Source organism: Herpailurus yagouaroundi, unplaced genomic scaffold (assembly GCF_014898765.1).
Source record: "Herpailurus yagouaroundi ecotype Mexico unplaced genomic scaffold, PumYag 184, whole genome shotgun sequence".
Classification (NCBI taxonomy): Eukaryota; Metazoa; Chordata; class Mammalia; order Carnivora; family Felidae; genus Herpailurus; species Herpailurus yagouaroundi.
In genome coordinates this window covers 39,277,990-39,399,547 of record NW_024412415.1, presented here as the reverse complement: position 1 = coordinate 39,399,547, position 121,558 = coordinate 39,277,990, and the positions used below count along the sequence as shown (strand labels likewise).

General features: G+C 46.3%; 4 protein-coding genes across 10 annotated transcripts; 2 read left to right on the top strand and 2 right to left on the bottom strand.

Moving 5' to 3' along the window:
- Window positions 1–6,719: 6,719 nt before the first annotated feature.
- On the top strand, window positions 6,720–81,725 carry SIN3A (SIN3 transcription regulator family member A). 3 transcript variants are annotated; one of them, XM_040493304.1, is made up of 21 exons: window positions 6,720–6,740; window positions 26,971–27,192; window positions 31,272–31,448; window positions 36,663–36,769; window positions 37,457–37,739; window positions 38,784–39,035; window positions 39,960–40,112; window positions 40,254–40,412; window positions 42,154–42,243; window positions 45,121–45,239; window positions 45,792–46,002; window positions 46,295–46,411; window positions 49,404–49,642; window positions 51,215–51,398; window positions 52,789–53,362; window positions 55,904–56,073; window positions 59,791–59,964; window positions 67,879–67,971; window positions 68,864–68,958; window positions 75,612–75,819; window positions 80,182–81,725. In XM_040493304.1, the coding sequence occupies exons 2-21, from the start codon at window positions 27,004–27,006 to the stop codon at window positions 80,410–80,412; spliced, it is 3,825 nt and encodes a 1,274-aa protein (XP_040349238.1). In that variant the 5' UTR covers window positions 6,720–6,740; window positions 26,971–27,003; the 3' UTR covers window positions 80,413–81,725. The 3 variants fall into 3 exon arrangements, with proteins under 3 accessions (XP_040349238.1, XP_040349237.1, XP_040349239.1); XM_040493303.1 differs by lacking the exon at window positions 6,720–6,740 and adding an exon at window positions 10,856–11,110; XM_040493305.1 differs by lacking the exons at window positions 6,720–6,740; window positions 26,971–27,192 and adding an exon at window positions 28,076–28,193.
- Window positions 81,726–83,533: 1,808 nt separating this feature from the next.
- MAN2C1 (mannosidase alpha class 2C member 1) lies at window positions 83,534–95,409 on the top strand. Its single transcript, XM_040493306.1, has 26 exons — window positions 83,534–83,771; window positions 84,046–84,171; window positions 84,621–84,744; window positions 86,177–86,247; window positions 87,776–87,953; window positions 88,269–88,458; window positions 89,524–89,630; window positions 89,807–89,917; window positions 90,309–90,401; window positions 90,531–90,647; window positions 90,829–90,924; window positions 91,039–91,184; window positions 91,549–91,672; window positions 92,013–92,134; window positions 92,236–92,321; window positions 92,448–92,603; window positions 92,809–92,900; window positions 93,071–93,165; window positions 93,421–93,525; window positions 93,608–93,764; window positions 93,858–94,001; window positions 94,363–94,472; window positions 94,575–94,654; window positions 94,760–94,908; window positions 94,991–95,100; window positions 95,173–95,409. Exons 1-26 carry the CDS (start codon window positions 83,674–83,676, stop codon window positions 95,297–95,299), a joined length of 3,114 nt encoding a protein of 1,037 aa, XP_040349240.1. The 5' UTR covers window positions 83,534–83,673; the 3' UTR covers window positions 95,300–95,409.
- A 460-nt stretch (window positions 95,410–95,869) lies between these two features.
- NEIL1 (nei like DNA glycosylase 1) lies at window positions 95,870–102,401 on the bottom strand. 5 transcript variants are annotated; one of them, XM_040493308.1, is made up of 11 exons: window positions 101,947–101,963; window positions 101,735–101,754; window positions 100,326–100,782; window positions 98,312–98,431; window positions 98,159–98,222; window positions 97,775–97,874; window positions 97,251–97,378; window positions 96,830–96,857; window positions 96,597–96,658; window positions 96,299–96,464; window positions 95,985–96,154 (listed from the first exon to the last, which is right to left on the bottom strand). In XM_040493308.1, the coding sequence occupies exons 3-11, from the start codon at window positions 100,757–100,759 to the stop codon at window positions 96,108–96,110; spliced, it is 1,149 nt and encodes a 382-aa protein (XP_040349242.1). In that variant the 5' UTR covers window positions 100,760–100,782; window positions 101,735–101,754; window positions 101,947–101,963; the 3' UTR covers window positions 95,985–96,107. The 5 variants fall into 5 exon arrangements, with proteins under 5 accessions (XP_040349246.1, XP_040349242.1, XP_040349243.1 ...); XM_040493309.1 differs by lacking the exons at window positions 101,735–101,754; window positions 101,947–101,963 and adding an exon at window positions 102,142–102,401; XM_040493307.1 differs by lacking the exon at window positions 101,947–101,963 and having other exon boundaries at window positions 101,735–101,933.
- Window positions 102,402–108,149: 5,748 nt separating this feature from the next.
- COMMD4 (COMM domain containing 4) lies at window positions 108,150–114,308 on the bottom strand. Its single transcript, XM_040493302.1, has 8 exons — window positions 114,226–114,308; window positions 110,183–110,254; window positions 109,890–109,955; window positions 109,688–109,727; window positions 109,262–109,381; window positions 109,038–109,118; window positions 108,533–108,709; window positions 108,150–108,443 (listed from the first exon to the last, which is right to left on the bottom strand). The coding sequence occupies exons 1-8, from the start codon at window positions 114,226–114,228 to the stop codon at window positions 108,403–108,405; spliced, it is 600 nt and encodes a 199-aa protein (XP_040349236.1). The 5' UTR covers window positions 114,229–114,308; the 3' UTR covers window positions 108,150–108,402.
- Window positions 114,309–121,558: the final 7,250 nt, after the last annotated feature.

The window sequence follows — 121,558 nt, the reverse complement described above, 5'->3', positions numbered from 1 at the left end:
AAGCAGACACGCATATGGAAACACACATCAGAGACCTTGGGGGAGGTGCGCCAGGAAGAAAGCCTTCCTAGAGTGACTGAGCTCTTTAGTAGTTTTGAGGCCTCACCACTCAACCCCAACCAGCTCCTAGCTTCCTTTTGTAAAAGAAGGAGCCTCATTAGATGATACTACTACAGACCCTACAACTCTTAAGGGGCTATTCTTTGATGGACAGTGTGAATTCCTATAGACAAACCATCAGGCCCTTCTCTGGTTGGGTCAGCTCCCACTTGCAATCCCTAGTTTTAGCTTTTCAAAAGTCTCTTCTTTCAAGCTGCTGCCACTTCCCCGTATTCTCTCACATCCTTCCCCACTTGGCCCCCAACTTAGAAAGCAGGTCAGGTTTCCCCTGTAATTCCCAGGCCAAGCCCTAGGCCTTAAAGGCTTCTGTGCTGCTCCATGTGGAGCTGACAGGGTGAGTCAGAGTCAAGGAATGAACTGACCAAGGTCCCAGAGTTGTCAGCCGTGGTCTTAGATTTGTCTCAGGCCTTGGTCACTCCCCACAGACCACCATTCTCTTACCAAGGGCAGGAGCTTTAGCTCCTGCCCAGGAGGGAACCTGATTTTCTCTTGGGGACTATCTGCCCTATGGTTACCATCACAACAGTTGTGACTATCCAGTGTTGCGGACTGCGCTGCTCTTACCTGACCACAGAGAAGACTGGGTCTTCTCCACAAAAAGAAGGATAGCACTCAGAAATCTGTTGGAAGTGTTTACTCTCCCTCCACCCCACCATCACTCATAAAAATCTGTATGTTTTAAGCTAAATCTGGCATGCTGCAGTCTTTTTATTTTTTTATTTTTTTAAATCTGAGTAGAGCGGACACATCATGTTACATTAATGTCAGGTGTACAGCATAGTAATTCAACTTCTCCTTAAGTTATGCTGGCATACTGGAGTCTTAAATACCCACGTTTTTTTCTGGCTAAGGCCAATGTGGACATAGCTAGCCAGCTACACCAGAATCCCAGCCAGGAGTGTTGGATGGAGATTGGGAGCAGTGATCCCTTTTCAACAGGTCAGGGTAATATGTTCCTGATGGTTGTTAGGGCTAAGATGGAGATGAAAGTAGGAAAGCAAGACAGTGAGAGGCACATAGAAGGTAGTCAAAGAAGGCATAGTGCCTCTCCCAACTCCAGGCTCACTTCCTTCCACCCCTAGCCCCACATCAGAACATGGCTATTTCTCTAAGCTAATGTACTTGTCTAAAGCTTCAAAACTGACCAGGTGCTCAGTTGAGCCTAGGTCAGCCATTTCATACTGAGGGGTCTGTTGCTTCCTTGACCTTGAATGAATATCTATTCTTTGGTCATCAGCCAATGGACTAATGGAGTCTGACTGACGTTCAGGAGAGATGTTAGGCTGGAGATGCCAATTGGGGACTTAGTCGAGATAAAAGCTAGAGGCCTTGGGGCGCCTGGGTGGCTCAGTCAGTCGAGCATTCAACTCTTGATTTCGGCTCAGGTCATGATCTCAGAGTCATGGGATCAAGCCTTGCATTGAGCCCTGTGTCAGGCTCCGTGGTGAGCATGGAACCTGCTTGAGACTCCCTCCCTCTCTCTCTCTCTCTCTCTCCCTCCCCCTCACCCCTACTCGTGCATGCTCTCTCAAATAAAAAAAAAAAAAATGTTAGAGGCCAAGGAAGTGGGTGAGAACAGAGAAGGAGGCGAGCAAGAAGAGAGGAGAGATATTTGGAGTCCCCAACATTAAGGAGAGGATGAAAAGCTTGTGAAAGATTCTGATTAATAGACTGAAGTAACAGAGGACATGGCCAGGCTGTATTCTCACAGCCTGGTCAGTTAGGGAGTGGTTAGGATGAATGTACAGGAATCAGAAATGTAGGTGCACGGGTGGTGTTCTCTGGCCAGGTACTGATGGAGAGGCGGTGTGTATGGAAGGTGAGAGTAGAGACTGGTTTTCAGGCTGTCTCCAACCAAAGCAAGGACCACATTTGTCTCTTACATATTAGGGCTCTGAATAAGACTATTCAAAGAAAGGAGGAACTGCTACTTTAATTTTTTTTTAATGTTTATCTTTATTTTTGAGACAGCATGAGCGGGGGAGAGGCAGACACGGAATCAAAAGCAGGCTTCAGGCTCTGAGCTGTCAGCAGAGAGCCCGACGTGGGGCTCCAACTCGTCAACTGTGAGATATGACCTGAGCCAAAGTCAGACGCTCAACCGACTGAGACACCCAGGCACCCCGGAAACTGCTACTTTAAAAAATAAAATAAAATCACCAAACAAATGACATACAAAAGAAAACATTTTGAAAATGGAAACCCAGGGGGCCTGGGTGGCTCAGGCAGTTAAGCTTCTGACTCTTGGTTTCAGCTCAGGCCTCAACCTCATGGTTCATGAGGTCGAGGCCTGCATAGGGCCCGCGTTGGGCTCTGTGCTGGCAGAACAGAGAGCCTGCTTAGGATTTTCTCTCTCCCTCTCTCTGCCCCTCCCCCCTCAAAATAAATAAATAAACTTAAAAAATAAAGTTAAGAGGGAGAAAATGTAAAGTCAGGTTGTACTTACTTCCTAGATTTGGGCTGGAAATGACCCAGAAAGGTATATTAATGCTCAGTGAAAGGCAGTGAGTAGCAATCTTAAAACCCACTAAAAAATTCCAAGCCTCCAAACTACCCAGAAATCAGGAATATGGAATATGTTCAACCTAACCCAGTTGACTGCCAGGGAAATAGTTTCTTCACACAATGGGATTGTGGGCTCCTTTAGGCCAGACCTGGGCTCTTCCCTCAGGCTGCTGCACCAGGAACTTTGCATGTGAATGGCCAAGAGAAGAGGGAGGAGTGAGGAGATAGAGGGGAAAAAAGTCTGTGCAGTCTTGACTAAATATTTATTTATTTATTTATTTATTTATTTATTTAGTAAGTAAGTAATCTCTCTGCCCAATGTGGGGCTTGAACTCACAACCTCAAGATCAAGATTCCCGTGTTCAGCCACGTGCCCCAGGCATATTTTATTTTTAATCTCACAGCCCACTGAAGTAGGTATTCTTATTCTTAGTTTGCAGATAAGGAAATTGAGAAGATAAATAACTTGTAAAAGACTTGCAGCTAGGAAGTGGCTAAACTGAGATTCTGACCTATAGTTTGAGCTTTTTCCCCTTGAGCCTATATGGCAGTTTGGGTTGGGAGTGGAGAGCAAGTCTCAGATGCCCCTCATCTGGATATTCCCAAACTGGCAGTGGTCTTCTATAGCTAGCAGAGCTTGTCAGCAGGGCACTGGCACTGACATTTTTTTTGGCAGAGTCACTGAAGTGCAGGCCCTAAATGTCTCAATCACCACCTACCACCCTAAAGAACTAAATGAGTCCTTTTTGTGAATGAGGGTGCGTGTGTGTGCACGCGCTTGCGCACACACACGCGTGATGCCCGTGAGACAGGATGTCAGTGGGTGTGACAGTTTTGAGCAGTGGTGTAAGTTAAGGACGCACGTATGTATGTGGTTGGGAGAACTATCTTCCTTCTCTGAGGATAACTTTTTTTTTGGAAAGGGCCAGAAATCATTTAGAACTATCTGGGGACACAATGCTCATGGAATTAGGGAGGTAAGGTGGGTGGAACAGCAAGAAGGAGGCTGTTTTTCTCCAGAAGGTTCCAATGTGAATCATGGGCCCTAGTGTGTATAGAGACAGCACATGGGGGAGTGGACAAAGCTCAGGCTTTGGGCCCAGACAGACTCAACTTGGACAAATCATTCTACTACTGCTCTGAGCCTCAGTTTACTCAAATATAATTACGATAATAATCCCTAACTCACACAAAAGAGGCCTCCTGGGAATCAGAACCTGGCTTCCCAATGTGACTTCTCCAAGGAAGGCCCTCATCTGTATCCATTCACTGTTTTGTCCTGATAGGGTGGGGGTGGGGTGGGGGTGGATGTAACCTTTAATTTAGCTGGTGGGCCAATGTCACCAAATCAAATACACACTTTCCCAAAGAGTCTGGGACTGGCTCTCCTATGTAGGCATCAGTGTACTGAGTCAGAAACAATAATCCCTGTGGACACTGGGGGCTCAGAGGTGAATCGGATAGAGTGGTTACCCTCATGGAGCTTTGTCTAGAGAGATCTGTTCAGGAGGGGACTGCCACCCGGCTGGTGTACCAAAGAGGGCAGGGAGTGTCAGCAACATCTGTTTCTCTGAGTGGGAGTAACTACTGTGGTTGCAAATGTTCATAAGTAGCTTCATCCACAGAATACCACTTGCTGTTTCAGCTTACAGACAAATACTTGGGCCTTTGGCCTCCACAGCAGCTCAAAACTTTACTAGGTGTATTAAAGCACATTTTATCACCACACTGGATCTTCATAACCACGCAAGGATTGCTGTTACACTCTTGTGCAGGACAGGGGGCTAACCCACAGATAATAAGAGACTAAGTGAGAACCACGTGACTCAACTTCCAGACTAGTATTATTTCGGCTCTACCACTCTGCCTCATCTGTGTCTACAGATGCATTCACACAGTAACTGTTATGCCTTCATCTAGGGTGGAACCTCTTGGGAAATAGAATAGAAATCTGAGATGGGGCTCCAGGCATCAGGGGGTCTCTGTTCTGAATTAGGAAAACTTGGTTCTCACCCTAGGGAACCCCCAGTCTGAGAATGAACTTCAACCTCCATGGCCCTGCCAGGTGCTAGGCCTCCCACTGAATACACAGTCCTCACGTCCTGGCCTTCCAGCCTCCACGCCCTTTCCTTCAGTGATCTCATCAACCAAGTTACCTCCCAAATTCTAGTCCCCATTTCACCTGGGATGACCACTGCCCTTTCCAAATCAGTATTTCTTCCCATCTGTCCTCTCCCCTTAGTGGCAAGCTTCCCTCCCCAGCAGAAAACACCCTTCCCTATGGACCCTGAGTGGAGGAAGAGTCCTTTGGGCCTTTCTACTTCAATTTCCATCCCCATTTCACAGGAGGGAAACAGCCCCAAAGGGGAAGAAGTACTTGCCTAAAGATATATCACCAGTCACTGGCCAGGCGAAGTCTAGAACCCAGATTACCCAACCGTTAGCCTCAAACTCTCCCACCTCTTCACACACCAGGCCACTAACTCCCTCCATCACCCATATTGAATTAGCCACTCAGGCCCCTTGAATCTCTCTCAAATACATCTCTCCTTTTTTATTCTTTTTGCTTCCTATTGCCACTGCTCTGGTCAAGTCCTTGTTACAGCTCACCTGAGTTATTGGGCAACCTAACTGGCATCAGGCCCCACTCTGCCCACAGGACTCTAACCCCTTCACATTCTGCACACCCCACATCAGCCACACTAACTTCCTTTCATTGATGCCTCAGTCAACAGGTCTTTCTTGCTCACTCTGTGTGCTCTGACCCCAGGCTCAGCTCTGTTGAGCACAGATATGTAGGGTAGCTTCTTTCAACTTCTGGTTGAAAGTTAGGACAAACACTGCAAATGATTCAGGGAAGGATCTGAGTCAGAGCTTTTGACTTGAGGGCTTCTGAAAGTAGGCAGAGCTTTCTGCATTGGGTGGCTGGGAGAGAGAAAAGCAATTTTCCTTTGGCTCCATCACCTATGCATCCCACCAGAAGATGTACCTCTGGTCTCCAAACCCAGTATTAATGACAGCCTTTGTGCTCTGCCTTCACTGCCTACAGGCACCTCTCACTCAACTATTCTCAGCCCCTGTCTAGCTACTGGGATGGTGACCATCTTAAACCATAGTTCTGGGCCTGCAGTCCTGGGACTGTGCTGCTTGGACATTGTGTTGTGCAAGTCTAAGAATTTTAACCAGGTAAAACCAGGTAAAATGCTGTTTGCTTCCATCTTTCCAACCATGATTTTCACGACCACAGCCACACTCGAAGATCCTTAATAATGCCCTTTCTGCCCTTTGCTGAAAATTACCTGCCCCTTCACTTCTGCCTGATGAAAGCTCTAAGACCCTACGTGAGTGCCATCTCCTCCATGAAGACTGTCCCAGTTTTCCTCAACTGGATGAATCTCTCTGCTCTGAGTTCTTATAAATGTCTATTTATACATACATTTCTGCCTTGCCTTGCCTTACTTAGCTCTTGCCATAGCATCAACCTAGTAGCCTAGGTCTACTCTTGAAGGGTGTAGAGTGAGCATCTCATCCAGCCTCTGTAATTGCACTCAGAAGCAGATGCGGTATGAATGTGTCTGCCTCGCCCACGGTAGGTGCTCAGAGAAGCGCCTGTTGCCTGAACGCCGGACTTCCTGCTTACACCATTCATTTTTAGGCAGCCGCCTAACAGAATGGGCCGGACAAGGTTAGGTTGCACAGCCAGGGGAGTCGGGGGACCTTCCAGCCAGTCGGTAGGGTGTCCCTACCAACCTCCCCCTACCCAGCTCCAAATGGGGTGTGAGTGTGAAGGAAGTGGGGCCGGGTAGCTCCGCTAGCTCCTCCTCCTAGTCCACCCTGCGGATCTCTGAGTCTCAGGTCCCCTTCCAGTCCTAGGGTCTCAAACTCGAAGTGTTGGTACCGGAGAGATAGGGGTCTCTGCCACGGATGCGCTTCGCACTCGCGGGTAGTTTAATTTATTTATTTATGTGTTTTTGGAGGGAGGGAGCGTTCAATGAAGGGGAAGAGGTGGAGCGAGGGGAGGAGGCGTGCCCAGGCTGACTGACGCTAGTGCTGGGGAGCCAATGGCCCGTGGGGGGCGTTCCCCCCCATTCAGGACTCCTCGCCTGGCTCGGAAGGTATGTTAAACAGCTGCTTTTAATTTGGTCTCCCCAATCTCAGGCGTTTGGGGGGCTAGCTCGTTGGCCTGTCGCTCTGGCCGGTCCGCCACGGTGCGGGCGCCGCGGGCCCCGGGACGGAGCTAGGGGAGGTTCGGAGTCCGGCGGCCGAGGGAGGCTCGGGGCAGGCCAGGAAGGAGAGCTCTTGGCGCCGCCCGCTCACCAGTGTGTGTGTTTCCAAGCCGGGCCGGATTCGTGGGGAGGGGGTCGGCCAGGCCTGGGGTCGCCAGTGCGCCGGCCGTGCTGCCTAGTTTATTTCACCGAGCAGTCGGTTTCGGTAGGTTTCGGCGGCGGACTGGGTAAAGGGGCGGGCAGGGGGAGATTTCCCCCCACCTCGCTCCTGGAATGCCTTAAAAAAACATATTGTAAAGAAGAAAATAGGGGATATTCCGTACACCGATGGGAACTGAGCCCGGGCTACGGCGCGCGGGCTCGGCAGGGGGCGGCGGCCTGAGCCCGGCGGGCCAGGCCCACTGAGCCCGCGGCGCCGGGAGTTGGTCGAGAGCTGGAGTTAGCGAGCGAGCCGGAGCCCGCGGCTTTCCCCGCTAACCATGCTGGGCGAGGGCGGCAGCCGCGGGGAGGGTTTTGTTTCGGTCCGCAAACTTGTAGGAGGGGGCGGTGGGCGCGATTCGGGAAGGCGCGGGCGCCGTGGGCCGCGGTTGTTATGGACTCTGGGGGCGGGGGCAACGCCGGACTTGCGGGAGGGGCGGCCGGGGGAGGAGGCCACCGGAAAGAGCCCCTGGCGCCTGGGCACTAGCCTCGCGTGTCGGTCTGTGTTCTCCGAACTCCCGGGCCGTGGCAGTAGAGCCAGCATTCGGCGCCGGAACCCACCAGGCCGCGAGCCCGCGCGGAACTCGGCCCGGGGGTGTGGAAAACCTCCAGGAACTCGGCGGCGGCTTCGACCCGCGGCCCCAGCTGATCCCCTTGCAAACATGGAGCTGCCTCCTTCCCCGCCCACCCCAAGGCGGTGGCGGCTCCCTTCCCCTCCCCCGGCCGTGCCGCTCACCCGCGGATGGTGCGGGGGCGGGGGCGCGGGCGTGTGAGCGCGCCCACGAGGGGGTGGCCTGAAAGGGGCAGTGAAGGTCGGAAACTGGGAAAACAGTCTCCACGCTCGGAATCGGGAAAAGGAAATGCATCAGCGGGCGGGGAGGGGCGCGGGGGGCGCGCCTGTCAGCCGGGATGGCGGCCGCGGGCTGGAAGGCGGGGCGCCGGCGCTAACCGCCGGGGTCGGGCGGGGCGCAGCCGGGAGAGGAGGTGCCGGGGCCCGAGCCCACGGAGCGCCGGGCTGCCCCTGCCTCCACTCCTTGGCCTAGCCTGTTTACTATCTACTCCAGCCGCCGCTTGTGCAACCCGCCTGGAGGGGAGCTGAGGGGCGGGGCCTTTCCCTCTCTCTTCCACCCACCTCGGGCTCCTCCAGAGGGCCCGCCTTCTCTTGTCTTCCACTGGCTGGGCGAGACTCCCTTTTTGCCTTCTCGGTTCTCGACTGGATGACATTCTCTTGAGCTCCGCCTATCGGAGGCCGGGCTGGAGTTTAAGTTGCTAGGATTTTTTTCCGTGAAGGGCGGAGGGAGGATTCCTGCGGCTTACGTGAGGCGCAAGGTCCCACCCCCACTCCTGATTGGTGAGACGGATAGTCCCGCCCCCTCCGGCAGGGTGAGCTAGGAGAGGGGGGAAGTCCACCCTCTGTTCTCCGCCCCCTCCCCTAGCCTGTGTGCGCGCTCGGCACATGTGTGAGTCCCGCCTTGCTCCTTCGAACTGTCCTCCCGCCCGGAAGTCCCGGGTTTGGAGTCCTTGGCAAGGGGCGGGGGGGGGGGGGTGAGGAGGGCGGAGAAGGCACACAATGATTTCTCTAAAGCTGGAGATCTGGTAGCTTTGCGATGAAGTTGGTTTGACAGCATGAGTGGATTTGGAGGGCCCCGGCTCCAGGGGTCTGCAGAGGCTAGAAAGAGGGGTAGGATCTGGCCTTCCTGGCCAAATACTAAGTTCTGACCCTGCGGCTTGGCTATTCCCGCGCCTCTTGATTTCCCGGAGATCGCTCTGAGCTTAAGCTTGAGAACGCCGCGGACACTGGCAGCCTGTCCTTAGTTGGCTTTATGTAAAACTCTGAGCAACCTAAGATTGGCCTGGATGCCTTTAGGCAAGATCCAGGGCAGTTCATCTCCTGTTGACAAAGAAGTCGGGGGTGGCCCAATCCTCCTTAGATTCGAAGTGGTTCTTGAGATGCAGATGGGAGCGTCGTGTGGCACCCAGTTCCAAGGAGCAGGGGACAGCCTAGAGTGAAAGGTAACCCTCGAAAGTTCTGTAAAAGTGCCGCTTCTTCCTAACCTCCTAGAGGCTTGGCCCGAGGGTCGCTTCAGTTGGTGTGACTTATTTTTAGAGCTCCGACCTGCTACAGGGCTTGAATCTCATCTGTTAGTTACTCATGGAGTTCCCAGTTTACTGCCTTGTCCTTGCGATTCGAAGCCATCCTTGGAGTCAGGCCCACCTGTTGCCAGCGATGGTTTCTTTGCCATCTCCACTGGGTTGCGGAGGGAGGACAAGATAGGACCTGGGAATGGGTTCCCAGGGGCCTGCCACTTGGGGACTGACACGGCTCTCTTGGGGGAGTAGCCTTTTTTGCTAGAGAGCGGGAAAACTCTAGTCCCGCCCCCTCCTTTCCTGGCGCTCCTTGAGCGCCCCCCAAAGCAGGTCCAGCGACCGTTCTCCGCCCGATTTTGGTAAAATAAATAAAAGCAAGTTAGATGTTGCAAGCACCTTTTGTGTTTGAAGCATTATAATGTACACAGAGACGGCCTAGGAACTTCCATTAATCCTCGTTGGCCAAAGGAGTAAGGTGAACAGTCGTTCTTATCTTTTGTCACTAACTCTGGAATTTTTATTCTTTCTATGAAGTGTGGGGTGAAGGTTCATTTATGTCGTGGGCTGTTTGGTCTCCTTCAGTTCGAGTCCGAATGTGCCTACAAGATCTACCCCGGAGATCGCAAATGCCTTACACCTCACGCTCCGCCTTCCGGAGGCTTGCCAGGGCGGTGGCTGTTAGGGCCCTGCCTTCATTTTGATTATCCCCGCCCTCTTAGAACTGCATACTGAAGTTTAGGGATTGTCGGTGTTAGAAGTGTGCAGCCACCCCAACTGCGGGCTGGCAACCACTGGGGCGATTTTTCGGCTTTGGTCTCCAGCGCTTAATTCTGTACGTACTGAAAGCTGGACGGATCCGGTTGCTCCGGATATTTGTGTTTACAAGGAGGCAGCGTGCGGAAATGTAAATTGTAAAGAAAGAATTCGATAGGATGAGGTTCTTTCTTTCTCTCTCTTTTTTTTTTTTTTTTTTTTGGTAAGGGGGTCCTCCACGGTGGTAGTGCTCTGCCTCTCCCTTTCAAGTCCCAGGGCATGGGATCCCGGCCGCTGAGCTCCGCGCCCCCTCCTGTTTCGGGCCCTGGAACTCTCTGCACTTCAGTCTCTAGTGTAAACATTCCACAAAAGGACTGCTAAGGTTCAGCCTCCTAGCGCGGGGCGGAGTCAACTCCTTCCTAGACGGACGTCCTGGCCAATGGAGGCTGCTACCGGCGCCGAGATATCCAATCAGACAGTTGGGGGCGGGGCCTGTCTCACTTACGGACATTTTACCCCACATCGGTTACTTACCTTCCTGGGGCAGCGAGAGAGCCAGGGGTAGCCTTCCAATGCGATGACCGGCGAGGGCGGGAGCCGACTTGTTGGGCCTGTGGCTGAGCCCGCACGGGGCGGGATGTGTGGAGTCCTCCAATGAGACGTGAAGAGCTCCCCTGCTTCCTCCAATAGTGTTGAGGCTTGGGGGTGGGATTCAGCAATTCGTCTCCAATAGGCGGGGTTGAGTTAGGGAAGCTCCCCGCCAATAGGGGCGTGGAGAAGGTGAGCGGCTCCCCCCCCTTCCCAGCAGAGGGGGAAGGGGCGGGCAGCCGGCAAGCAGGGTGCTGGGATTGGTTAAGTCTTTGACGGGCGGATAATGCGGCCTGTGGTGGAGCGAAGTTGAGTCTTCCCTCTGCGGGGCGGGCCGGGGGAGTGGGCGGGATTTCCCGGGTAACAGAGAAGCGGCCGCGGCGGTAGAGGCGGCGGAGACGGTTTCTCCATCTTTCCCCCCCTCCCCTTCCCCCCTCGGAGTTTCCCTCCCTCCCTCCCTCCCTCCTTCCCAGTCTGGGCACCGGGGCCTGTGACCGTTTCGTTAGCGGAGAGGAGGCTGCCAGTCCGCTTCGGCGGGCCTGTGCCCTGCTCCGTTCTCGGGGCCTCCCTGCTGAGCCCAAGGCTCACGCCGAGAGGGACACGCAGTGAGGAGCGGCCGAAGCAGCTTTGCGGTGAGAGCACGCCGGGCCGGGGTCGGGGCGGGGAGCCTAGTGGCGGGTAACACCGGACTCGAGGGTGTGTATTTTTAGGGGGGGCTGACCTCCTCGGCTTCCCGTAGAGCAGGCGGGCGGGAGGTGTGTGGATGTGTGAGGGGGGTGGGGGGCGGAGCGGGGTAGATCTTCGTGCGGGAGGGGGAGGAGAGCGTAGTCCCGGTGCGCGCGGAGGGGGCGGGCTCTCGCGCCGCCGCTCAGGGGCGGGGCCGGCGCGCGCGTGCGATTGTGGAGAAAGGGGCGGGGCCGGCCCTGGCTAAGTGCTGTTTGCGGTCGACCACCCCGCCTGTCCTCCCGAGGTGGGCGGGGCCTCGGCTGGGCAGCCGCGCTCTGGCATGCTGGGGTTGGGGGACGGGCAAGGGGTCTCCCGCGTGTGGCTTCGGGGCGCGGCAGGGAGGGGCGTGAAGTCGGCTTGCCTCCGCCTTCTCGGGATCCGGTTGGCCGGAGGGGCCGTACAGAGCCGTGATGCCACTCCTCCTGGCCGTCTCCCCCTCCCCCCGGTTTCCGCCTCCTTGGCAAACGAGGCGGGGTTCGGGAAAGCCCGCTGTCCGGTCGGGCTGGGAGTCGCGGCGCCCAGATCTGCCCCGCCCTACGTCTCCGTGGGGTGGGAGGGGCTCCCGCCGACTCTGAGCTGCGGAGGTGTCAGGACTTACTCTTGTGGCTCGGCCATGCCTTTTGCCTAGGGCAGAAGGGCCTGTGCCAGAGCTGTTGTCTCTGCTTAGTTCCATGCAGCGTAGATGGCACCATGCAGCCTTGGAGGGTGGGAGCATGGTCACCGCCACTCCCCCCGGATTGTAATTATTGGGGCGCGGTGCTCAAGGTCCTTTCGTTGGAGTCTGCGGTGGAGTGGCTGCTCCTGCTGTGACCATGCTTCCGCAGCGGTGATGGTGGGGGGAGGGGCGGAGAGTTAGCAGAGACTAGAAATGTGGCCGGGGACAACCTTTCTTGGAGTTCCCTTGAATGTTCAATTACTGTGGCTGTACGGGGCGGGGTTTCCTTGGAGCCAATAGGGTGGTGGGTAGTTAGACTTGGCCACTGTTTAGGTGCCTTAGGACTTCAAACCGAGTTAGCCAGAAGTCTTAACAAGGCTTAAATTTAGAAAAGGGAGGGTTGGGTTTACATTTTACTATTTAAAATGACCTGTTTATAAAAGATAGTAATTTTAAAAAACCCTCAGACTGAGTAAAATACTCTGATTTCTTCGATTCTTGCATTTTTGAATGTTTTCATTGTACAGATGTTTCTGCTATGTAAGCTTAATTTCACAAAGAAATAAGTTGCAATTTAGGTAACTATAGGTGTTCTTAAAAAATCTCTTCTGGCTTTAATGCAATTCTGTTAGAACATCTAGATCACTTTCTGTTTATATTCTATAAAATACAGTGCTCTTGTCCTGTTTTATTACAGAGAGGGTGTAGTCGAGGACTAGTGTAGCTTTGTGTACGGGACTTTGGTAGCAGTGCTCTCCGACCTGTATTGGGGAGTTGCCCTAGGGCATTTCGGGGAGTTGCCCTAGGGCATTTCATTTTTAATGAACTATTTTAATTTTACATTAAGTTTTTGCTCTGGCTTGGTACATTCTCTTTTCTTAAGAGAAATTACTTACGTATTTTTTATATTTTTCATGAGAAAATAAAAATGGAAGGAATATGTATTTATGGACTAATATCTGAGCAAGCCCTCTGGCTGATAATCTGAACTGAAGTTAAACTCTGGATTTGTGCTTTGCTCATTTGGGACTGAGAGCTTGGCCCTGTGCTATACGCATGTGAAGAGTCTCAATCTCAGTTAAGGCAGTAGCAATGGCAAAGGTAGCTTTTCCATTTGAGTAATGGTGACTGTATTAGAATTGCTGTGGAGACAAAAAAAACCTGGGTGTTTTTTTCTGGTGCATAAACTGACAAAAATATGGAAGGCAGTGGAGAATTTACCATGGAGGAAGGTTTGGTCAACATAGTTGTTTCCACCATTTGTGATGTTGTCTGTTGGGAAACATGGGAGACCTAATTCATGCCTTTAAAGAATATGTTGTCTCTTGGTGCACCAGGATCGGAAGTCCCACGATGACTGTAAGGATTCAAGTAAGAACCTGGATATACTATGTATGTTAGGAGAGTTTTCGTAAATGCTTCTTATCTCTTCAAATATCTGGGATATATATGTGTATGTATGTGTGTATGTATATGTATATATATAATCTCCACACCCTATAGGTTTGCCAGAGTTAAAGACCCCAGATAGATTGTTGGCATTTTGTAATTAAGAAGATTTCACCTAAAGAGTAAGATTTTTTTTCTTTTTTTTTTAAGGAAAGAGGTATGTAGTAATTTGATAAGATTCCTGGCAAAACATAGTCCTGTTGACATCTTCAGCGCAAACGATAACTGGAGATCTTTGCAAAGCAGATGTTAATGGCTGTGAATTTTAGTCGGAATTAAAAGATTACGTCCATGGCGTTCAGTAATCTAGTGAAGTGCTTTAAAAGGCTTTCTCACTCTTCTGAATAATGCCATTATTAAGAGTTTGTTAAGCTTTACTTTCTGTCGATTTCTTCTAAAAATGAAAGTTAACATGCTTTTTAAAACTATATCTTCTGTCTCCTTGAGTTATAACTTTCATTTATTGAGCCCTTATTATGTCCCAGGTGCGGAGTTGGGTACTGTTCATTTAGTAATCCACTTACTCTTCATAACCCTGTCTAGTGGGTACTATGAAATCCATGTTTTAAAGATCCAGAAACAGTGACACAGAGAGTAAGTAGCTACACTAGGATGTGAATCCTGGTGTTCTGGTTCCAGAGTCCATGTTCTTAACTCTGTGTCTCATCTAAGGATAGTAAACAGAAGGAGCAGTGTGCTTTTAAAAACAATTGTGGTAAAATATATATAACAAAACTTACCATTTTAACCATTTTTATTTATTTTTTTTTACTTTTTTAAAATATTTATTTTTGAGAGAGCACAATTGGGAGAGGGGCAGAAGCGGGGAGGGGCAAAGATCTGAAGTGGGCTCTGCACTGACAGCAGTGAGCCCTGTGTGGGGCTCGAACTGATGACCTGTGAGAACATGACCTGAGCCGAAGTCGGACGCTCGAACAACTGAGCCACCCAGGTGCCCCCATTTTAACCATTTTGAAGTGTACAATTCAGTGGCATTCAGTACACTCGCTTTGTTGTGCAGCCGTTGCCACCATCTGTCTCCAGAACTTTTTCATCTTCCCAAACTGAAACTCTACCCATTAAACAATAGGCCCTTTAAATCTCTACCCAGCCCCTAGCAACAACCTGTGTGTTTGACTACTCTAGGTATCTTATGTAAGTGGAATCATGCCATATTTGTCCTTTTCTGTCTGGCTTATTTAACTTAGAATGATGTCTTCAGGGTTCATTCATGTTGCAGCATGTGTCAGACTTACTTTCCTTTTTAATGGTGTGTAATATTCCATTACATGTATGTATCTTTTGTTTTATTCATGTGTCCGTGGACATTTGGGTTGTTTCCACCTACTGGCTATTGTGAATAATGCTGCATTATTATATTATTAAATATCTCTCCAAGTACCTGCTTTGAATTCTTTTGGATATATACCCAGAAATGGAATTACTAGATCATATGGTAATTCTGTTTAATTTTTTGAGGAACCAGCAGTGTGCTTTTTCCCTCAATAGGGAAAAAATTGGGACTCAGATTCTAAAGGGAAAGAGAGTCAACACCCGTTTATTGACCACCTTCTTAAACAGCTCTGGGCTGACACAGGAAGAGTTTGTCCCGGAAAAGTTTATGTTCTTAGAAGGAAAGGCAAATATACACATGGTAAATTTTACTACATATTAGTTTAGGTTGAGTGCCATAAGAGTCAAGTACAAAGAGCTGAAAGGAATTCAGAGGAGGGAGAGCCTGCCTTAGGGGTGGAGGAAGAGAGGACACTGAATGAGCAACAGGAGGGTGAAGTCTGAAATCATAGATCCAGTTGAAGTGGTTGTTGAATGAATGGCCTTAGACATCTCAGAGTACTCCCAGAAAGTGCTTTGGGGGTGTTAGAAGGGGTGGCATTATGTTGAAATTAGCACATGAATTGTAGTCTCTTCCAGAGTTTGTGAATCCTGTTCTCTTCAGTTTGCAGACCTGATTGCTTCTGCTGCTTTGGAAGGTATTTAAGAATGATAGTGAAGAAATTATGGACTTGGCACATATGTTACTGCTACCCTGTCAAGCTCAAGATATATTAATATGGTCAACTGTTGTTTCCTAATACTTTTCCTTCACATGTCTTCTTGTTTCTACTTCAATAAGTGAGTAGTAGAAGTAATGTCTTAAGGATTTTTATCTTGTTACAGATTTAGTAAATAATTCTGGATGTTTGTTTTTTGTTGAGGATAAGATTAGCCGACAGCATACTTGGGTAGTCTGTCATTCTGTCATTTATTACGTCTATTCTTTTCCAGTATTTCAAGGAATTTTGTTTTCATGCCATATTTTTTTCTTTCTTTCTTTCTTTCTTTCTTTCTTTCTTTCTTTCTTCCTTCCTTCCTTCCTTCCTTCCTTCCTTCCTTCCTTCCTTCTTTCTTTCTTTCTTTCTTTCTTTCTTTCTTTCTTTCTTTCTTTCTTTTGTGTGTGTGTGCATAAGTGGAGGAGAGGGGCAGAGAGAGAGGAAAGGAGAGAATCCCAAGCATGCTCCGTACTCAGCATGGAGCCCAGTGCACACAGCTCAGTTCCACGACCCTGGGACCATGATCCCAGCGGAAATCAAGGGTCCAAGAGTCCGATCGATGCTCAAATGACTGAGCCACCCAGTTGGCCCTCTTTTTAAATGTGAATTCTAATTATCTTTAGAAAATTAACCATTTTTTTCTTTTTAAATGTTTATTTATTTTTGAGAGGCGGAGGAGGGGCACAGAGAGAGGGGGACAGAATCCTAAGCAGGTGCTGTGCTGTCACCACAGAGCCCAATGTGGGGCTCAAACTCATGAACTGTGAGATCATGACCTGAGCTAAGATCAAGAGTTGGCATTTAACCGACTGCGCCACCCAGGTGCCCCAACAGGTACCTGTCTTGTCTTTTAACAAGACATTAAAAATACCAAAAAACCTTGGCTTCCTTTAATTTTGTAATTTTCTTTTTGGTCCTTTTTCTCCAAAAGACGTACCTAGTGAGATTCATTGTCATTCATAACCAAGTGCATAGAGGTTTTTGTTCTTAAACATTTGTGGGGCAACTAACTGGCTTTCCTCAGTGAGAGCTGCGCCAATAATAGTCCATCTAGACTGGAACTTAACTTTTTGTGGTGGCCTCAGTGCCTAGGATAAGATTGGCACACAGTAGGTGATAAAAAGTATACAAACTGAACTCTAATTGCATTTTAAAGTTTGTTAACTAGAGGCTGCTTCTGTTTAGTTGCAATTGGCTTCAAAGTTAGGCATTTATGAGTAGCAGTTTCTAAGGCAAACCTCTCTTTTTTGCCCCTCCCTTCTTTTGCTTTCCTGTTACCCATGCCTTTCTGTCTTGTGTGTCTGCGTGTTATTTGTGCTTAGAGCATCATGGCTGAGGGCACTTCTTCCATCCTCCAGGGCGAGGCTCGCTGACTTGTGGGCTATTGAAGGATATACAGGCCCATAATCCCTAACCTGCAGCTCTGAAATGCAAGAATTTTTGTTTTGGTTTTTGATAAATTTGGTTCCACAACTAAATAAACTTGGTTCCACAACTAATTAAGGGCCACAACCTGGTTTTAGGCTGTTGTACTTGGTGCAGAAATCTGAATGCACTTAATTAAGGAGAATTACCTTCCTAAAATCCAAACCATGCTGGTACCTCCCAAATTTCTTTAACTGGGGACCTCTCCCCTGTACTATAGATAAGCATAACCAGCGGCCCACATCGTATTTCCTCTTGGATATTTAATAGGCATCGCGACTTCTCTTTCTCTGTCTTTTTCATATTTGGTCTTCAACAAATCCCCCTATTTGCTCTGTATTGATCATGTAATGCCACCACCACTACCACCCTACTCCCAACTATGGCAGTGAATGCAACTACATCTCTAGCTTGAATTATTTCAGTTACCTTAATTGTTCTCTCTTGCTTAGTTATTGCCTCTTTTCAGTCTGGTCTTAGCACAGCAATCCAAGTGAGTCTTTTATTTATTTACTTTTTAAAGTTTATTTATTTTTTTCTTTTGAGAGAGAATGTAAGCAGGGGAGGGGAGGGGAGGGGAGGGGAGAGAGAGAGAGAGAGAGAGAGAGAATCCCAAGGAGGCTCCGTACTGTCATCTCAGAGTCGGACTGGGGGCTCGAAATAACGAACCGTGAGATCATGACCTGAGTGGAAGAGTTGGACACTTAACCAACTGAGCCACACAGGTGCTCCCCAAGTGAGTCTTTTAAAACTTCTTTTAACTCAGACCATGACATTTTTCTGCTTCAAAGCCACCAATGGCTTCCCATTTCAGTCTGATTATTAAGCTCGAGTCCTTATGACCTCTGAGAACAAATACATATGCTCCCTACCTACTGTCCTCCCCACCGCCCATTACCTCTCTGATTCATTTGCTACCAGTCTGTCTTTCCTCCATTCTGCTCCAGTTACACAGCCTTTTTGCTGTTCTTGGAAACTATCAAGCACATGTATGCATCAGGGTCTTTGCATTTCCTGTTCCTTCCACATACGATGCTTCCTCGCTGATTTCTACATGGCTAGGTCTTCATTTCCTTTACTCAAAAGTTACCTTATCAGTGAGGTATTCTTTGGTCATTTGTATGTAAAATTTCAAAAACCCTTCTCTTCTTTTTCTTCTTAGTGCTTGCCACTGTCTAGTATTCTGAGCACTTGGTATATTGTCTTTTCTGCCACTAAAATATACATTTTGTGAGGGAGGAGATTTTTGTTTGGTTTACTGCTATATCCCCAGCCTCTAGAGCAACACCTGACACATAGTATGTACTCAAATATTAGAGGGTGCATGCATGAATGAATGAGTGAATGATTTGATTTCCGCCATAGACCAGACCGTATGCTACGCACAGTGGAGGATACAAAGCTGGTTAAAGGTGTATATGTGCCCGTGCTTGTGTGGGGGCACACCTATAGCTAATAGGATAAAGGAAGGATGAGGTAAGTGACACATCTACCTACCCCTACTTATCCCTTTAACTGTCTCCAGTCCTATTCTTTACAGTGCTTCCTTTTTTTTTTTTTTTTTTTTTAATGTTTATTTGTTTTTGAGAAGGAGAGAGAGCACAAGGGGCAGGTAGAGGGGGAGGCACAGAATCTGAAACAGGCTCTGAGCTGTTAGCACAGAGCCCGACGTGGGGCCCAAACCCATGAACCGTGAGAATATGACCTGAGCCACAGTTGGACACTTAACCAGTTGAGCCACCTAGGTGCCCCTGCAATGCTTTCTTTAGCTAGTTACCTTCTGTTAAACTCAATCTGTTGTTTTATACCATTCTCTGCTAATTTATACAAAACTTGTCACATAAACTAAATGTGTCCTTTAGACAGAGACACAGGATGATTTCCTTCTTTCATATTCTACTGTTAATGCTTAAATTTTTTTAAACTTTTTATTTTGAAATAATTTTAGACTTCAAAAGAAGTTGCAAAAGTAATACAAAGAATTGTCGTATAGGGGTGCCTTGGTGGCTCAGCCCATTAAGTGTCTTGAACTTTGGTTAGGTCATGATGTCACAGCTTTTGAGTTTGAGCCCCACGTTGGGCTCTGTGCTGACAGCTCAGCTCCTGGACTCTGCTTCAGATTCTGTCTCCATCTCTCTCTGCCCTTCCCCTGCTCATTCTCATTCTCTCTCTCAAAAATAAATAAGCACTGGGGCGCCTGGGTGGCGCAGTCGGTTAAGCGTCCGACTTCAGCCAGGTCACGATCTCGCGGTCCGTGAGTTCGAGCCCCGCGTCAGGCTCTGGGCTGATGGCTCAGAGCCTGGAGCCTGTTTCCGATTCTGTGTCTTCCTCTCTCTCTGCCCCTCCCCCGTTCATGCTCTGTCTCTCTCTGTCCCAAAAATAAATAAACGTTGGGAAAAAAAATTAAAAAAAAAAAATAAATAAGCACTAAAAAAAAAAAAGTTGTCATGTAGCGTTCATCCAGATCTCCCTAATGCATCTTACAAAACTAGTACAGTGAGCTAGATTGAAAAGTTAACATTGATGCAGTTTTTAATACATTTTGAGTTGAACTAAAGTTTCTTGGTCATTTTTTGCCTACAGAATCTGTCTGTCTCTCAAAAATAAAATAAACATTAAAAAAAATTAAAAATATGTATTTATATTTGAGAGAGAGACAGAGTGCAAGTGGTGGGGGTGGGGGGAGGGCAGAGAGAGAGGGAGACACAGAATCCGAAATAGGCTCCAGGCTCTGGGCTGTCAGCACAGAGCCCAACATGGGGCTTGAATTCACAAACCATGAGATAATGACCTGAGCCGAAGTCAGATGCTTAACCAACGTAGCTACCCAGGTGCCCCTTTGAGTTTCTTTTTGAGCAGTGCTAACTGCTTGTAAAGATTTATATTTCATGAGTTTTATTCTTTATTATATAGGTCTTTAAAAGAAGAAAGAGAGGGGCACCTGGGTGGCTCTGTTGGTTGGGCATCCAGCTTCAGCTCAGGTCATGGTCTCATGGTTCCTGGTTTGTGTTGAGCTTTGTGCTGACAGCTCAGAGCCTGGAACCTGCTTCAGATTCTGTGTCTCCCTCTCTCTCTGCCCCTCCCTGTTAATGCTGTGTCTCTCTCCCCAAAAGTGAATAAACATCAACATAAGCAAACAAACAAACAGAATTTACTTACTTTCTTTTTAATGTAATAAACTCATTTTAGCTATTACCATTTATAATTCCAACCTATATTATGGGATCTTAATGATCTTCATTTTTCTATAGCTTGAGACATTTTGGTATTACATCATCTTAGGAAGTATTTCATCATTGCTCATCAGATATTCCTAACTATGCTTAAAAAGACTAAGGGGCGCCTGGGTGGCTCAGTCAGTTGGGCTTCTGACTTCAGCTCGGGTCATGATCTTGCTCTCTGAGTTCGAGCCCCATGTCAGGCTCTGTGCTAACAGCTCAGAGCCTGGATCCTGCTTCGGATTCTGTGTCTCTCTGCCTCTCATTCTCTCTCTCTCTCTCAAAAATAAATAAACCTTAAAAGTTAAAAAAAAAAAAAAGATTAAAATGATAAGAAAAGGGAAGACTGATAGCATTGCCTAGAAAGATAATGCAGTGGTAAAATAAATCGTCACTATTACACTTCAGTTTTCTTACTGCTCTGCCTGAAGCATTACAGCATCTTTCAAGAGAGTCTACAAGAATTGGGAGATGCCATCTTAAACATTCTGTAAGATGTTAGCATTTGGAGAATCTGAGTGAAGGATATATGACCATTTCTTATACTATTTTACAACTTTTTAAAGCTATTGGTAAATATATTTGGTAGTTCAGAATTTTTCCCCCCCTGTAATGGCAAAGAGAGGAAAACTAACAGAGGAAGATATTACGCAGCAACTGGAGGAGCTAGTGGATAGATACAGTCCAGCAGACAGCAGGCTAGACTGGGATGATGATGGTGAAATTGATTGGGAGCCAGTTTGCAAACTGCGTAGTCTTTAGATGACAATATGATGAATTTTCTCAGACTGAAGACCTTATGAGTGCACAATGTATTTTGGGGGGGGGGGGGAATAAATAATGATGTCCTCATCCAGGTAGTTCAGCAGGAAGGACTTTGAAACACAACATTTCAACATGAATCAAAGCTATTTCAGTCTGCTTAAAGGGTATACAAGTGTATTCTTCTAGGATGTTCATGCACCAAAACTAACTTGTAAGTGGACACATGCTAAAGGCAGGTATACAGAGGTGATTGGAAGGAAACAGGATATAGAAATGAAAACACATCATTGGATTGAGCATTAAAAAAGTTTTTTTAATTTATTTTAAAGAGAGAGAGGTGTGGGGAGAAGGGGCAGAGAGAGAGGGAAAGAGAATCCCAAGCAGGCTCCGCACCGTCAGTGCAGAGCTCAGTGCTGGGCTCAGACTCATGAACCATGAGATCATGACCCAAGCCAAAATTGAGAGTTAGACATTTAACCAACTGAGCCACCCAGGTGCCCTTTTTTTTTTTTTTTTTTAATGTTTATTTATTTTGAGAGAGAGAGAGAGAAAGCGAATCCCAAGCAGAGTCCACACTGTCAGCACAGAGCCCAGCGTGGGGCTTGAACTCATGAACTGTGAGAACCTGAGCTGAAATCAAGAGTCCAGTGCTTAACCAACTGAGCCACCCAGGCACCTCTGGATTGATCATTCTAATTGGTATTTAGTAGCCTAAAACTGAGAATGCTTGCAGTTATGGAACAAAAAACATGATTGTCCCCTCTTCAACAAAATTAAAAATTTTAATTTTCAAAGTATGAAAGAAAAGAAAAAAGATGTCATTCTGTAGCATTAGTGATGATAAGCTAGAACTTTATTAGAGATGTATCTGGAATCAAAATTTACAGATTTACAGAATGACTGTGTTCCAACTTCATGCATGATAGTTGATGACTAATCAGTTGCACTTTAAAGGATATTGCCTAGTTGAGATATTTATATCTTCAAAACCAGGAAAATAGGGAATAAAAATTTGGATTTGCTATTTAAATTCTTACTGAGGTTTCTAATAAAGTTGCTTTTCGTTCAAATGGTAAATACGTTTTTTCTGATACACCCGAGGGTTCAAGGCGAATCACATGTTATAAAAGCAACGATATCTTTTGCACAACCAAGATGACTATCCTGAGCTACCTTGGTAAAAATTGTCATACCACAGTATGACATAATTCCACCAAAGCTCATAAAAGGTATGTGCCAAATGATGTTGTCATTAATTAGATCCAGGTTTCTCAACTTGGCACTATTAATATTTTGGCCGAATAATTCTTTGTTGTGGAGGGTTATCCTGTGCATTGTAGCATGTTTGGGAATTCATGAGATGCCTTAACTGTGACAACCAAAAATGTCTTCTGACATTGCCAAATGTGCCCCAGGGGCAAACTCTCCTGGTTGAGGCCCACATCATTAGAAGAAGAATGTAAGACTGAGTTTGGGGAGGCTTGGGTATTAGATGTGTAGTGTGTTAAGAATGGGTTGTTGGGGTGCCTGAGTGGCTCAGTCAGTTGAGTGTCCGACTTCGGCTCAGGTCATGATCTTGCGGTCTGTGAGTTCAAGCCCCACCTCGGGCTCTGTGCTGACAGCTCAGAGCCTGAAGCCTGCTTCAGATTCTGTGTCTCCCTCTCTCTCTGCCCCTCCCCACTCATGCTATGTCTCTCTCTCTCTCTGTCAAAAATAAATAAACATTTTTAAAAAATTAAAAAAAAAAAAAGGATGGGTTGTTAATTTCTGTGTAAAATGGGAAATCTAAATAGGTTGCCTTTTTCATTTATTCTGGGATACTTTTTATTTCCCAGCAGATTTAAATCCAGAACTGGATTTGGATAGGTTTTGAAGTAGACTGGGGGCAATTGCAGGAGATCGAAGAGTGTAATTACATTTCACTTTATGCTTTGATACAAATTTCTTTGCTTTTAAAAAGAAACTTTACATTTTTCCACAGTATTTATTGATGTAAATAAATTTTACATTTTAATGTGATTTTACATGATGCTGACCATCACATTTTAATGTGATTTTACGTGATGCTGACCATCAATAAGAGAATAATTTCAGAGGATTTTTTTCATTATTACATAAATAAAGGAACTTAAAAATGTGTCTAATTCAAGATAACAATACAAAATTAAGAGACACTAAAGGGTCAACCATATATTTAAAAATTTCAAAAAGAAAGTTTTGTATACTTAAAAGCCTCCGGAATAGGGTAGTTTGGTTTGTTCCATACACTTTCCTACTTTGAGCTTATCTTGGCTAAAATAATTCTGTTGTTTCTCTTTAAACTAATTTGTGAAATTTAATCTAAGTGAAAAGATAAGATTCTTTAAAGTTGGATTTTTCATTTGGATTTAAATAATCATGGAGAACTGTCTGGGTTTCTAGGAGGCCAACTTTTTACTGTGAATGAAGACATTTTTGGTTGTAGAACTGGAAAAATGTTTTTTTATTTTTATCATTCAGAAAGGGTTAGCTTTTACCTCTGCCTTTCTTAAATTTGTCTAAAATGTGACACATTCGCTCTCCCCAGTTGTTCTACCCTTTCCCAGAAGACCGCCTTGCAGTATCACAGTTACCCTGCTCTCCTTGCTTTATTTGGGTGTTACAATTTCTTTGCGTGATGATACGGAGCTATTCCCACTTTTTATTGTAACACATGGCCAGATGACTTTTTAGTGTTCTGCTGCCATTGTTTGTTCACATTAGTCTGTCTTCACTAGTTTCTATCTCTCAAAGTGCTTTTCCTTGTTTAAATTCTGTCTTCATAGACTGGAGTTCTGATAACAGTGTAAGCCCCAAATCTGGAACAGTTGGAGACCAAAGTGGCAGATGAAAATCATGTCAGCTGAAGCAGGGCTTGAAAGTAGCTTTGTGTCTGACTCTTGTGGCTCCATTATTGGCATTCGAATACTTTATAGTCTGGAATTTCACTGTCCCTCTCTGCAAGCAGGTTACTATTGTCTGTCCAGTATTTCTACTCCAGATTGATCACATATTCCAAGGAAAGTTTAGCCTCTTGCCGTGTGACCTTGAACAAATCACTTAATTTCTTTGTGTATCAGTTTCCTTCTAAATCGTGTTCTGGGTATACCCATCTGACAGGACTGTGGGGAGGAGCACACTAACTTGTACCTGTCCTGTTTGGAAGACTTGGTTGTTGTGGGGCAGGGAAATCTGCCCTATTCAGTGCTGGTGCCCCAGCAGGAAGCAAAGGGTCTGGCACGTGTAGATTGTCAGGAATTATTTGTGGAATAAATGAATTGGCAAAGACTGTAAATAGCTCTTTATACTTGTAAGTACCAAATTACTGTAATATTTTAATCTCATCCTGTATACCTGCTATGCCTCAATTCATCCTTAATATTCAAGACATAACCAAATATTTACCTTCTCTGTAGAGTTGTTTTTTTTTTTCCGAGTATACACATGTCTACTCCTTTCCAAATTTGTAGTACTTACTTGTAGCACTTATGAGTTGGTTTGTATTGTTAGCCTTTTCTCCTAACATCGTATTAAGAACAATTTCAAATATACAGCAAAGTTGATAGAATTTTATAGGGAACACCCATGTACACACTGCTTAGATTTTACATTACTGTTTTTACAGTACTTACTTTGCCATATAGCCATCTGTCCAGTCCTCCATCTATTAATCCAAACTAATTTCTTGATGTATTTCAAAGTAAGTTTCAAACATTAGTACATTTTTACCTAGTTACTGGAATATGCGTGTCCTTATCTAGAGTTTAGTATTTGTTTATAGCTTTTTCCTTCTGATGCGAAATTTGCAATAAAATGCACAAATCTTAAGAGTACATAGTGTGTGGGTGTTGAGATCACACTGTATATATTCTGTAGCTTGTTCTTTTCACTTAATAGTATGTTTTGGAGGGTTTTCTTTATAGAGGAACCCCAGTCTTTCTAATTGCTACATGGTTTTCCTAATATCAATGTATCAAGTTTATTCAGTATTGATAGATATTTAGATTTTTCTTACTTTGCTCTAGTAAATATACTTGGCAGATGTATAAGATACTTAGAAGTAGAATTGCTAGGTGAGAGGGTGTGCCCATTTTAAATTTAATGTTTTTTTTTAATGTTTATTTTTGAGAGAGAGAGAGAGAAACAGAGTGTGAGCTGGGGAGGGGCAGAGAGAGAGAGGGAGAGAGAGAGACAGACAGACAGACAGACACAGAATCTGAAGCAGGCGCCAGGCTCTGATCTGTCAGCACAGAGCCCAATGTGGGGCTTGAACTCACACCATTAGAGCATGACCTGGGCCAAAGTTGGGCACTTAACCGACTGAGCCACCCATGTGCCCCTGCCCATTTTAAATTTAATTTAAAAATTTAGTGAATGCCGCAAGTTGCCAACCAAACAGTCCAATTTTAAAACTTCTACCAGTAGTATTTCCCTATACCCTTACCCACACTCAGTATCATCATTTTCTTTTAATTTTTGCCTGTTGCTTTGGGGTAAGTTATCATTTTACTTTATATTTCTTTGATTACTAGTGAGGCTGTATGTGGTCTTCCCAACTAGTTTCTAAGCTTTTATAGGGCACCTAACACCTTCATATATGCTCCCTGAATTTGCTAATTGAATAAATGAATGCCTCAAAAGCTTTCTTACTCTGTTGGGTTGAGGCTGAAAAAAAAGGATGAATGAGCCTAGTGTGGGAGAGGTTAAAGAAAGCTGAAGTTGCTCAGTGCATGTGTGTCTTAAATAAGTAAAGGGACTCTTCCTCCTTTATTTCTTCTTCTGTGAGAGATAGGAGATAGTGAAGTGGGTAAGAATTCAGGCTCTGGAGGCAGATTTGGCAAATTGCTATTCCAGCTTTGCCTGTTAGCTGTGCAGCCTTGAGCAGTTTACTTAATCTTTGTATTTCAGTTTCTTCTTTCACAAAATAGAGAATAATAGCACCTTGCTTATAGGGTTGTTGTGGGGATTATGATAATATTTGTAAACTGTGTAGAATGGTCCTTGGGTTTCATTATATGCTATTTTTTTAAGTTTATTTACTTTGGGAGAGAGAGAACATGAGCAGGGCAGGGGCAGAGAGAGGGGGAGAGAGAGAATCTCAAGCAGGCTCTGTGCTGTTGGTGCAGAGCCTGATGAGGAGCTTAGTTCTGTGGCTGTGAGATCATGACCCAAACTGAAGCCAAGAATTGGACTCTTAACCGACTGAGCCACCCAGGCAATCCAGATATGCTATTATTATGTTAACTATTATTGTTATTCTTTCCCTCTGCACGGTCAGTATTTGAGTGTCTGTGAGAGGACTGTGGGCAATGCAGACAAAGTTGAAAGGACCCTACCTAGAAGAAGCTTATAGATGTTGGGAAAGCCCTGAGAAGAACAGACTGGATTCCCAGCCAGAATATTATTAGACTGTTTGTATCCTGTAGGAAAGAAAGGGTCCTTCCACAGAGGAATATTAACAAGGGACTCTGGAATCTCCTCAGTGTTAAGGATTGTTAGAGTCAGAAGAAATCTTAGAAATGATCTTTTCCAACCTTCTCATTTTGTAGTTGGAGAAACAAACTCACATGGAATGAGGAAGTTGTTGAAATGTACATAGCCCCTTAAATTAGCAAGTCTAGCACCATTGTCCTCTTACTCCAGGCCTGGTGCTCTCTCATGATACCATTTAATTGTTAAACAATTGATATTTTAAAAATTAGACCACAATTATAGTACTAGGTTTTGAGTGGAGTTACGAAGAAGCACTTGAATGTTTTTGTAGCATGTAAACATGTAATTAATATTAGGAATGATGGCATTTGAGGAGAAAACTAGAGAATAAAGAAAAGAAAGGTATACTTTTGTCTTTTTAAATTGGAGGTTATTTTTCAACTGTGTAGTCCCAAATTCAGACTATGTGATTATTTACATTTCTGTCTTTTGGTTATGGAACACTATCTACTGTGGGGGCTGTGTGTGCAGTCGTGCACTTAAACTAGCCAGTGATCACATCTCCAGCATGGAATAGACAGTTGGTTCTGGGAGTTGAGCTTATAATAAATTTGGGCGACTTGTCCTAAGTTGTACACATCAGGGGCACCTGGGTGGCTCAGCCGGAAGAGCATCTGACTCTCCATCTAAGTTGTGTACATCACATTGGAGTGTGAATTTGGTTTGCATGTCAATGTTTTTGGTTTCTGCAGGTTTTGTAGTGCATCACTGAGCATGAGCACAGAATGAAGCGACGTTTGGATGACCAGGAGTCACCGGTGTATGCGGCCCAGCAGCGTCGGATCCCTGGTAGCACAGAGGCTTTTCCTCACCAGCACCGGGTACTTGCCCCTGCCCCTCCTGTATATGAAGCAGTGTCTGAGACCATGCAGTCAGCCACGGGAATTCAGTACTCTGTGACACCCAGCTATCAGGTAAACTGGAGCCTACCAAGGGACTAGGTGTAAGGGAGGAACATTGGTGATTTCATCCAATTAAAAAAATTGTTTACCAAGCATTCAGTTACATGTACATATTTATGGTATATGTGTAAGTAAGATGTAACAAATAACAAAAATAATGTATACTTGTGTACCTACCTCACAGACTTTTTAAAATTATTTTTATTTTTTAAGTGTTTTTAAGTAATCTCTGTACCCTACCTGGGGCTTAAACTCACAACCCCAAGATCAAGAGTTGCATGCACCACTGACTAAGCCAGCTAAGTGCCCCTAAATCCTTTTGTTTATACCGCTAGACAATAAAATTGTTTAGTTTGGTATTTTTGAATGTTATGTAAATGAAAACATATATTTTCTTCTTCTTTTTTTTTTAAGGTTTTATTTTTAAGTAATCTCCACACCCAACTTGGGATTCGAACTCACAACCCTGAGATCAAGAGTCACATACCCTTTCCACTGAGCCAGACAGGCACCCCTATATTCTTTAACTCACTTTTTTTCTCTCAGTGTGGTTCCCAAGACTTACCTGTATTTCTGTGTGTAAATAATTGAGTCATTTTTACTGTTATTAATTACATGAATATATTCCATTTATCCATTTTTCTGTTGCTGCACAATCAGGCTGTTCCAGATTTTCATTGTTTTAAAGGTGCTGTATGGCTGATTTTAGGTATTTCTCCTAGTGCAGTGGTGCTCATGGTGGCAATCCATGACAAGATAAGCTTGCATCAGAATTTAAATCAATGTGCTACTTTTTTTTAATTAAAAAAACCCTTGCCATGGGGGAAAAAAAGACAGCTGAATTAAACAGTGTACTTATTAGTGAAATAGTTGGTTTACATTCTGGTGCAAACTCCTTCTTATCTTGCAGACCGCTCAGTAGGTTTGAGGGCACATGAAGAAGACTTTCTTGGGTATCTAGGAGAGAGAGGGATTGCTGGGTCATAGAGTGTGAGCGACTTCACCTTTAGCAGGTAATGTCAAATTGTTTTTCAGAGTTGTACCAATTTATATTTCCACCAGCATTGTATATTCCTTTCGTCGATGTCCTGGCCGATGATGATCTTTCATCTCTTTTGTGTTTACTCTGTTTTGTGGAAATGGAAGGAATTTGGGTTTTGCCCTTTTTAATTATGAAAGTAAATATCACCGTGGTTATTTATTTATTTATTTTTTTTAAAGATCTAAGATGACTTCTTCCTCTGACTTTTCAGGCTTTAACTGATTTGTGCATTTCTTGGGTGTCCAAAACTGTATGCATATACAAGCGTATCTGTATTTACCTGCCTGCCTATCTGGATACACTTCTTTTTACATAATTTGTATGATACAGTATACATTGTTCTGCTATTTGCTCTTTTCATTTAACATATAGCGGACAACTTTCCACTTGAATACATATGTGTAGATTTAAGTAATTTTTTAAAAAATCACTGCATTTATATTCCTCCATTCTAGGTCAGTCTGAACCATAATTTATTTAACTGGTCTGGAGAGAGAGGTGTTATTCAGCCTAACTCATTAGTGACTTTTAGAACAATATGGCTGGTACAGGGAACATAAATTGGTGTAATCTTTCTTGAGAGCAATTTGACAGTTTGTGTCAGAATCTTTAATTCCATTTTGACCTAACAATTCATAATTCCATAAATTTCTCAGAATTTAGTATAAGAAAACAAAGAAGATGGAAATCCAGGTGAAGTAGGTGATGGTGAGTCCTTAGGTGTCATTCTTTCTCAGGAGTCCCCCTTGAAGCAGTGTCATGCCCTCATATGGGGCTGAGGACTGCAGTCAGAGGACTGCTACAAATCGAATCTTTAGGTTTGGTCTTAGAAGAAAGAAAGGCTGCTTGTTTTCCTTGGGACTATTTCCTACACTTGGGATGATCACATATATTCACATGCTAGAAACTATAATGTGCTCACATAAAACCTGTCATCTCAAGTGTTTATAAGCTCCAATTAATACTCTTTTAAAAAACTGTTCAAAACATGCATGTTGGAATATAGAAGCTCAGAATAATAACCCTTCTTGCAGGAGACATATTAGAGCATTTAGAATTGTCTAAATAGTGTCTTTTTACTCCTAATGTGTATTGTATTGTTTGTGTGGATTTGTAAGTAGTCATCTGTCTCCCACCCTCCCCTCTGTCTAGGGGAATCCTTATAAATTTATGGGGTCTGGGTGAGGGGGGAAACATCCTCTCTTAAGTTGTGGTATACAACTTCCATTGTTGAGACGAAGTCTCAGGTTGTTTAGACTCCTTATTGTGGAGACATGGCAAATCAGGTATCTTGTCCTTAGTTGTCTTCTGTGGTGATTAACAGTTCTGAAATAGGAAAATGAAAAAAGCTTTGGAAATTTTATGTAGCATTTTCTGCAATAGAAATGGAAGGAAAGGAGCTTGGGCTTTATTTCACTCTGATCTTACAAGAGGATGAGAGAAAGAATAGAAAATAATTATGTTTGAGGCCAAACCACTAACAGTTTGGAAGAAAGTTTTGTTTAGCAAATGAGGATAAACAAAATAAACAAATAGGGATAAAAGTAGCAAATAAGGATAAGCAAAATAAAATCTTCTCTAATCCCACCACAAGATAAAATGCTAACGTTTTGCTGTATGTTCATCATCTAAGGTTTAAAATCTTTTTATTGATTTTTAGATACTGCTTTTTAATGTGCTTTCTAAGAAATATTTAAGTTTAAGACTGTGTACAACACATGAATACATTCAACTTATGGATTGTGAACATTTTATAATGTTAAAATCTATGCATCTGTATCAGTGCTGTTCCAAGTGTGGTCCACAGATGGTTGATGCGTATACTTTCTTACTAGTCTATAATGACATAAGTATAGAAATTGAGAATGTTTAGAAACTTAGCGATTTGGACACAGTAATTTTGTAATATATCTGTAAAATGTAATGAAAATTTTGAGCTTATGTATTTTTTTATTTCACTTCTCTAGTAATTCATTTTAAAAATTTTTTTTTTTCAACGTTTATTTATTTTTGGGACAGAGAGAGAGCATGAACGGGGGAGGGGCAGAGAGAGAGGGAGACACAGAATCGGAAACAGGCTCCAGGCTCTGAGCCATTAGCCCAGAGCCCGACACGGGGCTCAAACTCACGGACCGTGAGATCGTGACCTGGTTGAAGTCGGACGCTTAACCAACTGTGCCACCCAGGTGCCCCTCTAGTAATTCATTTTTATAGTATTTTATTAAAAGTAGTGCCCCATGATGGATTGGAATTTAAGAAAAAACTGGTCCTTTGCCATAGATAGTTTGAGAAGTATTGAGCCATATAATTTTTGGCAGAGAATTCTGTTATAATATGGGTGGGCTATAATTTATTTCACCAGTTCCCTTTTGTGGGAACTTTGGGTTTCTAATTACAGATAGTTCACTATTTAGGATAGCGTGACTTCCAATTTTTTGACTTTATGGTAGTGTAAAAGTGATGTGCAGTAGAAACCATACTTGGAATTTTAAATCTGGATTTTTAAAAAAAAGTTTATTTATTTTGAGAGTGAGAGCACATGCACACACACAGGCAGGGGAAGGGCAGAGAGAGAGGGAGACAGAGAATCCCAAGCAGCTTCCGTGCTGTCAGCCCGAGAGTCCCATGTGGGGCTCAAACTCACGAACCTGTGAGATCATGACCTGAGCTGAAACCCAAGAGTCAGATGCTTATACCCTTATGACCATTGCATTCTGCTTTTCACTTTTAGTATAGTATTCAACATATCACATGAGATACTCAACACTTTCCTATAAAACAGGCTTTGTGTGAGATGATTTTGCCCAACTGTGGCTACCGTCAGTGTTCTGAGCACATTTAAGGTAGTAGGCTAAGCTGTGACGTTCAATAGGGTAGGTGTATTAAATGCATTTTCAACTTAGGATATTTTCAACTTAAAATGGATTTAGTCAAGGAAGATCTGTAATTATCTTTGTGTGTGCAAAGATATGCATGCATGACTTTTAGATGCATCTGGGGAAGAATGCAGAAGCCTTGAAGTTTCTTGTCTGCATTTTGTCCACCCCAGGTTTCAGCAGTGCCACAGAGCTCTGGCAGTCACGGGCCCGCCATCGCAGCGGTTCACAGCAGCCATCATCACCCAACAGCTGTGCAGCCCCACGGAGGCCAGGTGGTCCAGAGTCATGCTCATCCAGCCCCACCAGTTGCACCAGTGCAGGGACAGCAGCAGTTTCAGAGGCTTAAGGTGATATTCAGCTCCTCTTCTTCCATTAAAAAGTTTTCTCTCTCAGCAGGAAGCACTGGCTTCAGCCTATTAGTAGTGACATAACTTTTAACATGCTAGATGAGGGATTGAATTACAAGAAGTTTTACTTTGTTTCTGTTTTGAGACCTACTTAGATTTCCCATCTTAGGATCAGTGCCTGATCCAGAGAATATATTCAAGAAATGTTTTTGGAATGTATGAATGCTCAGACGTAGTACTCAGACGTGTCCAGGATTGAGGGACTGTTTTCATACGAAATAAACAAAGTCCATTTTTTAGATACCTCCTTTTGAACTCTTAGTTCTTAGCATGGCATAAGGTTTTATTGAGCATACACATGGTTGGCTGCCGTACTGTACGGTAACTGGGTCCAGTATTATCTTAGGATTTAATCTTTTTATCCCTGTTTATAAATAGCTGAATGGGCTGTCATCTTCAAGTCCATCGTTAGTAAAACACATGCTCCTTTTTTGGGAACCTTTATAAAGATTGGGGAAGACTAGAATTGTGAATGAAGTGTCAGTGTTTTCATCTGTTCTGCTGAGTATGTGCTGTAGGTTTTCAGTGCTTTTGAAATTCATGAGGCATCTGTGGAGAAGTGAAGCTTGTGTTCCCAGCTAACCCTCTCTCTGTGCTTCCTTGAGTGTTACTTTTCAAAGTATGTGATTGTTGCAGCAAATGTTCCAGATTTCAATTTTTCTAATTTTACATTTACATAAAATTTAAAATCAAGTGCAGGAAATACAGAATTGAAGAACTATAAAGAGATAAGATGTTGGGTCTTTATGTGGTCATATTAGCATAATTAAATAGCTTCCAGGTAGGAATGAACACTATGCCCTTGAAGAACACATCCATGTGTAGCAAACATTTCAGCCTTCTGTTTTCCTTGGTACTTTATCTAGTTCTCCCCGATTCCTGCCCTCATTTGTTTGGGTCCTCAGGAACTTGTTTAATATTGGCCTAAGGAAATTAAATGCTACATAAATATAAAGCATACCAAAGTTAAGCTATATAGAGGGATTTTGTAAAATTTACTTTGTCTGTATTAGCTTAAGTAATGAAGAGTTGACCATACTTAAGCATAGTCTTTAAAGAGAGTACAAATTATTTGGGCCTGAAACTTCACTCTCGGCTCTGTCTTTGGGAAAATTTGTGTAATATATTGATGGTTGACTGCTTGTAGAGTGATGGCTGTGTACCAAACTGTATTATTGCTGTGAATTTCGCGCTTCACAAAGTCCTGAAAATATTTTTTAAAGTTGTATTGGTATGATTTAATTCCATATTAATACTGTGTTCAGCAGTTAATATCCTAATGTTGCAAAAGAGCTTCCAAACGTGCTATGAAACTAACAAAAATATATATTTGTATATCCTTTTTCAGCCAATCCTGTCAAAGCACAACACTGATTTTACTCACCTCCCTCACTTGGGTATAAGTATATAGATTGTGCTTTGTCTGTTTTACAGAAACTGTCAAGAAAGCAAGAAAGGGCTTTGGAGTTGGGGTTATAGATAGAGTGAGTCATGGGCAGACAAGAAGCAGGACTTTGTGCTCTTTCTCTTCTTGCTCTTGGGTATAATTCCTGTGCGCAATAACTTGTTGAATTTCCCTTCTGACGAGGAGAGGTAACATGCCTTCTGTGCCTCCATGTAGCTTCATTCAGTATTCCCACATTGCCTGCCATTTTTGGATAAGTCTTAAAATGCTTTACAAGCATTCGAATCAACTTCAATAAACCGTTTATATTCTATAATAAGGAAGTGTTCAGTGAAAATACTTAGGTTATTTCAAGCATCAGCATTGTCTATACTTTCTTGTCTGTCTTTGGCAGGTTGATGACAAGGAGGATTTGAATAATTTGAGGCATATTTGGTGTGATTTAGCTACTTGTTGAATGTTAGCAGCATAGATGTTTGGCACATCTCTAGCAAGTTCTCTTTACAATTGTTTGTGTTTGTCTTCCCCAAGATTGTGAACTTCCAGAGGGTAGGGACCTCAATGATAAATGCCTGTGGAAGTGAGCCAAGAAAATGCACCCACAGCCTAGAAGCCTCCCTAAGTGCTTTCCTAAATCTGTAGCTTCTGAAGGGCTACCTCTGGGTTGTTTTCTTCTAAGTTGTGGTTCCCAGAGCTGCATATTATAAAGAGTTGATCTATACTTCTAGGCAATGAGACAATTTCCTCACTATTCTTACATGCAAATAGTTCATTTATAATGTGATTGTCATGCTGGATGTTTTTTGTTTTTTAATGTTCATTTATTTATTTTGAGAGAGCACGTGCGAGCCAGGGAAGGGGAAGAGAGAGGGAGAGAGCGAGTCTCAAGCAGGCTTTGCAGTGTCAGCAAAGAGCTCAGCGTGCAGGATTCGATCTCGCGAACCGTGAGATCGTGACCTGAGCCGAAATCAAGAGTTGGACGTTTAACCGACTGAGCCACCCAGGTGCCCCATCCTGCTGGATGTTTTTAAGCATAGAATTATAACTAATTTAAACAGTAAATTAGTTCACATCGGTTCACTGTGACCAGACATAAACACATCACATATAATTTCTTTCATTCAGGTTTTGCAGTTTTTCTCTCTCTATAGTAATTATTCTTATGCCATAGCGTGCTTTGTTTATTTTTTTATTCAAAATTTTGTGTTTATTTTTATTTTTTGAGAGAGAGTGTGAGCAGGAGAGGGGCAGAGGGAGAGAGTATCTTTTTTTTTTTTTTTTTTAAACATTTATTTATTGGGGTGCCTGGGTGGCTCATTCGGTTAGGCAGCCGACTTCAGCTCAGGTCATGATCTCGCGGTCCGTGAGTTCGAGTCCCGCGTCGGGCTCTGTGCTGACAGCTCGGAGCCTGGAGCCTGTTTCAGATTCTGTGTCTCCCTCTCTCTGACACTCCCCCATTCATGCTCTGTCTCTCTCTGTCTCAAAAATAAGTAAACGTTAAAAAAAAAAAAAAAACACATTTATTTATTATTGAGAGACAGAGACAGAGCATGAGCATGGGAGGGGCAGAGAGAGGAGGAGACACAGAATCCGAAGCAGGCTCCAGTCTCTGAGCTGTCAGCACAGACCCCGACGTGGGGCTCGAACTCACAAACCGTGAGATCATGACCTGAGCTGAAGTCGGATGCTTGACCAACCGAGCCACTGAGGCGCCCCGGGAGAGAGAGAATCTTAAGCAGGCTCCACGCTGTCAGTGCAGAGCCCAACGCAGGGCTCAAACTCACTACCGTGAGATCATGACCTGACTCTAAATCAAGAGTGGGACGCTTAATGGACTGAGACACCCAGGTGCCCGGTCATGCTATTTTTGATAATTTCTCCTTTGTCATGTCGTGGTGAATGCTATTTGTACATATCTTCCAAAGTCTTTGTTTCTTTTCTTTTTTTAAATGTTTTTATTCATTTTTAAAGGAGAGAGAGACAGAGACAGAGCATGAGCGGGGGAGGAGCAGAGAGGGAGACACAGAATCAAAAGCAGGCTCCAGGCTCTAAGCTGTCAGCACAGAGCCTGACATGGGGCTCGAACCCACAAACTCTGAGATCATGACCTGAGCTGAAGCTGGGCGCTCAGTTTACTGAGCCACCCACAGTCTTTGTTTCTTTTGCAAACTTAATGAGTTTTATGTTGATCAGTTTGGTCCTTAAGGTAACATTTCAATATGGAACGTTCTGAATATGAATTAAATAGTCCATTGAATTTCAACAAAAATTGTTGTGTTATTTCTAAGGTACAGAAAAACCAACATAAAATTAGAGTGGGCATTGACAAAGTATACAAATTGAGCTCTAGCAACACTGAAATACTCTGATTAACCATGGCATAATGGTACCCATAATGGAGCTTCCCATAATGGAAGTTTGGGCAACTCTTGAAATACCATTTAGTGGCTTATTTGAACATAAATGTTCTATTTTACAATATATCACAAGAGTAGGACTTACCAAATCATGTTTATTTCTGAAACTTCCCCAAACTCGATATTTTGTACAATTTAAATAATCCCCAGAGTATATAGGAAACACCTAGTAAGTAGTTTCCTTGGATGTCTCCTGAGTAACTAAAAATTAAGTTGTCCTAAATCAGACTCCTAACTAGAAAGACCTTCAGTCTTTTTTCCTCTTTGTGAATGGCCAAATAATTTATAATTTAGTGAATATTCCCTCTCCCTTATCTCCCATATCCAGTCAGTCCCCAAACCCTGTCACTTCTACCTCCTAAAAAGCTTTTGAGTTTGTCCTGTTCTCTATTCCTTTGGTTGGTACTATAATTCAAGCCACTGTTGTTCACACAATTGGTTGTCCTGCCTCCTTTCAGTATATCCTTCTTTTACACCAATTCACTGTCAACTCTGTAGCCAAATTGAGTACACTAACATGCAGATGTTAAAATCTAAACTGCTTTTCAATAAGATTTACAAGGCCTTTTGGGATCTAGGTCCTGCTTCCTCTCTTGTCTCCTCTTTTGTCACCTCTTGCTGCCACCATTGCTCCTCTTCAGCACAGATCCTTCAGCCAAACTAAAGTGTTTTCAGTTTTCCCAGTGTACCAGATGATGTCCTGTCTGGGATATTGCTCATGCTGCTTTCTCTGACTCTCTTTGTAGATCTTCACTGTCTTCACTTTTGCTGGCTTGTACTCATTCTTAGGACTCAGTTTAGGCATCACTTCTTGGGGCCGCCTTCCCTTCTGTCCCCGTGGGTTTTTCTTAGTGCAGAGGTGCCCTCCCCATGTGCTCTCTGGGCATTCGGTGACCACCTACCTACCCCAGTGTATTAGGATTCCCAACTAGATGAGAATGAACTTCTATAGAGCAGAGACTTGTGGCCTGTTTGTCATTGACTCATTAGTGTCTCACGTTGGGCCTGGCGTGGTATGTTTTTAGCTTAGTAGATATTTGTGAAATGAATAAACGAATGAATAAGTGAATAATATTAACGTGATGATTTTTCACTAAATCACCCTCCCCAGAATTATTTAACACAAGGCTACAGACTTTATGAGTTGATTTTTATTTTAGGCTCAGGTTTTATTATTGACGTCCATGCTAACTTTTAATATTTTCATGTACATTTACTAGATATTTTTCTTTCATTTACTGCGTTAATTTTATTTAGGCATAAATCATTTGTTTTGTTAAAAATTCTTGGCTTATTTTCTTTTCATAACCTTGAGATTTATCCCTGCCTCAGGTGGAGGATGCGCTGTCCTATCTTGACCAGGTGAAGCTGCAGTTTGGTAGTCAGCCTCAGGTCTACAATGATTTCCTTGACATCATGAAGGAATTTAAATCTCAGAGGTAAAAGATATATGTGGTTGTATTCAAGCTTTGCACTTGAAATGTTAATTTTGGAGGGAGGATATGGCTTATTCTCATATGCTGAAAGATAAAGGATGCCTCCTTTGGGGGGGGTTAATTTTTAGAGTCATGCTTTTATTTATGGATTGCTTTATTGATGAAAACGATGGGCTCCAGACCTTTGTAGCCTCCATATTGGTAAATTTTTCATAACTAAAATTTTTCTCAGTCTAGGGAAGTAGACTGGTAATGATTAGGCTACCAGCTCTTTGAGTCATTTTAGGATACACTAATATTCTGGCATGGTTAACTGTTAGAGTAACCCATGAAAAATGTAGACACATAATGATTGATACTGGTGTGTCAGAGGGTGGATCTTGTATGGGAATAGCAGCTTTAGATAGGACCATTATCATGAATGTATATTCTGTTCAAAATTGTGACCAAGTCTCATTGAATATGAGGCTAAAATGGCTTTGGAATTTGAGAGTTCTTTGTGTTTTGTTGATTTTGTAATACACAGGTTGATTTTTACCTGTCTTACTGTTCAGAGAACCTAGTGGAATGTGAATTTTTTTCTTACTATGGTGTTGGTCAAGCTTGCCACTTTAATTTTTGTGGGTTTTTTTTTTTCCATGTGTGTATATGTGTTTTGTTGTTGTTTTGTTTTGTTTTGTTTTTAATCAGCATTGACACTCCAGGAGTGATTAGTCGTGTGTCCCAGCTGTTCAAAGGCCACCCCGACCTGATTATGGGCTTCAATACCTTCTTGCCCCCTGGCTACAAGATTGAGGTGCAAACCAATGACATGGTGAACGTGACAACTCCTGGCCAGGTTCATCAGATCCCTACCCATGGCATCCAGCCCCAGCCTCAGCCACCACCCCAACATCCTTCCCAGCCTTCAGCCCAGTCAGCCCCAGCTCCTGCCCAGCCAGCTCCTCAGCCCCCACCTGCCAAAGTCAGCAAGGTGAGCACTTGGGAACTTTACCTCATGTAAAATACATCCCTAGAAAGCACCCTCCTTGGACATTTCCCTTTTATTTAAGTCTCAGAGACATCAGTTGCAGTGATTTTATTAGAGAAGATGCTATAGTCACATCCCTAGAAGATGGTTCACATTTACCTTCCACGTACTTCGATATCTGTTTAAATCAACACATTAGCAACCTACAAGGATTCTTTTTGTCCCCACCTCCTGCATAGTGAACCCATGAGCATCCCAACAGCAACTTTATTTGTACGGTAGTACTTTGACAGCACAGGCAGAAATGGTCATCCTGTGATCAGATTATGCTACTGCCTTTATGGTCCTCATTTTTATAAAAGTCACTCCATTTATCAAATTAGGTCATATCAGGCTAAGCAGAAGATCCTATTGATGGAGGTGATGATGGCAGGGGGTATGTTCTTGGTCTGCATCTGTATTGTCTGATATAGTAGCCACTAGCCACATGTGACTGTTTAAACTAATTAAAATATAAAATAAATTCAGTTTCTCAGTTGTACCAGCTACATTTTAAGTACTCAGTAGCCTCATGTGGCTTGGTGGCTATTGTACAGGACAGTGCAAATAAAGAACACTTCCATCATCTCAGTTCTACTGGACAGAGGTGGTTTAGAAGGTTTTTATGTGGAGCTTCTGCAACAATTGTCTTTTGACATTAAAGATTTATGGAGAGTGAGGTTGGTTTTTTTTTTTTTTTCCTATTCTGTTTGCACCTGTTGAGTGAGCTTAAACACTGCATTAGAAAATATTCTCCCCTGTAATTGGAGATGTCGCCATTTTTAAGGTTGCATTTAGAAAATTTGAGACTGAAATATCTGTATTAAAATGTGTGAACTCTCTACTCTCCCCACCCCTGCCCAGTGTGATTTCAGTTGGGCTAAATGGCCTGGCCAGAGTAAATAAAGGACATATGTTGATTAGACACTTTCTCTTTAGTTTGACCTTTTCTTTCCTATGTCAGACCATCTGTGTTCCTGAGGAGAATAATGACTTTCTTCTTTTTAGCCTTCCCAACTACAAGCACATACTCCAGCCAGTCAGCAGACTCCCCCTCTCCCACCATATGCATCCCCGCGTTCTCCACCTGTCCAGCCTCATACACCAGTGACAATCTCATTGGGAACGGCCCCATCCTTGCAGAACAATCAGCCTGTGGAGTTTAATCACGCCATCAACTATGTTAATAAAATCAAGAACAGGTTCCAGGGCCAACCAGACATCTACAAAGCGTTCCTGGAGATTTTGCACACATATCAGGTATGAGTGTTGCCCTTTCAGCCTTTCTTAACCAGGTCACGTGCCGAGGGCATCTGGGCTGAGAAGAACTTGAATACCCATTATTATGTCCCCTAATTACTACTGGAAGTCAACAGGTTAGAAACTGATGTGTGTTTATAAAGCCAATTTGATGTGCCTGACTTTAATTGCCTTGTAATAGCAAGACAGGATTTTTAAGTTACTGCACTGTGAAAGGGATGCTTATTATCTGGACAGTAAGAGGGTGGTTTACATAGTGTAGTTCATCTGCAGTAGGAGACATTTCTCTAAGGTTTTGTGTTTTATTGGTTGGTAGTGGTCCCCTGAGCATTCACATATACTGTCCTAGTTTTTTTGTTTTTTTAAGTTTATTTATGTATTTAAGTAATCTCTTCACTCAGCATGGGGATCAAACTCATGACCCTGAGATCAAGAGTTGCATGCTCTTCTGATCTAGCCAGCCAGGTGCCCTGTCCTAGATTTTGTTTTTGTTTTTTTTTTTTTAAGTTTTTTTTTATTTGTTTTGAGATAGATGGAGGGGAAAGCGGCAGAGAGAGGGAGAGAGAGAATCCCAAGCAGCCTCCCCACTGTCAGCACAGAGCTCCATGCAGGGCTCAAACCCATGAACCATGAGATCATGACCTGAGCTGAAATCAAGAGTCACACACTTAACTGACTGAGCTACCCAGGTGCCCCGCCCCCGTTGTAGTTTAAAAAAATTGTCAGTCACCACCTTCTACTCATTTCTCAACTTAAAAGCTTGCAGTTAAAACAGTGCTAAGAACATAGACTTTTTTCTTAACTACAGCCCAAGTAGATAACATACAGAGCTCCTCTCAGACATCCCAGAAAGTGTGTAAAGGGGAGTCATTCGAAACAGTGGCCCTCTAATATGGTATCTTCCTATTTGCAATTTCCTGTCAGAAAGAGCAGCGAAATGCCAAGGAAGCTGGAGGAAACTACACTCCAGCATTGACCGAGCAGGAGGTGTATGCCCAGGTGGCTCGTCTTTTTAAAAATCAGGAAGATCTGTTGTCAGAGTTTGGACAGTTCCTACCAGATGCCAACAGCTCTGTGGTAAGTTTTATTTAGAAAGAACTGTACTATTTAGAATTATCATCTTAAATAAGTTAGGAAGCTGGAAATAGGAGGGGACTTCCTCTAAATGATATACTTGCTTTGGGAAGAGAATTAATCTCTTTCATCTGTCTTAATTAGCTTTTAAGCAAAACCACAGCTGAGAAGGTTGATTCTGTGAGAAATGACCATGGAGGCACTGTGAAGAAGCCCCAGCTGAACAACAAGCCACAGAGGCCCAACCAGAATGGCTGCCAGATCCGAAGGCACTCTGGAACGGGAGCCACCCCTCCGGTGAAGGTGAGAAAGGGTGGCACCTGTGCATTTTGACTTCTGGGAGAAGTTTTCATGGACAAGTATTCGAGGGTTGATCTTATCCTAAGTGTGTTGAAAGTTGGATCCTGGAAACTCAGTGAGTTGGTATATGTCACAGAAACTTGATGCAAAGCTTCTTATCTGGCTTTGCAAAAGAATGTTAGAGTATCACTAATTGCACAGATTACTTTTTGGGTTTTTAGTATTTTCTCTTTTCTTTGCTATTCGCTGTCATGTCTCTTTTTGTTTGCTGCCAGAAGTTTGAGACTTACACTGATTTTTCCCTTCTGATTTGATCTTCAGCCTGCCTTGTGCTGAGAAGGATGGTTATTAAGCTTGATAATTGTTTCACAACTAAGACAGTGATCTCTAAGTCCTCCTGTGAGTAAAGTATCTATACATTGTGAGATCTCTTTGGTTGAGACACCCAGCCTGCCCAGGATTCTTTGTTGGGTTGCCAGATCTTATCTGTATCATCCTAATCTCTAAGGCAGGACCTTTGGGCTATAGCAGAGGGAGATCTTAAACTTCTGTTAGTGACCTGTCATACAATGCTTCTTGTTACAGTAAATGCTGATGGTCTGCCTGCAGAGAGCTAAGCCTGCTCCCTTCCTCTCGGATGTAGTGCAGCTGTGCTGGGGAGAGAGTTAGGTGTATGTACTGGATGTTGCTTCAGTGATTTCTAAAGCAGTATGTAATGTGGAAGAGATGGCCATGTCTGCAGGATCTAAAGAATAAAAAGCTAGTGGAATTTTTAACAGTACAAAGTGGTGAACAAGCAGATGCCTACAAGGACTAGCAACGTTAGGTGTTGCTCACACTTTAGAAGGACTGTTTTTTAGTGCTTGTAATGGCTTTTCCTTTTGAAGGCAAGTTGAATGTAGTAATAGTTTATATTCACTTGAGGAAAGAGTGTTGGTTATATGGGTAACCAGAATCAGGTTGGCAGTTAAGCCCCACTCTTGCGTTGGTCTCCTCCCACACTTGATTACCCTCAGGTGGAAACACTAGAAAGAGGGATTAGAATTCCCTACCTGTTTTCTCCTTAGGCATTGTAAGCAACTTTGGCTCTTGAGAGGGTGTACTCTGAGGTGATCAGGGTAAGTGTGCATACTTTCTCCCAAAGTTTGTACATTTCTTCACAGGTAGTTGAGAGATGGCTTTTGAAAAGTGAATTCTTGCTGACAGTTATGTCATGGCTTGTTTATTCCCTTTGAAGAGGCAATGTTAAATTGGTCTGAGTGGATATTGCTGACAAGATAGTCATTCCTTCGCTTAGGGAAATAAACTGTGCTTTTTTTCAGGGATCTTTAAATTGAACTATAATTAAAGGTTAAAGATTGATTTCTATCTAGGTCTGGCATTGTGCTCTAACTCTTTGCCTCCACAGCTAGGGAGATGAGGTAGTGGCACTGGATTCCAAATAAAGTTACTTTTGGCTAATGGAAAAAGTAAGGATATTCTGTTATCACAGTAATGCTGAGACCATTTGTAGAGAGAATATCTGTGAATCTCTGGGGGGGAAAAAAAAACCTGACAGGCAAACCGAGATAGAGAAGATGGGTGGAAATCTTTTGGGGGTATAAAGCGAGTGAGTGATTTGAATTCTCTCATTTGTTGCAAATTATTCATCAGCAGTGGTCAGTGATGGACCCATTGAACACAGATGAAAATCAGACTCTGAGAACTCTGAATCTTACGTATTTGTATTTTTTCTTTTTTGCAGAAGAAACCTAAACTGCTCAGCCTAAAGGATTCTTCTATGGCAGATGCCAGTAAACATGGTGTAGGAACCGAGTCGTTATTTTTTGATAAGGTAATTGTTGAATTATATTTAATATTGGTTATTAATGCCACAAGCAAATTACCCTGTCCTCAAGAGGATTTTGTTTTGAGTTGCATCAAGCTGATGAAGACTTTCTGCTTATTAACATAGTTTCTAAGTTGTAGGTCCTTTCAGACTACTGGAACCATTAGCACAGCTGAGAAATAGTAGCATTGTCTGTGTTACTTTTGTGAAGTAGTTTACAGCACTTTACATGGTGGAAGATGCTTTTGAAAAATACATGAGGTTACTCATGGGACGCCTGTGTGGCTGAGTTGGTTAAGTGTCCAACTTCAGCTCAGGTCATGGTCTCGCAGTTCCTGAGTTCGAGCCTCATATCAGGCTGTCTCCTGTCAGCACAGAGCCCGCTTCAGATTTTCTGCTCCTCCCCTGCTAGTGGGCGCGCTCGCTCTCTCTCAAAAATAAATAAGCATTAAAAAAAAAAAAAGAGAGAAAGAAAGAAAGAAAAGAAAGAAAGAAAAATGCATGATGTTACTCTTGGAAGATGTTTGGAGCTCCTGTTGTAGACGTCCAGGTCTGTACCAGTTGTCGAGGACTTAAGATGACTTATAATCTTCTCATTGCTTGTGGTACTTATTTGCAGTATCGAATATAGGGTTTGTGGGAATTCTGATTTGTTGTCAAAGTTCCCCGGGTGATCCTGATAAGCTGCCAGGGTTGAGCTTACTGGTGTCAACCGTGTTGTGTGGTGTATTAGTTTGACTTCCTCCTGTGTCTGACTTCCTCCTTGGAGTCAACTTGATGATTAGCGGGCTGTTTTTATCAAGGTAATTGGCAACTGTCAGACTTCTCACTGGCAGGAGCCAGCCTGGATTGGTCTGGTACAGATTTACCCTGTCTTGCACCTTTGGGTTTTTGCAAAAGGGCAGGTGTTTTAGCATCCCCATGATTGGTGCCTCCTGATCTCTCCTGCTGTGCCTGTGTGAGCTGTCCTGTCTGACAGCCAAGTCCCTGGCTCTGACTTGAGCAATTTCTGAGGGCTGCCTGGGCACTTGGTACTTCTAAGGGAAATTTGGAAGTCCAGGTCACAACCATTACATGACAATGAAAGAGTAGAGGGTAGGGTGTGAATAAGTTAATTTTTTCATGAGTGATGTCAGTTTTTTGTTTTTTGTATTTTTAAAAAAAATTTTTGGAGCACTTATTTCTTAGAGATATATACTGATATACAGTTGACCGTTAAACACTGTGGATTGAAAATCTGAGTATAACTTGTGACTCCCCCAAAATTTCCTTTTGACCAGAAAAGCCTTACCAATAATGTAAATCATGGGTTAATACATATTTTTTATGCTGTGTGTATGATATGCTAATAATAAGGTAGAGAAATTACTTAAAATCATAAGAAAGGGAACATACATTTACAGTACTGTATTATCAAAATATGCATATAAATGGACCGGTGCAGTTCAAACCCATGTTGTTCAAGGGTCAGCTGTACAGATGAAGTGTCTGAAATTTGCTTTAATTTTTTTTTTTTTTTTAATGTTCATTTTTGAGAGAGAAAACGTGCACGCAAGCTGGGAAGGGGCAGAGAGAGAGAGGGAGGGAGACACAGAATCCGAATCAGGCTTCAGGCTCTGAGCTTTCAGCATAGAGCCTGGTGGGGCTAGAACTCATGAACTGTGAGATCATGACCTGAGCCGAAGTTGGATGCTTAACCAACTCAGCCACCCAGGCACCCCTAAAATTGCTTTAAAATTCATTGGTGGGGAAAATGGTTATTGATGAAATAGAATTTACTTTATATTGATCATTGAGGCTAGGTAAGTACAGGGGGTTCATTAGACTATTCTGTCTACTTTTGTGCATGTTTAAAGGCTAATAAAAAGTTAAAAGTAAGTGAATCTGGTGTATAGTACAAGAAATACGGTTCTCTTTCATCTTTGGCTTTGAAAATGCATATGCCATATAATGTCTACTGACAAATCGTTATAAAAATATACAGGAGCCTGAAGAAGAGGTTGTTGCTAAACTACTTGGTTTGGTGAGGGTCTGTTTGCAGTCCTCACTAAAGTACCACAGTGCTAAATATTCACTTTTGGAATTGAAACTCCAAATTGCTCATCTAGTCAGGCTGGTTTTACTGTGTGTATACCATTGAACGTTTTTAGGTTTTCGGATGTTGAAGTGTTCAGCATAGTAGGTGGAGGAAGGGAAAGGATCAGCTCAGAGGACAGACGTGTCTTATTTAGAAAATCATTATTCGAGATTACCAGAGTTTAAAAACAGTACTGACAAAGATTCTCGCCATAAACATCTGTTAGGAGCAGTGGCAAAAACTTGGGTAACTCTGATATGGTTGGAGAATCAAGCATATAAGTAGATAAATGTACTATATACTCTAGGATCTTGATTAAAAATTTTTTATTATAGAAAATTTTAAACGTGTGAAATTAAGGAGAGGAGTAAGATGTACCCATCATCCAGCTTCAGCAGTTTCCACCTCCTAGCCAGTGTACTTGTTTCATATGTACTCTAACCTACCCTGGGTTATTTGGAGACAAATCCCAGATATTATATTATTTCATACATAAATATTTTACCAAGTTTCCTTTTTTAAAAAATATTATTTATTTATTTTTTTGAGAGAGAAAGAGTGTGTGAGCAGGGGAAGGGAACAGAGAGAGGGAGAGAGAGAGAATCTCAAGCTGGCTCTGAGCTGTCAGCACAGAGCCTGACTCAGGGCTCGATCCCATGACCCTGGTATCATGACCTGAATCAAGATCAAGTGTCAGATGCTCAGCCAAGTCACCCAGACACCCCCAAATTTCCCCAATCTTCTAAAAGCAATCCAGGATCTCCTAATTCCCCATTAAACTGTTTCTCTTCTGGTGTCTCCATAAGGTCCGAAAGGCTCTGCGGAGTGCTGAGGCCTATGAAAATTTCCTGCGCTGTCTTGTTATCTTTAACCAGGAGGTGATCTCTCGGGCTGAGCTTGTCCAGTTAGTCTCTCCTTTCCTGGGGTAAGTGGAGAGAGGGGCTTAGCCCTGATGTGTGGTATGGAGGTGAGGGTATATGATAGGCAAAAATAATTTGATCACAATGGGTCTGTTGACTCATATAATGTCAGAGTCACAAGAATCCTTTGGGAGTTCTAGTTTAACTCTAGAGATGGAAAAATAGGGCATCGGCTAAGACTAGGGGGTCTCTTGATCCCCTGACCAATGTTGGATGTTTGTAGAGACCAGTCTCTTCCAGGGTTCTAGAATCTTGACTGTATTCGACAACCTAAGAATTATCTGAACATTAAAGTGGTCTTCTTGATTAGGAGAACAGCTGGGTATTGCTTAATTTCAGTGCAGCTCCTCCATCAGCACCCTAACTAGTCTTGGAATACTCGATAAGAAAAGGGGAAGCCAGATGCTCAGAAGCAGTGCTTCTTAGGCAGGAAATAATAATTGTCATTGGAATTTGTCCCTAGTAGCAGAATTCTGACCCAACACCAAATAGCCATACCTCAGGGTAACTACATCATGCTTCTAATTGCTCACCAGTTTTTGGTTTTGATTCTTCAGGAAATTCCCTGAATTGTTTAATTGGTTTAAAAACTTTCTGGGCTATAAGGAGTCTGTACATCTGGAAACCTTTCCAAAGGAACGAGCCACAGAGGGCATTGCCATGGAGATAGATTATGCCTCTTGTAAACGGTTGGGCTCCAGCTATCGGGCCCTACCAAAGAGTTACCAGCAGCCCAAGTGTACAGGACGGACTCCTCTCTGTAAAGAGGTAAGGCTTTCTCTGGAAAGGATCAGTCCTGACGACTCAGCTTCCTCCAGAGGGAGTGGTACCAGGGATCAAGAATTTATATAAATGAGGAAATCAAGATCCTTCTCTTTTTTCAGAAGAAATTGTTTTATACTTATATCCATATTTTCCATCTTTTGCAAACTTACTAGAGGTGAAAGTTGGCAATGTTGATGGTTTCTTCCATCCCCTAGAGTTGTGTCTTTTTGTTGAGAATGCTTAATCACCAGAAAGCTTTTAGGCTTGCCTTCAATTTCTCTTCCTTTACTCCAAGGTTTTAAATGATACGTGGGTTTCCTTCCCTTCCTGGTCTGAGGACTCCACCTTTGTTAGTTCCAAGAAAACCCAGTATGAAGAACATATCTATCGTTGTGAAGATGAACGCTTTGAGGTACAAGCTCCTTTATCATTTGGAGGTTGGGGAAATGGGAGGTGCTGAATGCTAAGCTATCTTAAATGTCTGTGAGGCTTGGCTTTTAAGATGGAAGAGCCAGAGGCTTGTATCCTTCAGTAGTAAATGCTTATTGTCGTATTTACCATGCTTTACAAGTTCGTCAAATATATTAGTAATGTTTTATGGCGAATGTGAGCTATCTAGGCCACTTTAACCTTTTGAGTAAAGTTATCCATTGATGGCTGTGTAATAATCCCTTGAATTTTTAACGGCCTTTTAAAAGTTACTGCGTTTTATAGGGTATCTAAAACAGTATCATTTAAGGCTGTCTGGGTTGTCGTAAAGAGGTTGAATTATTTATTTTGAAGTGTGTATTGTTATTCTTAGCAGGTATCTTGATACGGTTATTAGCAAAGCAGCTCTCCTGTGAGAACTGGAATTCTTCTCTCCTATCTATATCTGATTGATTTGGCTCCTTATGAAAGAAAGCAAATTAGGGCTTCATTTTAAAGTAGTTGGGAAGGGAAGAGCCCGAGTGAATAAGTGAGCTGATAGAGCCTCTGTACCAGCAAGTAGGAGTACTGAGAGTGTAAAAATGGCTAGTTCGCTGATCTCATCAATAGAAAAGGGACTGTTCATTGTGTTTAAAGAGGTAAAATGATGTGTATCCTATTTAATGCATTTATTACTTAAAAAGTGACTGTCTCTGCCTATTCATATAGATAGGAGATAGCTTGCTCTTTTTTAAAATCCATATGATTTCACTCTGCCGGCCATCCCTCTTCATGCTTGATTTAGCTGTTTCTGGCATATGTTGAATGAAGAGCCACATGTTGCTTGGCCTCTGGCAGGTGACTGGCCCCAGTGTTCACGAGGAGTTTCAACCTTTTGCATAAAGTGAAATCATGACAGATGCCATGGAAAGTTTTATCAGGCTGAAGAAAGCATTTCTTTGTTACCTGTGTTGAGTAAGGGTACATGATGAGTTAGAAAGCAGAGATTGGCATCTTCTTCTGACAGGGTGTTCCTATTCTCAAATGGTATGCCTGAAAAAGGCAACATCCTCATTTCCCATTTCTGATTATAGGCATGATGATGAAGGATTGGGGGCTAGTTTGATGGAGCATTCCTTTATACCTCAGGATACGTTAGTGATCGTGTAGTGTAGACAACCCCCAAAGTTCAGTGGCTTGAAAAAACAGATTTATTTCTTGATCATGCTACATTGCATTAATGTTTAGTAGGGGATCCTGCTCATCAGAATTACTTCAGGGAACTAGGCTGACCAAGTGCTACCATCTTGAATATTGCCAATCACTAGAGGGAAAAGAGCTCAGGAGGGTCTTGCTCAGAAGTAGCAAACACTGCTTCAATTTACCTGCCCATACTCATTTGCCAGAACTAGTTATATGGCCCTGTCTTTTCACAAGGGAGCCGGGAGGTTCAGTTCATCATTTGTCCATAATCAGAAGAGGGACCAGAAATTTTGTACAAAATTACTACCACAGGGGCGCCTGGGTGGCGCAGTCGGTTAAGCGTCCGACTTCAGCCAGGTCACGATCTCGCAGTCCGTGAGTTCGAGCCCCGCGTCGGGCTCTGGGCTGATGGCTCGGAGCCTGGAGCCTGTTTCCGATTCTGTGTCTCCCTCTCTCTCTGCCCCTCCCCCGTTCATGCTCTGTCTTTCTCTGTCCCAAAAATAAATAAACGTTGGAAAAAAAAAAAAAATTTTTTTTCAAAATTACTACCACACTCCCTAAACTAGAAAATTTAGGGAGTACTTCTATAGACATTTGGTCATAGGGCCCTAAGATTGCTCGTTTACTTCATTTTCTGTTTCTCATTTAGAGAATCTTGTGTTAAGCCTAGGAAAAAAGTTAGCTCAAAGGTTGCCAGTCCTATCCTTAACCAGGTCTGGCTAGGCCCTTGCCACAAAGTAAGTTCCAGGAATTCCGTTAGAATTTAGATGGTTACCTACAGATACAACATTGAAGTCCTTTTTAAAAAAATTTTGTGTAACATTTATTTTTGAGAGACAGAGACAGAGCACAAGTGGGGCAGGGCAGAGAGAGAGGGAGACACAGAATCCGAAGAAAGCTTCAGGCTCCGAGCTGTCAGCCTAGGGCCCGATGCAGGGCGCAAACATACAAACCATGAGACCTGAGCCAAAGCTGGAAGCTTCACCCAACTGAGCCACCCACGCGCCACCCTTCCCCTCCCCCCTTTTTAATGTTGACTTATCTTTGAGAGAAAGAAAGAGACAGAGCACAAGTCAGGGAGGGGAGAGAGAGAGGGAGACAGAATCCGAAGCAGGCTCCAGGCTCTGAGCTGTTAGCACAGAGCCCAGTGCGGGGCTCAAAGTCACAACCCACGGGATCACGACCTGAGCCAAAGTCAGATGCTCAACTGACTGAGCCACCCAGGTGCCCCAACATCGAAGTCCTTAAGGAATGATAGTCACTGCTCTTACTGGATGTAGAGCAAAGCTATTAAACATTTGAACCCTGAAAAACCTTACACCTAAGACTGATTTATCATCTTGAATGGTCTTCTGGAGATTGTTGTATTTTGTTTGTTTTGTTTTGTTTTATCATTTGTAACCGATCTTAGCAATCCAGGGAAGTTCAGAGGGATGGAAGTGTCGGTAAGGTTGCCCCCCTGTGTGATTCCTCTGGTCTGGGGTCAGTAGTCCTAAGGAAAGTGCACTGATGGTGTTAGAAGTAACAACTACCACCTATCTATCATTTGTTGCATGTTATGTGTCAGACCTTGCACTAAATCCTTTATGTGGATTGTACTGTTTAATCTAGAAAACCACCTTATGAGAGTAGGTGGTGTTATCCCTATTTTATTGGTAAGGAAATAGACTTTTGTGTGGCTGCTACAGCAGAGCTTAGGATTCACATCCAAGGAACTTGACTCCTTACTTCACACTCCTGACCGCTATTCTGTTCTGGTTTGGGTCTTGAGCACACTTTGTCTTTTGCTTTAGCTTGATGTAGTTTTAGAGACCAATCTGGCAACGATCCGGGTTCTGGAAGCAATTCAGAAGAAGCTCTCTCGCTTGTCTGCTGAGGAACAAGCCAAATTTCGCTTGGACAACACCCTTGGGGGCACGTCGGAAGTTATTCATCGAAAAGCACTCCAGAGGATATATGCTGATAAAGCAGCTGACATCATTGACGGTCTGAGGAAGAACCCCTCCATTGCTGTCCCAATTGTCCTTAAAAGGTAACTGACTGAATGTGCCCTTTGTGCTTTAGTGTGCTTGATGACAGATTCAGTGTCCCATTAAATAAGGCCCTCATTTTCGACCTGGGTATTATCCCATGAGATCTCCATATCTCCCCAACCCTGGTTGTTGGAAGTCAGGTGCAGCTTGGGATAGTGGAACTTCTGTGAGACCAGCAATAGAGAACAGACCTTGAAAGTCCATAGTGGAATGCTCTGTGTGTTTAAGGGAATATTTTGAAATACAGAAAAGGACAAAGAAAACAACCACCCACATTCCTGCCACTCAGTACTAACCATTTGTTAACACCTTTGTTTTTAGTAAGGAAAATCACTTCTTGTAAAATTTATATTTTATTTAAAAAGACTTACTAGCTCACCACTTTTTTTTTTTTTTTAAATGTTTATTTACTTTTGAGAGAGGGAGAGACAGAGTGCAAGCTAGGGAGGGGCAGAGAGAGAGAGGGAGACACAAAATCCGGAGCAGGCTCCAGGCTCTGAACTGTCAGCACGGAGCCTGACACGGGGCTCGAACTCACGAACCGTGAGATCATGTCCCTAACTGAAGTGGACGCTCAACCAACTGAGCCACCCAGGCGCCCCACTAGCTCACCACTTTTACCAAGAATGTCTTACTTTTTTTCTCCTGAAAAGCCTTCAGCCTCAAGTGTTGAGGGCTATTGTACTCACCTAGACCAGGCATCAAGGAGGAGGCCAGGGCCAGGGCTGAGCCCGGGCTCCTTCAAGTCCATGGCACTCTGGACCACAGTGTGAATCCCAGCTAACAGACGGGTCCTCTCTTAGTATCACCTGAAACAGTGGGAAGGGATTCTTGTCTGCTGCACAGTGTGCAAATGCCCAGATTTTATTGTGCCTCCCTAGCCCTCTCCTCAGGAGCCGGCCTAGGTGTTCCTCTTCTTGCCATGCCCATAGCATTTAACTTTTGGCTTTGAGATGTAGGGTATTCCTCTCTAATGCTGGTTTTGATTTTCTTCTCCTCTCTACTGGAGTGCTCGGATCAGTCGTTGCCATCAGAAATTCCCAGACCATGTGCAGAGGAGCTTTCCAGTGCAAATGCAAGTTCTCTGCTCTGCACTTCTGCATTTATGTTAGCATAGCAAATGTTTGCAGAAGTCCTATAGCTTATTTTAGCTGGCCAAGAAAGAGCACCCCCCCCCCTTTCAAGGGTATTCTATGGAATGCTGTTGAGAAATAAATTCTAGGTAAGATTTCTGAGTTTGGGACAAATTACTTCTTCAAAATAAGTCCTGGATGAGTAATTTCCTCGTGTAACAGTTCAAGCCTGGTTTGAATAACAATATAACAATTTGAATAACAATATCCCAAGTTGCCAATAATTATGACAGACCTATTGTATCTTCTGACTTTTGAAATAAAGTAAGTCTGTCATATTTCTCACCTCGAAACCCTTAGAGAGTAGGTCTCGTTATCTCTGTTTTACCGGTAAGAAAACAGAGTCTAGTAGAGCAGAGCCAGGATTCAAAGCCAAAGAGTTTAAGTCTCTCCCTTATAATTCCCATGTCTGGTTGTTTCTCCCCCCTCACCCCCCAGGTTGAAGATGAAAGAGGAAGAATGGCGGGAAGCTCAGAGAGGCTTTAACAAGGTGTGGAGAGAGCAGAATGAGAAGTACTACTTGAAGTCTCTGGACCACCAGGGCATCAACTTTAAACAGAATGACACCAAGGTCCTGAGGTCTAAGAGTTTACTCAACGAGATTGAGAGTATCTATGATGAGGTGAGCTGGAGGTTTCTACATCTGTGAGAGCATGGCTTTGATTCCTGGAAATTACATTTGTTACATGAAAGTGAGACCCTCCAAGACATGTTGATTCTTGCTTCGTAGCTGTCACAGACTTCTCTGTTCCTGATTTTGCCATTTAATTAATTCATTCATTCGTTCATTTTTGAGAAGGAGTGAGAGCGGGGAGGGGCAGAGGGAGAAGAGAGAGAATCTTAAGCAGGTTCCATGCCCGGCGGAGCCCAGTTCAGGGCTCAGTCTCACAACTGTTGAGATCATGACCTGAGCCAAGGTCGAGAGCCAAGACGCTTAAGTGACTGAGCCACCCAGGTGCCCCTTGATTCTGTCATTTTAAATCTAAGCCTCACCTTTATGACTAAGTGGCTTTACTGGTTTCCCAGTTTAACATCCTGACTTCAGTCTGTGCCTGCCACCTCCCTCTTCCACTTGTCTTCCTGTCTCTCTCCCTCCAAGTGATACCTTGTCTTCATTCATGTAACCCTTCTCAACTTTCCACAGGTGAAACACTGAGCCTTAATCCCCAGACGCTTTCTAATCCGTGTTTACTCAGCATACTTACCAGGAGTGTATATAGTACTGGGAGCCAGGATACAGAGATGATTAAGAAATTAATCCTGCTTTCTTGGAGCTTACAGTCATGGGGGATGGATAGAAACATAAATACAGTGTGATTGAGCATTCCTAAAAGTTGTATGATCTTGAATTTTAAAAAAACATTATGAACATGTTAAAGTACATGAAAAGGGGTAAAGAGTGGTAAAACGAGCTCTTAAATTAGCACCCCTGTTAGGTGCCTGCGTGGCTCAGTCGGTTGAGCATCTGACTTTGGTTTGGGTCATGATCTCACAGCTGGTGAGCTAAAGCCCCACGTCAGGCTCTGTGCTGACAGCTCCGAGCCTGGAGCCTGCTTCAGATTCTGTGTCTCCTCTCTTTCTGCCCTCCCCCACTCACATTCTGTCTCTCTCTGTCTCTTAAAAATAAATAAGCATTTTAAAAAATTAAAAAAAAAAAAAAAAGCATCCCTGTTTTGCCAGTTTTATCACATCTGTCACCTTCCACACTCCCACCCCAGATTGTAGACCTCTAGTCCTAGACCTCATGTTGTATCCTCCATATCCATAAACACTACTACAGAATTTTAAAAGATGGTCCCAGTTTTGTCCCATTGTCCCAGTAAGTCTTCGCAGTCTAGAAGATACCAATACCTTGGTGTCAGACCACATCTCTCACCTTATCTTTCTGTTTCTGGAAGTGTCCGGTTGGAAAAGAACAGACACTGTGGTTGATAACGGCATGTACTGCTGGCACAGTCGCACAGCTCTGTTGACTGTTGTTGTGGTAATACTTTGCATCTCTCTCCTGTCAGAGGCAGGAGCAGGCTACAGAAGAAAATGCCGGTGTACCTGTCGGCCCACACCTCTCGCTTGCCTATGAAGACAAACAGATCCTGGAAGATGCCGCTGCTTTGATTATCCACCATGTGAAGAGGCAGACGGGCATTCAAAAGGAGGACAAGTATAAAATCAAGCAAATCATGCATCATTTCATTCCAGATCTGCTCTTTGCTCAGAGAGGTGATCTCTCGGATGTGGAGGAAGAGGAAGAAGAAGAGATGGATGTAGATGAAGCCACAGGGGCAGCTAAGAAGCACAATGGTGTTGGGGGCAGTCCCCCTAAGTCTAAGCTACTGTTTAGTAACACAGCAGCTCAGAAGTTAAGAGGGATGGATGAAGTATACAACCTCTTCTATGTTAATAACAACTGGTATATCTTTATGCGACTGCACCAGATTCTCTGCTTGCGGCTGCTGCGGATTTGTTCCCAAGCTGAAAGACAAATTGAAGAAGAAAACCGAGAGAGAGAGTGGGAACGGGAAGTGTTGGGCATAAAGCGAGACAAGAGTGACAGTCCTGCTATCCAGTTGCGTCTCAAAGAACCTAGTGAGTGCTTAGACTGTTGGTTTCTGGATGGTGTGAGGGGTTGGGGGCCTCAGAGCCAAATTAGATTTGGGATCGCTTTCTTTTATACATACAGCCTCAGAGCCTGACCAGGGTTCAGATCCTAGGTCTGCAATTTACTGGTCGTGTGACCTTACTTCAACTCCCCTTACCTGTTTACCTGTAAAATGGAGGCACTCCTTAATACCTTGTGGAGTTGTTGGGAGAATCGGGGAGAATATGCAAAGCACCCTCTGCAGGGCTTGGATCACGGATGCTCTCAGTGGTTCCTACTGTGGACACCTGGGCAGGGGGTGTCAGTTGCCATCAGTTTCCCAAATGGCAGCTCTCTGGGGTATTGCAGAATGTTTTAAAGGACAGGGTGGGACTAAAACGTCACAGTCGGTTCTGCTGCATGACGGAACATAAATTCCTAGTTGTTCGTGCCTGAGCCAGATGTGAATTTTCTCAGATATGTTTGGGCTAGACTTCTCTTTAGCCAGTAGGGTTCATGGCTCATTCCTAATGAATAGAAATACTTTATGGAAAGGAGATTGGAAGTCAAGAGATGGTGTGAGGCAGCAGACCATGAAGAACAGGAGTGCAGTTAGAGATCACAGGAAAAGGAAAATAAACATGGGCTAAGGAAGCCTCCGTGTGCTTTACGGAATTCTCTGTTGCCTGCTTCTAGATAACTGTCCTGTTCGTAATTAGGTTCTTGAGCTGTAAGCCAAAAACTTTTCCGTGGAGCTTTTCTTCTGTGCCCTTGAAGAAATAGCCAGTTTGTGGAATGAATTATCTTTAAGACTTTTTTTAATGTTTATTTTTGAGAGAGAGAAGAGTGCACAAGTGGGGGAGAGGCAGGGAGAGAGGGGGACAGAGGATCCAAAGTGGGCTCCGTGCTGACAGCAGAGAGCCTGTTGTGGGGCTTGAATTCACGAACCGTGAGATCGTGACCTGAGCCGAAGTCCGACGCTTAACCGACTGAGCCACACAGGCTCTTTTTTTTTTAAGACTTTTTTTTTTTAATGGAGTGAATTATCTTAAATTTTTTTTAGCTGTTGCTGATGTAAGTAGCCCATGTGTGGCCCTAACTTTCTGTTGAAGAGCTCATAGAGATATTAATTTTAAAAGCCTTTGTCTGGATTAATCCTAGCTTGAGAGAGATTGCTTTTGGACCTCAGTGTGGTGAATTCCATCTGCTTGGGTAGAAATGAGAAAGCAAATGGCCTAATCCTGGCTTGACCACTGACTTAACCTGGTTTGAAGCTTACATTGTGTCTTGAGTGGTAACGCCAAGCCTCACACTGATCGTAGCTTGTGGGCACAAGTGTTGCCTGTGCCCCTAGCTTTATTCTGGCATAAAAGCACCTGCACAGCAGTAGCACAGCCTGTGCCTGTGCTGTGGGTCTGAACAAGGTGATATTCTGTGATGAAAGTCTAGCCAGTTGCTTCTTTTCAACAGTTAATTGTTCTGTTTTGCAAGGTCTTCAGTGAGCCATCACACTTCAGATAAATGGGGAAGGATTTAGGTTTTTGCTCTGCGCCTGTTTTCTCTGTATAAACTTTACAAATGGGGAACCAGATGTCAGTGACAAAGAGTTCTTGTGAATTTTTTTTCATTCTAGTGAACTTTTTGTTGAAGTGCAACATATGTACAGGAAAATCTACAAACCCAAATTGAATAGCAAATTTTTACAAAGTGAACACACCTGTGTAACCAGCACCTGGGTCAGGAAACAACATAACCGATACCCCAGTGGCCCCCTCATGCCACTGTCTTGATTGCTAGCACTGGAGATCAGTAAATGGGTCTTAAACAAGCTAAAGGCAGAGTACTTTCATGCTTCCTTTTGTACTCCGCAAGTTGCCAAATGTCTCTGTGACAACTGATAAGATTCCAGCTGCTGGTTGAAGTGATTCATGTGCAGCAAGTACAGATCATTTAATGCAATTTGTGAAGTACAACGTTGGGAATCCATTTTTAAACAAAAGGACTTTGACAAATGCAGATTACTTCATTATTCATAGGGGATTTAATTTGCACTTCTATTTTTCTGTTCCCGAGAGGTTTCCCAGGACTTGAGTGTGGCGCTGTCTGCCTTTTCTCATCTGCACTTGATGCTTCATTGAAATAGCTTTATGAGCAAGTGACCCGTGTGAGGAATGCTCTGTGCAGGCCGGGAGAGTAGGTTTCTCTCTCAGAAGGAGAGCCAACAACTGTTGAAGAAACTTCTTCCCTGGGATATTCTGCTCTCCTGAGGCAGAGCCCAGTCGTACTGTAATTTAGTGTCTTTCTAGCATGGACAGAGTGTCAGAGCCCCTGTTAAAGTTGCAGGGTCACTGTCCTCTGATAGCCAGCGCTGGCCATTGTAGCCACCTGTCAGATCTCATCTCTGCCTGCAGCAGATTGAGAGGGTATGTCTGAATACCTAGGGTTCGTTCTTTCAAATGCTCTTTAGGCCAGCTGTGGGATTTGCCTTGCCCTCTCTCCCAATCTTTTCGTAGCAGGGTAAGGCCTCACCTCTCCCATCTCTCCCACAGTGGATGTTGATGTAGAAGATTATTACCCAGCTTTCCTGGACATGGTGCGGAGCCTGCTAGATGGCAACATAGACTCGTCACAGTACGAAGATTCGCTGAGAGAGATGTTCACCATTCACGCCTACATTGCCTTCACCATGGACAAACTAATCCAGAGCATTGTCAGACAGGTGAGGGCACGGTGGAGGCTAGGTTTGGTGAGGGAAGAAGTCCTTACCTAAAGATGGATGAGGCAAAGAGGAAAGGCAAGATTTCGGTTGGAATTAAAAGGGCAGTTTGCGCATGTAATGATGTTTACAAATGTCTGGTTCTCTAGAGGAAAGGGGGAGGTTAATGTGATTACGGATCTCTCGTGTTAGCAGAGTGGGAGTACTTCAGCCGCTAAATTGACTCCTTCGCTTTGCTCAGTATGCCCTCACAGTTGAATGAGTCTACAGCAGACCCGATGTTTTGCCCTGTTCTCACTGCCTGCCTATAGAGTGAGTGTTGGTACTGGCCCGGCTCTTACCTTGGCTCCCAGTGGGGGGCTCTCAGTGGGTAACTCTTGCTCATCTGTAGGTGTTGGTTTAATTCTGTGTACTTTCCTCCTTTTAAGATTTAAAGTTCCTTTTGTGGGAAGGGTTTCATACAACATCTTCTATAATACTGTGTCCACCTCACTATCTGAGGTTCCATTTGAGTTGAATTTGTGGTTGGTTTTGTGGTTTGTTCCTGTGGCACCCTGGAACTTTGTAAATATGTTGTTCTTCACAGCAGTGATAATTTTATAGCAATTGGGTAGTCAGGTTTCCACTCTTTTGGCTTAAGGTCTGCATTGTGAAGGGCTCAGAATCTGTTGTTGGTGCACTACTTTCTTTAAAGTGAAAACTTGTACAAAGAACATTCTGGAGTCCTCACTGCCACTGTGGGGAGGGCGGGGTGGAAAGCTTGTGTGGCTCGGTACTTTCTTGGAGTGAAATGTGGAATCCTTTGCAAAGTACCCATGCCTTTGCCTTGACGTCGGAAGGACATGTTGGAAAGGTTCTGCACCCTTTCGCAGGATCTGCTCAGGGTCAAGGAAGAACACTTCACGTAACTGAATCTTGGCATCTTCAGGAAGGTTGTCAGGTATACAGGTTTTTTCCTGAAAGTCAAAGATGTTAATAGGCCTTCCCATAAGGAGTCTGTATGGTGACTGAGCGAAATCATTACATGGGTGCCAACAGCTCTGGTCCTAATTTTGAGAGACTGATCTTTGTTAACACCTTCTGAACGTATGTAAAATAAAGCCTCCAGTTGTCATGTGCTTCTGCTGCTGCGTATTGCTGCTACGGCTGGAAGTAAGGTCTCCCACACTGCCAGCACAGCAATTTTAGAAATCCAGGAAAATTAACTTTTTATAAATCCGAGCTTGGTTTTTGAAACAGTAGATATAATTAATCCATACATTAGAAGCACCTGGTTGCAATTTTGAGTCAGTAACACATAATGTCTAATCTTTTTAAGAAACAGGTTTTGTCCAGATACCCAAATCCAGTGTTTTTAAAACATATGTTCATGCTTCTCATCTTAACTCCTCAGTTGGAGGCATATCTTCTCTCATTCTCCCCATCTTGTTTGATGTTCTCCCAGAGATTATTCCTGACTGGAGGCAGAACATATATTTCAAGGTCAGGCCATACATTTATCTTTTCCAGACTACAGTTGATGCTTGAACAACAGGGCTTTGAATTTGAACTGCGCTGGTCCACTTCCATGCAGATTGTTTTCAATAAACACAGCATAATACTGTAAATGCATTTTCTCTTCCTTATGATTTTCTTAATAATACTTTTTCTCTAACTTACTTTTTTGTAAAGATGTGTATAATACATCTAACAAAAAATACTTGTTTATTAACTATTTAGGTTATTGGTAAGGCTTATTGGTCACTAGTAGACTATTAGTAGTTAGGTTTGGGGGGAGTCAGAAGTTATATGTGGATTTTCCACTGCATGGAGGGTTGGTGCCCCTAACCCTCACGTTGTTCAAGGATCTACTATGGTTTAATAGGGATTTGTCTGAACACAACAGGTGGTCTCACAGATAGCTAGTAGAGAACTCAGAAAATGGCCAATGTAGGGATTGGGCTGGGAATCTTTTTTTTTTTTTCTTCTCTCCTGCATGCCTTCTTTCTGAACATCTACTTCATTCTCATGCTTTTCTCTGCAAATAGATATTTGGCCACGTACTCAAGGCTTCTCCAGCTCCCCTGGAGCTTTGGCTTGCTATGCCAGTGCCTCTGGCCCTAGCATTGACCTTTCCATGTAGATGCTCCTCTGTAAAATGTCTACCAAACATGTTCATTGTGTCATTTCAAATTAGCAGGAGAGAGAATCTGAGCAACCTAGCTTGGGAGTGTAAGCTGTCCAGTTGTCCCTGATTTTATAGGTCTGCCCTTTCCAAAAGCTCTAGGAGGGGCCAAATATCCAAGAAGAGGGTGTGAATAGGGAGTCAGTGAGTTTACTTTAGTAAGAAGGTCTTGAGCGGAAGTGTCTACGTGGTATGCACCATGCTTTAGATACACTTTTATTACACTGCTTTTTCCCCCTCTACCTGCCCCCTTAAACACTATATCTTAAGCTGCTCTCTCTGTTATCAGGTTATCATAGACATTATTTTAATGGTCACATTAGAATCCATTGTCTGGGCTAATTGTAATTCAGCCATCTCCAGTTGCTGGCCTTTCAACCACTGTCAAATCAGTCACCCTTCTGACCTTGCGCTGTGTCCATTTATCTACAAATACACATACTTGTCACTTAAGACTTTTTTAAATGTTAAAAATAAGTAGTTGTCATAGTTACTAGTGCTTCAAAAAGGATGTATCTTCCTAAAAATAGAATGGCTTAGTGGTTTTTGAGAATTTTAAAGTAAAATAGACAAAATGATAGTGCAGTTAACATCTTGCTTTTCTCTGCTTGTAGGTTTTTCACATTCTCTGGCATTTTTATGGGTAAAGTTTCATTTGAGGGGAATTTTTATTTCACAATAGAAAGATCATCATGACCTATGAGAATGGAAACTCTGAAAGGTTCAATTTTCTAGTCATTAGATAGTTTAAGAATGTAATCACAATAATTACCAGTAATCACTCATGATTGACCTGTGTTGAAATGGAGTTAATTAATCGTGTTTACAATTTAAGGACTGTATTTTTTATCAGTTGTAGAAGCAGAAGTAACGTATTAGAATATCAGCATAAGGGTTAGGAATCTTGAATATTAGTCCTAACTGTGCTCCTTCAACTGAGTGCCCTTGGGTAATTGATTCAGCAACCAATTCTCAACTACCTAATGAGTTTCCGACTTTGTGCTAGGGCTGGGAACATATAGACAGGGGTCTAGCTTTCATGGTTTACCAAGGCCCCTGACCTCACCTTGGCACACAGTGAGTTTTCTCATCTAAAATGGACATTTGTCTCCACTGTAACTGGGTGTTCCTCTTCAGCCTGCTCCCCGGGCTGGTTGCATAGAGCAAATGAGAATGTGCGTGAAACCAAGTTGTAAACCGTAAAGAAGCACCATAAAAACAGAAAGCCATGAGATTTCTCTTTCATGTAACAATTTTTTTTTATTTTTACATTTCCTTAGAACTTTAAATAAGCAGCATATTAACATGAACTGCCTATGCTTTTGCTTTTAAATACATAGAAAAGCTTTTTTCATGGCCCAGTGTTACTCTTGAAGGTTTAGGCTTAGTTATTCTCCAAGAATATAAAATACTGGTTCTGTGTGATTAATTTTCTAAAATTACCAACCAGAAGTCTTTTTAAGCTGACTGACTGGAACCATCAGAGGAAGGTTGACTGTATGACAAGGAGAAATATTTTCTTGGTTCACTGACAGCTTGCCTTTGCTTGATTTCAGCTGCAGCACATTGTGAGTGACGAGATCTGTGTACAGGTGACTGACCTTTACCTGGCAGAAAACAATAATGGGGCCACAGGAGGCCAGCTGAACACACAGACCTCCAGGAGTCTCCTGGAGTCAACGTATCAGCGGAAGGCTGAACAACTCATGTCAGATGAGAATTGCTTTAAGGTGAGAGTTACTCATGGAGTCAAGGACCATGCTGGTGACAGCAGACATTGTTGGAACTGTCTCCACCAGAAATAAAAGCCATGCCAGGGTACTTTGATCCAGTGATTCTACTCCTAGAACTCCTTAGAGTTCCTATGAGCTCACTGGAGGGAATTTAAAAAAAAAAAAAAAAAAAAAAAAAATGAAGGTAAAGTCTCCCTTGGATAGTCTGTTACTTCCCTACCTTAAAAAAAAAAAATTAGTTGGGGGTGCCTGGGTGGCCCAGTCAGTTAAGCATCCAACTCTAATTTTTTTTTTTTAATGTTTATTTATTTTTTGAGAGAGAGAGGGAGACGCAAAATCCAAACAGGCTCCAGGCTCTGAGCTGTCAGCACAGAGCCCAATCCGGGTCTCAAACTCAGAAACCACGAGATGATGACCTGAGCCAAAGTCGGGTGCTTAATCAACTGAGCCACCCCGGCGCCCCATCCAACTCTTGATTTCAGCTCAGGTCCTGATCTCAGGGTCATGAGTTCAAACCCCACATTGGGCTCCAACCTGGGAGTGAAGCCTACTCAAAAACAAAACAAAACAAAACAAAAACATTAGTTGCTGTGTGTGATTTTTACAGTTTTGTATTCTGCGTTTTTCTCTTGTGAATATTTTTTCATAGTATAATGCTTTGTAAATATTATCATATTCTGTTTAAAAATGTTAACACAGTGGCGCCTGGGTGGTTTAGTTGGTTTAACCATCTGACTATTCGTTTCATCTCAGGTCATGATCTCACAGTTTCGTGAGTTTGAGCCCCACATCGGGCTCTGTGCTGATGGTGCGGAGCCTGGTTGGGATTCTCTGTCTCCCTTCTCTCTGCCCATCCCCAGTTCGTGCTGTCTCTGTCTCTCTCAAAATAAATAAATAAACCTTAAAAAAAATAAATAAAAAATAAAAATGTTATGGGGCGCCTGGGTGGCGCAGTCGGTTAAGCGTCCGACTTCAGCCAGGTCACGATCTCGCAGTCCGTGAGTTCGAGCCCCGCGTCGGGCTCTGGGCTGATGGCTCAGAGCCTGGAGCCTGTTTCCCATTCTGTGTCTCCCTCTCTCTCTGCCCCTCCCCCGTTCATGCTCTGTCTCTCTCTATCCCAAAAATAAATAAACGTTGAAAAAAAAAATAAAAATGTTAATACAAAGGGGCGCCTGGCTGGCTCAGTCTGAAAACCATGTAGCTCTTAATGTTTGTTTATTTTTTATAGAGAGTGTGCGAACAGGGGAGGGCAGAGAGAGAGGAAGACACAGAATCTGAAGTAGGCTCCAGGCTCTGAGCTTTCTGCACAGAGCTGTACTCGGCTTTGAACTCAAGAATCACGAGATCATGACCTGAGCCGAAGTTGGAAACTTAACCGACTGAGCCACCCAGGCTCCTCAGAGCACACAACTCTTGATCTCAGGGTCGTGAGTTGTAGCCCCATGTTGGGGGTAGAGATTACTAAAAAGAAAATAAATTTAATAAATAAATAAATATGTTAATACATGTAGTCTATGATCATTATAGAAAAGATAGGAAATGTAGAGAAAAGAAAAAAGTTGTCACCTGGAGTGCTTCCCAGAAATAATTACTGATGACATTTCTAGACTCTATGCTTGCATTTAAAAGAGAGTATACTGGGCAAAATAATCTGTAACTTATTTTGCTCACTTAGCAACACTTGGGTCTTTAGCATCTTTTCGTGACGTTGATATTTCATCTTACAGAGAATTATGCCTGCCTCGTCGGGCATTTAGGTGGTTCCCATTTTTCCGTTACTCCACTGTTGTTGCTAGTTAAGAAAGCAGATAGTTGGAAACAGCCTTGATGTCCAACCCACTGTGGGAATGGATAATGGCAGCCTATTTTGTGAATGCTGGGTGGCACATTTTGCAGCCCTTAAAAGTTAATTATAAATTATAAAAATACCGAAGCAAATAAAAGGAGACAAAAGTATGTGTATTATGATTGCAGCTATGTAATGAATATAGTATGGCTGAACAAAACTTGTATGTATTTACATAAGAAGGATGGTTTTGGTGGCCCAGAATAAGGTTTGTAGTTGGCTGAGCAGAGAGAGCTAACATATCCTTGTTGGATGTGTTACATGTGCTTTTATTTTACTTATTTATTTAAAGTTTATTTATTTATTTTTGAGAGAGAGAACAAGCAGGGCAGGGGCAGAGAGAGAGGGAGACACAGAATCGAAAGAAGGTTCCAGGCTCTGAGCTGTCAGCACAGAGCCCGAGGAGGGGCTTGAACTCATGAACTGTGAGATCATGACCTGAGCCAAAGTTGGACACTTAACAGACTGAGCTACCCAGGCGCTCCCTGCCACCCCCTCCCCCACCGCCATTTATTGTTTTGAAGTTTAGATAAACTATCTAAAGTTTAGATAAACTTTAGTTCGAGAGAGAGGAAGCCCATGTGAGTGGGGGAGGGGCAGAGAGAGAGAGAGAGAGAGAGAGAGAGAATGAGAATCCAAAGCAGGCTCCACACTGGCAGCACAGAGCCCTACATGGGACTTGAACTCATGAAGCATCAGATTGTGACCTGAGCCGAAACCAAGAGTCAGACACAACCCACTGAGCCACTCGGGCACCCCATGGATATATTCCATGTACTTTTAGGATCTGACCCCAAATCTTCCACCTAGTTGTCTGCTTCTACTTTCAGCTATTTCTTTAGTTTCTAATCTGTCACCTGTACTGTTTGCAGTACAGAAGAAATTTCCTAATCTTTTCAGGATTGGTTTGTTTGTTTTCCAACGTTTTAAATCTATAAATGTTTAGTAGGAGTTTAGTGTGTTGTTTCCTGGTGAACAGAATTGCCATCCCCACCCACCGTGAGTTAACAATGGATTAAATTGTGTGGTGAAGGCCTACGAAGGAATAGGTAGAGTCACCCTACGGATAAGAACAGTTGTCAGAGTGGCAGAGGGAACAGCGGGAACGAAGGCTTCGTAACCAGAAAAATTATGCCATGACATGATCCTTTAAAATGTTCACATGGAAAATAAAAGTGGATAGCATTAACATTAAGCTAAGCACAAGCAGCCCTTCAGATCTCCTGCCCACCTCTGACCCCCAGCCTCCTCTCCATTTTGTTTCTGTGTGCATTGTACACTGCCTTTATTTATTTATTTATTTATTTATTTATTTATTTATTTATTTATTTATTAAGTTTATTTTGAGAGAGAGAGACAGAGAACACGCACTTGGACGTGTGAGCAGAGGAGGGACAAAGAGGAAGAGAGAGAATCCCAGGCAGGCTCCACACTGAGCATGGAGCCTGACTCGGGGCTTGGTCTCACGACTGTGAGATCATGACGTGAGCCAAACTCAAGAGTCAGACACTTAACCGACTGAGCCATCCAGCTGCCTCTTACACTGCTTTTCAAAAACTCAGCCATGTGTAGCTCTCTGTGTACCTGTTCAGACCGTCTTCTGTGCCTTTACATGCATCTGTGTGTGTGTATATGTGGAAATACATATTACACTGCGTATTCTGCATCATGCTTTTTTCACTTAGTCTGGCTTAGAATTTCTCTGTTTTGGTTTCTAGAAGTCTAGCTCAATTTTACAACTGCTTTGTCATACCTAAGAGTAAAAATGTATCGTAGTTTTAAAAGATATTCCCTTCAGGGTGAACATTTAAACTATTTCCATTTTTGGGGCGCCTGGGTGGCGCAGTCGGTTAAGCGTCCGACTTCAGCCAGGTCACGATCTCGCGGTCCGTGAGTTCGAGCCCCGCGTCAGGCTCTGGGCTGATGGCTTGGAGCCTGGAGCCTGTTTCTGATTCTGAGTCTCCCTCTCTCTCTCTGCCCCTCTCCCGTTCATGCTCTCTCTCTGTCCCAAAAATAAATAAACGTTGGAAAAAAAAAAAAAAACTTTAAACTATTTCCATTTTTTACTGTCTCAAATAGTGCTGCATCCTAGTGCTTATATCCTAGTGTGCATGTGTTAGTCTTTGTCTAAGGTAGGGACAAAGAAATGAAATTACTGGGTCAAAGCATGTGCATATTTAAAAAAATTAAAAATGTACATATATTATACGTATTTTAAGTAGGCTCTACACCCAACATGGGGCCTGAACTCTAGAACCTGAGATCAAGAGTCTCATGCTCTACCAGCTGAACAAGCCAGGCACCCCTAAATGTTAAATTTTAATGGATATCACCATTTTATTCTCCACAGCAACAAGCTATATATACTAGGGTACAGTTTCATAAGAGCATTTATTTTCCCATCCTTAGTCAACTCTGGGTATTATCAAACTTCTTTATTTTGGCCATTTGGATGGTTAGAAATGTTATTTTTGAGAGGCAGAGAAAGAGAGACAGAGGGAGGGAGAGAACACGAGCAGAGGAGGGACAGAGAAAGAGGGAGACAGAGAATATTCAAGCAGGCTCCGTGCTGTTAGCACGGAGCCTGACAAGGGGCTCAAGTTCACAAACCGTGAGATCACGACCTGAACCAAAATCAGGAGTCAGATGCTTAACCAACTGAGCCACCCAGGAGCCCCAGAAAATTATTTTAATTCATATTTTCCTGTTTTCTGCCATTGCCCATTTCTTTTTCTGTGTATTGCCTGTTCATATCCTTCACCCTGGTTTTGGAAGGGGTGTAAAGTTATTTAAGTTTTATTTATATATTTTGAGAGGGAGAGAGAGAAAGAGGGAGAACATGAGGGAGGGGCAGAGAGAGAGAATCCCAAGCAGGCTCCACACATCCAGTGCAGAGCCCTACTCGGGGCTCGAACTCATGAACCATGAGATCATGATCTGAGCCAAAATCAAGAGTTGGCCATTTAACTGACTGAGCCAAACATGGCAGCCCTCCCCTCTTTTTATGTACTTTTAAAAATAGGGTTTTCTCTGTTGTGGTTTTTCTGAAATGGATTGGTATTCCCCTATCCTTCAGTGACCACCTGAGTGCCATTTCAGTGATGTGAAATCTTTTTCAGCTCACTGAGGAGAAATTGTTTATTCTCACAGGGTATTGCCCATGTCTCTAGAATAGTACCTTGGTAGTTACCTTAGTTTTTTTTTTTTCCTTTCTTTTTTTTTTTTTTTTAATGTTACTTTTGAGAGAGAGGGGGGAGACAGAGGATCTGAAGCAGGCTCCGTCCTGTAATGACAGAGCCCAACGAGGGGCTCGAATCCACAAACCATGAGATGATAACCTGAGCCAAAGTCATATGCCTAACCGACTGAGCCACCCAGGTGCCCCAGTAGTTACCTTAGTTTTAATGTAAATAGTAGCTCTTTTATTTTTTTTTTAATATTTTTTTAATGTTTATTTTTGAGAGAGAGAGATCCACGGAGAGAGAGTGGGGAGGGAGACAGAATCTGAAACAGGCTCCAGGCTTCGAGCTGTCAGCACAGAGCCTGATGCCAGGCTCAAACCCACAAACCAAGAGATTGTGACCTGAGCCGGTTAGATGCTTAACCAGCTGAGCCACCCAGGTGCCCCATAAATATAGCTCTTTATATTCCTGTTTCCTTTACTAAATTGGGCTCCTCCAAGCTAGAAACTGTGTTCTCTTCTATAGGTGCCTGAGGATACACATTAAGTGACCACATGTTGAGTGACTGAAGTATAGAATATTGGTGAAGGAGGTGTGTAGAACGAGGGTCCAAATGAGGATCCTCGGCCATACTAAGTAAAAGGTGTGAAGTTTCTTGTGGTTGGTAAGCGGTAAAGCATTTTTAGGGACTAAATGTCCCACTGGATTTGAGCTTTCAGGAAGATCAGTATGGTAGCCCTGAGAAAGGAGGAGTGGAGAAACCAGAGGTATGTTTACAACTGTAGGTAGTTACCGTTTGGGTTATGGATGTGGGCAGTCAGATAATGAAGCTAGTCAAGAACTGGGGAGTGGTTGCAGAGTGCAGAGAGCCAGGGTAAACACCTGGTAAAGCGCCTAAGAAGACAGGTGGCAGGTGGAGGAGCCTGTTGAGGTGAAATGAAGTTCAGTTTCAAGTAGAGAGGAGATGGTCTTAGTATTGTTTCAAAGGGTGAGTTCGTTAAGAAGTAGAACAAATCTTGATACTCTAGGTCATCCTAGATTGGGGTGTTGGTGGGGAGCAAACTCCTAGGGGCAGTGTTTTTGAAATGTTTTAGAGATAACTGTGGTTTTATATTTATGTTGCATGTATTATGTTCCTGTCATGTTCTAAATTTTACTAGTGGATAGGAATTTTTTTTTTTTTAATGTTTATTCTTGAGAGAGAGAGCATGAGCAGGGGAGGGGCAGAGAGAGAAGGACAGAGTCTGAAGCAGGCTCCAGGCTCTGAGCTGTCAGCACAGAGCCCTACGTGGGGTTCGAACTCACGACCCATGAGGCCATGACCCGAGCCGAAGTCAGGGGCTTAACTGACTGAGCCACGCAGGTGCCCCTGATAGGGATTTTTTTTTTTTAATCTATTTTGCCAGAGAGAGTGCTCACCTGTGCTCTCTCTTCTCTCTCTCTTGCGTGCGCACACACGCTCTCTCTCTCTCTCTCAAAATAGACTTTAAAAAAGAAAAAAAAAAAAGTCAGACACTTAACCAACTGAGCCCCCTGGGTGCTCCACAGATAGGAGTTTGTAAAGCTGCTTTGGAAGAGCACTGGGAATCAGAACTGGCTTCTGGTCCTGTTTGTTTACTGGCTGTGTGGCCTTGAGAAGTCAGAACTCTGAACTTTAGGTTTTTCCCTGTGTAAAATGAAGAAGGTTGAAATAAATGATTCTCAAGCTTCCTTATATGCTCTGCTCTTCTCCTTGTGATTTGGACAGTGAGCTTGTCTGCAGCAAGCCTTTAGGGTAAGGGCATTGAGAGTCTTGGGATTCTGACGGGGAGATCCCATGTGCCGCCACCATTTCATAGTTCTTTTGTGCAAAATATGACTTTTTTTTTGCCCCTGTCAGTGTATTGCTTTTAAATATGAATTTTTAAGGGGCACCTGAGTGACTCCGTCGGTTAAGCATCTATGACTTTGGCTCAGATCATGATCTCATGGTTTGTGAGTTTGAGTCCTGCAGCGGGCTCTATGCTGACAGTGTGGAGCCTGCTTCAGATTCTGTCTCTCTCTCTCTCTGCCTTTCCCAGATTCATGCTCATGTGTTCTCTCTCTCAGAAATAAAGTTCGCAGAACTCAAAATATTAAGAACCTCAAATATGATTGATACCATTACAGCAGATCACTTATTAATATGTTGATGTTTTGTGTTCCTTACACCACAGAGTTTGTGATGCTTTGGATGGTCTTTTTATTTTTTTTCTTAGATTTTATTTTTAAGTAATCTCTACACCCAACATGGGGCTCAAACTCACAATCCCAAGATCAAGAGTCACATGCTCCACTGACTGAGCCAGCCAGGCACCTCCTTGGGGAGTCTTTACTGCTGTAAAAATGTGATTGCTGCTCTCTGTTGGGTTTGATGTTTTCCACTTCACTTTCTGTTAGAAGTTTCCCTCTCTCCCTCCCTTCCTTCCTTTCTGTTTCATTTTTCTTTTCTTCTCTTTCTTTAATGCTAGAGGGTCATTAACATCTTTGTATTGTGTTCCAGAAATGGGATTATCAGGTGAAATGGCATTGATGTTTTACGGATCTGGCTTTATGCTATATTTCTTTCTAACGAACAAAATAATTTTAAAGCATTCTTGACATTGACTATTGTTTTAGCTAATATAAGAGGTATGAAACGTGGAATGATACTTTTTGCTCTAACCTTTCATTTTGCTGGTAGCAAGATTGGACTTTTGCCTTTTTTATCATCTGCCTCCTAAGCTTTGGAGTGTCTGCCTCATCCCTTCAATCAGAGCAAAGTTTTATAAGTTTATTGCCTCCCTACCTCCCAACCCTTGAGCAGCTAGATTATTACAGCTTTGGAGATGGTCTTTTGTTTACACCCTGGTTTCTTATTTGCAGCTTATGTTTATTCAGAGCCAAGGCCAGGTTCAGCTGACCATTGAGCTCCTGGACACAGAAGAGGAGAACTCGGATGACCCTGTAGAAGCAGAGGTATGGACAAGTATATTACAGAAACCGTGTGCTTAGAGGGCCGTCATGTCCTGAGGCTCTGCCTAGGGATGATCTTCTAGAAGGCCAAGACAGCCTTGGACCTGTTAAGGGTCAGAACCTGATGCCTGAAGTATAGGCCAGTTCAGCAGAAGAGAAGGGGGCTGCCTGGTGGTAGATACTTAGGGTTGATGGCAGTCTCATCTAGCTCTCAGTAAATCCATCTCTCAGGAAATGTCCTGTTTGGCAGCTTTCCTGTTTTTCTTTTAAAGTATAAGAAACAACAAATGAGGTGCCATCTGCCTGGTATCATCCTGACTCTGTGTCATGTTTACTTTTTATTGGGCTAGGTGAAGCCAGGAGCTCTCAAGCCTGCAGAGTGGGTAGAGTGAGTTGGTTATCCTAGCTGGGCCTGGCAGGTAATGTTAATGAGAGATGCAAGCCATGCGTATGATGTTGAGATAGGGAAGGGAGATGGTTGTTCTGTGGGAATATTGGTTCCTGGGTGCCAAATCTTTGGGGAAAAAAATTTGAGATGCCAGAAGGCCAGGTTGTAATGTGGAAGATCCCGATTTTCAAACATTTGCCACTGTGTATTTTGTTCTCTAACAAAACCCTCTGTGGTGAAATAAAACTTGTCAGTGAGCCAGTTTCTACCCATTTATGACTTCTGGTAACTTTTAAGCATCTCAGACAAACTTTGGGTTTGTTATGTACCAGAATTTTGAAGCTGTGTGTCAATACGTACCGGCATGTCACTATGGCAAGATTTTTTTTATCTTAAAACTTAAGGATTTCTGACATGTTAGTCGTAGAATTTGCTAGAATACCTGAGGAGGGTGGAGTCCAGTTTTTGTGCTCTCTCTCCACTCCCATTTTGTGTTTATAATCCTAGCGTTGGTCAGACTATGTGGAGCGATACATGAACTCTGATACTACCTCTCCTGAGCTGCGTGAGCATCTGGCACGGAAACCAGTATTTCTCCCGAGGTGAGTGAACGAAGTCACAGGTTGGCAATATGTACTGGTACACGGCTGATGAACGGGGAGTGAAATGGCTTTCAGATCCTTGGTTTTCACTCACTTCATTGCTCTGTCTGCTGGACAGCGGGGACACTGAGGACACTAATTCAAGGTTTCTATGGCTGTTACACCATGAGCTTACCTGGAGCATGTGCCAAAGAAGCATCAGAGAAGTGAGAGTTTTAGAGATGTAGCAGTAATTTGCCTATGTCGGATAGGACTGTGTGTCGGAGTCTCCAAGTTTTGATGATTCACTAGAAAGACTCAAGGACTCCACGTGTAGTCATATTCCCAGTGATGATTTATCATGGCAAAAGCATGCAGAGCTAAATCAGCAAGGGGGAAAGGCGTCTGTGACAAAATTCAAGGAAGCCAGGCGCAAGCTTCCAAGAGTCCTCTTCCATTGTAGCCACACGGGACGCTCTTAATTCCTCCAGCAGCAAATTATGACGATACGTTTGAAACGCTGTCTACCAGCGGAGGCTCATTAGGAGACTCAGTGCCAAGGTTTTTTATTGGGTGCTAGTCATATAGGCCAGACTCCCAGAAAGAAAGCAGGTTTTCAGCATAAACGAAACAGCTGGGGTACAGTGAACCACTTTTATTGTTTAGGGAATAGCGGAAGCTCTCCCCAGATTCAAGATTCCAGAACCCAAGCAAGGGACAACCTTGAAAGTGGGGCTTTCAAAAGATAGCAGTCTTACCAAAAATAGTAAAATACCTAGGAATACATGTAACTAAATAGGTGAAAGAGCTGTATTCTGAAAACTATAAAACACTGATGAAAGAAATTGAAGAAGACACAAAGAAATGGAAAGATATTCCATGCTCACAGATTGGAAGGACAAATATTGTTAAAGTGTCTATACTGCAGCAGTCTACAGATTTAATGCAACCTCTGTCAAACTACTACCAGCATTTTTCACAGAACTAGAACAAAAAAAATGCTTGAATTTGTACAGAATCACAAAAGACCCAAGTAGCCAAAGCAGTTTTGAAAAAGAAAAGCAAAGCTAGAGGCCTCGTAATTCCAGACTTCAAGTTCTATTACAAAGCTATAGGCATCAAAATAGTATGGTACTGGCACAAAAATAGACAAATAGCTCAGTGGGACAGAATAGAAAACCCAGTAATAAATCCATGATTATATGGTCAATTAATCTTCGACAAAGAAAGAATGCACAATGGGAAAACGTCTCTTCAACAAGTGGTGTTGAAAATTGGACAGCAACATGACTAAGAATGAAACTGGACCACTTTCTTACACTATATACAAAAGCAAATTTGAAATGGATTTCAGACCTAACCCTGAGACCTGAAACCATAAAAATCCTATAAGAGAACACAGGCAGTAAATTCTCTGGCATGGACCATAGCAACATTTTTCTAGATATGTCTCATGAGGCAAGGGAAATAAAAAGAAAAACTATTGGGACTATACCAAAATAAAAAGCTTCTGCACAGTGAAGGAAATAATCCACAAAACTCAAAGGCAACCTACAGAATGGGAGAAGATATTTGCAAAGGACATATCTGATAAAGGATTAGTATCGAGAGTATATTAGGAACTTGCATAACTCAGCACCTAAAAAACAAATAATTCAGGGGTGCCTGAGTGACTCAGTTGGTTAAGCATCCAACTCTTGATATGGACTCAGATCATGATCTCACAGTTTGTGAGATCGAGGCCCGTGTCGGTCTCTGCACTGATAGCATGGAGCCTGCTTGGGATTCTCTCTCTGCTTCTCTTCTGCTTGCACGCCGTGTGCGCGCGCGCTCTCTCTCTCTCTCTCTCTCTCTCTCTCTCTCTCACTCACTCAAAATAAATAAACTTAAAATAAACCTACAAATAATCCAGTTAAAAATGAGCAGAAGACATGAATAGACATTTCTCCAGAGAAGACATACAGAAGGCCAACAGACACATGAAAAGATGCTCAGCATCACTGATCATCAGGGAAATGCACGTTAAAATTACCATGACATATCACCTCACATCTGTCAGAATGGCTAAAATCAACAACACAAGAAACAACAGGTATTGGCGAGGATGTGGAGAAAAAAGAACCCTCATGCAGTGTTGGTAGGAATGCAAACTGGTGCAGCCACTATGGAAAACAGTATGAAGGTACCTCTAAAAGTTAAAAATAGAACTACCTTACAATCCAGTAATTTACCCAAAGAATGCAAAAACAATCAAAGGAGTACATGCAGCCCTATGTTTATTGCAGCATTATTTACAAGAGCCAAGATCTGGAAGCAGCCCAATTGCCCATTGATAAATGAGTGGATAAAGAAAAGATGTGGTATAAATGTACAACAGATTATTATTTAGCCACAAGAAAGAGTGAAATCCTGCCATTTTCAATGACATGGATGGAGCTAGAAAGTATTACCCTAAGTGAAGGACGTCGTTCAGAGAAAGACAGATACCATAGGATTTCACTCATGTGGAATTTAAGGAACAAATGACCAAAGGAAAAAAAAAAAGACAAACCAAGAAATAAACTCTCAAATATAGAGAACAAACTGATGGTTATGTGAGTGGGGAGGGGTGGGTGGATTGGGTGAAACAGGTGATAGGGATTAAGGAGTACACTTGTCATGATGCGCACAGAGTGTTATATGGAATTGTTGAGTCACTGTTAGTGATGCGCTATTAGTGATTAGTTCACTAATAGTGAACTATTAGTTGCAGTACACCTGCAGCTAATACAACCCTGTATGTTACCTATACCAGAATTAAGGTTGAAAAATAGTAAGAAACTAGAGCTCTCTTCTGATGATGATAGGAAAAAACTCAAAGATACAAGTCTTAGGCCTGCTGCATTCACTCCAGAATTTTTAAAAATCTCCCTATTTATGGGCAAAGCATATTGTTGGTCTTCTTTCTGAGGATGAAAGTGGAGTTTCAGAAGTAGAAAAGAGGTTTTGCTGTAGTAGAGTGACTCTCTTCCTTCCCAAGAGCTTGGAATTGAAATCTCACATCTTACATTTCCAGAAATGTATTATCCCAATACAGACGATCCCCGACTTATGATAGTTTGTCTTAAATGATAGGACTTTACAATGATGTGAAAGCGATACACACTCAATAGAAACCATACTTCAAATTTTGAATTTGGGTCTTTTCCCAGGCTAGTGATCTGTGGTACGACCCTCTCAAGATGCTGGGCAGGGGCTGCAGCTCCCAGTCCGCCTCATGGTGACTGGGAGGAGGGTCAAGAATTGATACAATCTTTCTGTACCCATACAATCACTTTGTTTTCATTTTCTTTCTTTCTTTTTAATGTTTGTTCATTTTTGAAAGAGAGAACGTGAGTGGGGGAGGGGGCAGAGAGAGAGGGAGACAGAGGATGTGAAGGAGACTCTGTGCTGACAGCAGAGAGCCCAGTGCAGGGCTCTAACTCAAGAATCATGAGATCATGACCTGAGCCAAAGTCGGACACTCAACCAACTGAGCCACCCAGGCGCCCCTGTTTTCATTTTCTTTACAGTAGTCAATAAATTACATGAGTTATGTAACACTTCATTATAAAATAGGCTTTGTGTTAGATGATCTTGCCCAAATGTAGGCTAAAGTAAGTGTTCTGAGCACTTTAAAGTGGGCTAGGCCAAATTATGATGTTTAGTAGGTTTAGGCTTATAAAATGCATTTTTGACATACAGTATTTTCAACTACTTATCAGGATGTAGCCCCTAAGTCCAGGAAGATGTGTGTTATTAGACTTAGTCCTAAATAAAACATGGAAAAGGGTGTGAGCAGAAGGGCCCCGCCAGGCTCTTCCATTCCTTGATTCATTCAGCAGACTTCAAGCAGCTGTTCTGTGCCAGGCCACTCTTCAAAAAAACAGACTTAGTCTCCATGTTTATGAAATAGTACAATAAACATATCATGTATTTCTCACAGGTCAGCCAAATTTTTTAAATATTTGTAACCTGTATAGTAGAGGGTATGTGGAAGGAAAGCACTTTCATATACTGTGGGCGGGGTGGGGGGTGGAATATGAATTGATAGAATCATTCTAGGGTCAGGGCAGATAGATTGTATGGGACCTTTACCCTATAACTTTGGTTTCTAGTAATTTGCCTTACAGCTATTCTAGCTAAGGTTTTCAGTGAGACCTATATTCTTAGAAAAGGAATATCCCAAAAATCTTTTGTTTATGTGGATTATATTTAGTAATATTTATGTTCAAAATTAGAACAGAAATATTTAAAATGTTATTTGAAAAATATTAAATCCATTATATATTATCATAAATAATATTTTAATGATGGGGCACCTGGGTGGCTCAGTCGGTTGAATGTCCAACTTAGGCTCAGGTCATGAGCTCACAGTTTGTGGGTTTAAGCCCAGTGTCGGGCTCTGTGCTGACAGCTCAGAACCTGGAGCCTGCTTCAGATTCTGTCTGTCTGTCTGTCTGTCTGTCTCTCTCTCTCTCTCTCTCTCTCTCTCTCTGCCCCTCCCCAGCTCGTGCACAAGCTGAAATAAAGAATTCGTTCTCTCTCAGAAATAAATAATTTTTAAAAATTAAAAAAGTATATTTTAATGAAAAGCGATTTTAAAACAAAAATTGGTACAAATAGTGGCATTGCTTTCCATTTTTCCAAATCTGTTTCATGTCAGATTTAATAAAAAAAAACAGCTGGTTTCTCATCTCTGCTTTTATATTCAATCTGTTGCAGTATGTTGTTAGGTTGAAATATGTGAAGAAAATGTGGCCTTACTCAGATATGTAGCTGGAAAAAAGTATTTTCATATGCTTTCAGGTAATTGTGGATATTCTTTGACATGACATCAAAACTCTTCCAAGTGGTAGTTTCTTAAAGGTTAGTTGCAGTATCAGTGAAAATATCAATGAGTTTTTCATACAGTTAGGTCAGAATCTGTGGGTTTACCTTGTACTTTGAATGAATCTTTTTTTCATGCATGATTTTTTGTAAGTTCATGCGATTGGTTATTTGGAAAATATTAATTCACTAAGTTATGCAGACCTACCAGATGTTGACACATGTTCATTTTACCATCTCCTCCTCCCCCCATAAAAACCTCATGTTTATTAATATCACCCTTGACCTCATCAAACACATTTGTAAGTAGTAGGAAGCTGTCAGCTTGTGGTGGCCAGTGCTAGTTTACCAAATTTTAAAGTTTTACTTGAAAGGTTAAACCTTCTCATTGGCAGCCAACATTTTCAGTTGTTTTCTTGGAAGTGCCAGACCTCATTGTATGTTTTTTGAGAAAATAGCTACCAGATACTACAGGCTGGCTAGCCCATTGTTCTTTCAGGTAAAAATAGTGATCCATTTGCGACTCAAGCAGTGCTCAAGTGCTTTTCTGTAAGAATCCCATTGTGTTTTGGCACACTAGGGTGCTTTATGTGTAGTTCCCATTTTATTGCACAGCGTATGAAAAAGATGGGAATCTTTCAACTGCCAGAGCATGGCCAGTGAGAACACAAAGATTCCTGAAGACAGTTTGGTGCCACCAGCATTTTTATTCACCATTACCTTTTGCACTGCCAGTGCAAATGTTAACACAGGAAAAAAAAAAGTTTCATTTTTTTGAGAGAGGGAGAGGGATAGAGAGAATCTTAAGCAGGCTCCATGCCAAGGGTGGAGCCCAAAGCGGGGCTCCATCTCACACCTGTGAGATCACAACCCGAGCCGAAATCAAAAGTTGGACACTTAAATGACAGAGCCACCCACGTGCCCTAGGAAAAAAAAGGTTTTCTTATACATGTTTCCGTGTTAGTACATTTTAGTATTATTATGAAAATAGTTTTGATCTCCCAGACCTCCTAAAAAGTGTCTTGGAACCCGCAGAGGTCCTTGGACCAAAGAACTGCCGTCCTGCAGAAATACATGTATACAAAGATACTCACTGAAGCAGTGTTTTTCATAGCATACTATTGGAAACAATAGAATTGTCTAGCTGATAGTCTTTCTGCTTACTGGCAGAGAGATTCAGCACTAAATACCTGCCAAGACATCCACTGATATGAATTGTCTTCTTAACTATGTGTGTAGAATAGCAGGAATTAAGTACTCTCTTTGCGGTAATTGAAAAAATAGGCATTCAAATAATTTTCTTTGGTCTGTGGTTCAGGTGAGGAGCCCTAATTGATTTTTGTTAAGGAATGGTTAAGGCATGTTCTCTGCAGCAGTTCAAGAAAATGTGACAAATCTTTGTGTGATGAATTGACGATATCTTCACATTAAGTGAAAAGTTGAGAATAATATAGTATGATCATGTTTTGTCTTAAAAAACAAACCCCAAAATGGAACTATAGCAAGTGATTACATATGTTAATGATTCAGAGAGACCTAGAAGTTTTTAAATCAAAAACTGCTATCCGTGGCTGTCTCTGCCAAGGCACGTGGGATTTGGAAAATCAGGGGTAGGAGATGGTTACAGATTCCTAGTTTTTATTCTATGTATCTCTGCATTTGAACTTTTTTTTTTTTTTTTTACAATGAAACCATTGGGCATTATATGTAAAATCCTGGTAAGTGCTATGAAGACATATATATGATAAGGAAAACCCCTCTGAGGGGACTTCTGGGAATCTGCGTCTGGATGAGCTCTTATCCGGCATGGCTTCTCTGCATTGTAGGAATCTGAGGCGGATCCGGAAATGTCAGCGTGGTCGAGAACAGCAGGAAAAGGAAGGGAAGGAAGGAAACAGCAAGAAGACTATGGAGAATGTGGATAGCCTGGATAAACTGGAGTGTAGATTCAAGTTGAATTCCTACAAGATGGTGTATGTGATCAAGTCAGAGGACTACATGTATCGGAGAACTGCCTTGCTCCGGGCTCATCAGGTAAGAACGAGTAACTGAATTTCTCCACACCCCTCCTTCCCCAGCCAGGCCCAGACCTACCCCAGAGGCTTCTGATTGCTTCTCTCCCTTTATGAAAACCACCTCGCAGATTTGAGAATTGTTGAGTAAGCAGGTGTATTAGTCTATTAAAGATATCAGGGGGCACCTGGGTAGCTCAGTCAGTTAAGTGTCTAACTCTTGGTAATTGGCTCAAGTCATGTTCTCACAGTTCCTGAGGTCTAGCTCCACTTTGGACTCTATGCTGACAGCACAGACCCTGCTTGTGATTCTCTCTTTCCTTCTCTCTCTGCCCCACCCCCCCACCCCCACTTGCTGACTTGCTTGCTCTCTTAAAAGTAAATAAATAAACTTAAAAAAAATGTCCAAACAAAGAACCACAGACTGCGCCTTAAACAACAGAAATTTTTCGTCCTACAGTTCTGGAGGCTAGAAGTCAAAAATTGAAGCGTTTGGCAGAGTTGCTCTGAACCAGGGCTGTGAAGGAGAATCTGCTCCCTGCCTCCTCTCCTAGCCCCTGGTGTTTTGCTGGCAGTCTTTGGCCTTCCTGGCTTTCAGGTCTCTGCCTTCATCTTCACATGGTGTTTTTCCTATGTGCCTGTGTCCAATTCACCCTATTTATTTATTTATTTATTTACTTATTTAAATTTTTATGTTTAGAGTGCAAGCTGGGGAGAGGGGCGGGGGGATCCCCAGTAGGCTCCACGCTGAGTGTGGACATCGGGCTTGATCCCGCAACTCTGGGATTATGACTTGAGCAGAAATCGAGTCAGACACTCAACTGACTGAGCCACCCTGGTGCCTCCAATTTACCCTTAAAAAAATTTTTTTTTTGTTAACGTTCATTCATTTTTGAGAGATACAGCGTGAATGGGGAAGGGGCAGAGAGAGAGGGAGACACAGAATCTGAAGCAGGCTCCTGGCTCTGAGCTGTCAGCACAGAGCCCGACGCGGGGCTCGAACCCACGAACCCAATTTACCCTTTTTAAAGGGTGCCAGTCATACTGGACTATGGGTTCACCCTGCTATAGTGTGACCTATCCTAACTAATTACATCTGCAACAACCTTATTTCTCAGGTCACATTCTCAGGTACTGGGGTGAAGACTTTAACACAGTGACTTGCAGGGAACACAGTTCACCCCATAACAGCTGGTGGCACCTCAGTGAAATGAAGCTACTCCCAGCATTTATATTTCAAGTGGTATTGCTTATTTGAATTCTATCCGTTTTCACATGCTGTCTCAATTGTGAAGCTTCCTGATGCAGTTATATACCGGGTATTGTGCTAGGCCCTGGGACACAACCAAGGAGTAGAGCATATATGCACTATGAGAGAAAGAAACTGGGTGAAGTGATCATGGGTAACTGGCACACAGGCCCTGTTTTTGTTGGGGGAGACCTCTCTAAAGAGGAAACGCTTGAGGCCTGAACAATGACAAGGATCCAGCCTGGGGAAGAGTCAGAGGTTGGTACTTTCCAGGCAAAGGAAACAGGCACATGCAATGCTGGAAGGGAGGAAAGGACTCGGCATGTTTGAGAAGCTAGAAGCATCAGTGTGCCTTGAGCCATAGGGAGAGTGGCATGTTTGAGGTCGAAGGGTGGGGGAAGACATCATTGCTAGTCTCATAGACCATGGTTGGGATTTTGTTTGTGGTACATTGGGACATTATTGACAAAGATGGCTCGAACTGCTGTGAGGACAGTGGGGTGACTTGAGGCATGATGCTGGAAAGGCAGAGACTGCTTGAAAGACTGCTCTTGTCCAAATGAGATGTGATGGTGACCTGGGCTATCAGGGTGGCAGTGGAATTGTAAGAATTAGATCAGTTTGGAAATGTAATTGTCAGGATGTGGTCATGATCGGATGTGAGAAGGTAAGAGAAAAGAGAACATCAAGGATGATGCCTGGTGGTTTTTGTTTTTTTGGTTTTTGTTTTTGCTTGAGTAAATCAGAAGTTTAGGGATACAATCTGTTAATACGGAGGTGGGTTAGGGGGCATATAAGGCACTGTGTTTTGAACTGTTTTTGGTTTTTTTTTTTTTTTAATGTTTATTTTGAAAGAGAGAGCAGGGGAGGGGCAGAGAGAGAGAGAGGGAGAGAGAGAATCCCAAGCAGGGTCCGTGCTGTCAACCCCAACGTGGGGCTCAGTCTCACTAACCGCCAAGACCATGACTTGAGCTGAAACCAAGAGTCTGATGCTTAACCGACTGAGCCACCCAAGCGCCCCTGAACTGGTTATGTTTGAAAGGACTACAGGGGTGCCTGGGTGGCTCAGTCGGTTAAGCATCCAACTTCAGCTCAGGTCATGATGTCATGGTTCGTGGGTTTGCCCCCTTGTCAGGCCCTGTGCTGACAGCTCAGAGCCTAGAGCCTGCTTCGGATTCTGTGTGTCTCTCTCTCTCTCTGCCCCTCCCCTGCTTGTGCCCTGTCACTCTCTGTCTCTCAAAGATAAGTGTTAAAAAAAATTTTTTTTGAAAGGACTACAGTTCAAGCAGGAGAATGTTGGATGGGTGTTTTAACAGACTTCTCTCATGATGCTGTGTGTTGTATGTTTGATGTCAGATTATTTGGGGAGCTAAGTAACACCTAATTCATCTTTGTATCCCCTACTCTGCCTTGCACATAGGCCCCAATAAATATTTACTAGATGGGTAGGTGAAAGCATAAACCTCCCCTGAAGATCTGCTGTGTCCTCCTGCTCTGCTGGGCAGGGTGGGGTAATACTGTGAAGAGAAAGTGGGTTTTAAGCCCTTTGCCTTTGCACTGTTTTACTTAGAAGTGGATGGTCACACTGCCAGGGTGACCTAACAGCTGCAACTCATAGGGTCTCATTCAGGGTATGCTAGAAGCACCTGTGATGCTAGTTTCAAAATGGGGGGTGGGGGGCGCCTGGGTGGCTCAGTCAGTTAAGCATCTTTGTTTCTTTTTGAGAGAGAGAGCACAAGTGGGGGAGGGACAGAGAGAGAGGGACACAACAGAATCTGAAGCAGGCTTCAGGCTCTGAACTATCCCAGAGCCCGATGCAGGGCTCAAACTTGTGAACCATAACACCCTAACCAAAGCCAAATTTGGACGCTTAACCGACTGGGCCACTCAGGCGCCCCTCCTTTTTAAAAGTTTGAGAGAGGGGCGCCTGGGTGGCGCAGTCGGTTACGCGTCCGACTTCAGCCAGGTCACGATCTCGCGGTCCGGGAGTTCGAGCCCCGCGTCGGGCTCTGGGCTGATGGCTCAGAGCCTGGAGCCTGTTTCCGATTCTGTGTCTCCCTCTCTCTCTGCCCCTCCCCCGTTCATGCTCTGTCTCTCTCTGTCCCAAAAATAAATAAACGTTGGAAAAAAAAAAAAGTTTGAGAGAGAGACAGTGCAAGTGGGAGGAGGGACAGAGAGGGGAGAGAGAGGGAGAGAGAGAGAGGGAGGGAGGGAGGGAGGGGGGGAGGGAGAGAGAGAGAGAGAGAATGAGAGAGAATGAGAATGAATGCCAAGCAGGCTTTGCAACTGTCAGCACAGAGCCCAATGTGGAGCTCAAACCCACGAAACTGCAAGATCATGACCTAAGCTGAAACCAAGAGACGCTTAACCAACTGAGCCATCCAGGCGCCCCAGGCGCCTAACTCTTGATCGTGAGATCGAACCCTGTGTCAGGCTCTGCACTGACAGCACAGAGCTTGTTTGGGATTCTCGCTTTCCCTCTCTACCCCTCCCCTGTTTACGTCCCCTCTCAGTTTTTTTTTTTTTTTTAATGAAGCTTTGGGGAAAAAAAGAAAATCTGGTTTTTTTTTTTTTTTTTTTTATTTTTTTTTTTTCAACATTTATTTATTTTTTGGGACAGAGAGAGACAGAGCATGAACGGGCGAGGGGCAGAGAGAGAGGGAGACACAGAATCGGAAACAGGCTCCAGGCTCTGAGCCATCAGCCCAGAGCCCGACGCGGGGCTCGAACTCCCGGACCGCGAGATCGTGACCTGGCTGAAGTCGGACGCTTAACCGACTGCGCCACCCAGGCGCCCCAGGAAATCTGTGTTTTTATCAGGTTCCCTAGTTGATCCTGATGAATGCTAAAAGTGAGAAGTGCTGAGCTAGTTCTGCTCAGACCCCATGTTGGCATTTCTTTAGGGGCTTTATGGATTCCAACTCTTTATATACTCCATGTTCTTCATCTCTTTCAATTTTCTTCTTTAAACAGGGACTCCTCACTAACCAGAGGTATCAAGGCTTGACCCCACACCTTTTCCTCTGCTACTTTAGAAAAAAATTAGGCTTTGTATTTGAAGAGGTTTTTTGTTTTGTTTTGTTTTGTTTTGTTTGTCTTAGTTCATGGTTTTTTTTTCGTTGTTCTGTTTTGCAGTCCCATGAGCGTGTAAGCAAGCGGCTACATCAGAGGTTCCAGGCCTGGGTAGATAAATGGACCAAGGAGCATGTGCCCCGTGAAATGGCAGCAGAGACCAGCAAGTGGCTCATGGGTGAGGGGCTGGAGGGCCTGGTGCCCTGTACCACCACCTGTGACACAGAGACCCTGCACTTTGTGAGCATTAACAAGTACCGTGTCAAATATGGCACAGTGTTCAAAGCCCCATAACTGCAAAGCCAGAGCAGATAACTTGAGGGGGGTGTGTGTGGGGAGCACTTGCACTCACACACACTGAAGAAACAAGGAAGATGCCTTTCAAGCCTCACTGGGCCTCTCTGGGACATGGCCACCTGATCAGTGTGTGGCTGGTGCAACATGGCACCAAGTGGGCTACATATAAGGAACGTGGATACCTTACAAAGCCGGAGCTGGAACTTTTCCCAAGGGGTTTGGGGTATCACCCTACTCTGGAGGGGAAGGAAATCCATGCAAGCACAGAGACATGCAGCTTGCTTGCACACACCAGCAGAGCTAAGACTGGAGTCTCCTGGGGCCTGACCTTCGATGAAGGAGCCAGATGCTGTTCACACCTTGACTGGATGGGCATGCACTGACAGACTGGGGAAGGACTCACCGCTCAGATGGATTGTAACTCTGATGGTCACTGCTCCTCTCCCCTCCCCCCAAAAGGAAAAAAAAACTGGATTTGATTTTTTTTTTTTTTTTTTTTTTTTCCCTGGTCACTCGAGCACATCTAGATCACCCATTAGATTTTATCTGGGACCTGCAGTTTGGCTTTGGGATTGATCATCTTGTGGGTTTTTCCTGACGAATCCCTCGCTGCCCCCCCTTTACTCTCTCCTCTGGTTCTCAACCTCAGCAAGTTCAAATCCGTCGTCCTTTTTAGCTCCCGTGGAACTGTTTTGTACCTGCTTCTTTACTAGTCTACCCTAGTGCCATCCACCAGCTTTACTCTCTGACACACACACACACACACACACACACACACACACACACACACAATTTTAACTTGGTTTTTCTTTTTTTTTTGTAAATAATGTACATACTGTCGATTTTTTATTAAAAGAAATATGCTTTGATGTGCTAGCATAACTGCTCTAGCTTCTTGTGTACCATAGTTCTATGTGGCTTCAGATTTAGTACCTATGAACAGATGTACAAGACATTTATTACACTTTTTACCAAAGGGAGTTACCGTTGTAGTACTTTTGTGTAAAACTTGTCTTCCCTCTTGCCCCTTTTTTTTTTCTTTCTTTTTTCTTTTTCTTTCTTTTTTTCTTTCTTGGGTTTTTTGTTTTTTGGTTTTTTTGTAAATAAATAAAGCTTGGTTCTTACTTAAGGAATGAACTCTCAACCCAAGTCCCTTGTCCTCACCAGAGAACTATTGTGGAGTAGGGATTTGGGCTTCAGTTCCTTATCCTCAGCACAAACAAGAATTTGCTTTAAATAGCGATTCATTGCACTTGTCCCAAATCAAAATATTCCAAAATTTTCAAATAGAATACTTAATTCTTTTAGTACATGTTTTTCCCCTTATTTCAATTGTTTGGAAATATTTTGTATTTCGGCAAGTTGTCCAGCTATTTGCATTTCTCTGTGTGTATGTGTGTGTTTATATATATATATATATATATATATATATATATATATATATATATATATATTCCTTAATTGGAAATGGGGGTGAACAAGTTAAACACAAAACCAGTCTTTAAAAGAAATATGTACAAGGTGTATGGCCTAAATAGGGTTGGGAGAGAAAAAAATTGCTACATTATTATTAGCTGCTACTGGACTTTTTTATTTTTTATATATATATATATATATATATATATAATTGCATAAATTTAGACTAGCAAACCAGATAAACTGATTAGGATTTTTCTGTCTTCAGCCTGGAGTTTATGAACAAAGACATACTGAACCCCTCCCAGTAGTCTGGTAGATTTTTCTCCATCAACCATCACCCTAGTCTTAGTTATAAAGTAACCAACATGTTTTGTGTGGACTTGTTTGCTTAATTAAAACCACCACCACCACAAACTACAAATTTTTTGGCTTCTGAACTTTAAAAACACATGGTATAGATTTCTCTGCTTTTAGACTTTTTTGTTGCAGAGGTAACAGAGACTCTGAACCCGGAAGTGTAGGGGGTGGTCAAAGAGCCCTGTGGCAGCAGATTCTAGGATGAAGCTGAGCCAGTGCCAAACCTGGAGGCACATACTGAGGGGAAGGTTCTTCCAGCTTTTTCCAGCAATAGCTCACCTGTCACCCTCTGCCCACTCAAGAAAGATTGTGTTAACCTGGAATTGTGGAGGAAATTGATGGGGTCTGACCAGGGGTAGCCCCAGCTGTTGCTGTCCCTGCACTGCTTACAGGTCAGGATAGGGTTTCAGGGTCAGTTCAGGAGAAAACCCAACCCACCAGTGCAACCAAAAAAGGAGGGAGCCTCACCTACACCCAGGGTTTTCACAAGCCCCATCTTTATCCCTCCTGCCTTCTGAAAATTGAGCTCCAAGCTCTAAACCCAGCCTGTATTGTAGCAGCGAGTTGTCTTTATTTTAAATCACGTTTGGTACTCTGCACTTAGTCACTTTTCCCTGTGACCTACACTTGAAATGTGAACTTGGTCAGTATCTCCATTAAAAAATATCAGGGCTAGTGTGTATGTAATTTTTCTTAGTAATGATTTTATAGACAAGCACTGCCTGGCAATTCTAGAAGGAAAAAAAAAATACCAGTGGGCTACTAAGGTAAGGATGAAATTGGAGGTGTTTCTTGGATCAGGCTTTTCTGAACTCTCCAGTCCTGTGTGGTGAAATACGTTATTCAATTAGGATTTTGAATGCTATGACTGATCTGCCATCTCACATCAAAATACTCCCAGGGTTTCTGGTGATAACTGACAGCTATATACACAAAACATGTAGGAGAGGAAGCTCAGGTTACTGGGGGTGCAAAGCCCTCCCTATTTAAACAGATGTCTGCCAATTAGCGTCAAAGCACCAGCCCTGGCTCCCGGCTCTTCACACGTTAAGCAGACAACAGGTTTTCGAAGACAGAGCCAGAAGTCGGGCTAGGCGTGGAGAACTAGCCAATTCCCACTCGCTGCTTCTAAGCCCTGGTGACCTGCGTCTGCAACAGCCGAGGCTCCCACCCGTCGTGCCTAAAATCCCCGGTCTCTGTCTCGGTTCTTTCGGAGAATCTAAGCGGCGTCAAACTTGCCGTTTTATTGAGGGATTTGCCCAGTGGCCTGCCAGTTCAGACGAGATAGCCTCGGAAGCCGCTTCTTGGCTTTCAGCTGCACTTCAAGATTCAGTGTAGCGGGACTTCCGAGAGCCGCCAGTGTTCCAAGAAAAGCTGCCCGGGGCTGGAAGGCGCCCTTCGGCCCCGGAACCTTTGGTTCCCGACCGTGGGCCGCGCCGGCAATGACAGGGGCCTTCCGGGGAGAGGAGTGGGCGCGCGACGATGGCGGCGCCGGCCCTGAAGCACTGGCGCACTACGCTGGAGCGGGTGGAGAAATTCGTGTCGCCGCTCTACTTTACCGACTGTAACCTCCACGGCAGGTGGGGTTCCTCCCGCCCAGGGCGCCGGCCGGCCGCGGCCGCGCGCCTCAGCCTTCCCTTCCGGGGGGAAACTCAAGCTGCGGCCACCGGGGCCGAGGGATGAAGTGCCCGCCGCCGACTGGGCAAGGGCCCGGGAGGAGGGGTCGGGAGACGCTGTGCTGTGGGGCAGCCTTCTCGGCGACGGGTCAAGGGAACGCGCGTCCCCATCCGCCGACTGGCCCACGGGCGGCAAGGGGCGGCCTCGAGCCCGCGCCCACCCGTCCCTCCCGCCCAGGCTCTTCGGGGACAGCTGCCCGGTGGCCGCGCTCTCCAGCTTCCAGACGCCCGAGAGGCTACCGTACCAGGAGGCGGTACGGCAGGAGTTCCGCCCCGCGCAGATCGGCGACAGCTTTGGACCCACGTGGGTAACGCCCGGGGGCAGGGTGGGGCCAGCGGGCAGCGCCCCTCCCCTCTCGCTCACCCCTTCTAAGGGCCACACCTCCAATTGCGGCCCTAGGTCCTAGACAGCCGCTTGGGGAGGAGCGGCGCCCTCTGCTGGAAACAGCTCCCTGGTCTCTCAGTTTCCATGGGAGAGTTTTCATCCCCCGCCCCTCCCTCCTCCCAGTACCTAGAGCCTACCCGTTAGGAAAGGCACTCTAGCACGGATTACAGACCCCTGACTTCTCTGCCTTTTCCCCTCACCTTGCTGCACACCTTGTTGCTCCTTTCTTGTGGATCAAAGCTGACTACCTTGTGACGCTGCAGATGCTTGGAGACAGTCTCCAGTCCCTGCTGACCCTTAATCCGAGGAAGTATGGCAAAAGGACAGGGCTTCGACCCCCTAGGCCCATCTCAATGGCTGTCTTGCAGATGGTGGACCTGTTGGTTTCGGGTGGAGCTGACCATTCCGGAGGCATGGGTGGGTCAGGAAGTTCACCTTCGCTGGGAAAGTGATGGAGAAGGCCTGGTGTGGAGAGATGGAGAGCCTGTCCAGGTGAGGAGCCCTGCCCTAGGGATAGGTAGGGCCCCATTTCAGCCCTTGTCTGTGAAGAAGCCACAGCTTAGTGGCTCTGCCTGCAGGGTGGTATCAGGATATCAGGATTGGGGAAGTTGCCACTTGGGCCCCAGTGTAATTGGTCCCTCTCATAGTGGGAAGTTCAGTGGATGGTTTTAGGTCCTAACACAATTAGTGCTAAACCAACAGCTGCCACTGACTGGCCACCTTCCCATTCTGGGCTGAATATAGTTGCTAATCAAGTACAATAATAATAAATACAGCAGATCCATTTATTAACCCTCTACTAGGTGCCAGGTGCCAAGACTGTTGGCTTTGCAGACCATAACACTTTTAAGTTTTGCATAACCTAGTTTTTATCATATGTAGCATATACTTACGAGGGGAGACTTTCAAATGGTTCTCGATGGTATAAAGTATAAATGCAAGTCCTCTTCCCCTGAAGTAATGGCTCTCTCCCTGCCACACCATTCCCAGTTCCCCAGATATAACTATTGACTGTCCATGCATCCATCCATATCAGGTTTAATCTTTACAGTCCTATGTGGTGGGTCTTTATGCCCATTTACAGATGAAGAAACTGAGATCTAGCGGTCAGTTCACTTGCTCAGCCTCCATTCCAATTAGACTAACTTCCTGTCTCAGGTTAGGACTCGTTTTTTTTTGTTTTTTTATTTTTTTATTTTTTATTTATTTATTTTTTTTTTATTTTTTTTTTTCAACATCTATTTTATTTTTGGGACAGAGAGAGACAGAGCATGAACGGGGGAGGGGCAGAGAGAGAGGGAGACACAGAATCGGAAACAGGCTCCAGGCTCTGAGCCATCAGCCCAGATCCTGACGCGGGGCTCAAACTCCGGGACCGCGCGATCGTGACCTGGCTGAAGTCGGACGCTTAACCGACTGCGCCACCCAGGCGCCCCAAGACTCGTTGTTTTTGTATGGAAAGATGGCAAACCCCTCCCTCCCTCTCTCTCTCCTTCCATTGGCTCAGCAGATGTCTCCTGAGTGCCCTCTCTGGGCCAGGCCCTGTACTAAGCACTGGGGATTTAGCAAGGAATGAGGCAACCCTGCATCTGACTTCATAGAGTTCCCCTTCAGATACTTATTCAGTGGTACAGAGGCCACCAGAAGCCATACCCAGACATCCTAATACCTGCCCAGGACTCTTCCCATAAGACCAGGGGCTTTTCTGCTGGTAAACGGGTGCCATTCGTGCTCATGGCACTCCAGCTTCTGTAGGGGTTGGGCACTGGCTATCAGGGGTCCCCAATTTGTCAATCCTGGCCTTGCATGGGAGAGAGGAGCCAGGGCTGAGGACTAGGCAGAGAGGCCTGGCCTCCCTCAGCTTAAACTTCACCTGAACTGTTCAAAAGCCTCAGGCCCTGTCTCTCACTTCATTCCCCATAAGGGTTTGACCAAAGAGGGAGAGAAGACCAGCTATGTCCTGACTGACAGGCTGGAAGAAGGAGACCCCCGGAGGTGAGTGAGTTCCTGTGCTCTAGTTGACCACCAGTGGTTGAGGAAGAGCTGAAGTCCAGCGTGACCCAGAAACGCCAACCTCCAACACAAGCAGCCTCAAATCTCACAGTTTTTAAAGAATAGGATTTTTTTTCCTGCCTAGAAAGATAATATCTGCCTTCTTGTGGTAAATACAGGAAAGCACAAAGAAGTAAATGACTCCCCTTATCCCATCACCTAGAGATGACCGTTATTAACATTTCAGCCTTCACCACAGGAACTCATTCAGGCATAGTTCTTACTAGTTAAGGTTGTATTTCTTTGATATTTTGCATTCTGATTTTTTCCATCCCATATGATAACATGGGCATTTTATGTCACCATTAAAAACTCCAACATAATATTATTATATTTTCTCATATTTATTTTTATTGTTTTATTTTTATTTATTTTTTAGAGAAAGAGAGAGACTGAGGGTGAGTGGGGGAGGGGCAGAGAGAAAGGGAGACAGAATCCCAAGCAGGCTCCAGGCTCTGAGCTATAAGCACAGAGCCTGACACAGGGCTCTAACCCACGAACCGGGGAGATCATGACCTGAGCCAAAGTTGGATGCTTAACTGGCTGAGCCACCCAGGTGCCCCTATTTTTATTTATTTTATGTTTTTTATTTTTTTATATGTTCATTTATTTTGAGAGAGAGAGTGTGCGCACACATATGCGTCTAATGAGGGAAGGGCAGAGAGAGAGGGAGAGAGAATCCCAAGCAGGGTGCTGTCAGAGCAGAGCCTGACACAGGACTTGAACTCACGAACCATGAGATCATGACCTGAGCCAAAGTCAAGAGTTGGATGCTTAACTAACTGAGCCACCCAGGTGCCCCTCTAATGTTTACTGAACACTGTATCTGATGCTTCCAGATACTAGGACAGGGTTAGCGAGTAATCTGGTCCTTGACACAGCAAGGGGGACTCACAGATACTTACAAAATTACAAAACCAATGGTGGCTCTGAATGCAAATACTGGGAGCTCAATATGGGAAAGCTGTTCCAGATTTAGGAGAGGGGTGGGAGGTGGATTAGGGAAGGCTTCCCCAAGGAAGTCGTGTTTGTTCACTGAAGTCTAAGTAGAACCACAACACAGACTACTGTGTCACTCCAAAGAACGGCCCTGCCCCATGTTGGCTGCTGGCTCTTTGCTCTGAAGGATTGGACCTGGAGGATCCAAACATGTTTTTAATCGGCAAAGAGGGTTCTGAGACCAAGGGAGTGTATTGTAAAGACAGCTGTGGAAATGGAAACAAAAGGCTAAGCAGCAGCATAATTCACACAGTTCCGAACTTGGCTACTCATTGTCCCTGCCCAAAGCAGGACCCTCATCAGCAGAACATGACCTTCTTGTCCACACACCTCAGATACTGTGGGATCTGGGTAGTGGATCCTGGAGGCGAACAGGGAGAGGCCAGATGGATGCTCCCTTGGTTCTGGCTCCCCAAGCCCCCAGGATCTTCTGCTAGTCCCTTGGCCTGAGGTTGCCTGTCCACATTCGTAGCCTGACCCTCTACGTGGAAGTAGCCTGCAATGGGCTCCTGGGGGCCGGGAAGGGAAGCATGATCGCAGCCCCTGACCCAGAGAAGATGTTCCAGGTGAGCCGGGCTGAGCTGGCTGTGTTCCGCCGGGATGTCCACAGGCTCCTGGTGGATCTAGAGCTGCTACTGGGCATAGCCAAGGTAATCGACACCCCTGTCTCACCTAGTCACTCTAGAGCCCTTCCTGGCCCCCAGGAGCAGGTTATTTCTTGTGTCAGATAGTTGGGAGTCTGGGATCCAGATTAGGGAGAGTGTTTCTGCCTGCTTGAGTATTGAAAGGATTTCCCTATGTAAAGGGGAAGGAGGGAGACAGTGCTAAGCAGGGGAAACCAGAAGGAGCAAAGGGTCAGAGGTAGGGAGGAGCTTTGCTGAGAGCCATTGAGAGGTCAGCCAGGGCCTAATTCTGGAGACTCAACTTGGTTGAGACTGGGATTAAGGGACAGAACCCTGCTGCAGGGCCTTGGGGAGGACAACCAGCGCAGCTTCCAGGCCCTGTACACAGCCAACCAGATGGTGAACGTGTGTGACCCTGCCCAGCCTGAGACCTTCCCAGTGGCGCAGGCCCTGGCCTCCAGGTTCTTTGGCCAACGTGGAGGAGAAAGTCAACATACCATCCATGCCATGGGGCACTGCCACATTGATACAGGTAGGGCAGCAGCTGGCCAGGTTGGTGGGGGAAGCAGGAGTGCCCTTGAAGCCCTGGATGTGCCCTGGAAGCACTGTGTCATCCCCAGCAAATTCTTACCCCTATTGGACCTCAGTTTTCCCCATTTGTAAAATGGGGTCAGGGGCCTGGACTGTGTTGCTTCATTTATTCTTTCGACAAAATCTGATGCCCCATGTGGCCCCCTGCCAGATAGTGGGAGGTAGGATTATAGAGACTGGTGACTGTAAAATAGGCAGACAGAGATGGGGCCATAACGGAGGAAGGTCAGGAGAACTCAAGAGAGGCTCCCTGTAGGAGGTGATCTTGGAACTGAGTGAGAATGAGTAAGTTTGACAAGAGTGTCCAAGTACTCAGACAGGACTGGCCTAGAAGTAATTAAGATAGGGGCTCAAGCGCAGGGGCAGGCTTCTAGCTTTGGACTTGATGAGTTTGCAGCATCTGTGAGGCTTGTGGGAAATCTACATTTTTACGAGCTCCCCAAGGTACTGATTCCGATGCAGCTAACATTTCTGAACCACAGAACAAGGGCTTTCTCTGCTGTGCCAAGGTTTGCAGTGGAGTGTGGGGGTTCTGGGCTGGTAAGGAAGGATCTGAGGCCTAGAGGCCAGGAGGCTGGAGGGCTTCATGCAGGATAGCTGGTCCCAGCAGGTCCATCTCGGGATGCTGTGCCCCCCTGTTCTGGGATATCCCTCAATGTGTTAACACCCTGCCACCTTTTATAGAATCCTTTCAGGGGTGGGGTGGGGTCTCAGCCTCAGAGTGAGGCTATTTCAGGGTGTGGGGCCTCCATTTCCTGACCTGTAAAGCTGACAGCCTCCTTTCCACACCCCCTACTTGCACCTTGCTGGTGTGTTTTGAACTGAGAGCTCAGGAGGGGTGCCACAGGGCCTTGCAGGGAAAGGGGCCTGGGGTGGTAGGGGGACAGCCCTCCGGAGGCCCAGGCTGGGCCTGGTCTGGTGCTGGGAGCCAGGGATGAGGCTGGAGATCTGTGAGGAGTTGTGGACCTTGCTGCTCTCCCTCCACCTCTGCGCCCCTCCTGTCCAGCCTGGCTTTGGCCCTTCAAGGAGACTGTGCGAAAATGTGCCCGGAGCTGGGTGACAGCTGTGCAGCTCATGGAGCAGAACCCTGAATTCATCTTTGCCTGCTCCCAGGTCAGAGGGACAGCCGTGTGGGGGCACCTGGAGCCCAGTAGGGCCAAGGGTGAGGTTCTGAGGGCTTCTGAGGAAGAGGACTCTTCCCCACCTTCAGCTGCCCACTGGCTCCAGACGCTCAGGCCTGGGTGGTGTCCTGGTCACTTCAGACCGGCTCGGGCCCCATCTGCCCACAGGCGCAGCAGCTCGAGTGGGTAAAGAGCCACTATCCTGGCCTGCATGCCCGACTCCAGGAATTCGCCTGCCGCGGGCAGTTTGTGCCTGTGGGGGGCACCTGGGTGGAGATGGTAAGTACCATCTGCACCCCCTCCACCTCAGGCCACCCTGTCAAAATAGCCTTCCCCACTCGGCCTTGCCGGTAGGTGGCTTTCTGCATGCCCTTCATACCCTCTCTGTGGCAGCACTTACTAGTCCACGGAATCCCAAGGCCCGGGACCCCAAGGGGGAGGAGGGCCTCAAGTACTGTGGCGGGCTGTCTTCGTGACCCCACCCTGGATACCTCCCCTTCCAGCGGGCAGACAGTTGGGCCTGATGGGAGGAGATGGACCCCTCTGGGCACTGGCTGTAACCCCTATGTCAGCCGCGGTTTCTCTTACACGTGAGGTGGGGGTGGCCAGATCTCCTGCCTATTCCCCATCTATGCTGGCACCGGCTACCTCCGTCTTCACTCACTGCCAGGATGGGAACCTTCCCAGTGGAGAGGCCATGGTGAGGCAGTTCCTACAGGGCCAGAACTTCTTCCTGCAGGAGTTTGGGAAAATGTGCTCTGAGGTAGGCTGGGAGCTGCTGCACCTGCGGGCAGATGGGGTTGGAGCTTGACCTTGAGAGGCTGAGGCTGAGGCTGGGGCTGTTCCACCAAGAGCCCTGGTTCCCCTGTCCCAGAGGCCCTCTTCCCCGCAGTTCTGGCTGCCAGACACGTTTGGTTACTCGGCACAGCTCCCCCAGATCATGCGCAGCTGTGGCATCCGGCACTTCCTGACCCAAAAACTGAGCTGGAACTTGGTGAACTCCTTCCCGGTGAGCAGACCTCAGGGGGCCAGGGGCCCCACGTGGAACGTTCATCTCCCCCTCATTAAGGGGTCCTGGACAGACCACCCAACCCCCACTCAGAGAGGCCGTGCCTCCCCAGGGTTACACAAAGGTAGGACAGGTCCGGAATGCCCTGACTCTGGCCGCTCTCCTGTCTCCCTACCCGCAGCACCATACTTTTTTCTGGGAGGGGCTGGATGGCTCCCGTGTGCTGGCCCACTTCCCACCTGGCGACTCATATGGGATGCAGGGCAGTGTGGAGGAGGTGAGGGGACACCTAGTGGCTGAAGTTGGGGGGGGGGGGCGGGGGCGGCGGGCCAGAGAGGGCTGGGTGTCCTGTTCTCAGCTGACCCATGTTGACCTATCCCCGCCTGTCCAGGTGCTGAAGACCGTGGTCAAAAACAGGGACAAGGGGCGGACCAACCACAGTGCCTTCCTCTTCGGCTTTGGGGATGGGGGTGGTGGCCCCACCCAGACGATGGTGGACCGCTTGAAGCGGCTGCACAACACAGATGGGCTGCCCAGGTTGGATCTGGCCCTCCGGCAGCCCTCACTGTTCACTCTGCCCTTGCACAGCCCTGCTTTCTGCTCAAACATCGGGTCCAACTCCTCCACTGAACCTTATCCTGCTCCAATCCCGGACCACTGGCCCTTCCCAGCTCCCACCCTGGGGGAGGGGTGGGGAAAAAGCTGATGGTGGGAAGGAGCTTAAACCTACCAGAGAGAGAACTCTCCTGGCGTGTCCAGAACTGGCTTTGTGTGGACAGGGAACTTTCTGGGGGTGGCTCCTTTCTGTTGGGGCTGGATCTCTTGTCCACTCTGGCGTGGAGGAAGGGTGAGCCACGTAGTAGCCCCAAGACTGGGAGACCCAGGCTGTGGTCCCCCTCAGGGTGCAGCTGTCTTCTCCGGGGAGACTCTTCTCGGCACTGGAGACCGACTCAGGGCAGCTGTGCACATGGGTTGGGGAGCTCTTTCTGGAGTTACATAATGGCACCTACACCACCCATGCCCAGGTCAGGAGCTGGTCATTGAGCCCAGCGGGGAGGGTCTGCAGAGGGTTAGAGGAGGAAGTGGGGGATAGAGTCTAGTCTAGACCTGGGGGAAGAGGTTTGTGTTCCAGGGAGGCGCTGAGGGGAGAAAAGTACCGGAGCTGAGTGGGTCAGGGGCCTGGAGGAGAGACAGGGCTGGGTGTCCCTGAAGAAGGGTGGGTGTGGGCTGAGGGGAGAGGATGAAGGCATGCGGGGCAGGTCAGCCACAAGAGGCTTTATCCGGAAGGCCCTGGGGAGCCTCAGGTTCTGAGCAGGGGAGGGCTTGGAAGGTGTCCTGGGACAGATCCCCCCCATCCCTGCTCAGATCAAGAAGGGAAACCGGGAGTGTGAGAGGATCCTGCATGACGTGGAGCTGCTCAGCAGCCTGGCCGTGGCCCGCAGTGCCCAGTTCCTGTACCCGGCAGCCCAGCTGCAGGACCTCTGGAGGTCAGCCTGGCTTCTGGCCCCTGCCACCAACCTGACCTCCTCCCCGACACCTCTGTGGCCACCCTTCCCGGCCTCCCCCATCCTGTCCTTGGCTCCTGCAGGCTCCTGCTCCTGAACCAGTTCCATGATGTGGTGACCGGCAGCTGCATCGAGCTGGTGGCAGAGGAAGCCATGTGCCACTATGAAGGTGACGCTGATGACATTCCCGCCGCTGTCCCCGATGCCAAGGGTGGAGCCCTGAGGGTGTCCTATGGGATACTCAGGGGTCGTCCCAGACCCACTGCCCACCCGTGACCAGCCAGTCTCTCCTCAGACATCCGTGCCCATGGCAACACACTGCTCAGTGCTGCAGCCGCAGCCCTGTGTGCTGGGGAGCCAGGTCCTGAGGGCCTCCTCATTGTCAACACGCTGCCTTGGAAGCGCACTGAAGTGTTGGCCCTGCCCAGGCCTGGTGGGGCCCACAGCCTAGGTATGAGCTGGAGAGAAAAGCTGCCACTGCAGTAGGAGGGACCGAGGCCCGACCCAGAGTTGGGGACGCTGCCCTGGGGGTCACTGCCCTGGGGTGCCCCAGGCTGGAGAATAGTAGTGGAAGTATCTGCCCCTCCTCCCGCCCCCCTGAACAAGGCTCGTAGAAGGGCAGGGAGGCTGCACTGATACCTACGCCTCATCCCCAGCCCTGGTGACAGCGCCCAGCATGGGCTATGCTCCTGCCCCCACCTCATTGCAGCCCCTGCCGCCCCAGCAGCCCGTGTTTGTAGTGCAAGAGGTAAGTGTAGGCACGTCCTGGTGGGCAGGGCCCGTCCTGGGCCGTCCCTAACAACATGGGGATGCTGAGCTCCCCAGCCCGGAGCAAGTGGTGAGGTGGGGCTGGGCTGGGGGTGCTGTTGGTTGTGGGAAGCCCCTGCAGACTCAGCTTCAAGGACCCCTCCCACCAAGACTGACGGCTCTGTGACTCTGGACAACGGCATCATCCGGGTGAGGCTGGACCCAACCGGCTGCCTGACGTCCCTGGTGCTGGTGGCCTCTGGCAGGTGCCAACTCCTTATTGCCCTCTTCCGGTGCCTGACAAGTAGACCCCAGACCCCGTTCCCTCTGTCTCCTGGCCACAGCACTACCCACGGCAGCCCTTCAGTGGGTCTGGACTGCAACCCACACATGAAGCAGGGCAGACTGGGCTAGGAATCCCCTTGACCTTTGGGCCTACTCTCCCTGCCCCCACCCCACCTTAAGCAGCTGGAGAGACCAAGGTCATAAAGTTCGAAAGCACCAACCCCGTGTCCTTCTAGGGAAGCCATTGCTGAGGGCACCGTGGGGAATCAGTTTGTGCTGTTCGATGATGTCCCCCTGTACTGGGATGCATGGGATGTCATGGACTACCATTTGGAGACACGGTACGGCATGGGCAGGACCCGGGCGGTGGTGGGCCCCCTCCGTCAGCCTGCCCTGGCTCAGGTCTGCCACCCCGCCCCACAGGAAGCCAGTGCGGGGCCAGGCAGGGACCTTGGCAGTGGGCATCGAGGGTGGCATGCGGGGCAGTGCCTGGTTCCTGCTGCAGATCAGCCCCAACAGTCGGCTCAGCCAGGAGGTTGTGCTGGATGTTGGCTGCCCCTACGTCCGCTTCCACACCGAGGTAGCAGAGGGCAGCGTGGTGGGCGTCCTCCCCCAGTGTGGCTGGTGAGGGGGGAGCCGCCCAGGCCTGTGTGCGTCTGGCCTCCCACTCCAGGTGCACTGGCACGAGGCCCACAAGTTCCTGAAGGTGGAGTTCCCCGCCCGTGTGCGGAGCCCCCAGGCCACCTATGAGGTCCAGTTCGGGCATCTGCAGCGGCCCACCCACCACAACACCTCCTGGGACTGGGCTCGATTTGAGGTCTGACATGGGGTGGGGTGGGGGGTTTGGATCCTGCCCAGCTGGGGAGGGCGTGGTTGTGTGGTGTAGGGTCAGCAAACCGTGATCAAGATTTGCTGGCTCCTACTTTGTGCTAGGCATTGTTGCTAAATGCTTTGTTTAGTTTGACACTCATGCGCATTTGGTGGGGTAAATTCTGTTAGGCCCATTTCGCAGAGGAAGAACTGAGGCCCGGACAGTTTGGGTGGTGTGCCCAGGGTCTCCCGTAGTGAGAGCTGGAATTCAATCCTGTGGTCCCCAGGGCTGGCCCTCAGGGTAGTGACAGGAGCTCAGGAGCACGAGGAGGCAGGGCCACCAAGTGAGTCTGGGGTCTGCCCTCCAGGTGTGGGCCCACCGCTGGATGGATCTGTCGGAGCACGGCTTCGGGCTGGCCCTGCTCAATGACTGCAAGTATGGCGCCTCAGTCCGAGGCAACGTCCTCAGCCTCTCACTGTGAGTGGAGTGCCCGCCAGGCCCGGGGTGCTGGTGTGGGGGCGCAGATCTTCCTAGCTGAAGCAGCTCCAGCCCGGCCCATACCCACCCTCCCCACCCCAGCTTGCGGGCACCTAAGGCCCCCGACGCCACCGCTGACGTGGGACGCCACGAGTTCACCTATGCGCTGATGCCGCACAAGGGTGAGGGCTGCTGCCGGGCGCTTCTCTGCCCTTCTCTGAGCCGGTTTCTCGCAGCGGCCGGTGAAGAAAACGCCAGCACACTCACGCCCGTACCCCCATCTCCAGGCTCATTCCAGGACGCTGGCGTTATCCCCGCTGCCTACAGCCTCAACTTCCCCCTGTTGGCGCTGCCTGCCCCGGGCCCGGCGCCCGCTGCCGCCTGGAGCGCCTTCTCGGTGTCCTCGCCTGCTGTAGTGTTGGAGACGGTCAAACAGGCAAGGGGCCGCGTGGCGCCGGGGGCGGGGTCCCCGGCTGGGTCCACCCTCGGCCCCGCCCACCGCCCGCCTCCCTCCGCAGGCGGAGACCAGCCCCCAGGGCCGCACGCTGGTCCTCCGGCTGTACGAGGCCCACGGCAGCCACGTCGACTGCTGGCTGCACACGTCGCTGCCGGTTCAGGAGGCCGTCCTGTGAGTGGGGGCGTGGGGTGGGGGTGGGAGTCCTGCCCTCGCGGGGACCTCGTGACCCCTCCTGTTCTCCAGCTGCGACCTCCTGGAGCGGCGCGACCCCGCTGGCCACCTGCCCCTTCAGGACGACCGCCTGAAGCTCACCTTTTCTCCCTTCCAAGTGCAGTCCCTGTTGCTGGTGCTGCAACCCCCACCAAACTGAGCCTCTTGAGGGTGGGGTTTTGTTTGTGGAAGGCCTGGGGGGGCGGTGCTCACTTCCACCTCCCCAGCCTGATTCATCACCTCTTGAACAATAAACCCTTGACTCAGGAACCCTGCTATAGTCCCTGCTCACTCCCGAAGGGCCTATCCCCAGACTCCCAAGGGAGGAAGACTTTTCCCCAGGCATTTGGGGGCAAGGGCAAGATCTACAGGGTCTGGGTTGCAGCCCCTGGGAGAGATTTGGGATTTCAGTGACCACAGGGTGGCTAGGGGATCTGCGAGAAGTTGTTCCTCCCCTGGGGAGGAAGCCAGGGCTTCTGATGAGCCACCCACTAGGAGAGGAGCACTGACCAATGTCAGTGCTGGGAATTCTGGACTGGAGGGCCTGCTGAGGGCCGGGATCTCTGTGCTACCTCTGACAGGCTGTACCTGCAGAGGCAGACTATTGCGTGAGGGCCAGGGCCCTGAGGACGGGGATGGGGCTCAGTCTGCCTTGCCCCAGTGGCTCTCCTGTCTCCAGGGTCAGGCAGCAGGTCCTCCCAACTTGGCCTTCTGCAGCCAGCCCAAGAAGTGCCAAGAAGCTCAAGTTTATTAGTTTATTAAAAAAATTACAGTATCTTTCACATGGGCTTAAAAAATGGGGAAGGTGGGGTACAGTAAAACATCATAGCTGTGCAGGGAACAGCCGCAGGGGCATCCAGGCACCTTCAGCTCCAGCCTGCTTCCAGCAAGCTACACAGGCCCCTCGATCCAGGGCAAGGCAAAGGGAAGGGGTGGATGCAAGCAGGGAGACCCTCCTGCTAAGAGGCTCAGGTCCCCCCATTCTCAGCTTTGATCTTTTGGGGTCTGCGGGGGCCTGGGAGGAGGACAGGTGAGATGGCAGCTCAGACCACAGGCTGAGGACTCCCCCCAAGCCCCCCGCCCCTGCCTCCTGTACAGCCCATTTGGTGGTGCCCCTCCTCTCCCCAGAGGACAATGCTGAGGAAGGCCTGTTGCCCACCTGAGGTTGTTGGTCTCCCCCTCCTTCTTCCTTTCTTAGGGACTAGGGGGACTTCTGGGTCCTGCGAGAGGCTGGTCCCCTCGGGCTGCCAGGCTGTAGTTTGCTCAGAAAGGCCTCTCTGTGCCCCACGTGTTCTGGAAGGGGCCGTGCTTGGAAGGAGAGGGTCCTGAGTAGAGGACAACCAGGTCCTCAAGGGGCTCAGTGAGCAGTTCAGAGGTTGATGAGGACCCACCACTGCCTCCCATTGTCAAGGGAGGGCACCTGGGAGCTGCTACCACGGCAGAGGAGAGAGCCATACCTCTGATCCGTGCTCAGGACCCTGCTGTGCTCCCTTGGATTTCTTCTTGCGGGACTTGCCCCCTGCAGGACATTGACACTGGGCTTGGAGGGACCTGCGGCCTCAGCCCCCTTTCTGCAGACTCTCCCACTCTGGGAGTGGAGTGGGGACTGGGGTGGAGAAGGGTGAGATAGTTCTTGCAGGCCATCTAGTTCTTTGTGCTGTCCTAGCTTGTTACAATAGGAGTAGCCTACCTTTGGGTGCCAGGGGTCCGGGATCCCCCTGAAATGGAATGAGGAGAATTGAGGAATCAACCTGGTTGGGGCAGGGGTACCTTCTCTTGGAGAGGCAGAGCTCACCATCCTTCCAGATCGGTGGAGCTTCTCCTCAGGTGAGAATCCTCTCTGACCATCCCCTCTTCCCCAGGTGAAGGACACCAACAAGGCCACCGTGCCTTGGGCTGCTGTACTAGCTGGGACCCTTGGATTGAGGGGAGGGGCATAACACAGGGAAGACATAGACCATGCAGAACAGTGTGATCCTTGGGGGTCATGACAGGCCCTGGGCATCTCCACTTCGGAGACCCCAGCTCCTGCCCCACTGTGACCCCAGATCTGTCTGCCCCACTAGCTTCCTTGGGATCTCCATTTGACTGTGTGAGATTAGGGCCCAAACCTGGAACCAGATGGTGCGGCCACGCCCGTCCTGCAGGGAGCTCATGCCCGGCATGCCATAGCACTGTAGCCATGCCCGAAAGGCAGCGAAGTCCTCCTCTCCGCTCTCCGGCCCGTAACCTTTGCCCCCTGTGGGACAGAGGAACCAGGCGGAAGTCAGAGGGCTGACTTGGGCTGAGAGAAGGGGGAGCCTGGTCAACTTGGCCCAGACCTCAGCTATATAGCTGATGGGCTGAGTCAGAGGGCCGAGGCTCTCCCTCCTCCAGCTGTGCATGCCCTCGGGCTGGTGTCTTCCCCACTCTGGGCCATGGCTTTCCCAACCTGGAGTGGGGTTGGTAATCCTTGTCCTGCCTGCCTCATGGGCACCTCAGAGGATACAGATACCTGACAAGTGAGTAGGCCTAGTCCATTCAGCAACAACTAGATCTACAAACATCCATGCCACAGGTGGGGCAGGAATTGCCCTGAGGTTACACAACATGCTGAAGCACAGGTAGTTAGCCATCTCTGCCTCCCAGGCCTCACCCAGCTGGACCACTTCCTTGGGCACTGAGTGACACAGTTCCAGCAGGTCTGGGTTCTGCAGCTTCGCCCTGATCTTCTGGCTCAGGGTTAGCTCCGGGCTCTGGAGAAGGGGCAGGGCAGGACCTGGCTGTCAGCTTGACGCAGGGCCACTGAGAAGGCAGCTGAGTCCCGGGGAGCAGAACCCCTGAGCTTGACAGGACTCAGAGACCATGCCTTAGCAGCAACCCCCCCGCCCAACCCCCTACCCCCCACACTGCAGGGAAAAGGAAATGGACCCAAAGCCAAGAAAGGATGTACTTGAGCTAAGCTGGAGACACCTGACCCAGCCATACACTTGTTGGCCTGCTCTGATAGGTACATGCACATTCCTTCCTGCACTCTCACCGGCCTGTGCTGCTGCAGCGCCTCCAGAACCTCGCGGGCTTTCTCGAAGGGGGGTATCTTCAATCTGAAGTGGGGTGGAGAGGGAGCCAGGCTAAGTAGTAGGGAATGTGGGTGCACCCAGCCCTCCCTAGTCCTCGTGGCTTGCCTGCTGACCGGTACAGGATCTCTGCCCGAAGATAGTTGCCAATGCCGTTGAAGAACCTCTGGTCCAAGAGGGCCTCACAGATGGGCTTGTCAAAGACCTTGTCCGCTAGGTTTCGCAAAACATTCTCCCTGGAGGAACACAGCCTGGGCCCGTGAGACCCATTCTCTACCCCCATCCCTAATGCCTTGCTGCAGGATAGGGGAGAGGGGCTGGGAGTGTCTATTCCTGGGTGCAAGAGGAAGGAACACGGGAGTCCCCGTTCCCCTTTCCCCAACCTCAGTGCTAGTTTGGCAGCAGGAACCTCGATTTTCCTATCCATTAAATGGGAACATCAGAATAAGACTGTAATTCACAATGAAAGGTGAAAAGTACCAATCAAAAGCAATGTGTTCAAGGAAATACACGAGTCTGTATATGTTGTGGGTATATCACCAAAGTCCTCAGATTCAAGACTCTGCCTGCAGTCTGAAACTCCCTGTCTAGAACTTCTGATTGGTTAGCTCTGAGGATTTGACTTTGGTGGGGTCAACTTTTCTCAAGACCCTGAAGATCTCCAAGGAAGCTGGGACTGGTTCTGTGTAGCAGGTGTGTAAGGCAAGTCCTGGCTAGTGAGTGTCCCAGCAGCCCCCACCCCACCTCCAGGGGTCATGGATCCTTTCTCACCACCACGAAGAGGAAATGCATCTTGTTTCTTTGTGGGGAAAGACCATGGCAAGACTGACTCAGTAATGGGCATGAGGAGCATATGAAGTAGGGGCCAGAAGACAGAGTGTGGGGTGAAGGTAAGAGTGGACATTAGCCTAGGTGGTCAGATCACTGAGAGGAGCAGATCCCTGCAGGCTCCCCAGCTGTGAGACCAAAGAAATGGCCAATAGGCCTCCTCGTGTGACAGGAACTTCAGAGCCAGCTGGCAAAGAGTTAACTTGTGGCATGACTTCCCAGGAAAGATACGATGGGAGGAATCCAGGACCAGGACAGACACTTCCGTGGGGAGCACTGGGGGTCATGACTGGAAAGGCCAGGAGTCAAGTGGCTTCTGTGGTGCTAGAGACGCCCTGACCCACGGGCAACCAAGTCTGAGGGCCAACAGAAAGCACGCCGTCCCCAAGGAAGGGAGGACTTGCCAGGTCCACTGTGGGCCTTCGTGTCTGTGGTGCTTGTCTGTTATATTGCTCTTTCTCTAGAACTTTGCAAGCCCAGCTCCTTTTTATCAGGCAGGCCTCAGCTCAAATGTCACCTAGAGTGGCCCACCCCCGCCGCCCCCCCCCCCCCCCCCCGCATACCCAGCCTAGAGTCATTCTCTACCTCTTGGATTTTTCTTCAGGCGTGTACCTATGTGAATTCATCTACTTTGTCTCCTGTCCCCCCTGGCCCATCTGAACTTTAGCTCTGTGGGAGCAGGGGCCACATCCATCTTGATCATTGCTGTACCCCCAACGCCTAGAAGAGAGCTTGGCATGAAACAGAAACCCATACGCAGTTCACCTTTAGAGGAAGGGAAGGGCTGCCACCGTGTCATCCTCTGTGACACGCATTACATCCTGGTGTTACCCCTCCCACAGAGGAGACCATGGGCTGTCACAGACCAGTGGGCAGGCAGAATGTGGGAGACCACAAAACCTGATGCAGAAATCATGTCATTAGGCAGTCCCCTGCCCACCCCCTTGAAGCCATTCCTTCCTTCTCAGCCTCCCTTCTTACCAGGTTGTTAAAGCCCCTTCACCTTTCTTCTTAGCCTCCTGAGAGCACCAAGAAACAAGAGTGGGATGCTGATCTGACTCGAACTGGCCATATGTCCGCAGGGTACGCCTAGCCATCTTCTTGCCCACCCCCATACCAGTTTGGGGGTTCCACATCCATTAGCTCAGAGAGCTGTCCCAGGAAAGGACGCCGTTCTTGGTCTACACAGGAAGGGACTGCGGGCCAGAGGGGGCTACACTCGCCCCTCACGGGCCAGCGAGGCGCTAATTAGAGAGCCAGGCCCGGAGCCCAAGACTTCATCACACCTGGTGTTGGGCCTACCTGAACTGCTCATACTCCAGCAAGACACAAGGCCCGCGGCCTGGCTGCCACTCGCCCCCGATGTCCCAGTGGCCGAAGCGGCGGATGTCCACGAAGCAGAGGGCAAGTCGGGGGCCAGGTGGGGCTGTGTAGAAGCGCAGGTGGGCGTGGGCGGGCAGTGCCTCGCTGGGCGCCAGCTGGAAGGAGCCGGACATGCCAAATCGGAAGACCAGGGCCAGTGGCTCCCGTGGGGGCTGGGCCCCAGGCAGGGGGCTCAGGGTCAGGCGCAGCTCTTTGCCACGGGTTGAGGATGAGATGCAGTAGGCGCTGCTCTCAAAGGGCACCTCGGGGTTGCGGCTGACGGGTGACTTCTCCACACACCCGCCGAACACCAACCCCCTGCACGCGTCGTTCACGAAGCGGCTGGCCAGATGCACCTCGGGGCCCTCAGGCATTCTGTGGGAGGGGTGGCTGGGCCCTGTGGGTGGGGGAGGATGACAGCAGGTTGGGTCAAGTGTCCCCCTGTGAGGTGGAAATTCTCAGCCCATTTTGCAAAGGAGAGCCGTGGGGGTCAGAGCGGGCGGCGGCCAACTAGGACTGGCCCGGGGCCCCACCTGAAAGCGCTGGGGAAGCGCCGGGCGCTGTGGAGCTCAGGCTGGGGAAGCGCGACTCTGCCTTATTTAACACTCTCCCGGGGCTCTCATGAGCTGCCACTGCTTTTAGAATAAAGTCCGGATCTTTCCTGGGCCCACACGGTCATGTCACTTCCTCCCAGACTCCCCCTCACTCGCTTGCTCCAAGCACACTGTCTTCCCATCCCCATGTCTTTGCCTCTGCTGGCCCTTCTGTCTGGGACACTTAAGAGTGTTCTTTTCTTCATGGCACTCCCAGAATATGAAGTTATCTTGCTTGTTGCCTGGCTCTACCTCCACTCCCACCCCAGAGTGCAAGCTCTACTCGCCCATGACTCCGCTTCTTAGGACCTGGCCTGCATCTGGTCCACAACTACTGAGGGAGTGAACTAGACCTTCCTGGGAGGCCAGGGACTCCTCCACCCCCCCCCCCCCCCCACCCCCCACCCCCCGGCAGGGCTTGGCCAGCCTGCCACCACCTACTGGTCAGGACCAGAACGAGGACAAGGAGGAGGGAAGGCACATCTGCGCTGGAACCAGGTCCCCACGACTCAGAGGGAGGACAGGGGTGACAAGAAGGGCTCCCGAGCTCCAGGCCATGGTCCAGGAGGGTCACAGGAAAACGCCCAGGTCAGCTCCCGGGGCGGAGGGACGCAAACTCCACCCGCCCACCCTCGCCCCCTCCTGCCGGGCCGAGGGAGTGGAGATGGCCACTCTCCTCTTTCTGGACGTGCCGAGATCAAGGCGAAGTTGTGTGTGGGACAGAGGCGGCCGTTTAGCTAGCGCAGACTCCCTTACCTCCTCAGCGCCGTCGGGGGCTGGCACCCGAAAAGAAAAGTTTCGTTTTTCGGGAAAAGGTGAATGTCCAGATTCCTAATTTCCGCAGTGTTCGCCTCCCCTTCACCCTCCTCCTCGCTGCCCGTCCTCGGCTAACCCCAGGTCCCTTCCTTCCCAAGGGCCTCTAATCTCATCCCCTCCTCAGCTCCGCTTTTCCCCACGCCCCCGGACACCTGCGCCCCGCGCCGCTCCCGCCAGCCCGCGGCCACTGAGGGGTTAACGCGGGGGCCGGGCCGCGCCTAAGAGCACGCTGGGAGCTGAGGTCTCCGCTCCCGCGCCTGCTGGGAAGTGTAGTTTCTCGGGCAGGGCAGAGGCTGGGCGGGGTGGGCTGGGGGCCCCGGGTGCGGGAAAGGTTTGGGGGCAGTCACCTGGCTGGGAGGTGGAGGAGGAAAACTGGCTTCCCGCCGGCGCCGAGCAGCGGGGTCAGGTCTGATGTCTCGGATTGCAGCTGTCTCCGTGGCCGGCGGGGGCGGGGAGAGTCACCCGGCTAGTCCCGGACGGGGTCGACACTGCCAGCAGGAAACAGCAGCAATGGCCCGAGGCCGAGGCGCCTGCAGCTGGGCGCTGGGCGCGCACCCGTGCGTGATAAACGCAGACCCTGGGGACCCGGTGGTGGCCCCTAAATGCCAACGTACAGACAGAACACATAAACAGAAACATCATCACCACCTGCCCGGTGGCAAGTGCAGCCGAGCAACAAAATGCGGGCAGAGAAGCAGAACCCACTTCAGATGGTTCTGTGGGGGAGGGACTCTCTGAGGTGACGCTTAGGCTGAGTCCTCAGGAGACAGCTGGCTGGCGGGGGACAGGACGATATGCCAGACGGAAGGAAAGGCCATTGCAAAGGCCTGCAGGCAGAAAAGGGATTGGCCCATTGAAAGAAGGCATGTGTGGCTGGGGTGGGGCTGGGGGGAGGGCTGGGAGGTGAGGACAGACACACAGCAAGGTGAGGTCAGGTCAGGTCTGGTCTCAAGAGGCCTCTGTAAGGAGCCTGCATTCCATCGTCAGTGGAGCAGGCACAGGTGCCTGACCCATAGCCCTGATTTGCCCCTGCCTACTTCTTCTGCTTCCTCCTCCTCCATCTACTCATTTATTTTGGTGGAAGTATTTTGAGGTAAACTGGGGAAAATACATTTCATCCCTAATACTCAACAGGCATCTCTAAAAAGCAATATCCTACAAAGCCACAATACGTTTACTATACCTAATAAAATTAGTACCATCTAATACCTAGTCCACAGATTTCCCTAATTGTCCCCAAAATGACTTGTATAGCTAGTTTGTTTAAAGCAGAGTCCGATCAAGGATTATATGACCCTTTAATCATTTTTTAAGGTTTATTTATTTATTTTGAGAGAGAGAAAAGGAGAGAGAGGAGTGGGGGAAGGGCTGGGAGGGGAGGGGGAAAGGAGAATCCCAAGCAGGCTCTGTGCTGTCAGCACAAAGCCCAAGGCAGGACTCAAACTCACGATCTTCGAGATCATGACCTGAGCGGAAAACAAGAGTTGGACGCTTAACTGACTGAGCCACCCAGGCGGCCAGCTTTAATCATTTTTGATCTTGACTGAACCACCCTCTTCCACCCACCTCACCCTTTTTTCTTTTTCTTTTTTGATCTTCCTGGAGTCTAAGCCAGTTGAGATGCCCCATCATATTCTGGATTTGTCTGAACGTTTTCTTAGATCTCTCTTAGGTGTTGCTCTGTACTCCAAAATTGCTTCACATTAGGAGGCACCCAACACCTGGTTGTCCCACTTTAGTGCAGCTGAAATTGATCACAGGTGAGGTGGTCACCAGACCTCTGCTTTGTAAAGGTATGTTTCACACCTTGTGCCCACTAAGCAATCTACGGGATGATTTATTTGTTGGTTGTTTTGTTTAAATTAAGGTATAATTTATATATAGTAAAATTCACCCTATTAAAGTGTGAGTTTTGACAAATACATACACTCACATAACCATCACGACAGTCAAAAGATAACACATTTCCATCACCCAAAATTTGCCTATACACCTTATTGGTCAACACTTCCACCCCATCTGCTGGCAACCACTGATCTGTTTTCTGTCCCTATAGTTTTTGCCTCCTCCATAACACCATATAAATGGAATCTTCAGTAGGTAGTCTTTTGAGTCTGGTTTTTTAGCATAATGCATTTTAAAAATATTTTTACTTCATTTTTAAGTAGGCTCTACGTGCAACGTGGGGCTGGAACTCACTACCCTGAGGTCAAGAGTCACAAGGTCCACCAACTGAGCCAGCGAGGTGCCCCTTAGCATAGTACCTTTGAGATCCATCTGTGTCATTATGATTATCAGTTCTTTTCTTTTCTTTTCTGAGTAGTATTCCACTGTGTAGCTGGGCCAGTGTTTTCAACCATTTACCAACTGAGGAGGTTGGGTTGTTTATGGGAGGGGATTCTTTAGCACCACAAAATAACCAGTTTCACATCACATAAACATTTCACTTTATGGCTTTATTATCCTTGATGATCCTTGCTTCAATCAAGTATTTAACTGGGAGTCACAAAATGGTGTTTTTCTGTCATTCCTTCTACCTCAGCTAGAAATCTCCTGTAAAGAAGAGCTGGACCTCATTGACTAAGGTTATCTGGTTATCCTGAAATGCTAAAAACACAGGAGAGATCTGAATTCTTTCCCTTTAACTATCAATTTTCAGGCTAAAAATTTGGTCCAATAACATCCAATGGTGACAAATCAGGACTGATTTGGCTTTTGGGGGGACGGACTGCATCTTTTATAGACTCTTCTATTAGAGACTCAAGGATTTTTTTTGTTTTTTTTTTTTTTAATTTTTTTTTCAACGTTTATTTATTTTTGGGACAGAGAGAGACAGAACATGAACAGGGGAGGGGCAGAGAGAGAGGGAGACACAGAATCGGAAACAGGCTCCGGGCTCTGAGCCATCAGCCCAGAGCCCGACACGGGGCTCGAACTCACGGACCACGAGATCGTGACCTGGCTGAAGTCAGACGCCTAACCGACTGCGCCACCCAGGCGCCCCAAGGATTTGTTTACATTCAACATCTTTAAATCCGTTCAAGTCTTTATCTTTTCCCCCATCTATTGGAGGGGTACTTTATTAGGCACTGGGGCTATACAAACATGGGAATACAATTCCCATCCTTAACAAACTCAGAATGATAAAAGAGGCAAATGACTAAACACAAAATTACAATCCATGTTATAAGGCCATGAGAGAAGTACCTGTGGGATTCTGTGACCCCACTGAGGATGTAATGCTACCTGGGAAATCAAGCTTATATTAAACGTTTGAGGAGATTTTGAACTTCCTTGTGACTTTTTGCCACTTTATTTTTGTTTATTCGATTTTTCCATTTTTGCCTTCTTCTTGCTCTCCCGTGGGCCACCTGAATGTTTCGAATTCCACTTTGACTTGGTGTTGCTTTTGAGTGTATTACATTGCACAGCCTCTGAACTAGTTGTTCTAGATACGACACACGTATTTGTCATGGTTCACTGGTATCGACGCTTTGTCTAAGTGCCGTGTAGAAACCTTACCTCCCCTTACCCTCTCCTGTTTATAATAACCTGAAATATTCCCTCTACATACTCTGAAAACCACATCCACCAGTGTTCCACGTTTTGCTTCAACTGTCAAACGGAACCGAAAATGCTCAAGTCTAACCGTATCCATAGTTTTACTCCTTCCATTGCTCTTACTCCCCGATGTTCCGAGATTCCTTCATCATTTCCCTTCTGATTAGAGATCCTCCTTTCGCCTTTTTATTTTTAGGTCTGCTGGTGACAACTTATATTAGTTACCCTTCATCGGAGAATATCTTGATTTCCCCCTTTACTCTCGAGGTGATTTTGCTGAATATAGACTTCTCGGTTGAAATTCTCTTTCAGGGCCTGAAAAATGTGCTTCTTCCACTTGGCCTCTATGGTTTCTGGTGAGAAGTCCACGCTCATTCGAACAGTTTCTCCCCCCATAAGGTAAAGTGTCATTTCTCTCTTGCTGCTTTCAAGATTTTTTTTTTTTCTCTTCTTTAGCTTGCGGAAGTTTGATTGTATGATGTAGCTCAACATGGATTTCTTTGGGTCCGACCCACATGGGATTCATTCAGCTTCTGGACTCTGCAGGTTTAGGGAACTTTTGCCATGTTGGGGAGATTTTCAGCTATTATTTCTTTGCATATTTTTTTTCTGTCCTAGCCTCTTTCTCCTCACGTTCTGAGACTCTGAAGGCATGAATATTAGAGCTTATGTTACAGTCCTGCAGGTCCAAGACTCTGTTTTATTGGTTTCTGTGTGCTTATTTTCCAAATTATCTGCTGTTGTTCAGATTGGATAATTTCTAGGATTTATCTTCAAATCCATGGATTCTTTCTTCTAATAAGTCCATCTATTGATTTCTCACTTTGATTACTACAGATTTCAGTTCTAAAACTTATATCTGCTTCCTTGTATCTTCTATTAAGACTTGAGGCATTTTTACATTGGCTGCTTTAAAATCCTTGGCAGAGGCGCACCTGGGTGGCTCAGTTGGTTAAGGGGCTGACTTTGGTTCAGGTTTGTGAATTTGAGCCCCACGTCAGGCTCTGTGCTGACAGCTCAGAGCCTGGAGCCTGCTTCGGATTTTGTCTCCCCCTCACTCTCTGCCCCTCCCCCACTGACACTCTTGTCTCTGTCAAAAAAAAAAAATGGATGTTAATTTTTTAAATAAAAAAATAAAAAATTTAAGTTCTTGGCATAGAGGTGCCTGGGTGGCTCAGGTGGTTGGGTGTCAGACTCTTGATTTTGGCTCAGGTCATGATCTCATGACCGTGTTGGGCTCTGTGCTGCCAGCATGGAGCCTGCTTGGGATTCTCTCTCTGGCCCTCCCTCTGTTCACATGCTCTCTCAAAATAAATAAATAAAAACATTCAAAAAAATAAAATCTTTGGCATACAAGTCTGTATTTTCTTGGTGTTGGCATCTGTTGTCTTTTCTCATTCAAACGGAAAGTTTCTTGGTTCTTGGCTTTTTTTTTTTTAAATCCTGGACATTTGGGGTATTGAGACTCTGGATCTTATTTAGATCCTCTTTTTTAGCAGGGCTTCCCAGACACAGCACCAGTGAGGAAAGGAGGAGGGAATGCCACTTCCTTGTTGCCATGTGGGGTGGGAATCTAGGCACCCACTCAGCCTCTGCAGGGGGGGGGGGGGGGGCTTGGCGCAGGGGTGGAAAAGGGACTGCAGTTTCTCTGTGCTGTGACTGGAGGCCAGCAGTGAGTATCTGTAGTTTCCCGTCTTGTTGGTTGGCCCCTTTCCTGGTCCTTTGGCTCAAGAGAGGATGCTTGTCAGGGTTTTCTGTGTGCTGGTGTGTCCCAGGCTGCCAGTCTCCCGCCTCCAGGCCGGGACACACAAAGCAAAAGGAAATCTAAGATCTACTCTGCTGCGATCCTTCAGTTCCTGAGGATCCTAGCCAGTCTGCCTTCTCTTCACCTTTTAGAGTCTTATGTTTGTTTCGTAAGTAATGTCCAAGGTTTTCAGCTCTACTTAGTGGGAGGAAAAAATGCTCCATTTTCCCAGAAGCAGAAGTCGGTCCTTAAACTTTCTGATGCTTAAATGGAACCATCTTTGGCCAGTGGGACATGCTGGATCCTTTTGACAGGACTATTCTTTGATGGTTTTCCCGCACCCTAAGATGTTTTAGGCTTAAGGTGCTGTAATAAAATACAAACTGGGTGGCTCAAACCACATTTATTTCTCATGTTCCAGAGGCTGGGAAGTCTGAGATCAAGGAGCCAGAAGATTTGGTTCTTGGTGGGGCTTCTCCTGCTTTGCTGTTCTCATGTGGCCTTTTCTCAGTACATGTTTGTGGAGAGAGTCCCTCGGTCTTTCCTAATCCCATCATGAAGGTCCCACCCTCATGACCTCATCTAAACCTAATCACTCTACAAAGGCCCCATCTCCTAAAACCATCTAATTGGGCAGTTAAGGCTTCATCTGGGGTGGGGGGGGGGGGGAGGACACATACATTCAGTCCCTACCCCACTCCTCTTGACAATGAGTGGTTTGAGGGGGTGCAGGCTTCCTCTCTTCTAAATGGACACAGCAGGAAGAGCAGGGCTCTCTCCTTTCTCTCTTTGGGGCATCTGGCACTATGGCCACGTGCTTGCCGCCAGCCTGAGAGGGCAGTGCCACGAGTGTCACTAGGAACCAGAACCCTGATTTTCTGGTCTACCGACAAGCTGTTTCATTTTGGTCCTTGTTCTGCCTCACCCCTGACCTGCCTCAACCAGCAGATGGAAAGAGAAAAAGAGTGACGGGCCGGGGACATCTGTATGTTGCTTGGCTTCTCTCACAAAAACCTTTCATTTGAACCCAAAAAGAAACCTGTGCACACACTCCTTTACACTTCTGTTTATTCTTCCTGCTTGTGAAAACTGTTGACAAGTGCCTCTCGTGGGGGAGGGAGGGCAATGCTGGAAAAATCCTCAGAATCCTTATGCTGAATTCTCAAGTGGTAACCTGGCAAGCCAGAGATCTGGGAGGCCAGGCCTCCAGGGTCCTGGAGCTGGAGCCACCCCTCAAGAGTTTGGGGGGCAGCAACTCGACACGGGCAAGGCGGCTCCACAGGGGCCCCAAACACCATTCTCCTCAGCCTAGGGAGCTCATCAGGGTCTGAGCCTGCTTCAGTTCTGCGGGAGGAAGAGGCGGGGGTAGGTGGGCAGCACTGGGGTGGGATCTGGGAGGGGCCCTTCCCCCTCCGGGTACAGCGGAGTCTCACCTGCCAGGAGGACCTGGAACTTGTCTGCTGAGAGGGACATGGCCACAGGCTGGGCCGGGGCACCCGAGGCAGCTGCCACCTCCAGCCTCAGATGCACCATGGGCTCTTCCACGGACCGAAGCAGGCTGGAGCTCAGGGTGTAGTCCACGCGCCAGCCCACGCCCGCCAGCCTATTCACTGCGGGGTGGGGTGGGGCTCTCAGGATCACAGGCTGGTGAGCCACACAGCCCTTAGCCCACACCTGGGTCAGCTCTCAACCCTTCAAAAGCTGCCTGATCTCTGAGAAGCTCTCATCCCTCTGACCCAGGGCAGACACACCACAATCAGAAGCTAGATAGATTATCCACAGATCTCAGAGGAAAGAAATCTGGGCTGGAGTCAGGAGTCCTGGGCTCTGTAACTCCTCCACATGTGACCAGGGTCGAGTCTCCTTCCTGAGGTCAAGCACCTCTCGGGCAGCAGGCACCTTCTAGAGTGGAAGCCAGACCCCACCCCCCACACTCACCACGCAGGCTGCAGGCCCGCAGGTGCTCTTGTAGAGGACTCTGCTTCTCCTCATAACAGCGACAGAGGCTGGCTGCGTGCTCTGGGGGCAGAATAGAGGTCCCCTGAAGTAGCAGGTAGGGGCTCAGACTGCTCACAGGGAACCTCTCAGGGCCACCCGGCCCTGCCTGCTGCCCAGCAGCCTCTGGCACACAGGTTACCTGCCTGCTGCCTGCACACCCATACCTTTGGGCAGCCCCAGCTGCTGCAGTTCGCTGGACAAGGACTCGCCATCCACGCTGTGCTTGGCTGCACTGGAGAGGATGAAACTCAGCACTGCCACCGTGGCCTTGACATCGCCCGACTCTGGGAGGACCCATGGGTGGGGTAGGGGGTGTCACTGTGGCCTCGGCCAGCTCCTTGTTGCCCTACTATCTTCAGCTCAGAGCCCCTGGGCCTGCTTGAGCCCATGAGCACTGTTACTGCTTCACCAGGAAGTGGAAGAGGACACTGGCGAGCGGGGGGGGGATGTCAACACCTTTCTTCCCCTCATGCGCCTCTGCTGAGGCAAGTGCATCAGGGCAGACTGCTGGGAGGAGGGGCCTCTGTGCTAACCCCCAGGCCTAGTACCTAGAGTGGCCCAAACATCTGTGGACTCAGTGGGGTACTCACCAAACCTGGCATCGGCGGTGAGCTTCAGGATCTTCTCGTACTATGGGGAAAGGAGGCCCTCAGGGGGTGCCAGACCCCTGCTCACCAGCCTCTTGCACCCCAGCCAGGGTCCTGATCACCCGCCTCCCTGGGTCTGGTGCACTTTCAGGGCAGTAGAGGTCACAGGCTCATGGGACAGTGGGGTGCTGGGCCCGGCACTCACGTCAATCCCCTGTCCCAGGAGTTCTTTCAGCACCTGGCTACACAGCAGCCTCAGCTTCACAGAGGACTGGAGGGGAAGGCCTTGCATTAGTCAAAGTGTCCCACCTCACCCCTCTATGCTGGGGGGGCGGGCTCAGAGAGGGCTGGCCACATGATCAGAGTCATACAGCAGGCTAGGACAAGCTGAGGGCACTGAGGCCCCAACCTCTGAGTGACCTCACCACCCTTCATCCCCAAAGCCCCCATCCCCCATCCCTGCTCCTCCCACCCTCAAAAAGATCCCATGCACTCAACAATCTTGGCCAGCGTGCTGATCTCCGCCAGGACCCAGTCAGGACAGTCCAGATCACCGCAGAACCGGAACCTCTGCACAAGAGTGAGGCAGGTGGTCAGGCTGGGGCAGGGGGTGGGGGGGGGGGTGCCGAGGTGTGGCCAGGTGTCTCCCACATTCTGTTCTTTAGGGACCCCTGCTCCCTGTCCAAGATGGAGGCCGTCTGGCCACTTGTTCTCTCCGATTACCAGGCCATTTAGGGAACCCTCTCACTGACCCCACCCGCCACCAAGCCTAGTTCTGATGCCTGTCCTGGGTGTTCATGTGCTCAGCAGTGACTGTGGCAAACTTCTCTGTGGCAGACCCTGCTCTAAGTGCTGGGGGTACAGCATAGAAAAAGTCCTTGTCAGGGCGTCATGACCTCTCACTTCCTCCTCCTTCCCTTCTCCAGCTCCAGCCACACTGGCCTCCCTGCTACTCCTGTTACAACGGGCGCTCTCCCGTGTCCTTGCCATCCCCTCTGAGCACCCTGCTCTCTCATCTTTCATTCAGGTCTCTGCTCAAATGGGCATTCTCTGACCATACTTTCTAAAACAGCCCCTTACACAAGGCAATTCTGGGGGCCAGTGCCCCAGTGATCTTGACTGTGGTAAAGTTTTCAGGAACATATACGTGTTGAAACTTATTGAACTGTACATTTACAGATGTATATTACTGACTTTACTTCAGTTAAGCTGTTAATAAAATAGTTGGGGCTCCCAGGTAGCTCAGTCAGTTAAGCGTCTGACTCTTGATTTCGGCTCAGGTCATGATCTCATGGTTTCTGAGTTTGAGCCCCCCCTCAGGCTCTGTGGCATTGTGGAGCCTGCTTAGAATTCTGTCTCCCTCTCTCTCTCTGCCCCTTCCTGCTCGTGCTCTCTCTCTCAAAATAAATAAACTGAAAACAAACAAAAAAATAAAATACCTCTTCTCCATCATACTCTAGCCCCTATCCTTTTTATTATTTTGTTTTAATATTTATTTATTTTTGTGAAGGGGGGGCACGAGTGGGGGAGGGGCAGACAGGGAGACAGAGAATCCCAAGCAGGCTTTGCGCTCTCAGCATGGAGCCCGACGTGGGGCTCAAACTCAGGAACTGTGAGATCATGACCTGAGCCAAAATCAAGTCAGGTGCTTAACCAACTGAGCCACCCAAGGCATTGCTCTATCCTTCTTTCTTGATCTCCACAGCATTTATCACAGCAGACAGGTTTTATTATCTATTTGAGGTCTGTCTCCTGCTAGAATGCAAACCCACTCTGTCAACCACATCTTGCCCATACCCTCCATTCCCCAGACCAGCTCCTGTCCGCCTGGCAGGACTCTAGTGCACAGCAACATCCACGTCCATCCTTCCATGCCTCTTACCTGTTGGCAGCTTCCTGCTGCTGGGAACAAAACCGCATAAACTGAGGACACCGCAAACCCATGCTCTCCTGATCCCACTGGACCCTCAGGCAGCCTGGAAACACCATGTCCTCTACTTGGCCCCCCCAGTCACCTTCTCAGACACTTCAGACCTGCTCCACGACCCTTCAACCTCCAACCCTCTTGCTCCTCTTCACCTGACCCTACTGCACTGGTGCTTCTATATGGGCCTCCAGTGAAGTCCCATAGCCATGGTCACAAATGACTGTCACTAAATCTGGCCTTCCTCTTCCTCAACTCCTCAGTGACATCTGACACAAACCCGTCCTTCCTGGTGAAACAGCATACTCTTCTGGACTTCTCCCGGTCCTGGCCTTGGTCTCATTCGCTGGCTCACCCTCCTCCCCCCACCCCCAAATAGTGATCTCTGCACATCACCTGCTGTCATTACTCTGGGGCAGGAGCCTGGACCAGTTGGTGAGGTGATGGGGTGTTAAGGACAGTGACAGGCTTGCACTCGTCTCTATTTCAGGGGTTTTTAACATTTTGGTGCCATAGACTCATTTGGCATCTGGCAAAACCTGCAGGCCTTTCTCAAAACAATGTTTTTATTTTTACTTTAATTTTTTAAATGTTTATTAATTTTTGAGAGAGAGAGAGACAGAGCATGAGCGGGGAGGGGCAGAGAGGGAGACACTGAATCCAAAGCAGGCTCCAGGCTGAGCTGTCAGCACAGAGCCTGACATGGGGCTTGGACCCGTGAACCCATGAACTGTGAGATCATGACCTGAGCCGAAGTTGGAGGCTTAACCGACTGAGCCACCCAGGTGCCCCTCAAAACAATGTTTTTAAATGCATAAAATACATAGGACTGCAAAGGAAACTAAGTTATCAAAATCTTCAAATAAATTGGTGATGTGGTGTATGTTTCAAGTCTGATATCCACTGTAATTTACAAATGAACATAAATACATACATGAACAGTGTCAACAACTGTAATGTGATAGGCAGATATCTCTCATTTCTATTGGTGACAAAGTCAGAGATGCTAATATTGGGGCTTATTGCCAACATTCATGATTGAAGGCAATGCTGAATTTCAGTTTGAAGTTAGTGAAAATTAAGATGTGAGATTTCTCCTAAGTTCATGGGCCCCTGACTTCTACCCACAGAAGTCTTCCACCATCTCTGTATTATTTACATTTTTTTACTACAAGAATGTGTTTCTTGCGTTCGTTTCTTAAAATGCTGGCATTTCTCAAGGTTCTGCTCTAGGTCCTCTCTCCCCAATTCACATCACTCAGGTTACTTGTTTTTAGTGATCACCTTGGTGCTGATGACTCCTAAATTTATAACTGCACTGTAGATTCTCTTCTGAGCTTTAGCCCCTGAAATCTAGACGGTCTTCTCCCAGCTGCACCTGGTGGCCCACAGACACCTCCCACAGCGCCTGGCAGAATGTGCTCTTCCCACTGAAGCCTGCTCCCCTTCCTGGGTTTCCCATCCCACTGAGCACAGCCACCTGGGAACCAAGCCCAGACACCTGCCTCTCCCTTTTCCCTCAAGCCTCTGGTCCTTAGGCCCTGATGATTTCTCCACTCTCTCTGCCCTAACTCAGGTCACCACCATTTCCTGGGGGGTCTGCTGCCCTAACTGGGGCCCTCTGCTCCCCTCCTGCTCCCACCACAAGTCAGCCGAAAATAGGAAAATATCTCTAATTTCTGCTGGAAAGGATCTTCCTAGCTTCTCAGTGCTCTCTTCTTTTTTTTTTTTTTTTTTTCAGTGCTCTCTTCTTAAAGTAAACTCCTTTCCCAGCTCTCAAGACCCAGCAAGATATGGTCTTTGCTTACCTGTTGAGCCTCATGTTTCACTAACCTCCAGTTGGTCCCCTTCCAGATAGGTGAAGTGCGTCTACCTAGGGAGCCCTGCTCTCTCTCCCCTGAAGTCTTTAAACATGCTGTTCTCTGTCTGAAGATACAGCCCCCACCCGCAAAGCTTCCAAACCTCTGGTACACAAACTGCACTGCCGCCAGCCAGCTTTCTTCCCTGCCCCCGCCTCCTCAGGTTGCTGTCAGGCTCAGGAAGCCTTCCTAACACTACACACGTTAGGTCCCGTCCCCTCAAGTCCTAACTATGACCGCCAATTCAGGCCCCCTGCAGCTGAAGTCCCAGCGCCTGGCACCCTGCCTGGTACAGAGTAGGCACTCGAAGTCTGTCGAAGGAATGAATGGATGGAGGAGTGGAGAAGCCTCAATCCCACGTCTAGTCCTGTCTGGTTCTGGGAAGGGCGAAGGGGCTTCCTAACAGTGCGGAAGACTCAGCCTAATTCCAAGCAAATTATTCTCCAGGTCTCACAGGAGGGCCGGGAAGCGGGCACCTCCCGCCGCAGGCAAGCCCAGTTCCTGTCCGGGGGGGTGCGGGCCCTTCCTTTCCGCCGAGGAAGCACCCGGGACACCAAGGACGCAGGGCGCCCGCCCGCCCGCCCGCCCTGCCAGCCGGACGCTCGGCCCTCATGACCGCAGGTGTCTGCCGAGGGTCCGGGACCGTCTCCACCTGCCCGTCCCGACGTCCGCCCGCGGTCGCAGCCACAAGACTCGGGGGCCCGCCCCGGGGCCCCGGGGCCCCGGGGCCCCGCCTCCCGACACCCCGCGGCCCTCACCATTGCGCCAGAAAGCCGCCCGGCCTTTCTCCTCCCTGCGCGCCTGGTCAGCTGACTTGGCCCTCACGTGACGCGGGGCGGGGCTTCTGCGGGCGGGGGCGGGGACGGGCGCGCGTGTGCGCGTCCGGAGCTGCAGGGGGCTGGCGATGAGTTCCGTGTCTCCCCGGAACCTCTTCCCGGAACTGCCCGGCGCCGGCCCCCAGTTTAGCTAGAAGAGAGGGACAGGGAGCCGTTGAATGTGTTCAACTTAAGAGACCAGGAGTCCGGGAGCCCTTTTTGGCACTTGCGATGATACTCTTGAGAAGGGGGGGGTTCAGGTCGTTCCGTGTATGCCGCCAGTAAGCCGTGCCGTTATAGTTAGCTGTGGGCTGCGGCAAAAGACAGTTTAAAAACTTTACTGAAACAAGATACACATAAAGAAAATTGTGGGGCGCCTGGGTGGTGCAGTCGGTTAAGCGTCCGACTTCAGCCAGGTCACGATCTCGTGGTCCGTGAGTTCGAGCCCCGCGTCAGGCTCTGGGCTGATGGCTCAGAGCCTGGAGCCTGTTTCCGATTCTGCGTCTCCCTCTCTCTCTGCCCCTCCCCCGTTCATGCTCTGTCTCTCTCTGTCCCCAAAATAAATAAACGTTGAAAAAAAAAGAAAATTGTACACTCTGTAAGTATAAAGCTTAATGAATTTTCATAAACTGTACAGCCCACGTCACCAGCACCCTCCCAGCTCCCTCGAGTGCCTGCGTATTTTATTTCATTTTGATGAATTCCCTTTAGTTGCCTTCGTTACAATTGGCTGTAACAATTGACATGCTCAGAACTTCCCCTGTGGCTTCGCCAACGTTAGATGTTATACCTTAGTTTTTCTAATGGGAAGAGAATAAGTTGTTTGAAGTTGCATTAGTCCACTTACTGGTGAGTTTGAGCAAGGGATGAACTAGGAACAGTTTCCAACATTCACTTAAAGAGGTAAAAGCAAAAATCAAAACAGCAACAGCACCGAAAATACCCTAGAGAATAGACTAATAACCAAAGAAGAAATTGAACAATTTGAGAGCTCTCTTCAATGACATATCCCGCCCCCATAAGCCAGGCCCAGCTGGTTTTATTGTTGCAGCCTTTCAAACTTTCAAAGGACAACCCATCGCAATTAAACTCTCCATAAATAGAAAAAGATGGAAAGCTTTCCTAATTCATGCTAAAATCGATCTCATTTATAAAGAGCTTTTTGAAAATCATAAACGTCAGCATGTTTAAGTCAATAGTGTTTTAAAATACTACACGATGTCAAAGAAAACTTACATTTTAAACATTATAAGACTGGCTCAATTTCTATTTCATCATATCAGTAGGTTACAGAAGAAAACAGTTGATAGACTGTTTAATCAAAACCAGTTTTGATTAAAAAGAGAATTTGGGAATAGGTGGAAACTGCCTTAAGTTGATAGGGTATTTGAAAAACGAAAGAGCAAATATGAAATTTAGCATCAGACAGACAAATTATTTAAATCTGGAAACAAGGCAAAAAGGTGGGTGGTGTGTCCTTTTAATGTCATACTGGAGCACTGTCTCGGATTTTTTCACAAGTAAAGATTATTTGACTATTTAGAGCAGTGGTTCTCAAACTTTACAGTGCATCAGGACCACTGGCAGGGCTTGGGCAAACAGAGGTGGTTCCCACCCTCGGAGTTTCTAATTAAACAGGTCTGGGATGGGACCCGAAAATGTGCAATTCCCACCAAGTTCCCAAGTGATACTGATGCTTCCCCTTTGGGGACTATACTTTGAAAACCACTAATGTAGGAAAATGTACCTGAAAGGTTATATGTTAAATTACAGATTTCCGTCTAGTAGAAAAAATAACCCCAAAGATTACAGTTTTATCACCCTGTCAAACATTGACAGGGTTTCTCTCTAATTCAACACACATTAGAAATACTTTTCCTCAAAATGTTACTTGAACTAGCTTTACAATTTACCACGTTACTAGGTATTTACCCAAAGAATACAAAAACACTAATTCAAAGGGATACATGCACCCCTATGTTTATAGCAGCATTATTTACAATAGCCAAATTGTAGGCATTCAAATGCAAGCAGCCCAAGTGTCAAGTGTCCATCGATTGATGAACAGATAAGATGTGGGATGTGTGTGTGTGTTTGTGTGTATAAATGTGTGTACACACATACACAGTGGAATATTACTCAGCCATAAACAATAACGAAATTTTGTCATTTGCAATGTACAATGGATGGAGCTAGAGAGTATAATGCTAAGTGAAATAAGTCAGAGGAAGACAAATACCATATGATTTCACTCATGTGGAATTTAAGAAACAAAACAAATGAGCAAAGGGAAAAAAAAGAAAGACAAACCAAGAAACAGACTCTTAACTATAGAGAACAAACTGATGGTTACCAGAGGGGAGGTGGGTGGGTGGACAATGGGTAAAACAGGTGATGGGGATTAAAGAGTGCACTTGTCATGATGAGCACTGGGTGATTAACATAAAAACCTAAAATAGTAATTCATTTTGAAATAAACACAAAAAGGCATGTAAATAAATCACAAAATACAGAAAAGTTAAAGCAACAAAAAATTAGCAAAGCCCTTCTCTCCCCAGGTAACTTCTCTAACAGCCCTTTCTGGCTTTTTTCCATACGTACACAACTGTGACCTAATAAGAAATATATATTTGGTCTCTGCCCTCAGTTCCTGACACAGAGCTCCTAAATCCCTTGGAGTTTCCTAGGTAATAGGAGTCCCTTGACTCTTGGTGGGCTCCTGGATAGCTTCAGGATGGGGCTGGTCACCAGGAAGACCAAGCCATGATTGGAAGCTTGGAGAAGAGCTACAGACTGAGTTAATGACTGATCATGTCTACATGATGAAGCTTCCATAAAAACCTCTGAACTGCAGAGAGCTTCCGGGTTGTGATCACATCCATGTGCTGGGAAGTAGCATGTCTCAACTCAATGGAGACAGAAGTCGTGCACTCGGGACCCTTTCAGGTCTTGCCTTGAGTATCTCTTCATAGGACGGTTCATTTGTACCCTTTATTATATAGTAAACTGGTGGGCATGTTTCCCTAATTTCTGTTACATGTTGTAGCAAATTAACTTGAGAGGGTTGTGAAAACCCTGATTTGTTGCCAAACCAGACAGAAGTGGGGGTAACCAGAGAACCCACTGCTTCCAATTGCTGTCTGAAGTGCGGGCAGTCTTGTGGGACTGAGCCCTCAACCTGTGGGCTCTGATGCTAACTCTAGGTAGACAGTGTCAGAATTGAATTGAATTGAATTGAATTGTAGGGCATTCAGCCAGTGTTGGAGACTTGATTGGTGGAGGAACACCTTTGATGTCAGTGTATTGTCTGTTTTATCAACTATTAATATAAATTTCATAATGGTATCTTACCCTGTATTCTGTTTTGGAACCTGATTTTTCACTCAGCAATGACTAGGGGCAGGCTTTGAACACACTAGGAATTGTGCTAGCCCTGCCCTGAGTCCTAGCAGGGGTGAGAGCACTGGAAGAGGAATCTTACCGTGTGTGTGTGTGTGTGTGTGTGTGTGTCAAATTAAGGGCAGGAAGAGGTGTGAGTAGGACTAGATCAGTGTCTGTGAGTCAGAATCGTCACATAAAGCTGTATAGGCTGTGTACTGCACAATTCCAGGGGGAGGGGAATTCACATCATAATCTGTGGGCATGGAACCCCCAGAACTGGGCAATGAACGTGTCCTGCCCTGAATGTGGTGTGTGAACCTGTAGGTACGCAAGATGGTTTCAGGTGGTATACCATAAATAATTGATATTTACAGTTACCTTCTATATATAGTAAATGATAGTCAAGCAAACTGCCATGCTGGCAGCTCAGAGACCACACATGGAGAACCACAAATTTGGTTGCCTTTTAAATACATTGGTTTAGGGGTGCCTGGGTGGCGCAGTTGGTTAAGCGTCCGACTTCAGCCAGGTCACGATCTCGCGGTCTGTGAGTTCGAGCCCCGCGTCAGGCTCTGGGCTGATGGCTCGGAGCCTGGAGCCTGTTTCCGATTCTGTGTCTCCCTCTCTCTCTGCCCCTCCCCCATTCATGCTCTGTCTCTCTCTGTCCCAAAAATAAATAAATGTTGAAAAAAAATTAAAAAAAAATACATTGGTTTAGGTGTTAGAAATGAGTTGATTTGAAGTACATAAACAGATGTCCAACCTCACTAGCTTTTAGGGAAATACAAATTAAGACCATGGTAAGATATTACTACGTACCTATCAGAACAGCTGAACTAAAAAGTCGTGATAATACCAAATCCTGGCGCAGATGCCATTAAAACTGGATCTCTGGGGGGGCACCCAGGTGGTTCAGTTGGTTAAGGAGCCAACTCTTGATTTTGGCTCTGGTCAAGATCTCACAGTTCCTGAGTTCAAGCCCCACCTCGGGCTCTGTGCTGGCAACAGGGAGCCTGCTCTGGATTCTCACTCTCTCTTTCTGCCCCTCTCCTGCTCATGCTCTCTCTCTCTCTCTCTCTCTCTCTCTCTCTGTCTCAAAATAAATAATTAAATAAATAAACTTAAAAAATGGATCTCTGTTGGAAGTGTAAAATGGTGCAGATACTCTAGGAAATAGTTTGGCAGTTTCTTTAAATATGTACCTGGGGTCGCCTGGGTGGCTCAGTTGGTTGAGCGACTGACTCTTGATTGGCTCAGGTCATGATCTTGCACTTCAAGGGTTCCAACGTCGAGTAGGGCTCTGTGCTGATGGTGCAGAGTCTGCTTGGGTTTTTTTCTCTCTCTCCCTCTCTCTCTGCCCCTCCCCTGCTTGTGCTTGCTCGCTGTCTCTCAAAATAAATAAATACACTTTAAAAAAAAGGTAAATATATATCTCCTTGGGGTGCCTGGGTGGCTCAGTCAGTTGGTCATCTGTCTCCAGCTCAGGTCATGATCTCTTGGTCTGTGAGTTCAAGCCCTGTGTCGGACTCTGTGCTGACAGCTCAGAGCCTGGATCCTGCTTCAGATTCTGTGTCTCCCCATCTCTCTGCCCTTCCCCCTCTCACACTCTGTCTCTCTCTCACTCTCAAAAACGAATAAACATTAAAAAAATATAAAAATAAATATATACCTCCTATAGGACCCAGCAATTACACTCTTGGGCAATTATCCCAGGGGAAAAAAAGAGAAATTATGTCTACACAAAAACCTATATGCAGTTGTTCATGGCAGATTTATTTGTAATAATCTCAAACTGGAAACAACCAAATATCCCTCAGATAGTGAACAGTCAAGCAAACTGTTTGACATCCATTCTATGAAATACTACTCAGCAATAAAAAGGGACAAACTATAGATATATGCAACAACTTGGATAGATCTCAAGGGTATTATGCAGAGTGAGGGGAGAAAGGCCAATCTCAAAAGGTCACATAGGATATAATTCCATTTATATAACAGTATTGGAATGACAAAATCATAGAGATGGGAAGCAGAGCAGTGGTTACTGGGGAAGGGGTGGTGGGAGGGAGGAGGGAGGTGTGATTACAAAGGAGTAGCAGAGGGAACTCTTTGTGGTGGTGGAACAGTTCTGTATCCTGATTACAGGTGGTCACATGAACCTAAACATGGGATAAAATGGTGTAGAACTGTACATTTGACATTGTTTTCATATTGAGCTATGTTTCTGTCGAATGTAACCATTGGAAGAAATGGAGTGAAGAATACATGAAACCTCCCTGCACTATCTTTGAAATCTCTCCTGTATCTATAATGATTTCAAGATGAAAAAGAATTGATTTAGTAAAAAATAGTACTTGGCAGTATGAAGGTCTGGCAATTTTGACATAGTAAATGACTGAGCATCTCTTTTTTAAAATAATTTTTTATGTTTGTTTATTTACTGAGAGAGAGACAGAACAAGTCTGGCAGTGGCAGAGAGAAGTGGGGAGAGAGAAATTCCAAGCAGGCTTGCAGAGCCCGATGCGGGGCTCAGCCTCACAAGTCATGAGATCATGACCTGAGCCAAAACCAAGAGTCAGACGCCCAATCTACTGAGGCACCCAGGCGCCCCCATGACTATCACTAATCCATCCAATGCACAATTGTCCCCATGAGGCCATGCTCTAGGCCAGACCACTTGCAGGAGGCTGGGATTTTGGATTCTTCTTTCCGCTTGGCATTTGGGGTAGGGTTGCCAAGTAAAATACAGGATGCCTAGTGATATTTAAATTTCTGATAAACAAGGAATAATTTTTAGTGTAAGTATATCCCAAATAATTAATAGGATATACTTATACTAACATATTATTCCTGAAAATTCTTTTTTTTTAAATTTTTTTAATATTTATTTATTTTTGAGACAGAGAGAGACAGAGCATGAACGGGGGAGGGTCAGAGAGAGAGGGAGACACAGAATCTGAAACAGGCTCCAGGCTCTGAGCAGTCAGCACAGAGCCTGACACGGGGCTCGAACCCACGGACAGTGAGATTGTGACCTGAGCCGAAGTTGGACGCTTAACTGACTGAGCCACCCAGGCGCCCCTGAAAATTCTTTAATGTACTTAAATAGTTGTCTTTTTAAGCCCTTGTCTGCTAATTCTAATATCTGAACCATTTACAGGTCTGCATGTGTTGGCTGGTTTTTCTCTTAATTTTTGAATATCCTTTCTTCTTCATATGTCTAGTAAATATTTTTTGATATGCTGAACATTGTGAATGTACATTGTAGAAATTTGGATTATATTAACGTTTATTTCTTTTTGAGACAGGGAGAGACAGAGCATGAACGGGGGAGGATCAGAGAGAAAAGGAGACACAGAATCTGAAACAGGCTCCAGACTCTGAGCTGTCAAGCACAGAGCCCGACACGGGGCTTGAACTCATGGACATGAGATCATGACCTGAGCCAAAGTCGGATGCTTAACCGACTGAGTCACTCAGGTGCCCCAAAATTTGGATTATATTATTTCACTCTAAATAGTGTTGAATTTTGTTCCAGGAGGCAATTAAATTACTGATGGATTAACTTGATCATATATGTCAAGGCTTGGTTTTAGGTTTTGTTAGGGTGCTTTTTCCATTTTTCCTTGATTCCTAGAGAAGTTTCCTTACTCCAAAAGCATAGCCTTCTAGGCCCTCATGTGACTGGGATGGTTATGAAGACCTCTCCACTCTGGTTGGGTCAGATCTCCATTGTGTCTCCAGTATCCTGTGACCTCGGAAGTATATGTTTTGCCCTCAGCGCCCTGGCAGCTGTTTTCTGCTAGCCCTTGCAGAGTCTGAGTCCACACATTCAGAGTTTAGGATTTGACCAAGGACCTGAGGAGAAGCTCTGTAAGATTTCTGGGGCCCCTTC

Coding starts and splice junctions, on each gene's coding strand:
- SIN3A (XM_040493304.1), top strand. CDS start 27,004: ATGAAGCGACGTTTGGATGACCAGGAGTCACCGGTGTATGCGGCCCAG. Junction 36,770..37,456: donor AAGGAATTTAAATCTCAGAG/GTAAAAGATATA, acceptor GTTTTTAATCAG/CATTGACACTCCAGGAGTGA. Junction 51,399..52,788: donor TTGAGAGTATCTATGATGAG/GTGAGCTGGAGG, acceptor CTCTCCTGTCAG/AGGCAGGAGCAGGCTACAGA.
- MAN2C1 (XM_040493306.1), top strand. CDS start 83,674: ATGGCGGCGCCGGCCCTGAAGCACTGGCGCACTACGCTGGAGCGGGTG. Junction 92,901..93,070: donor CCGTGTTTGTAGTGCAAGAG/GTAAGTGTAGGC, acceptor CCTCCCACCAAG/ACTGACGGCTCTGTGACTCT. Junction 94,655..94,759: donor TGCGCTGATGCCGCACAAGG/GTGAGGGCTGCT, acceptor CCCCATCTCCAG/GCTCATTCCAGGACGCTGGC.
- NEIL1 (XM_040493309.1), bottom strand. CDS start 100,759: ATGCCTGAGGGCCCCGAGGTGCATCTGGCCAGCCGCTTCGTGAACGAC. Junction 98,223..98,311: donor CGGGCAGAGATCCTGTACCG/GTCAGCAGGCAA, acceptor ACCCCACTTCAG/ATTGAAGATACCCCCCTTCG. Junction 96,465..96,596: donor GTCCTGAGCACGGATCAGAG/GTATGGCTCTCT, acceptor TCCTCTACTCAG/GACCCTCTCCTTCCAAGCAC.
- COMMD4 (XM_040493302.1), bottom strand. Junction 109,956..110,182: donor TCAGCACGCTGGCCAAGATT/GTTGAGTGCATG, acceptor CTTCCCCTCCAG/TCCTCTGTGAAGCTGAGGCT. Junction 108,710..109,037: donor GCGGGCCTGCAGCCTGCGTG/GTGAGTGTGGGG, acceptor CCCACCCCGCAG/TGAATAGGCTGGCGGGCGTG.